Raw genomic sequence first — 115497 nt, forward strand, 5'->3', positions numbered from 1 at the left:
AGAAGAGAACTTATAGAGGGTTCCAGATAATTTACTTTGTCTGGAAAGAGTCTGATAAGGTACTTCCTTTTCTGGCAATATTGAACGTATTTCTAAAGAAAATTTCCCGATACACCTTTTCGACTGTAGCCGCCAATTACCGCGCGGGCATTTTTTTGGCCGTTTTATTCCACTAAAACCGTCACAGTCCTTTTTTCGCACCTATAGACAGTAGAAAAATGTGTCAAAAAAGAACTGGGACGGTTTTAGTGGAATAAAGCGGACAAAAAAATTCCCGCGCGGCAATTGGCGGCTACGGTCGAAAAGGTGTACCACGCAACTTCTCACCTTTAAAGTCCCTTTTATACCTCGAGCTCAATTGTTTTGATTTGTTCTTAATGCGTCGTCGATATATTTGTGTGTATAATTGGTGTTCTTTTATCATCTTTGAATCTTGACAATCTGGAATGTCCTTCTAGGAGGTCAATTTCATTTACCTTTTTTGAAGGATGTAGAAAGTTTTTGGACAGTGTTATTAGCTTATCATGGTAGAAAAAAGGTTGAAAGGGCCATGTAAACCAAAGTGTATTAAAGGCTTTGTTTTTACATAAAAGTGTTCCCGTTTCATATCAGACACATATTTCTTTCTGACCAATCTTGCTCCACATTCTTGTCAATCCAATGTGAAAAAGCTTGTAAATTAAAATTGACGAGTAAGCAAACGATATCTCTTTAACAGTCAAAGTAACATTTCAACTGTATAACTTTTCTTTACATTTTAGAGCTATAATAATCAAACAAAAGAAAAACAACAAAATCAAATCAGAACATTGTAAACCCCATGGTATCATGGAAGTATGGGTGATATAGTTGAATTTCCATACAGCCAAAACACAAGTACAACATCACACTATGACAATCACAATGTAGATCGAAATGGTAATGAAACTACGTACAACAAAGATCACGATTCTTATTACATAAACATGGACGATGGAAGGGCTGTAAGGGTAAGTTCACAGAACTCGAAAATTAAGACTGGAATGTATACATCATTCTTTTATTTTTTTATAAGAACAAACTGTTTAAGAACATTTTAAGGCGGACTTTGCGGACAATATAAAACACCCGATTTCTTAGGAAAATGGACAAAAATATTCACGAATGGTGAAAATTAGAATATGATAAGAACAGTTTTAGGCTTTAACCTCAAAAAGTTGAGAACATCCGAAGTCTTAAAAAAATATTCTTATGAAATAACGTGTACTTCACAACGGGATTGGGTTTGAGTTTACCAGGATCGGATGACGTCAAATGTTAGTATGTCAATCCAATGACTTGATCTACTTGACGTCATCCTACCCCTTTAAATTTGTAATCGATTCCCTTTAGTGGACGGTGTGATTTGTAATTGAGACTTTCAAAGTAATAACAAACAAATTTGTAGGAAGGGAGAGTTCTGGCAATTTTAAGATGATATTTGCAACTATTCATTCTCCACGCTTTAATTTAGAGCCCCGATGATTAAGTTAATTTATCATTGATAAATTAGTTTGTATATAATTTAATTATTTTGCATTATATGACAGCATGGGTTACAGTCTGAAAGGTGTTTTGGATATTCTAGTATTTGATATCTTATGAGTGGCAATGTAATATTCTGTTCCTCAAAAACATAAATTACGTGAAAGTTTTTCATACGAAATGGAATTTTATCTACATATACCAAAACCCTTTAATCATGCGCGATAAATCGACAATTCTCTACATAAAAATCATACCATATACTTAGTTTTTAAAGTGATTAGAGATGATTAGAAAGTAATTGATCAAATTGTTTGAGTTTCGAATGAATTATTTACAATACAGCAATTATGTCTGATAGCCATTCTTTCTTGCAAATGGTACTTTAATTAGGATTTCATAGATACTAGCCTAGTTTGCTACTTACAAACACTTAGAATATTCATGATGAAGGCTAAAGGTTTTCCCTGGAAAAAGTATACCAATAGAATATCTTTAACAATCGGGAGATTGTAGTAGCTTCAAAGAGTTAGTACAGTTGTCGCTCTCTAGATGGACGTTCAACTATTCCATACGCTCTATGACTCGATAATATTGAATGCAGCTGTCTTCGTACAACTATTCGATCACTCCCTTACATATTCTAATTTCCCTCGAAGATCGAATTAGAGAGTGTCAACTAATTATAAATATGTGATTTATCTCGGAAAACCCTTTACCTTTTGATAGCCGTTATACCTGGTCATTCATCTGAATTTTGTGGTTTCACTCGAAAATCCACATCTTTAGGAGTTAGAGAATTGATAAATTCGCATTATTCGACCCAGGTGATAAATCAAAAGTCTTTAGAATTCCAATAGGAAATGATGATTGTAAAATTACCCACAGGTTTCAATCCATTAAGTTTGTGTCACATCATCATTATTTGCAATAAAACGTCTAGATTTTTCGGTAATAAATAATTTTTATACCGGTAAGATCGTATACCTATCTATACCTAAGAAACGGTAGAAGATCGATGACAATTGTTGACAGTTTCAAATCCATGAAGTACCAGTGTAATGATCCTATGAATTTATGTAACTTTCATGGTGTTTTTCTTCCCAATAATTACGTCACTTGCAATCAAAGTGGTGTAATGCAAGAATACATTGCAGGGGTATGAATTAAGGCCATTGGTCGGTTGAAAAATGAAGCAATTCCATTAGGCAAATCTGACGTAGCGGTTTTAAAAAGTTGTTATAGGACATTGTTCATTTTCTGCCAATTTTTGCCAAAAATGATGAAGGGCAAGGCCAGAAAAGTTGACCTACTTAACTAGAGCTAATCTATCGGTCACTTTTCATTAATGTAGGTAAATGGCATCCACAAGCATAATGGTGGTCACAGTGGCGGTGGGGGCGTTGGTGGATACACGTTCAAAGATGGTTCAGACAACATCAAAGAGTTGAGTAATTCCAAAATGTCCATCAACTCGTACCGTTCAACATCTTCTATCAACTCGAATAACAGATTCCCAACAATGAATGGTTATGCAAATCCAATTACCAATGGAGTGGTGAGTGAATTTTTAACCATTGAGCTATTCATGATATGCACCATTGGAGTCTTCTGAGAAAATTTGAAAATTTTCCACCCAATACGTCACTTAAACAATAGACAAAGTGACGTATTGGTTGGAAAAAAACATGTTGCATAATTTCGTGAAGTCATTGCAGTGGTGCATATCATGAATAAAGGTGGCTGAAGCTATTTTCTCAATCCTATCCATCTAAAATCTCTGACCGGAGTTTTTTTTGAAAAAGAAACCGCTGCCGTTGCTTCCAAATTTGTCTGATGTCAAATGCCGCTATATCAAAAATTTCTGACCAAAAGTAAACCTAGCGCTTTCGACGCATTTTTATTTAACTCCGATCAAACATGACGGATATTTGACTTTTTCCAGAGATATGAACACACCTATTCATGAGATACACCACTGTGTACCTTGTGTTTTTAAAAAGTGACATAATACCAAAAGATTAGGTCGTTTAACAGTCTTCTCAATGTGTAATGGGAAATCAGGGCTCGCCCAAATTTAAAGGATTCTACGTTGACCGCCTGTAGAAATAAAGGTCCTCTCAACTCAGTCCAGGAATGTGCCTGAGGCAGGCTTGAAAAGTTTATCTTCGACTGAGTTAAAACTGATGGAAAATGTTCGGAATGTGGACTGTGTTTTGCATGTATATCTTATATCCTATGGTAGAGACATTTTTAATCACAAAAATTCCAATTATAGCTTGAAACATAAACATCATCATTAAAATCTTAAAATTCCTTAAAAGTTTTAGGACTTTTGAATGGTCGTTAAATTTAGTAGTAGTGGAATTCTGTTTGTTATCGTTTTGAGTTTTTGAAGGTTTGTTTAGTTTGCTGATCGATTTTAATTCATGTGGAATTTCGAAATAAACAGGGTCAATCAAACTGAATCGCTTTCTATATAGATGACTCTCCAGAACTCGAACCTCTGTGGCTCCTTAATTTGAACAAGTTTTCTTGTCCATTCTCTAAATAATGGCTTATAAATCAGTCTTTATAATTCAAAACATCCACAACTCGAACAAATTTGAATCCTTCGTGTGTGTTCGAGTCGTAGAGACTCCATCAATTACGACCAATACACAACAAAAATGAACACTTTTTTGCGGAGGGTTGAATTAGAATATGTGTTGTGCTTAGAGATCTTAGAAAGAATAAATCCTCGACTAATTAAGGAACCTCATAGAGCCTTCGCCCAATACATTTCTAAAACACGTCTCATAAGCTGTGCGTTTAAAAGCTCAAACTGCCAAACTGGCGAACATCCAATACAAAATTTTCTCCTAGAGCTCGTGGATGGCCTAATTCTTAGGCTCAATTCCCGACCAATACATTTCTAATTCGTCTCGTTTAAATACGTGCGTGTAAAAGGCCCAAACTGCCAAACTGGCAAACTTCCAATGTAAAATTGTTCTTATTTTTCTATAGCACGAAGAACGTCAAATTACAGTTGTCATGGAACCAGGGGACACACGGTTCGGCTTTTCAGTAATTGGTGGTGTTGATGAAGGCTTCTTACCACGAGTTGACAATGTGGCCAGAGGTAAATAAACTCTTTGCCAAAGCTGTCTGAAATTTGGCCTAATACAGTGACATTTTTCTTTGTTTTTGGGTATGATCAACCATGCTCCAGTTGTTTTTAGATTGTATTTTCAAGAAATCTTTGACAAAAATAATCTAAACGAACGAAATCTTGAATTATACCTTAAAGAGTTTTCACACTTATTTAGTTATGTGTCGTTTCATTTGTGTCTAAAGAAATTCCAATCTGTCAAAATCATAATAATTAATTTTAACCACTCAGCTGAAGGAACCAATATTTTAGTTCGAATTGCAGAAATATTCGAATTACAGAGAGTAATTCTAACCACTTTTCAGCTAAGGAAACCAATATTTTAGTTCGAATTACAGAAAGATTCGAATAATAGAGATTCGCAATTGAAAGAGTTGACAGTATATTATAATTTCGGGATGAGCTGGAGTTTTTACAAGATACTTCACTAATTGGTCATTTGAAATAATAGAGATGACGCGTTCTTTAGAAAAAGCAATAAAATCCTTTGTCTCAAGATTCAACCATCAACCGAATCATCGAAAACTTTGTAAAAACTCCAGCTTGACCCATAACTTTGAAAACAAATTTCTACCGTTTTTTTTGAAAAGGTTCACCATCGGAGAGATGCGGATTACAACTGAACGATGAGATTACTGAAGTCAACGGATTCAACGTAGAACGAGCTTCACATCACGAGATTATCGTACAAATACATAATTCCAAGAAAAAGATCGCGCTGACTGTCAAAAGAACTAAGAATGTTCTAAGTAACGGTGAGTGTATTTGTTAGGTATTTACTATCATTTTTTTCAAAGGGCTGGTGATTTACACAATTATTTCGCCGCAGCATAACCTTTCGCAAGATATTATTATTATTATCTAATTTGTTTTTTCCAAAAAAACAACAACTTAATAAGCTCTGCCCTGGGGAATATTTAACGATAGTGGAATACCCTAAAATACGAATTGAAATTTGGCTATTTCCTTAGAGCAAAGTAGAGGATATTTTCTGAAAATAGATATTTAAGGGTCCAAATAAAGTTTCGGGGGTGCCAACACACCAAATAATCAAAAAATCTTATCCAATCATTATGCTATCATGTTGAAAATAATCTCTCAACACGCCATCATACTTGAAAAATTTCCTTAATCATGCATCACGCTTTTTGAAATCATAGATCACACTATCACGCCAAAAGAATCACTCACGCAAGCCGCTTTGGGGGAGGGGCGCGCTAAACCCATTCCATTTATTCTGGCTTGAATTTGTTATTCTTACCAGGCTGAATATATTGTTTTTGACTTCCCAAACTTTTACTTGATTTTTTAAGTATTTCAACATTTCCACACAGGTTCGATACACGAAAACGGAATCGACATCCCACCTCCATACAACCAACCAACCACCAAAACATTCGGTGAGACGTCGTCCGGCAAATCCAGCGTCGACGGTACGGACGGTGCTACAACGGGTATGATGAAGTTCGCAACACGGCAACCTAAAGCGACGTTGAACGTTAATAACACGGCTGCGTCTTCAGTGAATAGAGATAGCAATGTACCGTCTAAGTTTGTGAATCCGGCGTATGAGAGGGACGAGGATGATGAATTTGGAAGCATGGATAACCTTGATGAACCCATGGAAGACAAACCGAAGTCTTTTAGTAAGTGAAGTCACTATTCAGACATCTATTCCGTGTTACCTTTTAATGAAATTCCTTCTTTCCGAGACTTTTTATGTCCGAGAATTTCCATCTCAGAATTCTGGCTGTATTTTTCACATCTGCAAAATTCAAAAATCATGGCTGATTAGTTGCGTAAATATGTCAAGAACCGCCAGACTTGAACTTTAATTAGGTTCGTTATTGAAGTCATCATTTACGATTATTTTACAGATTTTTCTCACTTTGTGACGGTCATGGACTCGGTGAAAGGGAAATTGCCACAACCCAAACAACAAGACGACTTCCAAACTGTCCAACAACTCTTAAACGACCCGCGATTCAAATCTGCAATCAAGGTATAACATTGACAGTATTAGTCAGCCACCTGGTGATTGTTACTCGGGCCATCACTTTGCTTGCTTTCTCGAAAGTGGATAAATAAACCTGATACCTTGATACTATATCCGAGCTATTTGAACGCCGGTAAGGCTGTGTAGTATCTTTGAAAACAAACAGCTAAAACACACAGAAAATTTATGAACGGCCACGAGAACTATTTCACTTTATAATATATCATAGAGTTACGTTCATTTTAGATGCATAATCGTATGACGAAGATGCAGGTGGAACGCAAAACTCTGAACACGAAACCTGTTGCTATCGATTCCCAGTTCACCGCTTCTGAGGTATGATTTGTCTGTTAATAATAAACCCGATATCTAGGGAAATCTTAAAATTCATTATTGTAGACGTACTACCCGTACTGGTGCACTACGTTACGCTATATGTGAGATACACTCTAGTACGGAGTGAGGTATGATAATCTACGCTGAATTTCAAATGATCTTGATAGAAATTCTTGTGGTTCGTAAGGTAAAATTCAGGAAATTAATCAACCAACGCTGTTTGAAGATGTTCCACTAGCTTTATTGAAATGTCAGGGCAAGAAAATAAGAACAGCCTAGCCTGGTCCGAAATTCACTGGTTCTTATAAAAATAAAATTGTGTATCCATCCCAAAGAATGGTCGGTCGTGTATATATTTTCACATAATTTCCTTTCCTTTAGGTTGGCGTGTTGTTGCAGAACGAAGAAAACGACCCTGAGGCGACGGCCCTTGGTGACATCCTTAATAAACCTGAGCTTAAGGTAGGTTCTTTCAGTTTTTAGGTTTTATTCTGTGGTCCTAATTCATGATATGCACCATTGAAATGTCTTTAGATATTATATCACGGATCCAACAGCTCATTGGTTGTAAGTAATGTAAAACCAGTCAATACGTTGCTTTCAACCAATCAGCTGTTAGGTCCGTGAAAGATATTGCAATGTTGCATATCATGAATAATACGATTACTTAACCGTGTTATTTGGACTTTATTTGATTTCTTTTATTCTATTTAAGTCTCTATTCCAAGTTTTCCATGCACGAGTTTCCTGTTTGTCCGAACTTTTATCGACAAAAATAGCCGGGTGTGAAAAAAAGTGTGTCACCACTCCACTCAAATTGCACGGGGAAACAATTTGCTCAATTTAGCTAAAAACTAGTTATTACCCTTGACTTTACTTTTCTTACTTTGCAGTTTCCTTTAATTTAATCCCACATTTTGATCTTGACAGGAAATGCTAAGAGCACACGACCACATCGCCAAACGAGAATGCTTGAATTCGTTCCCCGAAGACGCCGGTGGTTACGAGGATGACGGTTCAGATCCCGACGACGTCGACGACTTCATTGCAGGTAACGACGAACAACAAGTCAAGATTGTACGGATAGATAAAACCGACGAACCACTTGGCGCCACAGTGTGCAACGAAGGTGACGCCGTGGTCATCAGTCGGATCGTTAAAGGTGGTGCCGCTGAAAAGAGTGGTAAGTAACAAGTCGAGTAAAAAGAAATAATTTCGTGAAAGGTTTAGTGTATCTTAATGGTGCTTAGGATGGGATAAACATAACGATTACACAGGACACGCTTAGCTTTGACGGTAGACTGAGTTGGCTATGGAGTCGAACCAAAAACATTTTGGTCTTCAATCTATCAATTCACCTCTGTTTTCAATATTAGGTTTACTCCACGAAGGTGACGAGATCTTAGAGATCAACAACAACTCAGTACGTGGTAAAGATGTCAACGAAGTTGTCGAACTCCTCTCTGAACTGGAAGGAACACTCACCTTCGTTCTCGTGCCAGGAATGGTACCTCACAAGGAGACTCTTAGACATGAAGACATTCTCGTCATGAAAGCTCTGTTCGATTACGAGCATGGTTCAGACTCGTATATCCCTTGTGAGGAGCTTGGATTGAGTTTCATGAAAGGTGACCTACTGGAGATACTGAATCAAAACGATCCTGACTGGTGGCAGGTAATTTCTTTTGACTTTTGACGTCAGCTGTTCTATTTTATTTCAATTCATGATATGCGCCACTGGAGAGTCTTCTGAGAACTTTTAAAATTTTCCATCCAATACTTAAACAATAGAAAAAAGTGACGTATTGGGTGGAACAAAAACAGAAAAGTTGCATAATTTCGTTGCATAAGTCATTGCAGTGGTGCATATCATGAATTAGACTACTTGATGCTCTCTAATTTGACGTATTCGATTCGCTCCATTATTTGATAATATTGAAAGTCTCCATAAACAAGAAACTCTCATAAACGACGGTCTACTATTCAATACCCTCCTACATTCGATTAAAATCAAATTCCCCTTGAAAATCGAATTAGAGAGCGTCAAATATAGGTGTACATACATACAACTACAAGATTACATTGCTGTAATCACAAAACCAATATTTTAAAGACTGTATCCGGAAACGTCTTTTTTGCTTTTATGACGCTCAAATAATTGACAAATAAAATTTGTTTTTCCAGGCACGATTCTTGGAGGAAAAACACCATGGATTGGCTGGCCTGGTACCAAGCAAGCAGTTTCAAATGCAGTAAGTTTCCAGTTTCCGAGCGGGCCAAATTGAAAAGTCCCGTTCCTGTCACGGAAGGAAATCAGAGCCTTTTTTGGTCTTTTTTTGAAAAATGGTAAAATGAATGAAAATAGTATTAGTCCTGAATTAAAGCCTTCATAGTACTACTACTTCCAAAGCAAAATAAATTTCATAAAAGTTTTTCCTCGTTGAATAATTGAACTTTGAAGGTTCTGTCACGGAAGGAACGCAGCGAAGACATTAAAAAAGACAAAAGTATGCTGATTCAGATTCCTGTGAATTTAAAGAGAATTTTAAAACCAAAATACCACCAGAAGAAACTTATGTCTATCTGCTTGTCATTGAAAAAAGAACTGAGTAAAAAAAATTAATTTCAATGGCTACAGGCCTTTGCAACTGAGAAAGGTCAGTGTCACGGAAGGACACCGTCACGGAAGGAAAAAATTCCTATTTTTCAAAATCAGCAATAGCGTAAGAAATGTTGACTGAAACTAGTGAAGTGACACATCATATCATGAATCATAGCCATTTTTACTATTCAGCTCATTTCAAAACCTTGGAACTGTATTTTTATTGTTCAATTATAATGGTGATAATAATTAGGAAATTTTACAGGAAAGATTATATTTTTTAAGCAAAAAAACGTAAAAACGCGACCTTGCAAGCCAGTGAGCTACTTCCAAAGGCTCTAATTAGCATATTTTCATGGTGCTGAAGCAATTTAGAGGATTTAGAACCAGCTAGGAACAGTAGTTTTGCCAGAAAACCGGTTTTTAGGCCTCAAGAGCCGCCTGGGCTTTACGCTGTAAGCTTACAGCGCTGTACTGGAGCCTTAGTTTTAAGCTTATTCTGAGCTCCATACAGGGCTGAGCTGGTTCCCAATGGTCATAAACCTTGAAGGACACTCCCCTGCAATGGACTAGACCCATTGAAGTCCAGCGAAGGGGGCAGAACCGACGAATTTTCACTAAAATAGCTTAAAACGCTTAAAAAGCTCTATTTAAGCGTTTTTAAGGCTTTTTTAAGCAAAAAAACGTAAAAACGCAACCTTGAAAGCAAGTGAGCTACTTCCAAAGGCTCTAATTAGCATATTTCCATGGTGCTGAAGCGATTTTGAGCGTTTAGAACCCGCTGGGAACAGTAGTTTTGCCAGAAAACAGGTTTTTAGGCCTCCAGAGCCGCCTGGGCCTACACTGTAAGCTTACAGCGCTGTACTGGAGCCTTAGTTAAGCTTATTCTGAGCTCCATACAGGGTTGAGCTGGTTCCCAATGGTTCTAAACCTTGTAGGACACTCTCTTGCAATAAATTAGACCCATTGAAGTCCAAGATTTCTAAAAATAACAAGATATTTTTAATCCGTCACGGAAGGACAAGGTGAAAGTGTCACGGAAGGACAATAATTTCAGACCTTGTAAGCGAATATGAAGGAGGTTGCTTTGGAATGTAATTTCATTTTTTGTTAGGGGGTACCAATATTTAGAACTTGCAATAATATCAAGAATAGTGGACTTGCACAAAACTGGTGAAAAAACTTTTTGTCTTGAAATTGTCACGGAAGGAATTCGATATTTGAAAAAAAGTTTCTGCTTGCAGTACTTTTTTGTTGTTCGACTTATTTCAAAATGAATAAACCTATTAAACTAACTAGGGTATGTACTTGTTTTAAAACAACATTTCATTTTTGATTAATCATTTTATTATTCAAAAGAAGGTCCATTATATTTTAACACTTGTCCTTCCGTGACAAACCTCACTAGTTGTGTCTCGATAAAATCACCTGCTTACAGAGTCTAAAAGTGTGACTCGGTTGATTTAAAAGTTGAAATTGGAAAATTTAAGGGTTATTTAAATAAAAAATCACAGTTACTTATTTTGTTTGTAAGATTTTTGATTTTGTGTTTTGGTTGACGACTTTTCAATTTGGCCCGAGCGTTCTTGTTGCAGACGCTATATGAAATAAGATATAAAGCATTCTATGCGAAATTAGAAGGGAAAAGATGTGTTTGTAGAATTTATCAAGTTTCCAAGTATAAGAAGCTTTGCTTTATACATAACCATCAAGAAAAAAAAAACAACCATTTCATTTTTGTAGTACTCTAAGTTTCATGGCTTTAGACACTATTATCAGCTACAAAATATCAGAAAAGTTTTTCATGATTTTTAAACTATTGTTGGGCGAAAAAGAGGTTGAAATCATAACTCATCAAAGCCTCGATATATCGTATAAGTTGGTCTAATATCGACATCCCTCTTCTATCTAATTCCGACACCTTTCTTTAGAGTTAGGAATAATATGAAGGTCAGATTCGCTGATGGAGACTTTTTCTCTTTGCTTAGTGATCAAAGAAAAAAATCAGTGATTCCGACCTTCCTATTATTCCCATCTCTGATATAAGGGTGTCGACATTAGACCAACTTACGGTAGTAGATATTTATTGATTAACAAAAGCTTTTATATATTTCTCATGATTTCTTTGCTAGACGTGAATTGATGAAAATCTCAGTACAAGGAGAGGATACGGAACCCATAACCAAAGAAAGTAAGGATGCTTATCGGCGATTATCAAACGAATTCTCATTTACTTCTTTTAATCGCAATTTTTGAGTAGCTGATATACTTTGGCGCCTCCTCTAAAGATACTCGGAGATTTTCCATTATTATATGGAGGATTTATCTGAATTTATCCAGCTTAGGGTAGAAGTTTTGTTCGTAAATTTAATCTTTTTTATTATATTTTAGAAAAGAAATGTTTTTGTGGACGTGCTCGAAGGAAAGGAAAGAAAGTTCCGATGAATTCAAAGAGTGCACCTCTCAGAGGTTTGTCCTCTCCCCTACCCATGTATACTTAAAGATTAGCTTCGACATAATTCATAAGACCAAAATTTAAACTATAGTTTCTTTCATACTACTGACACTTCCAGGACAGTAAAAACTGGTCACAGGTCTGAACGCTGTTTATTAAAATGTTGAACTACTCTAATAGCCAGGGATGGCCTCTAATTAATTTTTCGAAAATTTCTACCCATTTTTATTCCACCCCCCCCCCCTTCGCTTATTAAGTTTTGAGATTTTTTCCAAACCCCCCGGCTATTAGGTACCCGAGATTACCTGCCCAACAAACTTCTCCTCAAACTTCTTGCAGTAGGTTAAAATTTACATCACGTCGAAAAAAATCATTATTTATTTAAAAATTAGCATAACAGGCTGCGTTTTTTTATCCTGATTCACATTCCTTATAACAAAAACTATTTTAAGGATGTGCGCAGTTTAAGCAATCCCCTGATCACAATATCCAATGCCATTCCCATTCTCTGTGCCTTAGTTGATCTTACAATAGGTGATAAAAACTGGACATTTTATTATTTCATTCTTCCCATCTTTAGAGAACGAGATTTTAACATACGAAGATATGATTCGCATTCACCCCGACCCTCATAAGAAAAGACCCATTGTATTAATCGGTAAGTTGCCATTTGATAAAGACTTATTTAAAGTTGCGCGTTTAACAAAATTCATTTCGGGGGTTGGTTACCAAAAATATCAGTTTTTGTGAAATCTGGGCCGATTTTTTTTTAAGGTATCCATCCTCTATTATTCTCAAATGTTTTTCTTTTACACTAAACTACATTTTCTTCTTTTTGCTATTCATAATATGAATGATGTAATGTTTTCTACGGGGACAACAACCCGGATTTGCCAGTAGTGCGCAAACTTACTGTCAACTGCTCTAACTTTGGACGATTGGTCGAAACATGGCACTCTGGTTGATATCTGGTCTGTATTTCATTTACTGTTAAATCTCTTTGACAACAAATTTGTTTTTGTGTATTTTTTAATACGCCGTTCATTATTAAGTCAAATCAAATGACTTTGGAGGTTCGGTAAAATGGTGGCCGAATTGCCGTCCCATGTTTTGTCAGATAGTCCCAAGTTAGAGCAGTTGACGGTAAGTTAGAGAACATTGGATAATGAATATCATGAAATGTGTTAATAAAATCAAGAAATAATGACTTACTCAACAGGACCACCGCAAGTCGGCCGAATGGAAATCCGACAAAAAATGATCAGCCAATTTCCCTCACGATTTGCTGCTGCCGTACCTCGTATGTCATATCTAATCAATTTCCAGATAATTTAAACTCTTGTCTTTTCAGTGTTTGAAAGTCAGGTAGATTTTTCTCATCGAGTGATTAATGTAGTGGGTACCTTTGCGCAGCAGGAAAGAAATATTTTGTTAATGTCGTTTAGGGGGTTTGTATTTTGATTGTAGAACTTTATAAACTATAGGTTGTCCGAAAAAGTCGAAATATAATGCATAAAGGAAACAATACTATACAAGTTTTATTATCGCCATGCCAATGTTTAGAGCCTAAAAGCTCTGCCTCTCTTTCTAATAATGTACTGCTTGGAATCCTTTCTATACGTTTTTAAATTTTGTTAACTTTTTTTCTCTTCACCAGACACCACGCGAACGGCAACCTCGGACGAAGAAAATGGCGTTGATTACAATTTTGTTTCCCGTAACGCCTTCGAGAAATCAATTGCGGCCGCAGAATTCATTGAGCATGGCCATTTTAACGGCCACTATTACGGGACGAGTTTCAGCGCTGTGCGGAAGGTCGTTGAAAGCGGGAAAACATGTGTTCTCAACATGCATTGTCAGGTTTGTTCATTATTATCTTTTTAAGCTGAAAATGTTTTATACTTTATCTGAACTTTCCACAGTGTAACATCTTCAGACTTGATTTAGCACTCCCATGGCCCCCCAGCGGAGCTTTTTTGGAGGGGCGCCGAAGAACAATGAGCGCCAAAAGAGATTTTTTAAACGCCTCAATCTTAAAAATCATACTTTATGCGCCTTAAACTGCGCCCCAGGACCAATTTTACTGAGATAATTTTAAAATGCTTGCATTTTCTTCTTTCCAGTCTAGCTAATTTACAAGTTTTTTTTTTGCGTACAATATAGCATTATGAAAATCTAACTGCGCCCCAAGACCAATTTGCTGACAACAATATTGAAATCAAGTGTCAAATTTGTCTATTTTTATTTAGTGATTTAGGGTATCTTAGCAGTTGACTGTTATCCACTAAATATTCCCTTCCTAATTATGCCTAGGCAAATGAATTAGTAAAAGTTTTGAAACTGGTGGGTGGGCCACTTTGGAAAATTTTTTTTTGGGGGGTGCCATTTTAAAAAAATTGACTTTAGCCCCTCCAGAAAAATTTTCCCACAACGCCACTGATTACGTTTGTTCATCGTACGTACAAAGTGCATGCAATTTGATAATAATTGTATCTGCAAATCTTTTTACAGGCTTTGCCAGTACTGAAGACGTCCAACCTTTTACCGCACGTTATTTTCATCACTGTACCACGAATTGACCAATTAAATCGTCTTCGGGAATATGATGAAAATGGTGAACCATTTAATCCCAACGTCCGCTTAAAGGTAAGCAAAACAGAGGGATGTTCTGGAGATTTTATAAGATACTTCACTAATTGGTCATTAAAAGTGATAGTGATGACGCGTTCTTTAGAAAAAGTAACAAAATTGTTTTATTACAGGTTAACGACCAACCAAATCAAAAAAGCGCTTGTAAAAATTCCAGCTTGTCTCAAAACAGATGCTCTTTTAAAAAAAGCAAAAGTAAAGGTAGCTCATAGAACTACAACTCCCTTCAAACCACTCCACCTATCTGCTTTTTTATGAAATAATAAAGTCTCAATTAACCATAATACTCATAAGCCTTTTTAACGAAAATGAAAAAAAAACTTATCGATATAAACTTACTTATTGTTGACCAAAGTAGACTATTTATATTTTTAGGTTGTAGAAATTATTTCTAACAGGGATATTCTTTCATTCATTCATTCATTCATTCTATCTTTCTTAGAAAAATGAATTGGACGAGCTGATCGAGAAAGCACGTGACATGAGCCGTAACTACGGACATTTTTTCGACAAGGTGCTCATCAATAATGACCTCGATGGTGTTTTTGATGAAATACTGGACATCTGCAACCAACTGGAATCAGAACCACAATGGGTACCCTCGTCATGGGTCAGGTTGTCCTAATATTGTTATCGATGGTGTTTTTCTGTGGATTAGTCGAGAATGTACGTGTGGAAGCTAGCTTGGGTGCAGCAGAAAGTGTTTGGAGTAAGATATGTTGTTAACTGGGCGAGTGAAAACCTCTTATATGCTATCTCGAGTTCTTAGAGGGTGGTCTTAACAAACACTACTTGCGATAAATACCTACCTAAGACTGGGGTTTTTTGTCAAAAAAAAGAATGCATCACATACAGTATAGCAGAGTATACCTGGTAAAGGCATTGAGCTGATTTGTTGATGGGAACTACCTATCTGCTACCAATTTACAACAATGAATAGACAAGGCATTACGAAATCCACACCCCTGCATTGTGACGCCCTATGTACAAAGTCTACATATATTACAAATTGAAGATCTTCAAGAGGAAACAATCTTCGAACCAAAAATGAAGTTTTGCGATCAATTCAAAGCTGGTCTTTATTGTTGCAACGTTTTGGTTTTATACAGATGGTATACGAACTTTATTGATTATGTCATCACCTTTTATTGAACGTGGATATACCATCGTTTTGTATAAGATTTTCATTTCCACACTAAGATTCCTTTGTCACTTTTCTAACGGAAAAAGACCAGGACTTCGGGTAGTTGAAAATTGAGCTTCGGAAAGTTAAACAGTTTTCCTGAGTAAACACAAAATTTTCCGTTCCGTTAGAATCAAACCCTTTCCAATCTCATGTCGGTTACCCTGGGAAAAATAGCGGAAAGATTCCGGAAAAGTGACAAAGGAATCTTAGTGCGGAAATGGGAATCTTATACTAAAGGACGGTATAAGTTCAAGTCTTCTTACTTGGTCACACCATTAATTTCATGGTCACACCATTAATTTCATGGTCACACAACGTTTGGTATTCTTAAAACATATCCAAGATAAATAGAAAGAGAGATTGTGGAAATGTCTATTGAAATGTCCATGGAAATTGAATTATCAAACCCTAACAGAAAAGTTTTAAAAAGGGGATGGAATTTTTGGTTAAATTGATGGTTTTTGTATAAAAAAAGACAGATATTATTAAACTGTGAAAATATTAATCGCAAAAGGAAAGTATTTTGAAATTAAATGAAGATAAAAAATTAATATTATTACGGTGCTGTGCTGCTTCGCCGAATTAATTTTCGGTCGAATGATTTTACTTTGGCATTAAATAATGGCAATCTAAGATAAATGAATTTCACACTGCTATTAGTGTTTTTTACTTTATGCTTTTGGGCCTCGTGCAGGCGAAATTTTGGTTCCCTCTTTTTAATAAAAGGCAAGACCAATTTGATTAGTTGTTTTACCCTATTTTTTGGGTAGCTTGGCCCGTAAAACAACAAATTAAGTTAATCTCGCCTAACAGTGATTATAAATAAGAGCATAATGAACAGCGTCGGAAAGAAGAATATGGACACTATATTATTTACTAGAAATTACTTTGAGTGTGACGATTGCCTCGTTTTGAAACGTTACTAAGGTGATTAAATCCCTTGAGTCTTCAAGTGCCACTTTTAGAAATAGAGTAAACTTCTAATGAACTCCTCTAGGAATTAATTACTATAGCAGGATTTTGAAAACGAGGTAAGCGTTGCTCGTGACGTAATTTTTGAAAAAGGTTTATCTAGGAGTTCGACCTAAGTTCTATCGTTATCGTTTAATTTGACTCGCGTTTTACAAGTTATAGATGGGGCTTGTATGTTGTTTCTAGAATTGTATAGTCGTAGTATTTTATATACATCATTGTTTCCATATTGTGTCCATATTGATAGAAAAAATGCTGAGTCAAGCATAAATTTTGTCTTTACTAATCTATTATATATTTGACATGTGTTTTTTTTTTTTTGCGCTTTCGTTAATTTTTGTTTATTTTTTAGTCTATATTATTATTGTATGAATAATTTGTCTTTTTTTTTGGGATTATTTACCACTTTGTAACTTTTTAGGTGATTTGGAAATTTTTTGTTTTCACTTTTTGATATTTTCTTTTCTTGATCTTTCGGTATACCATAACCTACCATAAACTCCAGGCCAATTAGTTGTTTTACGAGCTAAGTCATCTTCGATTCGGTAAAGATATTTGAATTACAGTACTGGTAATACAATACACCTTTTCGACCGTAGTCTCGCGGGCATTTTTTTGTCCGCTTTATCCCACTAAAACTGTCCCAATCCTTTTTTGACGCATTTTTCTATTGTCTATTGATGCGAAAAAAGGACTGGGACGGTTTTAGTGGGATAAAAGCGGACAAAAAAATGCCCGCGAGACAACGGTCGAAAAGGTGTATATATCCTTAACTCGAACAAATTTGCTTTCCAACTTAGAAATTTTGAAATAAACTCTTTAAAAAGACCGCTATAACTCATCGAACCTCCCTAACTCGCTTATTGTATGGATTTTCTAGTCCCTTTACAAAATAACAGCTAGTTTTCTCTTTACAGGGTGTTCGGAAACAAGTATGGTATCAAAACAGAATTTTTGTTTTGTTAATATGTACCAATACAAAGCACGCATAATATCTCTACTCAACAGTAGCGTGGTGGCAGTGGGCAGTGCCCAATTTTGTTCGGCCCACCACGCTACTACTACTCACTCACTCACTCAAGGACTCGATGCTTTGATAGTATACTTATTTCCCGCGGACACCCTGTCCAACTTGGTAAACTTAAGCCGTTTTTTAGTGACAGCTGATCAGTTGATTTTGATCCAGTTGTGAGTCATAATTTCGGCATTTTACTTGAATTGATATTTGACCAATAAGCTTGATTCGAAAGTTACCAATGTCTTTGAAAGAGAGCCGTAAGCTATAATAATTTCACTTTTTTCGGACATAACAGGCAGGTCTATAATAACGAAATTTAAAAACAATTTTCACGCTGTTATTCAAAACTTTTCAGTCCTGAGGTATCGAAGGATTTTCGCTGTATTAGTTTTTATGGCTACATAGACTATGGACCTTTTTCACAATCTTGTAAAGATTATAGTAGGAATTTTGCATATTATTACCTTTTTTATGTAAAAAATATAAATTGTAAAGAAGTCGAGAAAATTAACGAGTTTTAATTTTTTTCAAATTTCTCCTCGTCCTATAATTATAAATATTGACACGTATTTGGGGTAAAATTTTGCACATTTAAATTTCTGCAAATAAACCAGAATGATTTGTAAAACATTTTAGATTCCATCAAAGAAGTGCTAAGAATTCACTTAATTTCAGCCTTTCAACCTGTTAAAGTAGAGCCAAATTTAACCAGACTCCATTGGTTGCTTTTTGGACCTACCGGGAGGTCCTTTAATTTGACCGTTGTCCGTTCGTCTGTTACAAGCTTTTCTCGGGATTGGCTCATTAGTTTTTTTTAATTTTTTGCACAATGATACAAAATAGCAATGCCTGAAAAGTGACGGAGCCCGATTTTTGAAAAAAAATTTTGGGGGGCAAATTTGGGCCAAAAACTACCTAAAAATAATTTTTTTGGACTTTGTGCAAAATTGCTTCATTAGTTTTACCTGATTTTTGGCAGAAAGATAGGGTGCAAGGTACCCTAAAATGTGGCTGAAGTAATTTTTCTCGGAAAATTTTTTTTCGTCGTCAAATACGGATTTTCGCAAATTTGGGCCAAAAACTACCTAAAAATAAGGTTTTTTGGACTTGGTGCAAAACTACTTCATTAGTTTTTCCTGATTTTTGGCAGAAAGATAGAGTGCAAGGTACCCTAAAATGTGGATGAAGTGATTTTTCTTGGAAAATTTTTTTTCGTCGTAAAATACGGATTTTCGTTTTTTGGGGAAATTCCCTTATGTCATTTTTAGGGAAAAAGAGCGTTTCTGGCGATTGGATCGATATTTTTTTCTGATTTTTTGTACTTTGATGTAATATGGTAATAAATATTTAAAATCTGATGAAGTCCGATTTTCAAAAAATAATTTTTTGGGGCAAATTTGGGCCAAAATGTGCCTAAAAATGGGGTTTTCTGGACTTTGTGTGAAATTGCTTTGTTAGTTTTTTCAATTTTTTTGGACAAAGATAAAAGGCAAGGTTCTCTAAAACGTAACTCAAGCTGTTTTTTCCGGAAATAATTTTTTGGCTGTAAAAATCGGATTTTCTTATTTGGGGAAATTCCCTTATGTCATTTTTAGGGAAAAAGAAGATTTCTCGCGATTGGCTTGGTGTTTTTTTCTTATTTTTTGCATAGTGCTATAAAATGGTAATATTTAATTTCTGATGGAGCACTTTCTTACTCTCTTGCTATTTGTCCTATTTTTATCTGATTTTGATCACCAGGTAGGTCCGTTCAGCATGTTGCTTGTTTGTCATGCATTTCGTCCCGACATCTCGCTAGCAAGAATCTTTAAGTAGGGAAGCTACAGCCTTATCCCCTTGTATCCCAGGCAGATCAATTGTGGACCAGTGGGTTTCACTACTCTCAGGTACCTAATAGCCGGGGGGTTTGGAAAAAATCTCAAAACTTAATAAGCGAGGGGGTTGGAATAGAAATGTCCTGGGTGGAAAACTTTTTAAAAGGAGGCTAATGCAGCAGAATTAGGACAAAAGAGGGAACTTTCAAAAACATTTTCCCAAAAATTAATAAGTGGGGGGTTGGAATAAGAATGTCCTGGGTAGAAAATTTTCGAAAAATTGATTAGCGGGGGGTGGACGGCTATTAGGTACCCGAAATAGTCCAGTTTTAATCAATCTCTGTAATTAATTGTTTAGGGACTTCTAATTTTGAAGACCGAAATATTGCTGGTCCAGTATAACTTGTACATGATTCGCCAAAAGCCCTCACTGGTCTAACGTTTGCCCTAATCCACCATCTACACTACCGTGAGTATCACAGGTTAAGTTTTCAAAGAAAATATCAACCTCTGAGGACCAAGTAAAGAAATTTTATCGCGCATGTGTCAATCTAATCACTGTAGATAGAATCAAAGATGAAGAGAAAATATTACCATATTAATGTCTAGCAGACTGTATCAGTATGCAGTTTACTATTTACGAATTCCCCAGAAACCTCCAAGTGTAATAAGTTTCTTACAAAAGAAATCTTCTACATGATTCCCCAAATGTATAACAGTAATTACTATAAAACTATTAATTATGGTAATGTTACTTTAATGGAATCGAAATGATAGGCAGATCGTTATATCATGATTCTCTATCACTGACTCTTTTTGAAAAGCATTGATGACAGTTGTGAGTTGTGTTTTCAACGATGGGAAGAAAAAAGTCAACTTTGAACTTAATCCAGGATCTTGGATTGTCGTCATGGTTACTTTTCTCTGAGTTGATTGCGCGCTGAATAAAATCTGGATTGATCGGCACAGGTCGATATTATGATTTCGGCCTGTGCCTTTTAGTTTTTAAAGTAATCACAGCTCGAATAATATATTTTCTCTTTGAAAACTTTGCCTCTGATACTCAGGGTAAATCTTCACTGGGTACACGATTCGCTCAAAACCCCCACTATGGTCCAGTGTTTCTTCAAATTGCCCCTTTCCCTTGGATCTCTTAGTCTTAAAGATTTCAATGATGAAAACATGATTTCTTGATTTAAGATGATCTTTAGTACCGATAGTTGACCGAAAATACCGAATTACCGACATAAAAAAGGGTCTTTTACCGATACCGACATGCTTGAAATACCGATCTAAAAATAGGCAAATACCGATGTACCATTGATATACCGTACGCCCCCTCCTGGTCCGCAATCTGACCATGCCGATCATGGGCAACCGTAAACTGCACATGATCCTACGCAGGGAACGAGGCTGGGAAGCTCTCATTCCATTTAATAAATGAGCATGATCTGGGTGTCTGTTTTATCAAAATAAAAGGTCAAACCAAAGAAATATAAGAAATATAATACTCTTATATTTCTTTGCTCAAACTATATTTCCGTTTTATGAACGTTTTGTGGGATAAGATTGAAAAGAAGAAACTAGATGTGCGCAATTGCAGTTAGGGAATTTCCTAATGTATATATGAATATCACCACAAGAAACGATTATTACACGTTCAGCGTCTGGCTGTTCAAGCCGGGTCAAAAAATATTGGTCTGCCGCCCTTCTTTCAGCGCATGTTAACCCGCTGAGGCCTATGTTTGGAGTTCATAGATAATGGGAACTGCAGACGTGCAGGCGCTAATTGACGTCCCCCATGTTGAATGGAAAAATGGTGACACCGCCCAAACAGGGCGGGTGCAAAATTTACGCCCAAAACGTTTGTTCCGAAAATTTTTTTTTGAAAAGAGATTTTTGAACCCCCTCAGAAAAATCCCAGATCCCCCTCTATTTATCTTAATTCTTTTGTACAGTGCATCATCCTTGTGGATGAAGCCGTACCAATAACAAACCACAAGAAAGGCAACGTTTAAAAGATCCAATGAAATTGAAAGAGTAAAGCTTTTACTCAGTAAAGCCCGAACTAGACAGGAACCCGTCTGCGTATTTTTTTTAAATCTGATGAATACTTGACGGGTCAGAGCTGTGAGTCCGATTTTGGACTCAAAAAAATTACAGTGGGAAATTCGAATTTAGCGCTGTCCTCACTTACTAAAATAAAAACCAAATTTCGGAAGTTGCGCTTTCTTTAAGAAAGTGTGACCAGTGAAACAATAACAGGATTTGATTGGCTGTGTTTTCAACCGTTATTAGGATTTGGGAAATTCAAACTGTCAGCCCATACCATGCTATATATTTCGCCATCAGTATATAGAATAAGAAATCATAGCATGGATCTCCAGGCTAAGCCCGAACAGGCTATTAGAATTCCGGTCTGCTTTTTACAACCGAATTTCGAATCAAAGTCAAATGACCGGCGTCGGGTAAAATTAGTCGGTGTCGGTAGCTAAAAATAAACAAAACCGCATAATTAGCATAATTACCATGAATAGAGGGTCATTATTACTCATAAAAAACTCTGCAGCAACTCGTTTGTTCACGAGGAAAAGAAAAATGTTTTGGTAAGGGTATTATTATCTTTCTCATTTTATGACAAAAGTTAAGACTATTTTCGTGTTACTTGATCAATCAGCACTTTTTATCTGATTTTGAGAATGAAGGTTCAGAGTTTTAGTTTAGTGCAAAGTGCTTTAGAGAATTATTTGGTGTTTGCTGTCGTTTTTTATGTGTTTGAACTTGACTCTATTTTTAAACCATAACAAATTATCTTTGGCACCTGATAATATCGAATTTCGAATTTCCAGTAATTCAGTAATACATAGATAGATGTATTGTATATTTTCATTCAAAGGTTGACCATTTTTGCAGCTTTGCTAGACGTGATATCACATGTTAGCTATAGGCTAGATAAAAAGGTTTAATATGTTTAAAAAGGCAAGGTCGTTACTTCTTCCATGAAGTCAAAAGACACATCTGGACTTATTTCGTACTTTCAAGTCTCTTGTTTGTAGTTTTTTTTACTTTCTGGGACTTTGTGAGTTTGTCTTATGTTTTATCGTGATTGAATGACTTTACTGAACCGAAAGATTGCCACCGATCCGATGGGATTGATATTCGAACCCACTAAACTAAAAGCTCTGCTGATTACCGTAACTTTGTCTAATGTCCCTCGTCTAAATTTGACACCCTTTTCTAGAGCTGAAAATAATAGAAAGGTTGAAACTATTTTTCTTTGCTTTGTGGTAAGAGAGGATAAATCCTAATTTTCAATCAACAATACACCGTTTAGGAGTCTCGCCTCCTCCACCGTGTTCCACCGTGAAAACGGTAGGTAAAAATGCGCACTTTAGTACTGTGGAAGGTTAGAGGAATGTTAACATATTGTCAATTTTTTTCTTTCCTTTAAAAATAATGATTTATATATTTGAACATGATACATGGCTTGGCAGCAGGTTTTAGGTGCCCCCTAAGAATTCAGGTGACCCCTAGGATTTAGGTAACCCCTGGTTGCCAAATATTTTAGGTGACCTCTAAGCCAATGACACGTCAAATTTTTTCGAAAATCCTTTTCAAACAATCAAACAAATACAACAGTTAGTTTAGCTTATTGCTAAATAGAATAAAATGCCCAGACGGTGTCAATCGAACGAATCGAACACCGAATCAATCGAACGCAATTGAACGCAATCGAATAATTACAATTTGATTGTCGAACGCAATCGAATCGCAATCGAACATTACCCAGGATTTGCTGTTCGATTGCTTCGATTACGTTCGATTGTATTCGATTACGTTCGATTGTATTCGATTACGTTCGATTGTATTCGATTACGTTCGATTGATTCAATTGTATTAGATTTTATTCGCTTTGGTATGGTACTTAAGCGCTCGGCCGCCCACGCTAAAAAGCTCTAACAGAGTGATCCAATTTCAATTTAATTTAATCGCAATCAAACTCATCGAACATAATCGTAATCGAACGAAATCGAAGATTAATCCAATGTAATTGACAATCAATCGAACCAATCGAACATAGTCGACTATCAATCGAACCAATCTAACCTTACTCGAACACAATCGAATATTACCCAAGAATCGGCCGTTCGATTGAGATTCGATTACGTTCGACAATCGAATCGCAATTATTCGATCGCGTTCGATTACGTTCGATTGCGATTTTTGTTCGAAGTTGTTCGATTGACACCGTCTGGAAATGCCCTAAGATATAAGAGATAAGCTAAGTACTGAAGGTTCAAGTCAGGGTGCAGATCCCTTGCCAGACAGATTTTTTATCTAAGTAAATGCATCAGGATTAAAGAATTTTTACAGATCAGTGCAGTAGGAAGCATTTTCATATTAAGGGCGATGAAGTTTAGTGACACCGCGAGGACCAACCATGGTTTGGCCTGAGGGGGGAAATTTTGAAAATTTGAGCTCTAGATTGCTTGAAAATGCACTCAAAACATGCATTTATAAGACAATTATGACAAATTAAAAAAGAAAAACTTTGCATTTTGCAAAATAACCATTTTTGAAAAATTATTGGTGCCCCCCCCCCCCAGTTGCTACGACACTGCAGATAATATATTAGATACCAAATTGTCAGTTTTTGAGCATTATTGCTTAGATTAAAATATAACATGAGAAAGTGCCAACCTATGGTCTGGTAGGCTACTTATGTTATAATTCAATCACCAAACATAGAATCTAGCCCCCAGGTCCATCTGAAAAAATTTAGGTGACCCCTAACATGGTTAGTCCCCCCTAGCCACAGGCTAAAATCAGGTACCAATTGCTGCTCGACCTTTTAGCCCCCCCTCAGGCCAGGGGGGGGGGTTCCAGCCATGTGATATGATAATTTTATGGATGTCTCCTGAAAATTTCACAAAAATTCATCTAGAGGAAACGAAGTTATGATTAAAAGGAGTTCTTTACCTACCATTTTTCTGGTGGGTTTCCTTATGAAAACCAAATTTTTACCTACCGTTTTTTAAGCTCTCCCCCGTAGTTTCCCGTGATCACTAAATCAAAACAATGGAAAATTGTTTGGATGCGTGCGCAGTGGACACTACTAAACGATGTATCCCAACTTTCATATTATTCCTATCTCTTTTAAAGAAGGGTGTCAAAATTAGAAGACAGATGTCGAGATTAGACCAACTTACAGTAGGAATTCAACGCCCTAACTGGCCCTAACCACTGTGCCACGGATTCATGCCAGAAGATTTTTTCTAACTACTATTTATATTATTGTACCGTCAACTGCTGTAACTTGGGACGATTGGTCGAAACATGGGACTGCGTTGATTATCTGGCCTGTATTTTCACTTACTGTTAAATCTCTTTGACAACAAATTTGTTTTGTTAACTCCACCAAGTTTATCAATCATACTTTCTGTCGTAACAATTTGTTTTCATTCAAAATGACCGGACACTGATTGGAGAATTAGAGAACGCCAACAAATAACAAATAACAAGTAATAAACTTGTCGTGCGAGTGATGTCAAATGCTCCATTGTTTTGACACTAATTTGGTCTTCTTCGTTCCAGACACTCGCGTGTGCTCATGGCTCCTACTGGGGTTCTAGGTCCCCCGCCAAATTTAGGCCCCGCCTGAGAACAAGGTCCCCCCAGCCTGATAAAATTTTAACTTAACACCAAAACGGGTTAACGGACTTCCAGATCGGGAAGAAGCGAGAAACTAAGGAAAACTCAATCGGGTTGGAACTTCCCGTTTGGGAAGTTTACGCAGTAAAGTCTACTTTTCTTTCGGTGAAAAACCTTAAAATTTGATGCTTCTTCACCTCCAAAAAGTTTCAACTTTCGCCGGTCATCGTACAGCTTCGCCGAGATTCAGTGAATTTTCAACTTCCCAAAGAGGACGAATCTTCCAAAACGGGCAGAAAAAAATAGAGTAAGTTCTTCCCATTTCAGAAGAATCTTCCCGATCGAGTTAGTGGCACAGACTGCCAGTATAGGGGAAAGATTTTATGGCATTCACAAGCTCTACTAACTATTTACATGTGTCGTGTGTGTTCTTTTAGAGAGTGCAATAATGTCTTCATTTTTGCATTTTAAGGATCAGATGACACTTTGCATGAAAACATAAAGGTTTAGAGAAATTAAAAACCAACAGTAAAGAACAATATTTAGGAAGTGTTATTTAGCCTCCAGAGTTACATAAACTCATAGTGGCCCCCCCCCTTTAAAAAGGGAGGGGGGTTTGAGAATTTTACTGAATTTAAAAGAAGGGGGGGCTTGTGAAAATTTCAAATAAAAGGGGTGGCTCGGACAAAAAGAGGGGGGTTAATTTTTTAAGGGGGGGGGGGCTTGGAAGATTTGGCAATTTGCAAAAGAGTGTTTTTCATAATAATATCTTATTGTATCTGTTAAAAAGTAATTTCTGCCATTTCGGCAGTTATTGTATTCTTCATTTTAATAACCTTGGAATATAGTTAGAGATTGTGAGAGTTTGTGCGTAAAAGGTTGAAAAAAAGAGGGGGGTTGAACTTAAACCTGGGAAAAAGAGGGGGGTTGAGGAATTTTCATTTTTAGAGGGGGGTTGAGCTAAAAGAGGGGGGTTCCATTTTTAAGGGGGGCTTGATACCCCTCTGCCCACTATGAAACTAATGTAAGTCTTCCCCCAAGATAGAGCTCCCCCCGCCTGTCGGGGAAAACAAGCAGCTCCCACCTCTTATATGGCAAATTTTAGGTGTAGCTTCCCCAGCTCAGGCGGGGGAGGGGTGCAAGCCATGGTGCTCCACTACAGATTTTTCTCATATTTCAATTTAAAAGCCTGTGTGGTGCAAAAGAGAAATCGTGTATTTTTTAATACGCTGTTCATTAACTCAAATCAAATGATTGGAATTTTGGTGAAATGGTGATCAAATTGCTGTGCCATGTTTTGTCAGATAGTCCCAAGTTAGAGCAGTTGACGCTGGTTGTCTGTGCAAACTACAGACCATAATGCAAAAGAGTGCTTGTTTTGAGCTCCAACCCTAACCCAGTCAGGCTTCCTTGGTCTTTTTTAACATTAGCTTGGATAGAAAAAAAACTTACCTGATCAACACAACCAAACCTTCTGTCTTACGTTTACTCTTTCCTGTTTATGTAGGTTTTAAAATCCACAAGTAATGAACCTCTTATAGCTTTATCTGAATAAATCTGCTTGAAAACCTTCCATACGTTTTTTATCCACATGGTGCAAACCGGTTTCCCCGATTTCCCGATGATTAAAAATTGGAACTTTCCCGCTGGCGCAATTGGGTGTACCGCCATTGCCAAAAAACTTTGGTGAAAATTGATCGTATTTTAACCAGTTTTAACGCTAATATAATCTAAATAGGAAACAAATATTAAATTTGACTTTCTTTTGCTCATATTTCTAAATCTCACGTGATAAAAGGAACTATTCACAAATTATTTTCTTTAGATCCCAATCAAAAATAGTGTGACATTTTGAAAAATGCCCAAAAACAACTTTTTGTCATAGCTGATGAAGTCCTAATCGATCAGAATCGATAAGTCTTGAAATTTTACAATGTTGCGGGAAATACTAAGACATTATGAATAAGATTTTTCGTTAATTGGGCTAAAAATGTGGCTTCAACTCAAAATTTGTATCTTTTTTAGAAATGTAAGCCACACAAATTAGATAAGAGGTCTTAGAATGGGACTTTCTTAACTTGACAGAGGAAAGGTTGATTTTTTTGAAAAATGTTAAATGTACATACTTTCTAGCTTTTAAAATGTACTTCTTTAAGGCTTACTTTTCGATAATTTTTAATGTGACTTTGTAAGCCACAAAATTATACTTACAACAAAATCTTTGTAATTTTTTACACCTACTGGTGTTATACTTTAATGATTGAGTGCGAAAAACTTAAAAAATGTGAAACATGAAATTTCACCTATTTCACCTATTCAGCTATATTCACATATTCACCTCTATTTCCTTTGTGTAAGCCATATTTTTGCCAACTAAACAAACTGTAAGCCAAAAATCAGTGCAGCTAATGAAAAGTTTAGCCCTTTGCTGGCAATGCTGAAAATAAAGTATATTTCTGACTGTTTCCATCCATTATTGAGAAGAGCTAAACCTTCAAAATTTCTTGGTAAGCCACATGACCAGTAAGCCACATTTTTTGCCCACACTTAATTTGCTTATAACTCCCATTTAAGTAAGCCACAAAAATATTGCCCTTTATGCAATGGATAGCTAATTTCCTCAGCTTAACCATCAAAGCAATCCTAAGTGTAAGCCACATAATTTTCCCAAGTTATGGTCAATTTAGTGGCTGACAGTAAAAATGTCACAAAACAGGGGTTTATTTTTTATTGGGATCTTTAACGGGTGTTAAATCGATATTGACATTTTTAATGATATCATAATCAATGCAGTGCATATTTTGTCAACCCGTGCTTATTTTGTCAGTGTTGTGCATATTTTGTACCTTTTCATTGGATAAATACCACTAAAATATACAAGATAAGTAAACATAAATTTATTGCCTTCAAGCACGGCTTAGCTAAGCGCACCTCTCTTATTCATTATCTAAGAATTGAAGCGGGCATAGATTACCGTGCACTCGGACAAAGGTTATTTGGAGATATTTTCAGTTATACTCCAAAGTAGAGCAAACCAAGCAAAACATAGAAAGGGAATATTTTTTAGTGCTCTGTACAATGATCGGTATTTTTTATCAATTCTATGTTTAAATTTTTCTACCCATCCCCGTTGCTATGTACGTGCATCCTGTTGCTAAGACCTTTGCTTGAAATCAAAAGTGAAACCAAAATAATTTAGTGCACACTGTTGTTTGCATAATATCGATGAAGTGAACGGAAGTCCTGACTCACTGTCCTAACCCTACTGATAATAACCCAAATCCTATCCTGACGTTCTTAGTAAGTTCCAGAACGTTCTCGAACGTTCCTGAACGCTCGCTAACGTTCAGGAATGTTTCAGAATATTTTGGAACTTTCCAGAACTTTAATTTGCGAATGATCCTGAGAACATTTGTGAACATTCTAAAATGTTCCCGAACCTTCTAAACTAAGACATTAAACTTGTAAATAAAAGGGAACAATTAGGAACGTTTCCAAACGTTCAAGAACGTTCCATATCGTTCGTTTTACTGGAAAGTTCCATCTTATTTGTATTCGATATTTTCAGAAATTTCAATTTGTGTTACTGACTTTCAGAAAAAGCTACAGACAGAAAAATACAACTTTGAGGTTTTACTTGTAACAAAACAATGTTTCTACTACAGACCAAGTTTCTCAAAATGTTTGATTGTCTTTCAGATCCTTTAAAAAGGTATGTACAGTGGTAGCATAAAGTCGAGGTATAAGCTAGTAAGAACTAGGAGAACGCAACTGTCACTGTCTACTGAATAAGTTGCTTGGGAAAACGCGATGACCTAGATTTGGTTCCCCATGTTACTGTAATGGTCTTATGTGTCGACATCCCTCTTCTAATTTGTGACATTCTTCTTTAGAGATAGCAATGATAGGAAGGTTAGAATCGCTGTTCAATAAAGTTTTTTATACTTAAAGACCAAAAAACTTGAGTTTTAAAACAAAACAAGCATTCATTTCACCATCTGCCTCAAATTTGAAACCTTTCCAATCGAAAAGCATTGTGGGATATAATTTTAATTCCTATCTATGAAACACACTTTTTATGGAATGCCATTTTAGCTATAACTTTTAATTTTAAAGTTTTCAGCACACAACAAAAAGTTGACTTAAAATTTTCCATAGCGCAGGGGCATTTTCCTCAGATGTTAGTTTTGGCAATCTTTGGAGCTCCAGCATGCCGCGTTAAGAAAACTCCACAGCTGTTATCAGGTTACATTAGACCAATTTCATGGCTCAGTGTAAATCTAAAATTGGCTTAAAAGTGGGTGGGACCTGTCTCATTTTTTAAACTCAGGGGGGGGGGCTAAAAAGTGGGGGGGACCTGAAGGGCTGCACTAAAGTTCTGAGGGCTAATTACAATAATTAAGAAATTGTACTGAATTGTAACTGATTCCACAACTAGACAATAACCTTCTATTACGGAATAGTTAGGCCTCTTGGCACATTTCAGAGGGCAATTAAGAACTAAAGAGTGCATATGTTTTCTCAATCAGAACCTTCTTATATGTTTTTAAAAATATATATCTTTTTTTTTAGATTTCTTTTAAGAAATATTTAAGAATATATAACATATTGAAATCGAAATAATTTGGTGCCGAATTATTTTTCTTTGCTGGGACCTGAACCTTTAGATTTCAACTGGGACCTGAACCTTACTGAAAAGTGGGGGGACCTAAATTTGTTGGGGTGGGACCTAGAACCCCATTTGGAGCCATGAATTTTTAGCATTATTTATAACAAAGAATGAAAACATTTCTGAATCTTTCTTTGCATTATTTGTGTTTAGGCGAGACCAATTTAATTTGTTGTTCTAACAAGGCAGATCGTTAGCAAAATGAGTGAGTCGGTTGCTTGAATAAAAATAAGATTAATTATAGAAGGTAAATAGGCTTTTAATAAGTAATATTTTCAAATAATCTTGGGTTGAAAATTCATCATCCATCTTTGATTTAATTGTAAATTTTTTAAATGACTAGTATTAGAATTTTCTGGCATAGGAAATTCAATATTATTATTTTTAGTCCTGTCATGAATAATCCTTAACCCTATTCATACTAGGCTTTTAGGAACTTGGGGGGGGGGGCCTTTTCCTGTACCACCCCTTAACTTTTGATTTAGTTGGTCTTTTTTTGATGAAATTTGGTACAAAAGATCCTTGTCATGTAAGGTAACTTTTGACAATTTCTTTTGAATCTTGTCCAAAATGAGCAAAATATGGTTAGAGGGATCTCTTTGACATAAAAAATTAATTTGTACTGGAAATTTTTATGACATATCCTTCTGTCAGAAATATCATCATGCTCAAGATGTGAAAATCTTTACGTGTCAAAAACTATTTTATTTTCAAGCTAAGGCAAGTACTTTTTTATTTTCTGTTTTACAAACATTTGGAGATGATTTTTGGACCAGAGTCGATGGAAAGAAATAAGAATAAAATTGCTCTTTTCAAACTTTTAAGGTTGGAGAAAATGCAAAAATACGTTTTGAGAAAACTTACATACATACCAGAAAATCAGAGAAAGCTTTTAGTAGGGAAATTGTATTTTAGTGCCATTAAAAGAAAGCACGGATAGACTTTTCTCCTTAAAATGTTATTGTTCTAAAAGTTTTCTTTTTATGGGTGATCATTGCAGGGTCGGAAGAGCAAAAATAAATAAAATATTTGTAAATTTCAATTTTATTTTTATTTTTTATCTTGGCAAAAAAAGCATTGGCGATTCTGAAACCAGAAAATAAAAAATTAATTCCCTAAATAAAAGTTTGGGATTTATAAAATTTCATATCTGAAGCTTTATTATTTCAGGAGTTATTAACGTAAGTTTCAACACCGCACCGGAAAAGCCCCCATCTAGCTTGAATAGGGTTAAGGGGTTACAATGAAAAGTAAGAACTATTACCCATTGTATTACACCTATCTTTACAGTCTAAAAAATGGTTACTAGAGGCCAAAAGGTTGCTACAACTATACGTCTAGTTAATTTAGCGGCCACTTCGAAGCATCCATTCCCAGACCAGCCTCAATCCAGAGATCAACCATCCTTTAAAACAAGCAGTCAGTACTGTCCAAAATCAGATAAAATTTGACTACTTGACCGCTACTTGACTGCTACTTGACCGCTCATATAATACTGTACCAAGACCGGCCTAATTTTCAGGTACTTCAGAATGCTTGGAATGTTACATATTATTATGTAATAATCTCTTGGAGATCTACATTTCAGCTTTACCCCAAATTTCTGCTCACGGTATCCAATTTGGATAATGGTCTGTATTTTATCTCAGGCTCTTAACTTTTATAGAGAAAAAAAAACAGAAAAAATTACACACAAAATGCCAAGGATGTAGTCACATGGAGATGTGATTGACCAAACCTTTGGCATGATTTTCACAACATTCAGTGGATGTATCAAGATTAATAATTCTGTTGCTGGTTCAACATGATGGTAAGATTTTATTTATTTGTTCAAAACATTCTTATTCTCAAGGAAAGTCATCACCACCTTTTATGACAGAAAGGATCGAGATTCTAGGTAGGTTAAACAGTAACCAAGTAGTTAAAGCCATTGACCTTTTACATAGTTATAATGTATGTTGATTCAGCAGATTGAAATAAATAGAGTCTTTTGTAATGAATAAAGAAAAATGTGGCGCAAGATTTTTTTCTTCCTTTTATTTACAAATTTGAAAGGACTCTTTTATTAAAATTTTGCTGACATCAGTTTCAGACGAGTCGGGTATACATAACACCGTATAATTCCTTTAAGCCACAGGATTTTGATATTTCTTCAGGCCTGTGTACACAACAAGACAACTATTTTTTCCTTTAATAAAAGGAGTGAAAACCCGGAAATATGCCAAGAAATCGACTACCTAAAGTTAAGATGTCAAATATTTAAAGGATGATTTGTCAAATTGTAAATAAGATACTTTCTTTTTCCATCCATTATACCTTGATCAACACCTAGCAGCATAGATTGTAAGGGGACTGTCGAAGAGTAAAGTGATTTTATTAAGAGTGCAATGCGTTCAAAATGATTTACAGTAAAATTTTTAAATTACCATTACTTGATGGTAAAGATGGTAAAAAATGCAAGAATTATCATCTCTATTATACTGTACCTTTCTACCAGTTATCAAGCCGTTTCTACCAGGTATCAAGCCTTGGATTTTATTGCTAGTGTACCTAGGAAGAAGGAATATGTCTTTTGGACCTATCGGGAGGTCCTTTAATTTGACCGTTGTCCGTTCGTCTGTTACAAGCTTTTCTCGGGATTGGCTCATTAGTTTTTTTTTATTTTTTGCACAAAGATACAAAATAGCAATGCCTGAAAAGTGACGGAGCCTGATTTTTGAAAAAAAAATTTGGGGGGCAAATTTGGGCCAAAAACTACCTAAAAATAAGGTTTCTTGGACTTTGTGCAAAATTGCTTGATTAGTTTTTCCTGATTTATGGCAGAAAGATTGAGTGCAAGGTACCCTAAAATGTGGCTGAAGTAATTTTTCTCGGAAAATTTTTTTTCGTCGTAAAATACGGATTTTCGTTTTTGGGGGAAATTCCCTTTTACCATTTTCCTGTTAGCAGCTTTTCTCGGGATTGGATCATTAGTTTTTTTTAATTTTTGGCACAATGATACAAAATAGCAATGCCTAAAAAGTGACGGAGCCCGATTTTTGAAAAAGAATTCTGGGGGGGCAAATTTGGGCCAAAAACTACCTAAAAATAAGTTTTTTTGGACTTTGTGCGAAATTGCTTCATTAGTTTTTCCTCATTTTTGGCAGAAAGATAGGGTGCAAGGTACCCTAAAATGTGGCTGAAGTAATTTTTCTCGGAAAATTTTTTTTCGTCGTAAAATACGGATTTTCGCAAGTTTGGCCCTAAAACTACCTAAAAATAAATTTTTTTTGGACTTGGTGCACAATTGCAACATTAGTTTTTCCTGATTTTTGGCAGAAAGATGGAGAGCAAGGTTTTCTAAAAAGTGACTGAAGCAGTTTTTTTCGGAAAATTTTTTTTGGCCGTAAAAATCGTTTTTTTTTATTTGGGGAAATTCCCTTATGTCATTTTTAGGGAAAAAGAGCGTTTCTGGCGATTGGATCGATATTTTTTTCTGAATTTTTGTACTTTGATGTAATATGGTAATATTTAAAATCTGAAGTCCGATTTTCAAAAAATAATTTTTTGGGGCAAATTTGGGCCACAATGTGCCGAAAAATGGGGTTTTCTGGACTTTGTGTGAAATTGCTTCATTAGTTTTTTAAATTTTTTTGGACAAAGATAAAAGGCAAGGTTCTCTAAAACATGACTGAAGCCTTTTTTTCCGGAAAATTTTCTTTGACCGTAAAACTCGGATTTTCTTATTTGGGGAAATTCCCTTATATCATTTTTAGGGAAAAATAACATTTCTCGCGATTGGATCGATATTCTTTTCTGATTTTTTGCACTTTGATGTAAAATGGTAATCTTTAAAATCTGATGAAGCCCGATTTTCAAAACATGATCTTTTGGGGCAAATTTTGGCCAAAATGTGCCTAAAAATGGGGTTTTCAGGACTTTGTGTGAAATTGCTTCATTAGTTTTTCAAATTTTTTGGACAAAGATAAAAGGCAAGTATCTCTAAAACGTAACTGAAGCTGTTTTGGCCGTAAAAATCGGATTTTCTTATTTGGGGAAACTCCCTTTTGTCATATTTAGGGAAAGTGAGCATTTCTCGAGATTGGCTTGGTGTTTTTTTCTTATTTTTTGCATAGTGCTATAAAATGGTAATATTTAATTTCTGATGGAGCCTGATTTTCGAAAAAATAATTTTTTGAGCAAATTTGGGCAGAAAAGTGCCTATATTCAAGCTGCTCATTACACTTTCTTACTCTCTTGCTATTTGTCCTATTTTTATCTGATTTTGATCACCAGGTAGGTCCGTTCAGCATGTTGCTTGTTTTGTTTGCTTTTGATTGATTATTTAGCTGCGCTAAATCAAATTCCTTTCACAGATGAGCTTTCACTGTCAGAACTTTGATGGGTGTATTCAATCAATCAGCTCTGTAATGAATGAGAAAGGGTCAATATCAAGATAAAAAAGCTTGAGAAAAGAATGGGCCATTTTACACAGTCAATTTAGAGCTTGGCTTGTCGACCTTTTGAACAAACTTTAAAACAACCTAAAAATAGTAGATAAATTATATTTTATATGAGAAAAATTTATAAAAAACGGTCAAAACTATATATTTTTCAAATGTTATTCTTTGTATTCATTCTATTTTGAATTTTGTAAACTGTTACTGATTCTTACAACGATAATGTTTCTTGGTTTGGAAAGGTTATTGACTTGCAAAGTATTGAAATGGATTCTGAGTCTTGAAAGAGATCAAAGGAACAATACTTTGGTGTTGTGATTAATAGCGAGTTTTGTTGCAAAAAAAATACACGAATACTTGCTTTAAGCTTGTTTGTTTTCGATGTTTCTCATAAACAAATTAGAATCAATACGTAAAATATCCAAAACTCTTTCTAAAATGAAAAAGCACTTTAAAACAGAGAAATTGTACAAGCAAGAGGAAGTTTGAAATGATCGAATCTGATTCATGCACAATTTCGATCAACGCAGACAGTCTCAACTCTTTCTCAACCCACATGTAGGACACTGAGCTTTAAATATACTTATCTGAGCAAAGATAAATTGCCTATGATAAGTTCTTTGCCAAAAATAAAAGTGTTTTATCTTAAATATAGTGGGTGTCTTTATAAGCCTGTACTGGGTAGGCAAGTCACATCACGAGTCCTCTATACTCTTTAAAAGGTTAATATAGTTGTTGTGAGTAACAACAAGGCAGGGATAATTGTTTAGTAATTAAGTATTGATTAAAAATTGTATAGTTTCAGCTAATTTTTATAATACAATCCCATTAATAAAACGTAAATTTCTTTATCCCGTGCTACCCTCTATAACCCCTTCATTTTTTTGTTGACGGTTCATCAATTCAATAATTCTAATAGTGGGCTAGCATAATCCATAGCCATATTTTTTTTGTTTTCGACTATAAGAACGTTTTGGAAGCCCTGGCGGGTTCATAATGCTCATACTTTTCAGAAACTATTTTTATACTATATTGCACATTCTTTATAACCACCCCAAAAGCAGCAAAGCCTTTTTTTCAACAAGCTCTTACATTGTTCTTAACCTTGTTTTTGCTCCTGGTTCTGCCTGGTTATAAATCATTTTCTTGTATGTTATTGTTCTTATAATACACAAGAGCAAACTTGATTATTGTTGGCTCACATAACTATAGTACTCTCAACTATGTTATTTTAACAAAAGACTATCTCAGATTTACTCTTTCACTTGCTTGTCATCCCTTCACTAAATAGTATTACGTCATCTCTCTATACTGTCTTTTGCTTTGACTCTATTTTAATGTCTGTGTGTATATTATGCTTTCCCAGAAGAGAAAATCATTGACAGTTATTTTTAGACTTTATTGAACGATGATCTTTACCATTAAATAAGATTGAATATTTGACATCATTATAAAATTGTTAAGAAGACTGTCTTTTGTTTCTCTGCTGAGTAAAATACACCATCCACCACACTTTACTTCGGGGTCTACTGCACTTGTGTATTCATGAAACCCAGAATAATATTGTTTTCTGTTATTGGATTCACCGAGAATCGTCATCATGAAACATTTTTAGGTTCAAACTTTGTTCCTTGGTCAACTCTTTAACGAAAAAAATGCCTTTTATCTATATCCAATATCCTTGAGTCTCTTTTATTCCTTGGCTAACGTATTCGATCATTCTAGTTGAGGGAGAACCTTCATCATCCAAAAGTGGAAGTTCGTCGTGACCATCATTGACCAAAAAATGCTGTACTCAGCCCTTAACATGCAAAAACTTGCAAAGGGTTGCACTTTAAATACTAGTCACCTTAAAGTTCTCTTCTTTAATAATACGAATTTTAAAAGCCAAATAATAATAAACTCCCTTACACCCTCATATTGAAACGTTGGTTTTAACATTGATTGATTGATCGGGTGGGTGGAAGTGGACGATGATCGAAAATTCCTGTGCTTTTAATTACCTCTAATTAATGAATCACTATGCATGTATGAGACACGAATCTATTATTATTATATTTGTTGCTTGTTTTGAAGAGATGTCTCTTGATCATTTTGTTGTTTTTTTTTTTTTCATTTCTACCTGTGTTGGTTGTTGAATGAATGTTGCTATAAAATGCGAAATTAAAATGATGTCTTTCTTCACAACAACGCTTTCTGCTCACTGCTGCTCTTTGACAAAACGACTTTCTATTCTTCAACATTCGTTGGTGGAGGGAGCATTCTACAATATACCATCTATCGTAAACAAGACTTGCTAAATGTTGTTGTTGACGATTTGTAGTAATTTTTCTCAAAGTGAAACAAACTTCTTTGTTTAAACTGGCTAGACTGATTAGATTTAGACTCTAATTGTAAATTCTCCGGGAGCCGAAGCATTTTTTGAGCATTTTCGAATCTTCGTTCTAGAGGTTTTAAAAGTCGAAATTTGAGTTAATCTTTTTGGATTCGTGGTACATAAATCGAAAAATACTTAGCTACACACGAAATTCCAGAGCCTCTTAAGTGTTAGATTGGAACAAGTTAAACTAATTTGCTCAACTAGTTTTACTGGTTCACAAGTGAAGTAGAGATAAGGCCTTCACTCGAGCTTATTTTGTAATTTTATTGAGAATTTTTGAGTGTAAATATTGAGATTCACAAAATTAAAGCTCGAGCAAGTTTTGATGTTACTTCTGTCATTCAGCGAATTTATTCATAAACTTCAAGTTGAGTAAAATTTTTTGTTTATGAAAACACTAAACACTTGGTTGCATTCCCTTTTGAACGAGTTTGAACTTTGAGGCATATGCATACCTAAAATCTCTATCTGTTCTCCATAGTGTTTTGACCTTATGTTCTTATAAAAAATCCTCTTATAAGATAGATAAGCATGGAAGAGAATTTTAAGAAGTTGTTTTGTTAACATGAGAATCACGAAGATAGGTAAGAGCAGCCGAGCATCATTCAACATTCACGGGTTATTAGTGCTCTTGGTATAGTATTACTATAACAACGGCTTTTGCATAGGACTTTTCTAAAAAAAAAATTGAATTTGGGGGGTAGAGGATATAAGATTTTTTGGAAATTTATACCCGGGTGTTGTGACTTTTGACCCCCGACCAACAGGTCTTATCCCCCCTGCCAGCAGGACTTACTCCCCGGACAGGAGGTCTTAATCCCCGGACAGCAGGTCTTTTCCCCAAACAAGCATTAATTGACCCCCTGGATATTCAAAATTACCCTCAAACAGAGCAAAATTACCCCCAAAAAGAGCAAGTTTACCCCTCGGACAAGGCAAATTTTGTAAATTTTCACTACCCCCGGACACTATCCTCCACCCCCCCCATGTACAAACACTTTCTGGAAGAGCCCTTTCTGTTAACTCAATTCATGCTTTACTGAAAACACTCTCGTTGGAATGACCGAATTTTAAGCTAATTTTAAAGGATCAAAGTATTGAAAATAGAGCTGAAGCCTAGAGTATTTTTAGTATCAAATCTGAGTGGGATTCCAAATTTACGGTGACAACTGTTAATTACCATTTTAAGATAATGGGTGGTAGCAGGTCTCTCCGTAGAAGATTTTGAAGCACTCTCTCCCCTACGTAAAAAATGATGAAATAATTGACGAAAAAAATATTCATATTTTAATGACTACCGTTTTTACAAAAACAAATTGGCCTTGTTTAATTTGTGGTGTTGTATGAATGCCTTCGTCGTTTTTTTTGGTATCTGAATTCTTTTTGTTTTCTTTTCCTAGTTGGTGATTAGAAAAAATTTGGGGCCCACACTTTTCTATTGTGTTCTTTGTTCTCATTCTTATTATTATTTTCTCAACTCGGGTTAAGTAAGTAAGAGTGTGTAGTAAAGGGTTCAAACGACGTACTTTGTGTGGGTGGCTGTGTTAAGAGTGTTGATAGATTCCTCTTTTTATTGCTCTCTTTCTCTCGTATAAGATGTTGGATCATTTTGAACGTTTAGTGTTGTTTTTTTTTCTCTTCTGAGGAGTATTTTTTATCTATGTGTTTGTGTGTTTTATACATTTTAAGAAGGGAAAGTTAAAATGGTATACTCTATGACTGTATGTATACGATAAAGTATTCTTTAATTTAGAACTTCTTGTTTATGTCAAATACATATTGGTGCTAAAATGTTTTCAATGTGGTAGCATTATTTTGCGTTGTTTTAAAATTATATATAACATCCTGTTTTCAGGGCTTGTAGAATTTGACGAAAGTCCCAATATTCGTTCATCCTGCATAGGAAAGTTTCTTAAAGTAAGGCTAGAATGAGTCAAATTTGTCTTTCTTTATTATTCAAAATGCTTATCTATCGTTTTAACGCCAGTTAGACATAATATGGCTTATAATACAAAATCTACAACGAGAGTAGAATTATTGAGCTGCGTGACCGTTTTTCGTTTAATGTTTCGTTTGTATTTTACATAATTTCTTATCTCGTTATATCATTTTTATAATACGTTTTTTTATCTCTCCTTGATTGTAATATGATATTATATTTATAAATGTCAACTTCATGTGTGTTATTAGTGTTTTGTGTACATTATTTTAGTTTTAGTGTATATTGTACGGTTATGGTAGGAAGTTGTTTGTGTATGGCATCGTGTAATTGAGAGTGTGGGATTTGAATTTTTTTGTAGATGTTATATCTCCTTGTTGTTGTTATGGTATTAATGATTATCCTTTCTAGTTTCATACTACTTGGTCTAAATTCCTCCAAACGCCTTCTCATTTGAACAATTCGTGAATCTAACTCCTAATTCGAGCCTTATCGAAAATATAAAGCTGAAGTACTGTGTATTATCTCTATCTATAGTCTTCTTTAGACTTTTGGAGATTTCCCAAAAACTGTTTTTAGTTTGTTAGGTCGATCTGACAGAATTACGATTTATTACTTGCTACAGCTCAGCTGTTTTTGTTTTTTGGCACTTTCAGTATCAAATTATTTTTACCCTGTTCCGCATTGTTATGGAAAGATGAGGTATCATAGGATGAGGTGTCATAGGTTTATAAACAATTTTACTTTGACTCTCAAAAGGCTAGAAATTCAGCAAATCCAGGCTAGTGCTGTTCGAGTAATCGGTTCTAGGCTACTTTGAGAAATTTTGACTTTAATTTCGATCAAAAGGAAACTATCTTCGTCTTCCAGTGCTTAAAAAGTCTTGAAAGAGTCTTGAAAACGTTGTAACTTTTCAGGCTTGTTGAGGATTATTATTGATTTTTTATTAAAATATTTCTAATAACTAATCATCATATAAATTTTCTGACAAACTTCTCATTATAAAAGAGAAAGTCAAGAAACCATCAAGAAACCATTTTCTTTTTCTTTTATCTTTTCTTTAAATTTCATGTCTTGCGTTTTTCTGAAATTTTCTTCCTAATATATATATTTTTTTTTAATATTTCATATAACTCCTTGATATCATCTATATTACGTTGAAATAAACACACCGATAATGAAAATAAGAGGGAAAGGTTTTTTAGGTCTCATTTGCCCAATACAGTAAAGTTTGTTTATGTAGTCTTTCTCAATGCTTTAAGTTTTATTAGTACATACATTTATTAAGTCTGCCTGAGATATCGAGGCAAACTTGAACTTGTTTTTGTTGTTTGATTAAACGTGAATGGTTTTAGTTAGTACATATTAATATTCACACTTGTAACCCCCTTTATTTTCTCTTATTTCTTCCTGCAAAACTGACCCAGCTTTTCATGTTTTGGAAAACGTTTATAATCTAGTTTATGTATGGAGTAAGTTTTGCAAGAGGTTAAATTGTCATTTAAATGAAGCAAAAACTCTGTTTCTACAACTCTTGATGGAGTATGTTGATTTTTCAACCTTTGCAAGACAGCTGCTTTTGGTTCTTCATTTTAATAACTTGTAAAAGGTCGAAAAAGAGGGGGGTGAACATAATCCTGGGAAAAAGAGGGGGGTTAAATAAAAAGAGGGGGTCGAGGAATTTTCATTTTTAAGAGGGAGTTAAAAAAAGCTAAAAGAGGGGGTGCCATTTTTAAGGAGGGGCTCACTATAGATGCTGATAATTCAGTAATGCACTCTTAAATCTTTTATCTTGTTGTTCTGCTTGTTATGTTTTTTTTTCGTTTTTTTTTTCGTGTCACACAATGAATATCTTAAGGTCATAAGGTTAAATCTTTTATGGGTTAAAAGTCAAGTCATTGTTAAATCTCAAATTTTAAAGAAAAATTTCAAAGTCAATTGACATTGACTGCCTTTTCACTAGGATTAGACAATTCTTTGAGTTTTTATTATTGTAGAAACTATTGAGAAAAAAATTCCCAATAAATAATGTACGGTTTAAAAACCACATAGAATTGAAGAACAACGAACTTGTTTTAATTGCTAAGTACCCTCTATTTTGTAAATTGAAATTGATAGGTATCTTTTTTTATAGCAGGGGCTTTTTACAGTCCTATTTTCAGATTAGTTTGCTATAAGAGTAGAGTTTTTATACAGCATTAGTCCCCCCGCCCCGTATTACAGTATGTTTGTGAAAAACTAAGGTTTAAAGGAATTGCTAAGGCGTTAAAGAAGTTTACTGAGAGAAAAATTCCCGAAATGAAGAAATTTCATAAGAACCCGCTGAAGTAGAGGTCAGTTCTAAAGTCTTTATTTTAAGCCTAGCAATGGTATCATAAGTGTTCTTGGATTATTTTCTCCATAAGCCTGAAGTAGACTCTTACAACTTTAGTTCTTATGTAAAAAAACATCATTAGTGTAGGTGGTTCAAAATTAAATAACCATATCGAAACCACCCTGTCCACGCTTTCACGATAAAATTTCATTAAATGGCAATCTTTTTTTGATGGAAAAACGAATAGAATGGCATGATGGTTTTTTGATGATTGCTTATTGCTTCCGTGACACAGTCCATATTCTGTAAAGATTATGATGGGTTTCAGTTGGCAATATGAAATTGTGAAGTAGTAAATATAATATGAGAAATATATCTATCTGCCGAGAGTGCTCGATGATATCAGAGCTTGTTCAAAATTAAAAGAAAGAGACTTTGATTTATTATTTAGAACTTTCAGTTTCATGTCGCCCGTATGGACGACAATCATCATATTATCATATCATAATATGAAGAATGAAAGTTGGTAATCGTGCGATGGAAGAAAAGGTGTTTTAAAGGTCGAATCGAATTCTGAGAAGTATCATGGTTGAATTGTTTTTGTTTTTATCTCTCTGATTTTTGATTTGGTTTTCAGATAACCAAATCTACAACGTAGAATCTTTGACTATGTCTTCTTCTTTATTGAAATCTCTTAAAATTATATGGAACTGCGATACAGTAATAATGCTCGGTTTTTTTTGTTAGACTGGATGACATGATTAAAGTGGCCAATTTTTTAAATAAAAATATCGAACTTGACATATCTCCTAGTCTCTGATAAACTGTACTCAACCTCATCAAAGATCAAGGTTCTGTTGCTTCCTCTACGTACTGTACAATCGGGTATGTACAAACCAATGAAGTAAAAGTCTGAAGAGCTAGAAGCGAATTTTCCTCGGGCAAGAAAAAAATGAATCCTTAAGGTCCTTAAGATAATGCGCCTTTATTTTAGAAGACTGATTGAATTTAGCGGTTTCTTTGTTTTCAAGTGGTTTATTTTACTTTCCATCTGGTATCTGCATAAAAACCAGGCGGGCCGCTCAAGGCCGCGCAACTTAGGTAGGATTTAGCGGCTTCCAGTCCTACGTAGGAGATTCGATTCTCGAGACTTTGGGCTTTTACTTCATTGGAAAAAACTTATTACCTGTGAGTATACTTCTTCATCATACCAAATTCGAATTTATTTATTTACCAGTTTTAAAGAATCAAGAGGTTTAAAAGTTCGTCCAAAACCAAAAAACATAATGAAGAACTGTCGAGTTCAGATTTCGATGATTGCTAAGAAATTTACGTTCTAAATATATATAATATTGTCATGCTTATGATAATGCTTATGTTACGTGATAATTGAGTATTTTTTGCAATTTCCTTAAATATTTGGTGTTCTAAAGTCTTCATGTTCTTAACTTGTTCCTAACATTTTGGTAATTGAAGCCTTTTGATTTTCGTCAAATTTGCTCTTATAACAAAACGTGTTAAGGCAAAATTATACTGGTTCTTATAAAAAACGTGTGGCTTCAATTTTCTGTTAAATCGTTAAAGGTAGAAGTTGTGTAATTCACTCTAGTCTTTTTATTATAATATTATTGTTTACAAATTGTCTCTTTTCTTTCTTTTGTTGCTGTTGGCTACTTCTGCCAGGTGATTAAAGGCTTGATTAACTACCTACCCATTAAAACCAATTGTAATTATTTTTTTCTGTTGTCATTTTATATTCAAAGCATTCTTAATAGCCCTCTATTTTTTGTCGTCGTTGATGGACGGCGATACACAGAGAGTTGTTGTGATGCTCGAAAATTGCAAAAGGAAAAAGAAGAAACTGGGTTGTTGATTTTTTTAGTGATGTTTGTTTATCATCGTGTTTGGGTTTTTCAGTTTACTAATGGATTGTTTCTTTTCTGTTTTTCCCAATACTTATTAATTATTTTCATCAGTATTTCATTTTGATCATCTTGCTTACATAAAAATGCATACTTTTCTGATTTTTTTCACTCTTCCCACTATGTATTAAATATTTTTTATTTTGTTGTTATTTTTCATGTTCACTCACAACAAAAAAACTTTGAGTGGGTTTTATAGTACTTTTTCATTTTCATTTTCATGTAGTGTTTTTTTTTTTCACCTCGGTTTATTCAACATCGAAGAAGGACGAGATATGTGTGTAGACTTAGCCACCCCCGCGTCCTTTTCTCTTCATACGTCCCAGTGTATTTATTATCATGTAAAGCAAAAAAAGAAGAAAGAATGGAAGATGAGGAGAAAGAGAAAAAAGAGACTTTAACTCAGCTTCTTTTAAACTACTACTTCATTTTGTTCATATTTATTTTTTCATTCGTATTTAAGACAAGCAAATTTTGACCTAAACAGTGTTGTCTTTTATCACGATAATAGTTTAGTTTTTGTTGCTGTCATAGCTGTCGTACGGTTTTTTTAGTTCTACCTTGACTTTTGGTATCTTTCTAGAGAAATCTATGCAACTTTATCTAAACTATACTTTTATCTTTTTTCACCAAGGCTTTATAGAAAATACAGATAACCAAACAAAAAAATATAAAATATAGTTTAACCAATCTTTTTTTAACAGAAAAAAAAACAAAACAAAAATCATGAAATTTTTATAAAGAAAACTTTTTTCGTTGTCATTTTTTTTACCAAAACCGAAAATCTCACACTGCACAGTAACACTGCATATACACTGACACTTGATTAAAACATGGTTAGCAAAAATCATCACCATCGGAGGATTCACTTTGCAGTAAGGATTTTGGTTACGAATTATGGCCCTATCTACACCATCTGACTTATTTCATTGCGTTATTCTAGTTTAATCTAAGGAGTATGATCCATACATTTTTTTAACTGACTGAATGTACAAAGTAATTTTTTCCTTTTGAATTATTCAAAAAATTCGAGAGTTTTATTTTGATATTGGAAACGTTACACCAACGTCTTTTCGTGAACGTTTTTTTATTTTGGAGTTGAAGTAAGGTCATGCAAATAAAGTTACAGAAAAATAATTATCAGTATAAACTAAAACGGAAAAGAAATATTGAGAAATTCAATGAGGTCTAAAAACTATTATTTGGCACGGTCGGGCACGGTACATTATCAGCGACTTTAAAAAAACATCAGCAATATTCATTGTTCCGGATTTTTTCCGTATCTTTCCCTCCTCTATTGTACAGAGGCATCTCGGAATTGAAATGAAATATTTCCATATTGTACGAGTAACTATGTAATAATGTAGTTTACTGTAGTCCCGTTGCTGTAACTTTTATAAAACGTTCCAAAGGAATAAGTCAACTACACTTAGGTACCCCCAAATTCTTTAAAACAATATTGTAATAAAAATTGTCGGAAATTGAGATTCTACTTTAAGTTTCTTTTTTGTTCATATTATTAACATGTGTCTTTTGTCCTCTTTCAACTAGCCTGATCACCACACTCACTCACGCAGCCTCTTGACTCGCAATGAGGTCATGAAACCGGCCCACATCTTTCGGGACCAAGTCAATACTGTGGCGCAATGGTTCGACCAATGGAACGATATTGAACAAACGATCGCTTGTTATTCACTTCTCAAAAGACTGGGCCCCACTCAAGCACGTTTCTTATCGTTGGTACTGGATCACACATTCAGAGATTCCGCAAGTGAAGTACAGATTCTTGAGGAAGAAGCCAATGGAAAAGGTCGGTTCAATTTTTCACAATACTCGTAGAGGTCCCAGCCGGCACACAACGTTGTTTCAACGTTTATCTAACGTTCACAACGTCCATATAACGTTAGATGAACGTCGAAACAACGTTGTGTGGCAGCTGGGTTGACTCATGTTTGTCCGAACTCGAAAGGGAGATTCAAATTTTCCGAATATTTTTTCGATATTCCGATAGTTATTCAAAATGTATTTTAAGTTAAGTTTTTTCCTAGACAGGACTGAAAGTTAGCTTTGATCATCCAGTATTTTCAATGAAAATTTTAATAATAGAAGTTCGTATTAGCGAGAGCTCATATTAGCGAGTAATATCACATCGATCGGATCCATAACGATAACTGACGAGACATAATAGCAATCTCTCGAATTAGCAAGCATATGCTGGGCATGTCTTTTTCTCCACCTTTTCTACTCCCTCTTGCGTCAGGTTGTCTTTTATGTGATGATCTAGTTTTTCGGTTAACCATATGCTTACGTAATGTGGGCCAAATAATTATGATGGGTCTCTCGCCGACTGTGCTATGATAAATTTAAGAATAACTTGTATTATGTCTTAAAAAGTTTTGAAAGCCAAGTTTAGACCATTTTCACACTTTACATTTCAATTTACGATTTTTTTGATATTTGATAGATAAGGTAAATAGGCTATGTATGCGGCACCGTTTAGATCTAGAAACGAAATTTTACGCTTTTTGCTTAATTATTTTAAAGTTTGGTCAACCGTGGCTATAGCTTTGAAAATAGGGAGATGCAATATAAATTGGGGGGGGGGTCATCACCCCCGGCACACTATGTTAATCTCATTTCGGAGCAATATGGTTAATAGTAACGTTTGTACGTAGTCTAAATTTGTATCACAAGCAATCATGTAGAATGTAGGCAATGTTTACTGTCTTCCAAAGTATGAATTAGAAATACTTGCGAAATATGAGATCACTTTATCACTGCTTGGATTCACTTCAAAGAAATTTGATACTTCAGCCCGTGAGAAAATCTAATCTTTTTATCATGTAAAGCGAGCGTTTTATTTACGAAATGTCCTTTGATGTATTTTTTTCTGCCAATCCACAATCATCCTACGCTTTTCAGCATAATGTTTTCAAATCTCTGTTGACCCTTTAAACATGATAACTAACAGTACTTCAAAACACAACAACAACCTACACCTTTCTAAATATATAATATTTGCGACACTCGTTAAAGGTTAAGGTTATTACAAATTGATGATGAGAAAATTCACAATTTTTTTTTCTCGAACAGAATAATACATTTAAAACAGGAATCGTGTGGGCGGCTGTTTGAATAAGAAACTTATTGGATTTAATTTGTCTGACTGGATTTCAATTTCGACTAGGAAAAATAGGAGTAATAAAAAATACTCGAACCTAGTTTCGAGGGTTTGTATCATATCATTATTAAGACTGGCTCAATAATTTTCTCGTTGAAGCTTTTAGCAACTTCCATAGGATGGGCCTTAATTCCTAAAAAAATTGGTACCTCGACATTTGTGAATATTTTTTTTTTGAGGTAATGAAGCCACTAGATATACTTTCTGATGACGACCTTTAGGGAATAGCGCACCCGTAATAATTAAACCCCTAGATATGTACTCCTAGATATAATTGCTCAGAGATATTTACCCTCTCTCTTGAAGATGTTCAACCTCTATGAGTATCCACTATCCACTGAAACATTGTTTCAATTCCCACTGTAGTAAGTTTCAACGTTAAATTATGTTTATTTTTCATCTTACAGAATTCTTGGACAGTTTATGCCACGAGAGTAAAGAAATCGCCGTTCAGCAGCTCCTGTTACATTTACCTCTGCTGCATCCTGGAAACGACGAAGTACGTCACGAATACTTGAACATTTTACCCAAAATCCTTTCGCATTCACTCGAATATTCAATTCACGAGGAAGAATGCAGGCAATTATTATCACTAGCCTTAGTCCATCCTGCCTTTGTGCCGGAGGAGCGAAACTCGTTAACCTGGTGGTTAGGTCTTCTAGAAGACCGCGGTGAAAAAATGCGTGAAAAACGCCAACGCCCACCGCCCGGCTTTAACCAACATTCACCGTTGAGTGGTACCAAATCGGCATGTGAGCTATGGGGAAACACGACGCAGTACTCTCATGCTCCCGTTACCAACACCTTATCTTATAAAACGACGCTTGCACCAAACGGATTCAAAGGACAGCCACCGCTCGCTCATACAGACTCTGGTATCAGCACATCTTTTGACAATGGACCAGTTGGTCTTACGTACCCAGTCACGAAAGGTATGTCTCGATTACTGATTTTATCATTTTAAAATTTCTCTATGCATACGATCATCTGATCACGCCCCCAAAACCTTAAACTTAGTCTTTAACCAGGCGTTATATTACAAAGGCTGTTATTAATAACTTTTATTTAGTATTGGTGGAAACTAAATTCATGTTCTGCATTTGATTGCCTTCCTTTAAAATTCATCAACAGATTTCGTGCCTGATATACCGTTAAGATCCTATTTGTGTATTATCTGTTTCACATTGCCCTCTTAATAAACACCGTTTGCGCTACATCATGGACGGTTAAAGTTTAATAACCTTGCTCTTTACTCTTAAAGGAAGTAATTTATTGCCTTGGTGTCATTAATTAGTTTATTGGTGGGTTGGCAAGGGTTATGGCTTCCCTTTCGAATGTATAGGGGTTGTGTAGAGCGTCGTGCTTTTTCTATGAACAGGAGTTTAGGCCAAAACCAAAGGATAACTTTGGAACGATCCTGGCCATTTCAGAAAATGGTTAAGAAAATGCATTATCAGACCCAGTTTCAAGCCAGTATGTATAAAATAAGCCTATCAAGAACAATTTAAGAACATTTTCTCCAGCATATGGAAGTCATTAAAATTTAGATCGGCCGAAATTCAGCCATGTTTTATTGTTTTTTTATATGAACGCGTGCAGTATGGGATAGTCTCAAGCATTACATAATGGTTTTGTGGGATGAATAAAACATGTACTGAGAGGAATGAGAAAATTCTTCACAACAGCACATGGTTCCTTCTGTTAAGTTTCGGAGGTGCTACCTACCTTGTGCTTTACCTCTCATGGAGTGAGTCAAAAGGATAAATTTACTTTTCATGAGTAACGAATGTTATTACTTACAGTATTCCTAATGAGTACAATTAATACTATCAGAACGATTTTAGTACAATAAAAACTGAAAAATGGTCGAATTTTACGCAATATTTATATATATAATATAATTGAGAACAACTATCATCACAGGCACTCCGAATCATCCAAGATACCTCGTGGTCAAATTCAACCACACACACACATGTCACGTACCTAAATGATTCATCGCCTAAAGCGGAATAGGGTCCAATATCTAATAATTGGTATTAATTTTCAAGAAAAGTGCGTTAGACAATTATATGTTAAACAATTTTATGAAAACAATGAGGGTCAAAAACGTAAAGAATCAGATCAAGCTAAGAACAAATCTGAGAATTGATTGCGCAGAAAACAGTATAAACTTTTTGAACGTAAATATTGTCATAACATTCAAATAAAGTAAACGATATTGCCTTTCGGGGTTACGCACTGATATTTACTTTGCCCGTAGATTATTTTTTTAAATAATCTTCAAATTAAAAACATCCGTTCCTGAAACGTTTTTTGTTTCTGATAATTTTGATTCGGTATTCGAATTGATTGATTGATTGAGAGAGAAGAAATTTTCCATAATTTGTTTTTCATACGTTTTCATCTTACATCCGTATTACATAACTTAGCTGTATGTCATGTTTTGCCGGTTCAATTATACCTCATTGGATGGGAACGTCATTTTTGAGCTTTTTTCTACATCCAAAAGGAAACTCCATTCAAAGTTTATTTTTCTATCAAGGAAAAAGTCAATTTGAAAAAATTGCGAATCACGAATCACGTTTTCATTAACTACGCAAAATAATTAGGCGGAATTACTCATTTGTCAGGTTCGCAAAATTATTTTATTTTTTTTCTATTTACATTTTTTACGTCAAAGGATTCTACAAAGGGAAACTACTCCAAGAAATTAATTTTTTTTCTTCATTGCGATGAAATTGCTCATCATTTCCCCCCTTATAACCTATATTCCAATAGTGGACACCACTGAAAGGATGGGGAAAATCACTAGAAGCGTCCTTTTGCATTCGTAAGGGTTTTCGTGGAAGCAAGAAAATCTCCAACTGTAGCACACACGTTTTATTTGACTTATCCATTGATAATTGTAAGCTTCGTGTATCTTAGTAGGATGGTCCTATATTACTATATCTTACTCTCGAGCCTTGCTTAGTTATAAGTTCATCAGCTTAAATTTCATTCTCGTCTTAATTCTAGCAAAGTAATAAGATGAACGCCCGATGAAAAATTTGTAGTCTTGATCCGTTGTTGAATGTTCTTCTTCTTCTAATATAAACTCAGACAGTTTCCAGGTGCAATGTGGTTCATCTTGCCCACATACTAGTTTTTGATATATATATTTTTTTAAATGTTTAACCTATTCAAGTTCTATTCCAAGGAGTTTGAGGTTTCTCCCCACTCGGGAAAGAAAAATTTAATGAAAAAGGAAAGTTAATTTCAATCTGTTTATCTAGTTGTGAAACTCACTCCTTTTTTCTTCCAAACTTTCTTCTTAATACTGTTTCTTCCCACGTACCTCATTCTTGCCTTACTTTAATTCCACTTATCGTTAGATCTGCTTTTGATTGAAAATGTTTGCTTGTTTCCGAGAAACCCTCTTTTCTTCCGGTCACGTTCTTCCTTTTCATTCTTAGAAACTGGAAACGACAAGTGTTTTTTTTTTACAATGACATGATTTTTATGAAGTCGTTGCTACAATTATATGGTTTAAGTGGTTGAGCCAGTAATTTATTTGACTACGCTATGAACATCAGCTTTTAGGTACAAAACTTACAACAGGAACACCTTTCTCCTTTAAATAGACCTCTTTGCACAGTGAACGAGAATGTTTTCGTGAAAGCTCTTCTCTGTTACTTAACTGATCTTTTTTTGAAGACGCCTTTAAACTAACTTTTAGCCTACTCAATCAAATTTTTATCGTCACGACAAATAGATTTTTAATTACTTGCCTGTCAATAAGAATAGTTTTATAAGAACATTAGGCTTAATATTATAACAAAAACCTAAGAAAAATGAAGAACATATTTTCGTCTCTCTCTTTGCTGCCTCTCGAATATTTTTTCTTTTATTATTGCTACAACAGATCAGTTTGAGTTCATCTCTACATTAGATTTCCCCTAATTGAAACGATTTTTTTATAGAAACACTTCAGTTTTTGTTTAACATGCCATTAAAATCTTTTTGACAAAACCACACCGCTGAGTGAAGATTGGTTCCCTTTTTTGAAAGATACTCATATAAGCTGCAAAAAATGGTAATGATATACACTATACGCCCGCTTGGGGGAGGAGGCATTTTGTGTGAATGTTTGAATGGGGTTTTTCCAATGTTTTAATGCTTCAAAATTGATTGGGAAGATTAGCTCAAACTTAAGTAAAGGCGTGAATTTTGGTTCACTGGGGGAGGGGCTAGGTTTTTTCGCTGATTATTCGCTGATAATCCATATTTAACAATGACTCTTTCTTCTGCCAACCTTTCGGAAACATTGGAATTTCTGTTTGATAACTGATGATGAAGATCCTACGCAATGTTCAGGTCGTCAAAATTTATTATCGTTCTTCAAAAGACTAAATCTGCTTAGCTAGCCAACGCTTTCTCGACGGTATCTTACAATAAGATTTTTTTGTCCAAGATAAAGAGTCGACCCCGCTTTTTTAACTTATTGTGAGAAAAAAGAACCTACGCCGTTGTTTTTAAAAAAACCTATTTTATAAGAACACACAAAACATAAAAGCTAAGAACAATTTAAGAATAAATATATCTAAAATGCACAAAATATTAAAATGATGATCGTGCTAATCATTTTGCTTTATCATTTGAAAACTCTGGGTGTGTGGTCAATCACACTCCTAAAACCTTAAATTTTGTTATTTAGACTAAGGACAGTACACCTTTTCGACCGTAGCCGCGTGGTTAGGCATGTGCCACTTAATCATTTAATTATCCCCCTAAACTCGATCCAATCCTTTTTTGACACATTTTTCTATTGTCTATAGGTGCTAAAAAAGGACTGGGACGGTTTTAGTGGGATAAAGCGGACAAAAAAATGCCCGCGCGGCAATTAGCGGCTACAGTCGAAAAGGTGTGTTGATAATAGGCCTTTTCATAAATTACGTCACAAACATCACTAGCCTCGTAATTAAACAATTACCATGGTTATTGTGTCTCTTTTTTTATGGATAGAAACCACTTTCTATTAAATAAAATCTTCTGGGTGTTAGTTGTCATGGCAATAATTTCAAAACGAGGCCAGTGATTTTCGTGAGGTAATTTATGAAAACGTCTATTGGTAAATATTTATAGTTTCTAATAAAAAAAGAATGTAATAAGAACTAGTTATGCCGCATGAAATTTTAGCCGAAAACTTTAACGATCACACAATACTTGTTTACTTCAGGTTACCGTGGTGATAACGATAATGAAGAATCACGAACGCGTTCAAAGTCGTTCCCAGTCGACCCGGCCAACATGCACATGCCACTCTCTCCCCAGTCTTCTGTGGATAGTGACGATGAAAACTCGTTACGAAAGATGAACAGTTACGTCGGCGAAAACTTCCACCCAGGAATGAAAGGTATGATTTCTAAAATCGAAGAAAAATCGGTTTTCACTTCAATAAGTGTATCGTCAATAAGGTTGACAGAACTTACTTTTTCTTTACATGATTTCAATAACCACGAAATTGCCCTTTGAGAATGAGATAGAAGTATAAATATGCCTTATTACATGAATATTACTAGTCATTTTAATAACACGAATTGAAAAATTTCGTGTTAATAAAAACCCCCTTAATTAAACCCAGCCGCTGTGTCCTTGAAAAAGCAAATAAAATTCGTGTTGATTTTTTGCGTGTTAATTTCAAGGCCGTTAAATACTTACCTAGTGATGTTTGTGTAATAAGGTAGTCGCTCCAATGCTATCTTTAGATCAGCGAATCCGGTAAGAATCAAACTCACAAACATTCAATCCGCGAGTAATTTATCCTAATGTAAATAATAAGCATATATTTATTCTCTTTCAAAACACAGACGTTCAAATGTGGTTGAAGAGCTTGCGACTTCATAAATATTCTCACATTTTCACTGACATCACCTATGATCAGATGTTGAATCTGACCGAAGATTTTCTGGAAAGCAAAGACGTCACCAAGGGAGCTCGAAACAAGATCATATTATGCATTCAAAAGATCAAAGAACGCAAAAAGCTTCTGTTACAACTAGAAAAGGTACAGTCTTCGTGTATTTAGGTAACCTTGGGTTATACCATATCAATCTTGGTCGTAATTTTAGATGCTACGACTTGAGTTCACTGATAAATTAACAAGACCATAGAGTAAGGTTAAAACAGACAGTAATGTCTTCTTCTTCTCTAGTTTAGGAAAGATTTTGCTTTATCATCAATATTAGCAAAATCAGATTGTACCTTTTTAAACCTTAATTTAACAGTGCAAATACTATCTACAAAGAAAATAGGATAACGATTTTTCCAAACAATTCAATGTTTCTTCTCTTTTACATTGTAGGAGGTTTTGCAGATTGGTAAACTACCTTACGTCCTCAACGAGTTGAAAAGCATCTTAATGAGCCCTATCAAAACTCCTGAACATAGAAAAACCGGACTCGAAGGAGAAATCACCGGAAAACCCTCTTTCTCCGAAGAAGACGAGGACAAAATTGCAAACACGGAAGACGACGGCGAAAATAAAGAAAACGAAGCGGAAACGGCCCTTACCGCAGTTTCTAGTAACACGGAAACTAACACGGAAAACTCTGTCCATAAAACGACCGACGAGAACACACCATCGGAAGCGGAAGAAGACCTTCCATCCGAAATCGTGCGTGTGATGGGTAAAGCGTGTACGCAAATTCTTGTCACGCAACCAGATGAGGAGTGTTGTTTAACGTATCTTGGTCTGTTGGAGCGTGTCCTCACTCACGAAGCTTTCTCGCAGAATGACAAACGTCGCATGCAATCGTGGAAAGTTCAATGTCAAAAACTAGCACGCCAGCTAGCTATGAATCGTAAATTAGGTAGCATAGAAAAAGGACCGAAAAAGTGAGTTTTTCTTCGATTTCTCATGTGTTAGATTGGAGTCTATTTATGAACATCAATGCATGGTCTAGACACTTGTATCAGAATTTTAATAGTGTTTTAATTAACAAAATCCCCTAGCATGGGCTTCCTACTGACCCAGGCAAAGATCTCTTTTCTTATGAAAAGAAATGTTTAACTTAATAAATAAGTATTTTTTATATTTTCTCCGATAGTTGGTATGATCCACTTGGTAGTGGTAGTTTGGCGCGACCCCGCCGACCCACCAACCGTACAAACTCGTTGAAGAGCGGCACTATACCACAGTGTGGACGGGCTGGACCTTTGGTTGCCGCACAAAATATTCACAAGAAACTTGGACACACCAACAGTTATCACAGTAGTGTTGTAAGTTTTGAACTAATTCATATTTTTTCATTTGCTTTTTCTCTCTATTACCCGTTTTTTCTTTTATTAGAACCCAGTTTATAAGAACATTGAGGCTGAAATTCGTCGAAAAATTAAGAACATCGTAAGAACATGCCCAGCCTCAGTTTGGAAAAAAATGACAAGAAACTACAATTTTTTCCTCTTTTCAAGCAGTTTTAAACAAACTTAGGAATGGATTTTCTAAATCGAGAGTCAAATATTGTCCAAACTTTACCAATTTTAAGTGCTCTTTATTTTGCATGATATTCTCGATTTAGAGTAGTCTGAAAATTTAAGAACGCATCAAGGAACATTTCAGGCTGAAAATTGCTAAAAAAATAAGCACATCCAGGCTCAGCCAAATTTTAGGTTTTCTAATAAAAAAAAACGTGTACTGTCAAACGGGTAGATCACCAATTTCAAATAAACTTTTCTGGATATGGGTTTACCTGTCATTTCCTAATATTTTCTAATCTTGACATCATCTTATTTCCGTAGGCCAAGGGCTCCCACCAATCCCTGAGTCGCACTAAATCTGCACCAATCAGATCTAATCACGTGATGCTTCAACAGCCTCATTTGGGTAAGAAGAATATTTTTATTGCTCAAACTTCCCCAACATGTGTTAAACTTTTTTTTCACTTCTTAGAATTTATTTCTATAAGAAAATAATGTTAGATTTTGATCAACTCCTAAGAAATAAAATTAAAAACAATCCCAGCCTGCTGATTTTATGCCTTTTTAGCCTGAAAACACGAATAAAATAAGGACATTCGAGCCTCAGCTAGAATTTAATGGTTCTTATAAAAAAGTAAAGGTTGTTAATTTTTATCACAGTATTTCTAACAGTAACAATTTAACAATTTTTTTGATATTTCAATACATTAATATTTTTAATGCTTCGAAAATCAAAAAGCCGCCAGTGGCTCATTAACATAATTTGATCATTGCATTATATCCAAAAATTTGAATCTCCTAGCAACAAAAATCTTTTACAGTACATCTTAGTGCATTTAAATGGTCGTAAGAACTTTTTACCAGATATTGTGCTCTCTTTAGTTCCTTCATAAGTGCCTATAATTGGGGTTAACTATCAATTATATAGTTTTACTATATATTTTGTCTGAATCCATTAAGCCACGCCTCAACTGTTTTATAAACTATTTACCCAGCTGTATATTTGACCTACAGATATTACAAAATTTAGGTTAGCGTTGAACTTCCCACCAACCTTATTTTATACAAGGAAGTTGCCGAAAACTATAATCTATATAATGACACTGTAATAGCCACAATGCGTTGATTAGTAGGAATTAATTCGGCATTATATATCTTTTTTTCGGGGGGGGGGGTAAAACCTCTGTTGAGATCTAAATAATCGTGTATGACTTGGAAATCAATTTTCAAAAATCAGCATTTTTTTTACTTGTGCCTATTGTGAACTATGAGATTAATTTTTTGAATTATTTCCTACTACTTGATTTTCATTGTTGTTTTTTTTATTGTAGGAGGTGTGTTCATGGGTCACCAAGATACAGAAGGAATCAACAAAAGCCTGGAATCGCTTTGTGTCAGTATGACGAACCACGCGCTAGAAGGTTTGTTTTCTATTTTCTCCCCAAACCCATCAAAAGTTCGAGACGAGGATTATTCAAACTTACTCGAACTAGCTTGAGTTATTTTTTTAATGAGTAAGTAAAGTCTGTCCCAATATAATCTGCAGCGGAAACAAAGAGCTTTTGAGAGAATTTTAATCAATTACTGTAGCGGTGGTTTTGTTTGTTGAAAAGATGATAAGAATAAGGAATGGAAAAATTTATACTGAGACGGACTTTAGTTCAAGTAAGTTTGTGTAAGATATTTTGAAATTCTCAGTTCAACGGTCTTACGTAGAATTGTAATTAAAACACTTCTTATAAGTGCCTTATGGTGTCTCTTGGTGGGATAAGAGGATCTATTTAATGTTTTATTTTGCAATTCAGTATCGTTTCTCGTACGTCAGATGTCACGCCTACTTTGCCATCGGTTTATCAATCTTGCCGTTCTTTTTCGATTTTTATAGAAAGAAATTTCGTAATATTTTTTCTTCTCTTTACGAAAGACATTTTTTCAAGGTTCACATATAGCTCCTTAAATGCCCGTTATCAGCGACCCGAAGGTCTCGCTATCAAATAACTGACTTCCTGAAGGTAGGCGAGGCGCCGATCTTTCCGTAGTATCCTCCGGACCCTATTGCTGAGCATAAAGGATTACAGCCATTTAAATCCAGCCATTGATTGAAATCAATACCACGTGCACTGTACTCAAATTGCAATTTACCCTACGGGATTTTAAGTGATCTTTAGAGCAGTTAAATGATCAAAAAAATTTATTTTTCTATTTCTACAGATGCCCGTGAGGACACATTCTAAAGCTCCAAGCAATCTCTTTCGATGTCGCAAAGAAATTTCCCTCGAAGTTAAAAACACAACATCAAAATAGTCTTGAGATGAATTTTCTTTAGTGAAATTTGCTTGAACTTAAGAAGTCTGGGATGGAGTTGACCCCCAATCTCTTTCGATCGCACTCCAATTTATTTCATAATGCAGAAATGGATTCAGAGAAACGTAAAACAATAGCTGCAAATTTCATTCTTTGTTATGATGGTAACTACAAAAAAAACAGACACGAAAAACTGTATAATAAAGATTTTCTGGTCTTGCAGTGCAGAAGAAATCTTATAAAAGTGTACACTTTAGTTTTAAAAGTAACCCAAACATTTTGACTTTATATTATATATATTAAAAGAATTGGCGTGTGCCCGGAGCATAGAGCGCTACCTGGTTTATTTCCACAGCACAAAACGAAAATCATTGTATGATGACGTCACCTATTTTTTTTTTCAAAGATGCTGGTTCACATTGGTTGACGGGTTGAACTACTTAATTTTTTTGAATATTTTTAAAAAAATACGGAATTGCCAATTGAGATATTACATATTTACTGCTGTTTTATTGCAAACTTCACAATTTTATGTCGACATTTGTAGAGCTTAACCCAGCATTCTAGTCTACTAGAAATGCAATCAGTTCATATAACTACTTTGGCTGAGTTGATCTTTGTCAGAGTTGGTAATGTTCTTAAAGGATGCCACAAGCTTGCAAATCTTTGAGTATCATTTGAGTATTTTTCCCTTCGAGAAATATATTTTTTATTGGTTTCTCGTTTCTCTTATTTCATTTGTTTGTCGTTTGTTAATTAGTTTACTTTTTGTGTTTTTTTCTTTCCAGTCATCATCAGGAAGGGTACGAAAAAACCATTTCGAATGACTTGGTCAAATCATCCGGATTTGTCCAATACCCGACTGTTATTTCGATACCTAGCCTACTGTTTCTTTTAATCTTTTCATTTTCCATCTTGAATTTTGTTCTGCTGTATGCTTTTTATAAGAACACGAGTGAATTTGGGCAAAGATCTTAAATCAAATTAAGAACAATGTGAACATGAGAAAAATATGAATAAAATGTTGATTTTAACTCTATTTTAAGTGCTTATAAGCAAACCAACGTGTTTTTTGTCATGTAAGCCAAAAGTTAAGGCTGAACAGAAGTTTCACCGACTCTTATAAAAAATAGCTTGCACTACAGTATGTCCGGAAAAAAACGTAACAGATTCTTAGATAAAAAAATCCCTTGGTGTATAGAAAAATTAAACTCGTAATGAATTTCTATGTCCCCAAATGAGTTTTTGAATAAGATTGTCCTAAGAATTTCATATATTATGGGAATTTTTCTTCAAATAAAGTTTTTTCCACTTTTTTTCGGACACTCTGTATATTACATTTGTTCATCATTGTCCAACTATTGTTTGTTTGTTTTTATTTTAATATTTCAAAAAAATATTTAATTAGTTCATTGTAACCTTAGTATCGTTTAGTCGTACCTCAAATGATTTAACTGTCCGATCAATTCAACGTCTGCGACGCAAGAGTTTATTTTCGGACAGTGAGTTTCAGTTTATTTGAGTGTAAGCTAAGGAAAGAGTGCACCGGGTGTACTTCAAAAGTCATTTTTGAGTTGTTTTTTTACAGAGTCGATCTTTGTAAAAAGAATCAAATATTTTTTTCTGTTTTTATAGAATAATATTAGAAAGAAGAGTGAAAAGTGTTATTTTTTTTGCCTCGATGGTGAATTTATGTGCCGGTTCACGAAAATTTTGGCTCATATAATCAGCATAGTTGTTGTTTCAAAAGATTGTGAAACAATAACATTTGAATTTTTATCATCTTTATTACTTTACTTTATTATTACATTGTATTATAGATTTGTCGTTAGAGATTTTTTTTGCGCATGCGCTAAAATGAATTCAAAAATTTAAAACCTTGAAATGTAATTTTCTCTCTTACATTTTGTCCTTATATGGTATTGATTATCATATTTATATTTTTTTCTCAAATTGTGGAGAGTTAACTTTCTATTCGGTTTTCTTTTTCAATATCTCTTTCATGTACCAAAATAATTTGAAAACTATTAAGAATTGTGTCTTTATCTTTGTTTTGTTTCCTGGACTGAAAATGATTCCGAAATCCGAAATTTTCAAAAAAGTCAAGTGATTTCTTTGGTAGGAAATTCTACCAAAATTTGCTTCAGATTCACTTTTGATAAAGGCCGTGGGTCTAGCCCTTCGGGCTTTACGGATCTGTGGATATTAATTAGGGCTGGAGGAGTTTCCTAAACCTGACCCCTACAGGGAAAAACTTTTGTGAATTTTCAAGGTTCTTGTACATATAGCTATAAAAAGGCCCAAAAAGGAATCTCGACCGAGAAACGCCAGTTCGACTTTTTGTAAGTAATTGAAACCTTTAAAGAGACTTGACCGGGTAAAAGAACCGACCACTGGGTGGCCGTTAGGAATAATTCTCAAAATATAGTCTCCGATGAAAAAAATATTCTATTCTCAGAAAGAAGAAAAACAATAAATTTGGGAATGATTTTTTCCATAATTTCCTGAGAAGATAGAATTTTAGATGGTAGATTCCAGTTGTTAGTGTTTAGATTCCAGTTGTTACAGTATGTGGCCCCCAAAACGGCGATCAAATTTGAAATTTCTCTCAAATCTAGAGGAAAAGAGATTTTACAAAAATTTTTGCTGCATGAAAACCTTTAACATCTCTACTTTATTTCCTGGAAGTTCTTTTTTTAAATTTTCAATTTCAACAATATTTTTCAATCGCTTAAAGATAGGTAGCTTTTTTCTAATGGCCCCCAAAACGGAGGTTTGAAATTTTAGCGATTTCTCGAGATATCTTTAAGATATGAATACAAAATTTTGACCATAGTTTTGAAATATGATTTAGAGGGTTTTGGGCATAAATTTATTTGATAACATTTTTACAGTATACCCCTGGTTGTCAAAATGCAGGTTTGGGGCCCCAAAAACGGAGGTGTAGCTGAAATCAAATTATTAAGCCCAGTGGTAATAGAAGGAAAAACTATGAACATATTTGTGTTTTCCCTTAAATTTACGACCCGATGGATGTAAAATTTATGATTTTTATGAAATATTTCAAGATTTTCGATATTGCATAGTCCAAACTGAAAATTTAGAAATTTTCAAAATGACGATTTTGATTTAACAACGTCTTAATCAAGTTTTTGAAAACAAATCTCTTTTGAAAATAGTTCCATTCATGTGTGAAATAATCTGTGAAAATTTTAGAAAAAAAGCTTGACTGAAACTGAAAATATTAAGCTTTAAAGATATTTTTCTCCCATATTTTGCAAAAAAATGACAGAATTTGCCGTTTTTGCTGATGCAGCGAAAAACTTTATGGATAATGTTAATTTTTTGTTATAAACTATTAACTCAAGGTGATAGGAAGAGAATTCCAAGATTTTTTGCTTTTTCTCATATTTAGAATTTTTGGTTTTGTCAATGCTGATTCTAGGGCTCCAAAATACTGGTTGACCTTCAAGATGCTATATCTTTTACCCAGCCTCTAAAGTCACAGATGTATTTGCATTTTCTGAACGGCATTAGGTGTAGAAAGTCTCCTATACCCCGTTTTCATAACTTATTTTCACTATCCAAGGAGCTAGAGTGAGTTATATGCAATTTTTATCTAATTTTGGTGTTAAAATATTTCCTTTAGACGCAAATATGTTATTTTGAATCCGTCTCAAACCAGCAAAAACATGCTCATTTTTAAGCATAACCATCATTCTTTCAAAATAAACAAAAATCGTTTAATTGTGATAAATCTACAAGTCAGAATCTTCATTTTAATGAAAACCTCCGTTTTGGGGGCCGTCTCCGTTTTGGGGGCCATATACTGTGGCGTTTTAGTTCCACTCGCTAAGAAAGCGTTCATACCACTGAGAGAGGGGGTATTTTTTTTATTAGTAACATTTCGGTCTTTATTGTGGTTATATGTAATATGTATGTACAATATGCATAAAAAAGGTGTTTTACAATCAGATTAGAATTTGACAATACGTATAGTATATGGCAAAATGTTGAAAAATATTATCAGGGATTTACAGTCTCCAGAAATCTAGATAGATTGAGTCGGTTTGTGGTGCTTGTTGAGAGGTTGTTGAGTTTGAAGCTCAAAAGTTCTGTGCATCAACCCATTAATCAAAAATTATCTAGCACTCATTTCAAAAAAGCCGTTGCATCACATTACATCTGATTTGTTCATCAACATATCTAAAAGAGTAGAAAAGTAAAAGAAATAGATAATGTTTCAAATACATGAATACAGTAGCCATACATTGGAAGATAGGTGGGAGGCGTTTAATGTATGAAAAATATGATTTACAGTGCAGTGGAGTTTCCATAACTCGAGTACGGACGAAGAAAACAGATTTGTTTGAGTTATGGAGTAAGGTATTGTAAACTGAAGGTGCCATAAAACGAGTTAAAGAGGTTCGAGTTGCTCGGGTGAGTTAGGGCGTGTCTAGATTTTTAAAAATCACAAATCCCGAATCCGCGACCAATAGCACCCATTCTTTGTATTTGTATTTTTTGTATTATAGCGATTATACGACTCATGACGTCACCAAATTCGATCAAATTATGACGCCATGATTACAATTTCTTTATAATAATTAATTTTTAGGTTAATAATTAATTACGTAACAACTGGGCCCTGAAACCTTAAGGTATAGGGGCACTTTAGAGCCCTAGGTGGATCTCTGAATCGAGCTGCTATTGGTAGCGAAAACTTAGAGCAAACCTTTAGGTTTTTGAGACTTGCCCTAAGTCACTCGAGTGAAAAGACTCCAGTCAAATGTATAACATTTCCTTGTTTGAAGCGGTTAAAAGTGAGTATCTACCTTGTCATTGGAGAGTAAGACAGTGAATGCCTTCCACGACACTGACTTGGCAGCAAACGCCCTTTCATTTGTTGTTGATGAGGCGTAGGCGTAGGTGATGATGTCGTCTTTTTCTCGGTGCCGGCAATTACTTCACTTTCACTTTCGTTTTGATCTGAATCCTCATTAGCACTGTTAATGCCATCTACGGGTAGCATTTCTCTTAAAGTTGACCATTGGTTGCTTCTATAGGCTGGACAAAAACTACGATAAACTTCTCTATTATGGTGGCGTGAGAAATACTGAGGAGGCGGACTTGTCGGGCGTTCCCACCCTGCGAGTTCACTGCTGCTCGTTTTCCAGTATGAAGGATAGCGCACGGAAGGTATTGGTTTATCGGACCTGGGATCTCTCGTGTCCAGGCCGTTCAAGACCCACGTGATTGGGTTCCAGGAGAGAGATTTTGAGCTTGTTGTTGTTGTTGTTGTTCTCATTTTGGGAATAATTTCTTGCAACTGAAAACTTTTTTGAATACAGTACACTAGAAGAAGAATTAGATGATAGAGGGAGGATAGCAAAGGGAAATACTTTTCCAGGTGTTACATTATTATTCACTCACTCTTAACATATCAAAGTACCAAAAACTCCAAACATATTAAAGTACAAAAACAAAATCATTCTCAGGGATTATCGCAGCCTAGAACATACAAGAGCAGAAAATCACATTTCAAAAAGTTGTGTAAAATTACTTAATCCAAAATTATATTCGTAGTTATGTACTAGAATCGGAAAATAAAAGTTACTTATAATTATAAACATAACCATTCAAAAAACTATATTTAAAAACTCTAAAATATCATAGAACTGAATTTTTAGTCCATTACACTTTATCTGACATTTACACTAGATCCAATCTTTATGTAATATATATTCCAAATTTGATATATTTTATAAAAAATGACAACTTATTATGACAAACAGAGATATATAGAGAGCGAGGGAGAGAGATATCGATTCACTTCAAAGTTAACACAAACAAAAGAAGTAATCTTACCTAATTGCCCTTCTCCTTTGTTTTGAATTTTCTAAAGACTCTGATTTCTCATTTCGCATATTTTGTTAATAGTCAAACGTTTGATAAAGGATAACTCTGGAACTTTTTTTTTACGTTTGAGCAGTTGCTCAAATTTACAACAGCGAGAACTATTAAAGGCTTCTGCTCATCCTCTGGTGAAAAAAGTTTCTTATATAGGAAGTACATCTATAGAGGTCTGCGATTCAGACTAGAACTATTATTGTGTTCACTTCGACCCTCCACGATCCACGTACCTTTGTGAAAAAAGCTCAAGGGGCTTAACAGGAGAAACGGTGAAAACTGAAATAGAAAAATTCCTTTTTTGCTAAGATACTTCATTAGTTTACAACCAATACTTTTTAATGGGTGGATGTGAATTTCTGGGTCAAAAGAATTCTTTTTTACACTTGTCTGCAGTTCTAATTATCAGATCTGTTTCGAAATTATTTATTTTAATAAATGAGAAACGGTCTTAATATCTTAGGCTGTAAACAATAAGACAAACATTTCGTAATTCAAACTTATAATATGATAGACCTCTGGAAAAGTATTGCGAAAATTTGAATACACTCTTCTCGAGATGCATAAATTTATTGTTGTCGTCGTTTTTAAACAGATTTCATTGCTATGAAATTATACATTTAAACCAATTTAAATTCCAGAAAGGCAAACATTAACTCTGAAACAAAAGTATTCGAAATTCAAAATGTCTCATGAGGTGTAAACAACACAATTATCATTGTGAATATGTAATTTTATAGCAATGAAATCTGTTTGAAAACGAGGACAACAATATATTTATGCATCTCGAGAAGGGTGTATTGTACTTTTTCGGGAAAGTGTAACTACAGGGTAATGGAACGGAAAATAATTATAGTTAAGAATTTCAAGTCTATTATCAGTGAGTTTATATATTCTAATTTCAAAATTCGAGTGAAAAAAAAATTCAAAAAGTTTCTATATCAAAAACGTACTAAGTTAAACTTAACAAAACTTTCTTGAATAATGGTAAAATCCCTAAAAAATATTCCCTAAAAATGTGAAAAACCTAACAGTAACAATAACAATATCATGCACTGTGTGGTGTCAAATTGAGATTTGATTGTGTGAATGGTAAGTAATACTGAGAACTGCTGAGGAGACTTAACTGCTTACAATTCAGATTTGCGTTCGATCTTCATCAATTCAACTTCGAAAACGAGAGTTGCTCCACCTGAAAACATAAATTTATTAAAGTACACGCTTTTTAATAAGAATGATGTAAGTCCATTTCATCATGGATTTGGGAAAATCATCCTAAAATATTCTTACAGCATTCTTAGGTTAGGATCCTAACTCGGACTAGATTTAACATCTAGTAGATAAGTCTCAAGCATAAAATGGCACTTTTGTGAAAGGAGTGAGCCTTACTTGGGGATAATTGACAATTCATAATTGCAAATGCTCTTAAAATGGCATTCTTAGCTTCAGTAGCAAAATTCCATGATGGTGATATTCTTAGCATATTATTAATTTTTTGGCCATTTTCATCATGTACATTCTTATAAAGTTTATTCTTATAAAAAAACGTGTAGTATGCTTCAAATTGTTCAAAAGTCGGGTTCAGTAAAATCATCATTTTGGTCGACAATCTTACTTTAAATTTTATGTTCATGATTATTGGAAACAATTTTTCAAATACTTATTTCGGATCATGGGGAGACTAATTAAGTTTGTTAAGATTGTTGAGAAAAATAGCTAGATAATTCATTTCACCTGGTATCTTTGGTGGTGCTCCACGATCGCCATATCCAAGGTCTGATGGGATGGATAATTTTCTTTTCTCCCCCTCACACATACTGGAAAATGAAGAAAAAGCTAAATTTTGAAGCAGCTATTACAAATACATTGAAAATAAAAAAAGATTTTTTGCAAATCCTCAAAATTCAATCCTTTTTTTTGCTTTACGCACAAGAAAATTAAAAATAAAGATGGAAAATAAAAACATAGACAAAAGTTAGCTTTAAACAATAACAACAAGTAATGAAAAAAAAAATACTAAAGTAAAGTTTCTTACTTCAAAAGTCCTTGGTCCCAGCCTATGGTAAATTATAAAAGACGAATCATGTTAAAGGTTTTCTTTTTAAAACAAGAGTGATATCATTCGTCTACTCATCAATTTTAATTTACGAGCTTTGTCACATTTAATTGACATGAATGTGGAGCAAGATTGGTCAGACAGAGGAAAAGAAAAACTATTTTTGTTTATTCAGCAAAAAAATAGAACACAATTACAACATTAGGAGACCCAGCTGGACCCAGCCTGATATAAGATATGTGTCTAATATGAAACAGGAACATTTAATGTAAAAGTAAAACCTGTAAAGCTCGAAAGGTCATTTTTAAAGTCTTAAAATCTGACTGTGAGAGAAACAGTTTCATTTAAAGACCAAACTCTTTTGTGTTTACCTTTGATGACTTGTCCAGCGCCTAAGGTGAAAGTGAAAGGTTCGCCTCTTGGAATACTACTATCAAATTCTGTACCATCTTCCAATTTGCCCTATTGACAGTTCAAAAATGGATAAGGTTGTATGGTATATTTTACACAAAGGATCTTTACCATATAAGAAAGTGGATAATGAGGGTTGTTTACTACACAGTAGACAGTTTGTTTATTCGTCTCTAAGCCACCCTGCAAGACCCTGGCAGACCAAGCTATGACCACTCATGAAAATCTTTGGAATACATTCAACCCCTGTTCCTTTGCTATTTTTACTAAAAAGTGGAAAAAACTGTGGTGACATCGTCTGAAAATGACTGGTTGCAAAAATGACATGAAGAATGGCCTGGTATTCAATCAAATAAAGATACTATCATACAGTATAATGCATGTGTAAGGTGTCTCCTTTCTTTGATCTTCGTTGACAGTTTTCAACCTTCTTTTTGACACCAATTTGTAGTTTCTTTTTGTTTGCGCCGATCTCGTCAACAAGAATGATGGAAATGAGAAATGAAACAAGGACAACGTCGCACAGCTTCATGTTTTTCTAAAATAAAAAAGTGTAAATTATTTATCACCCACGAAAACAAAAAGCCTGATTTTAGCCTTGATATTTACCTTATTTTGGGGTTTTCAGAAGTACAATTTCCAACCCCCCCGGCAATTAGGTCCCACCGTTTATTAAAATTTCGAAAATTTTCAAACCCCCCCGTTTATTCGAACCCCCCCCCGTTTATTTGGCACCTAAGAGTACAAGTGAAGTCCAGAGCATATGCGTTTTTTAAGTACAAAATCAAAATTGCTTTGGATTTCATGAACAAGAAAGACAAAGTTCATGCTTGGTCAAAAGCGGAAAGCTGGATCAGGTAAAAATAATGACTAGTGAAATTTTGCTGCATCAAATATTTTTTCAATGTGACAGTAAACCTGTTTATCAATTCACCATGCCTGTGTCTTTCTCTCTATACTGTCAACTGCTCTAACTTGGGACTTTCTGACAAAACATGGGACGGCAATTCGGCCACCATTTCACCGAACCTCCAAAGTCATTTGATTTGAGTTAAGGAACGGCGTATTAAAAAGTGCACGATTTCTCTTTTGATTTTACAGTACAGTAAGTGAAAATACAGACCAGATAATGCAACAGTCCCATGTTTCAACCAATCGTCCCAAGTTAGAACAGTTGACGGTATCTCGCTTTTACATACACAAAGAAGGAATCACCTTTTTATATGGAGCCAGTTTGCAGAGTATGGCAAGGCTGCACTCGAGGAAAAATTCAGAAATACAATGAAGTTCGCACCTGATAAATTTTAAGACCCTCCCGGTGCCGCTCCGGAAATCTCTGGTGTTTTCCAGTGCAGCTAAAAAAACGCCATTTTTCACACCGGAAAATTCTGGTGCTCTTCCGTTGCAAGAGATTTTTGCACGCTGTAAAAAGCTGTTTAGACAGGGTCACAAAAAAAAATGCGATTAGCCAGGACCAACCAAACTTTTTATTTGATCACTGCGCAATAAAAGGGATGATCGTTGAATACAGGGCTATCCAGCGATAGAGATAGTTGGGAATAATACGATATGGCGGACTTTGCTCAATTATAAAAAATTATCACGTGCATCACACATGGGAACATCGTCGATAAGTAAAGAACAAAGAAGTACGCATCTGATCTTTATATGATCTTAATTTAAATTAGTATATAATTTTGCTGCATCAAATATTTTTTCAATGTGACAGTAAACCTGTTTATTAATTCACCATGCCTGTGTCTTTCTCTCTATACTGTCAACTGCTCTAACTTGGGACTATCTGACAAAACATGGGACGGCAATTCGGCCACCATTTCACCGAACCTCCAAAGTCATTTGATTTGAGTTAAGGAACGGCGTATTAAAAAATGCACGATTTCTCTTTTGATTTTACAGTACAGTAAGTGAAAATACAGACCAGATAATGCAACAGTCCCATGTTTCAACCAATTGTCCCAAGTTAGAACAGTTGACGGTATCTCGCTTTTACACACACAAAGAAGGAATCACCTTTTTATATGGAGCCAGTTTGCAGAGTATGGCAAGGCTGCACTCGAGGAAAAATTCAGAAATACAATGAAGTTCGCACCTGATAAATTTTAAGACCCTCCCGGTGCCGCTCCGGAAATCTCTGGTGTTTTCCAGTGCAGCTAAAAAAACGCCATTTTTCACACCGGAAAATTCTGGTGCTCTTCCGTTGCAAGAGATTTTTGCACGCTGTAAAAAGCTGTTTAGACAGGGTCACAAAAAAAAATGCGATTAGCCAGGACCAACCAAACTTTTTATTTGATCACTGCGCAATAAAAGGGATGATCGTTGAATACAGGGCTATCCAGCGATAGAGATAGTTGGGAATAATACGATATGGCGGACTTTGCTCAATTATAAAAAATTATCACGTGCATCACACATGGGAACATCGTCGATAAGTAAAGAACAAAGAAGTACGCATCTGATCTTTATATGATCTTAATTTAAATTAGTATACCTTTAAAGTAAATAATAAGTTCAAGTTCAAATAATGCTTTTACTTTCTTTTTATTCAGGAAAAATAGATCAACCGAAGCAGAGACGATTCGTCAATATCACAATAATTGTAATAATTACAGACTGCTTTCACTAAACTCAAGAAGTGCCAGAGAGCCTGAGACAGCGTAAGTTAAATTGTTGTATGTATGAAAAAATTATCTCATCTAGATCTATGTTGAAATCTAGATCAATTTTTGTGCGTCCCATCGATTAGTGTGCGTTACTTGTTACCGTAACTTCGGCAGTTTATCCACAGACTTTTGAGCAACGGTCACTTTGTCTAGTTTCAAGCTTAACAAAATCTACCGTACCACGGATCTTCGACAGTCATAACTTTAATTTTCATTCTTTCTTTAGAGTGCCGCCACCAATGTTACCAATTTTTACTACTATGAGCTGTTCAGGGAGAGCGTGTTGCTCGAGAGTCGTGAAGAAGAAAATAAATTTTATTTTAAAATTAACAAATTATAAAATAATATATGTTACGAAATACAAAAAACATTAAAAAAAGCCCGCGCGTGTACGCTCTGTGAATTTTGTCTGCTGTATAATGGGTACTGTATACAAGAAAAAGCTCCTCTCTTCAGTCTTTTGAGAATTTAAGGAGATTGGAGAGTGTCCTAACCCCACAGAAGGAAATTCTAATTTTAAAGTCACTAGCAGGGTTTACAACCTGTTTGCTGCAGTCCCACTAAAGACTAAAGAGTCTGAAAATCCCCTGAAAATCTCGATGAGTGATCGGCTCCCGCATGTTGGAGAAATGATCTAACATCATTTGTTTAAGAAGTTAATACCTTGACAGGGCAAATAAAATTATACAGGTCATGGCCAATAAAGAAATATTATATTTAATCAAAGTTTGGTAAACCAAAATCTTAAGTGGCCGAGTGGATAAGGCGTTGAGCTTCCAGATAAATAAATATTATTTTTGAGAGTTCGAATCCTATTACGGTGCGTTGAAGTTTGTGTTATTTTGTCAGCATTGACCAACCTTTTTCTGGTTTTATGAGCTCTTATTGATATTTTTGGAAATTCCCGTTATATTTTTAAGAAACAAAAATTTTATAAGTAGTGTTACCTCAGTGCAGTTTGACTCAAGTACAGTATTTCAAAATGGATCAGGTTGGTTAGCGGGTGGAGAGTCAAGAGTCAAGAGTTATGACTTTCCCTTCTCTTGAAAATCCAGTATTCCAAAACTTTGAACTAAAAAAAATGCATAAAAATCGACTTTCGTCTTTTTTTATTTTCTTACAACCACTTTTTTCGAAACCACAATTGAAAAGAAAAGCAGATAAAAATGATTGACATGTCTAAAAGATGATTGACTGGTGCGGGTTTGCTCGCGCGGGTTAGAAATTCCCGTGAGCAATCTCGTTATTTATCAGAATGTCTTTTTACTTTCTAATTGCACGCTTAACTTCCGCGGGCGTAAACTTGTAAATGCGCGCTTATCATAGTCCGCCCTAGTCCACCCATGTGCAATTGCACGCTTAATTTTTCGCCCTGCTTGAAGAAGCTTGAGCAATATACAGCTTTCTTTTTTAAAAATTGGATGGAACCATGGTCAAATGGACAAAAACTGATTTTTGAATTGGAATCTTTGTAAATTTTGCGTAAAATTGACCAAGCATTCCAGATTTTTTTCCGAGAAAACTCAAGGAAAATCGTCTATTTTGTGCGAGACAAACGAAAAGTGTTTTCATTTCTTTTCTAATAACTTGTAAATGATGTATCTCAATGTAAGCAATGATTATAATACTGATTTAGATTATTTGGAACATGAAATTGATAGGTAAAAACACTTTTAAAAACCTTACAATTTGATAGCCAGCCGTGCAATTATGCCCAGACGATCTCAATCGAACGGAATCGACGATCGAACCAGTCGAACCAAATCAAATGCAATCGACCGATTGAAATTTGATTGTCGAACGCAATCGAATCTCAATCAAACGTCAAAATTCTGGGTAATATTCGATTGGTTTGATTGTTGTTCGACTGGTTCGATCGTCGATTGAGATCGTCTGGCTTTATTTTTGCAGCTTCCCAACATCCAAGCTCTCAAACATCACAAGCCCATTGAATTTACTTTCGATTTCCTGTAGAAATTATGCAATGAACAATGCGGGGGTCAATGAATCGACGATCGAATGCAATCAAACACAATCGAACATCAATCGTACGCAATCGAATATCAATCGAATCTGAAAATTGCGGTAATATTCCATTGAGATTCGATTGCGTTTGACAATCGAATTTCAATCGGTAGATTGCGTTTGATTTGGTTCGACTGGTTTGATCGTCGATTCCGTTCGATTAAGATCGTCTGGTTATCCAGGCGTAGTTAATCGATATAATCGATAATCTTGAGTAATCGATAAATAATCGATAAGTAATCGATGGATTAGATATCGATTAACCGATAGAATCGATAGGTAATCAGACCTTCAAAAAATCTTGAGTATCGATCAGCGATCGATTATTTCCAAGCTATCGATTACTTATCGATCACATATTGACTACATACAACCTATCGATTACTTATCAATCATGTATTGATTGTTAACAATCATCGATTATTTATCGTTCATGCATTGATTACTTATCAATTATTTACTTATCTTCGATCAGTATCGTTATCGATTATATATCGATCGTGACCGACTATTGACTACATTACCAGCCCTTTTTACGCCGGCTCTTATTCCACCAACGAGCCCAAAAATAACGCTCAGAAGGTCCGGCGTAAAATGGGCCAAGATAAGGTATTTAATGAAGTAAAGAAAATTTCTGGAATTCGCCAAATCTCATACCGAACGTATTACTTTGAATAAACGCCCGCTTTCGAATTAATAATGCTCCTCCAAAAAGGCAAACCATTCAATAACGCCCCTTCTCTAAATAAAACGGTAACTTTTTTTTTTTTTTTTTTACTTTTTTTTGTTCAGCCTTTCAGAGGGTTTGAGAATGCTTCAGCCGAAATTTACCGTATGCTTATAAAAAGAGTGTAGTAACTTTTCTAGGCCCTATGCTACCAGGGGATTGGATTCAATTCAAAAGTACATCCCAATCGAGATCAGCAAAAAATGTTGCTTTTAATAGACGATATCGGATTTAGATAAATGCAATGCATTCTGGTTTCTAGGGACTCTCAAAAGAATTATAATCTATTATAATTGATCTATTATAATTCCTTTGAGAGTCCCTAGAAACCAGAATGCATTGCATTTATCTAAATCCGATATCGTCTATTTCGCGAAAATGGCGAAAATTGAGAAATTGAGAAATTTAATCTCGCGAAGGCGAAAGTTAATCCAATTAAAGTACCACTCCCTAAAATCTGATAAATAATCGATCACGAATCGATAGTTGGTCGATTAACTATTTGATTGATGATTAATCAATTTTTGATCGATATGTAATCGATCAAAAGCTGTGATCGATAGTCGATTTTTAATCGATACTTAATTTAATCGAAGTATAATCGATCTATAATCGATAAACAATCGATGACAAAATTGATCGATAAATAATCAAGCTTTGAAAAAATCTTGAGTATCGATTACCTATCAATTCTATCGGTTAATCGATATCTAATCCATCGATTACTTATCGATTATTTATCGATTACTCAAGATTAACGATTATATCGATTAACTGCGCCTGGGGTTATGCGTTTAAATCTCGGAATTTTAAGCGTGCAATTAGAAGGATTTCTCAGACTGACCGGAAGCCCCGGAACGTTCCAGTGCAGCTTGATTCAGAAAAATCTTGCACTGGAAGCACCGGAAGTGCACCAGAACGTTCCGGTGTTCCAGTGCACGAAAAAAAACGGCACTTTTTTAAATTTTACAATGCATAGCTCTGAAATTCGCCCAAAAAGGCAAAAAATTGCTTAAATTGGCTGCACTTGTTTAAAAAATAGCTCAACTCTGCACCTGAGGTTAAAAACTGTCTGCTCAAATTTTGCACCTCCACAACTATTTACAAGTTGTTGTGCACTCGATCGAAGATCTTGAGCAAACGTGCCACACTTTTTGCAAACTGACTGGATATGGAGAACATTAAAAATATAAAACATTACAAAAGTGAAAACTAAAGGCTTACCTTCTTGCTAATCGAAAATCAGGACAGAATGGGTGTGGTGTCAAGTGTCAAGTTTGGCTGCACTTTCGAGGCTGAGTGACAAAATGACGCTACACGCTACACGCTTCAGGATAAGAAACTAGGCTAGAAAAATCGAGTCTTATGCGAAGAAAAATATAAACAGAGAAAAATGAGTTCGGCTTTGAAGCTATATTCGAATTGCTGTGTCAGCAAGAAAATCAAATCAAAAGAGTAGCTAAAGTTGTGCAAAGCAGAAAATCGCTCAAGTTTTTAAAAACAGCAGTTGGCAGCTGGTGGCTTTTTTCTTTTTTACGAAAGACGACCAAATAATGCCTTCAAAGAAACGTAAATACGAAGCAAGATTTCCCCCAGTAAGTATAATTCATATTTTCTTTCCTGTCACCAAGAAAGTAGAAATTAATTTTTGAATTTTTTATTATCTTACTCTACTAGAGCTTGCTTTTCACTTTCTCTAGTCCAATAAGACACGCGATTTGACTCACGTGACTCAAATCGCCGTGTCTTATTGGACTAGAGAAAGCGAAAGTGACGTTATCCTCTGAACCACCCCCCACCCCCCACAGATAACGTCAAACGATGTACTGATGTATACCAAAAGTTGTAGCCATTTTTCATCAAAGTTTTCTCGTTCTGTCGCAAAGTCCGTACTTGGTTGTACCCGTACGTGTATGTGTTCTTTTAACTAATGACCTTTATTTAAAAAGAAATTAAAAGCTCCACTTGGCGCTAGGTCCGTGTCGTGCTCACGTGACTCAAATCGCCGTGTCTTATTGGACTAGAGAAAGCGAAAGTGACATAAATTCAAGATGGCGGCGAGAAAAGTGGTATCTCTAATTGAAAAACCACGAGGGAGAATTAAAATGAATAATACAGGGGGTCACACTACTGGCTACAGGAGCTGCAAGCAAAGGATTACGGCTAATGTTTTTGGCTTTTCTGAAGGACAAAAGGTATAGGAAGGTTCACTAAAAGTGGGAGAAAGCTGCCGACTATATTATACTTATAAAAATCCGACGTTTTTCCGACTTTCCGACTCAAAAAAGTCGGAAAATTAGGAAAAATCATCAGGCGGTCGGACGACGCGAACACAAGTTATTTGTGATGCCCGCCTAACTTCTTTTACAATTAGGGGAGCCGTCCATCCGTCCATATTCATTTGACAACGCAAAACGTCAAATTGACGTTATGAGGGGGTGAGGGGGTTTTCAAAAGTTAGGTTTGACGTTATAAGAAATCAAAGGTATACCTTTTTGTGAAAATCGCAGATATTTGTAACCACCAACCACACTATACTTTATAAGCTGTCGAAAATATATTTGTGTATGAAGTACATTAAAATTTGCTGCTCGCATAATCCCATTGGTTCGCGCTATGATATCATTACATCATATTTTCATTGTTTGCGCGATCGAACGAACCACATCGCACAAGTGGGCAAAGAAGGTGGTACGCCTAAAGCACGGCACGGACCTAGCGCCAAGTGGAGCTTTTAATTTCTTTTTAAATAAAGGTCATTAGTTAAAAGAACACATACACGGACGGGTACAACCAAGTACGGACTTTGCGACAGAACGAGAAAACTTTGATGAAAAATGGCTACAACTTTTGGTATACATCAGTACATCGTTTGACGTTATCTGTGGGGGGTGGGGGGTGGTTCAGAGGATAACGTCAATTTGGCGTTATGCGTTGTCAAATGAACATGGACTGGTCCCCTTAATTGAAACGTCTGGAGCAAAAAAATGTCCCGTTTTTTGTGCTTCGGAACACTGGAAGATTCTGGTTCTGGAGCACTTCCGGTTTTCTGGAGCAAGATATCTTCAATATAATTACGATAGCGCTGGCTCTGCTAATCATCATGTGAAAACTAACTGCACACGACGCGCCGGGAGGTCCTGAAATGAAAATGGCATAAAACGAAGATGAATGGCATTTTCATTTTCTCTTTAGAAGATTCTTTAGCCTTTTTAGAAAATTTTGTCTACAGGTTAAAATTTTGATCTGTGCATTATTTTATAATCAAGTTTTTCCACTCTGTGTAAATGCAACAGGTTGCAGTGATCGAGTGTATTTGCACGGGGTTTTTTCGGCCCTTTCGTTTTCGAGCCGTTGCATTTGCCGTATGTCGAACCCTGTGCAAATGCAAGGATTTCCGTAACTGTAAGTTGTGGGGCTTTCAAAGTTTGTAAATATTAATGAGCTAAATCTTAGTACCATTTTCAACTTCTTTCAAATCAAACTTGCTTTCCTCAAAAATAAAGAAGAAGTCTGCATGGCAGATTACACGCTGGTGGTAATTAGTTCATTACTAGTGACTTCAGAAGTCATGCAACTTATGTTGAGGTCAAACAAAATTATTCATTTTTCTGTTAACTTCCTCCTAACTTTTTTTCTATGTATGCTAAAGCATTCTGGTTTCTACTACCTTAAAGGAACTAATTTTCCGTAACTAATTAGCGATCTTAGCTTTCAAGCGATATATATAGTATGAAAAAATAAAATGTTTTCTCCTGTCAGAACTACAAACAACAAAGAGTGGCCGAATTCTTTTTCCTCTTAGAGAGACGATGTTACAATGAAAGGGTAATTAGTCCTCTCTGGGTCCCTCTGTCTTTATCCTGGCTTGGGACAGGCTGACTGTCATTTAAGACAGTCAGGCGACATTACCCCAGCGGCCTGTACAAGATGACAACAAACTCCAGGTAGACTGACAGGAGAAGAAAACAAAACATGAATCAACAAAGGTGTAAACACCTTAGACTCCTTTGGAACCGACTGCACTAGACACCAGGCAGGGGACATCTTCGCACATCCTGATGTACTAGGCAAATATATATATAACACTGTGGACACGGGCTAGACTGCAAAATAGTTATTTCCAAACCTTTTTGCAACATTTCAAAATCTGACTGCCGCGGGACAGAAAATTGTTGCAACCAGCAGTACACAACTGTCTTTGGAAATGAAGGAAAACATAGTTAGCTGATAGGCTGAAAATTTTTATATTCATCAGAAAAAAGGCAAGGAATTCAAAAATCACATTCACTGATTCTAGTTCTTTCATTTTCATGTAGTTTTTTCTTCACTTTTTTGCTTCTCTAGCATGAAAGTGTCCTTAAAAAAGTTTTTGTTTCTGTTTATCTTGGTTTCCTTTTGATTTGGGCTTTCTCTTTCAGAAAAACTTATTCTTTACTCTTTCTTAACATTTTGCTCCTACATTTCCACAGACCCTTGAAAAAAGCCCTACTACCTTTTTGACTCATTTCAACTAATTTTCTTTAAAAGTAAATATAAAACAATTCAATGTCTTCTTTTTTAAGTATGTCTTTTGTATATAAGTTTACATAATACTTTTATACAATATAATAATATTCTAGCATCATCAAAGAATCCCTCCCTCCTTTTTTTCTTTTTTGACACATTTTTCGAATCTTTCCAAACTATCTGACATTGCAATTACACTCTGATTGTTATACCCTGTGTAGTTCCACTCTTAATTTTTGGCCCTGCTGGGAGAAACTAAGGTAAAATAGCTAGGTTTAGTTTTTCTTTAAATGGAAAAAGTCCTGGGCAAACAGGAAATAACATATTTTTGCATCATATTCTACATTTTTGCGTAAAACAATCCTGGATTTGTTTCCGGAAAAATATCATAGGAAAGCATGCAAATACATAAAAGTATAGCTAATTTTAAGGATGCAATTTTTTACAATCACCGCCCATTCAAATCCATTTTGATAAGTGTTAACGCAACCCCGCGAGCCCACTGGACTAACTAAAGCACCGGATGCAAAATGTCTGGTGTTGAATGAGAAAACTTTTTCCGACCAACATTTATAACAGGTAGGATGACAATAGGATGTCTAATGCAAAACATACTAAATTGACCTTTAAAAATCAAAAACTGCGAAATGGGAATCAATCAATCTTTTGTAAAAATCTTCAAATTTGTAAGAAAAAAATGACCAATGGAAAGTTTTTTGTCCATCTAATTTATTGAATAAAACTTTTAAAGCAGTTTTTAAGTATGAAGAAAAGAAATGTACAAGCGGACAGCCTTCAAATTTTAACTGGAAAAAGTGAAAAAATAACCTGACTCTATCATGTGTTTTGATTGTGTTTTTTTAGGCGAGGATCAAGAAAATTATGCAAACAGATGAGGAGATTGGAAAAGTTGCAGCTGCTGTCCCTGTCATTATTTGTATCCTTTTCACTTTTCACTCAACTTGTGTGTATTTAGGAATTGTAATTTCTGTTATCATTATTCTTTTATTTGTCTGCAATGTTTGCTAAAAGGGTTCTGATACATTTTTAAATTTACGTAACGCCTATGAAATTATTTGCTGTCTCGCCAATATTTAGTTCCTAACTTCCAAACTTAAAATAATGGCTTGCTCACCAATTACCAAAAAAGCTAGTATTTTCTTTCTTGTAGTATTCAAAATTAACCCCTTATTTTTAAAGGGAAAAAGAAACTGATTTATTTGCCATTCGCCAAAATGATTTCTCGGAAAAAAAATTGAAAAAAAAACTTACTCCCCAAAATTTTTTTCCAAATAAAGGGTTCTTACAATTTATTGTTCTTGCTAGAGTTACTTCCCTTATATTAAGGCAAATAAATTTCGATTTGTTTATGATTTAGATGGATACTTTTATAAATTTACATCGCATTGTATTCAATTTAATCTGAGCTAGACAACCCTTAACATTAATTTGCCAATCTCTTGTTTGATTATTCTTCTTAACTAAGTTTTATTGTACTCTGACAGCTCGATCATTAGAGATTTTTCTACAGTCTTTGGTAGAAAGTACAGCTAAATATACAAATGAAAGAAAGGCTAAAACAATGACCACAGCGCATTTGTAAGTCTATTTCTTGCTGAATTTTTAAAGACTGTTTTTCACTCCTTACAGAGAGCTAAAACCAATACTAATACTTATCATACCTTTTTATTATTGAGAATATACTAGTGTATTTTGGCAGAGGGTTTTGTTTTCCTATTGATCTAAACAATATTCTGATTGCTTTGAATATCATCGGCATCCTTTCCCTAAAACTCTTATAGAAGGTATGCTTATAAAAAGAGTGAACGCTTGCCACAATATTATTGTGCGATTTCAATACTTTTTTATGAATTCGATTTTATTTTCTCAGGAAGCACTGTATTGAAAGCGAAGGAAAATTTGACTTTCTGAAAGATTTAGTGGCCAACATTGCGGACGTTGCTACCCAAGAGGAAGAAGATGGTAGCCAAGCTGGCGAGAACGGAGACAAACCAAAACGAACGTAAGAATTCCGAATCGGATATAGCATTCATTTTATATTCCATCATACATTTAGGCGTGATTCATTTTTTTGTACAAGCAAATTGTCATTATTATATTGGTGGGTCAGTCACTCGGTAGAATAAAAGTCGAAGTTTACCAAGTCGAAATATGTAATCTTTTAAAGATCTTCAAATAAATTTAAGATTTTTTTCAAAATACAAGAGAATTATTTTTAAAGAGTCATTTACTTCGGAATGAGCATGCTAAAATACACGGGTGTTGAGAGATTGTTAGTTGGTACCGCCCCCGTAGGAAGTTATGTGTGTCCGTCTTCTATGAAAGGGATCTTTTACATCTGCTAACTACCGCCCAATCAATCCTCTATTTTTTGATTAGCTTGTCCCTTGCAAATCAACAAAATTTCATGTTTTCTTCCTCCTGGTAACATTTTATAATCGAGTTCTTCTCATACAGGAGAAAACCACGACAACCGGCGGCAGAACGGAAAAAGAAGAAACGTCAACAGACGTCATCCGATGAAGAAACCGACACGACGTCAGAAACCGTATGGAAACTTCTGATTTTTTTTTAAATTTATTCAAAACAAACCTGTCAGCAATAGTGACATGTTGGGTAACTAACAATAAGTATAAAGTTTTGACGGCGAAACTTTTTTTCCGTATTTATGTAAATTTCACCAAATTTTTTTAATTGTAAAGTCTCGAGTTTTTGAGGCTGTTTGATATCCAAAATTTATACTTCCAAAAAAATGAAGAATATCAAAATGGGGAAATTTTTATTTAAACTTTGTATTATTTTAGTCATATTAATCAAATCCTTTTTGTGGGACACCCAGGACCATGCTGAGAACAAAGTCTCACAACCTATCTTGAGGTTTCTTACCTAATAGGGATTTCCTGCTTTAAATCATACTTTGCACTGAGATTTTTCATTACCAAAGTTTTCGTCCTTTTAAAATTTATCATTCCTTTTAATTAGGAAGAGAGACCTGAAAAGCCAACGTCATCAACGGCAACGAAAGCTTCGACTTCTGGAGGACCAACACTTCCATCAATACATCTTCCGTCACACCCTCCTTCCTCCTCGGAAACAACCCCTCAGAAGCCCTCAGCTTCAAACTCAACACACCATCCGATTGATCACCAGCTTCAGCAGCCTACCATCGACAATCAACAACTCACTACGGCTCAGCAACAACCTCCTCAGCCACAATCCCCTATAGGCCAGCAACAACCCCCTATAGGCCATCAACAACCCACTACAGGCCATCAACAACCCCCTACAGACCAGCAACAGCCTCCTATAGCTCAGCCACAACAAGCTGTACAACATCGGCAAAATCAACCATCAGCATCCCAACCCACTAACAACCGACAAGGTGGTGTGCCTCCTCCCATTCAGGTACCAGGAGGTACCTCCTCTTCCATCCCTTCTCCAATGATGACTTCTCCTACTAACTTTCAGCAACATCATAACCTACCCCCTCCACCATCAAACAGAACAACAACAAGTCATTCGATCGAATCTATCATGAGTGGGAGCCATTCACCCAAACCTCAGATGACGCCTCCACCGCAAGCACATCAGTTCATACATCACCCCATGTCACCGCCACCCTACCACCAACAAACTATGGGCGGTATATCACAATGGTCACATCCCATGATGCAGCAGGGTACGGGAATGGGCCTAGGGTGAGCGAATTTCTTCTAGTCAACGATAAAAACATTTTTTCTTTGCTGTGGTTCTATGTTAGATCAACTGTCCCCGCTGTCCTAGGTCCCTTTTCCTTTCAAAAAGAGTATTATACATTCTTCTTACATCGGGCGTTCTATCAGGTGTTCTATCAGGCGTTCTATCAGGCGTTTTCACTACTCGGATTGACCTAAACGAAAGCATATTGTTTCTTGAATGAGGTTCGTTTTAGTCTATAGTCTACTTAGAGAATTTACTTTACAAAATTTCGTCGTTTGACTTCAAAGAATCTGAACTGATTTATGTTTTTTGCTTCTATAGCATGGACCAACCACCTCAAAACCAACAACAGCACCATCAGATGTTCTCCAACCAACAGCAGCGTCAACACCATCCACCTCAAATGCAGGCCTTACCACCTGGGTACCCTCCTCAAATGGGAGGAAACCATCAAACCGGAGGAAACTTTCCTCCTCAGATGGGGCGTCCTCCTTCAGGATTAGCATCCAGTACCCCTCAAATGGGAGGCAACTTTCCTCCTCAGATGGGGCATCCCCCCTCAGGATTACCATCTGGAACCACTCAAATGGGAGGTAGCTTTCCTTCACATAGGGGGCATCCTTCTTCAGTAGGCAGTAATATGATGATGAACCTTCCAGCTGCTTTTCAAAACAATACTGCGTCTGCTTTTCATCCCGCACCAAATAATACTGCTGACGATGATGATGATGATTATGATGCTTAATGCGACCATGCAGTTGTCAATTTCCTTGGTTACATTGGCAAAATTATGGTGATGGGACAAATGGGGATACTGTCGAATAAGGTATTGTTATTCATTGCTCTCTGGTATTTTCTTGAGATGTATACAGACGTTATTTACAACCTGGCTCAACAGTTAAACTATGGGTTTAAAATATGGATATGTTATAAAGAGGATGCCAATGGGTTAAAAAATACATTATGAGCATAAACACTATCTACTATCGAGTTGAGAATTAAAAGAAATTTGAAAGACATGTTTGAGAATCTAATTTGATAGTAATGGATACAAAGGAACACTCATATTAAAAGTTTGTTCAAATTATTCGAAACGGAGGAAGTATAGTTCTAAATTAGATGCTACGTTGGATATGACATACGTTGAAGACTGGATTTGAAAATGATCTAAATTAAGAAACTATGCCATTTGTACAAAGGTCTAGTTATTACGTCACGAGCCACGTTAATTGATACCTTGTTTTCCAAATATTGCTATCCTAATTGATTCCCAGAGGAGTTTATTTAGAAGATTACTCTATTTTTAAAGTAACACCTGAAGATTCAATAATCACCTTGGGAGCGGTTTCAAAATTTCTAAGCTTGGTGTACTAGCAGCCCTTTGGTATAATTTAGTAGACTTTGTTTTCCCCTTTTTCCCTTTCTATCTAGTTAATGAGTTGTAAATATGTTAAGGTTTTAAAAGAAAAAGTTTTTACGTTTTATTTGCTGTGAATTTTTTTTAAGAAATACATCTCTGAAAAAAGGACATTCAAATTAAATTCCATGAACCCATTTCAACCTGGCATTTAACGTTCTTCGGACGTTCTTCTAACGTCATTTGGATGTCATGTACATCATATGGTCGTTTTATGGACGTCGTTCTGAATTTTTTGTGCCAGCTGGGGTTTTAGCAGTCTTATTTAATTATATTCATTAGAACTAGACAAACTTTTCGGTAACGTTTTCTCAGTTAATAAGTAAAAATTCCAGTCTGGTAGTAAACAAATCTCGTCGGAATTGTCGTTGAAATGTCTTTGAAACAAGTGAACTACACCTAATAATCAATTAAATGTCCAAGTAACTTTTTTTTCTTGGATTGTACTTAATCCATGATTTTCTTGATTTCTTGAGTCTTTTTTACACGTTTTAATTCAACGCCCTTACTCCAACAAGTGTAGGTATAAGGTATTTTTGCAGCTTATTATTCTAGCTCTCAATGTATTTAAAAAGCTTCTCCGACTCCTCTTAAACCATCCTTCTAAACTACCATCATCAGATATCACTGTATTGCACAGTTTTTGTCTTCTCTCTGGCAAATTTCTTCAGAATGTTGTGCAAGTTCATGCTCATTCGAAACTTTGTTATTATTATCAGTTTCATCATAACTATGACTTCCTTTTAATTTATATTTATTACGAATATCACTTCGCATTTTTTCGCGTTCTTCTTCACGTTTACGATGAACACCATCACGTTCCGCTCGTTGACGCTCACGTCGTTCTTCCCATTCTTTTAACGATTTTTCTTTACGTTTGTCGTCTGCTTTCGTTTTTGCTTCCTCGTCGTCGTCACCACCGAGAAAACCACCAAAGTTGTTAACGTCGCCTTTCAAAGCGGCTGCTTTATTTGCCAGCATAGCTTGAGTAACTTTATCCATTATTTTTAAATTGCTATAAGGTAAAATCAAAATACAGTTGAATCTCTATAGTATAACGGGGCAATGGGGTGAAAGAAATTGTTGGAGTTAGGGAGACATTATAGACATGATAGTTATAAACTATACTCATATACTGAAGATATTCATGCAGGGTTCAGACAGACCTTCGAAAATAAAATTCCCTGAGTTTCCCTGAATTTTAATCAATTTTCAAAGGTTTTTTCCCTGAGAAATTCCTCATTTTAGCTATTTTTTCCCTATTTTTTCCCTGAGTATCAAGCAAACCATAAAAACTAAGCAGAGTCAAAAGAGATGTATCTTTAAAACAAAAGGCACACAAATCAAATGGTAAACCTAAGGTAAAAATTAAAGCTACAAATACTGCATATGAATAAACACTTTAAAACTAAAAAAAACTTATAAATCTGTTTTTTCCATTCATTCTTCAAAAAACAAAATTCCCTGAGTTTCCCTGAGCAGACTGGGAAAAAAAAAAATTTTCCCTGGGTTTCCCTGAGTTTCCCTGATTTTTCTGAAAATTTATCATATTTCCAGGTTTTCCAGGTTTTCCAGGGTCTGTCTGAACCCTGTCATGATGTAATCATTAATGTGGAAACAACCGAAAAAACTGGGTTTTGCCACCATGGTAAATTTGTTCTTACAAAAAAGTGTATACCCTCGGATATCTAGTAAGCAGTAGATATTCCAGTCAACTTCGTCTATGTATAATTCACTTTAAATGTTGCGGAAACTCCACATCCTCGTAGCTTAAAATTCAATAGAATATCTGAAGAAAACAACACAATATATACAAGCGCAAAATGAAGTCTTTTTAAAGTCCGTTTCAAATTTCAATGATTTATTTGCTGATTGTACTTACAAAGAAATGCCGCCCCTTGAATTTCGATATTTAATCCACTCAATATAATTTTCCTCGTTATTCAGATTTATTCATCACAAAGGTCAAAAAAATAATTACACACCCTTCTCACAGACACACTGGGAACCCTTCCCACAGGAAAAATTGGCCAAAACATCGCCGCCGGTGGAAAATTATCCTCCAATTTTTGGTCCAACTGAGAAGAATTAAATAAACCAATCCTCACTGCAAAATATTTACTATTTTTCCCATCCCCACTGAATTTACTAACTTGAAAACAAAAAAATTGATATCCCTATTCATAAAAAATATCAACCCAAATCGAGTTTCGGTCCGTCATTATCCTCACTGGCTATAAAAATCCTACTGGGTCTGTAAGAAGGGGGTATATATTATTAAACCTTAGTAAAGTTGTCATAAGAAACCCCTTCACTCTCCACTAATGTGCTTGGAATATAAATCTGTCAATTTACTTTTTAAAAGACACCCGGTGGAAATTCTTCCTACAGTGAGAAAGAAAATTTATATCCAAATCCCTTACTCCCAAGGGGATAGAAATTCTATATTGTTCTCACCTCGTGAAATCCAATAGGATAAGTTTAGAGGGCAGCGTTTCTCCATTAAATTTTAGAGGAGGGATGCAATAAAACTCAATTTTCCAGAGGGACTAAAGGTGTATAGTATATTTTCCACCTGCGAAGAAATTTCTGTCATATTTTAAAATTTGGCTACCATCACGACTGTGACATAGGGGTGTTTAAAGTTAAACCTTTGCATGAAAAAACTATTTCAGATTGGGTTTGTATTAATTAGGGTCAAATCAAATGTCGGCAAAGTAATTGCACTGATGTCTTTAAATTTTTTTTATAAGAATAAACTATATAAGAACATAAGGCTTCGATGACTAGAATGTTAGAGCAAGTTAAGAACACTTTGAGGATTTGGGGACTCTAAAACACCCGATTTCTTAGAAAAACGTACAGAAATTTAGAAAATAAGAACATGATAAGAACATTTTCAGGCTTAAATCTGAAAAAGTTAAGAACGAAGGCTTCATAAATTTTAGATGTTCTTATAAAAAAACGTGTATGCGAGTATGATAAACTCCAAACCAATCTCTTCTACAAAGTATACGTTTACGTTGTACTCTATAAGAATCAAAACAAGCAATCCTAATAATGGGACATGCTGGAGTTTTTACAAGCTCTTATTTGATTTGGTTGGTCGTTAAGATGTCATAAAAGAATCTTATTTCTTTTTCTAAAGAACGCGTCATCTCTATCACTTTAAATGACCAATTAGTGAAGTATCTTGTAAAAACTCCAAGGCATCTCCTAATAATGCGACACTATCAATGAAAAATAAATTAACTTAATTTCAAAATCTCCAAAAACCATTCTACTCTAAATTTCTTAAAATTTGAAATGAAAGGTTGCTGTGAGAAAAAAATAGAACAAAAATATATTCACAAATAATGTTCAAAACATCATCAATATGTTATGATAGATAAAGTTGTGGCTTCCCTTGTTGAGTAGTAGAAAATCTCAATATGCTTCTTCTTGTTCCAAAATAATAACCTTATGAATATATTCATGAGAAATATAATTTCAAAGAATTGAAGTAGTAGAGACACACATATGCGTAAGATATCGCACGTCAGAGCATTCGCCGATTTACTGTTTCTCTAAAAAAAAACAAATATTGAAGGTTTGCTTCCTTTGATAACGTCAGTACAAAGTCTACAAAACTTAAAAGCTAAATCTCTTACCAACAATTTTTTTTTCGAATACTCTTCATAGAAATAAATACGCGAAAAAAACTTAATAATCAGAAGAACTTACTAAATATGAAGAAAAAAAAGGAAAAAAAGAAGAATTATTATCTCAATGTTAAAAAATATTGAATATAAATATCAAATATTTGCATGTTGCATTGTTAGTTAAGACTAGGTAAGATCCACCTGTATATTGGTCGTACACCCTTTACATTCAATCAGTGGACCCAAAGTTCACGCCATCATGCCATATTTTTCAGAAATCCCCGCCATGAAAAATCCTCCATCAAATTGATGAGTAAAGATAACTCTTATTTAAAAACAAAACCTTAACTGGGCAACTTACCAAGAAATTGAGGTGTGTGGAAATACGGCACACCCTTGTACATTATTTTATAAATACAAGCCATTGAGACAAGGCTGTACACTTGAATTGTTAATCCTAACTCATTCAAAATTCGGGAACCCTAGAGTCAACCTCGTCCCCATGACGATTTGCTTTTTATATAAGATGTAGCGATTCGAAACGACCATCAAAATTATAAAAAAGTGAGAATCAGGCCCTGGGAACGAGGTTGCCCTAGAGTACCTTAGAGAAATTAAAATAATTTTTGTATAAATTGACAAATAATTTACTTAATTATCAGATGTTTAATAATTATTAATCTTAATCACCAGTCAATTTTTATGCAATCACCGAAACAATTTATCAAACCTCAATTCAGAATTTTGATTTGAATTCTTTTTAATGCGACTATAAAGATCATTTATCAGCAAATGGAAGAGTATTTCGAGTCTTAAAAGGGGGGGGGGTTTGTAGGGGTTCGAAATACCGTTTTCCCGTCAAAATCTTTGCTGAATCCCGGAATCCCGAAAATTGAAAAAATATTAGCACCGTCACACCGGCTTGTACAGGGCAAAAATGTACCTAAATACCGTCACCGTCTGTTTTTAAAATACCGTTTTCCCGTCTCTTTTTTCGTCAAATCCCGTAATACCGTACTAAAAAAGGGCCAATCCCGTCACACCGTAAAAGTACAACCCCCCCCCCCTTAAAATATAGGTCTCCAATTACTTAACCGCGTTAACTATGATACAAAAGATTATATAACCCCAACCTCGATGGAGTCTTTTTCAACAACGGGAATAAAAACTCACATCAAAATCTCAATTGAAATTCCTAATATGAATTCTATTGTTCCAAGCTAAAAAGATGTAGTGGGATGGTTTTGGAGTGCTATTTTTAACATTGAATTTCAAATGGGTATGAAATGAAAGTCGGGGTTAAAATAGTAGGGGATATTTTGACCAAATTTCCAGTGAGATAGGTTTTCCGTCAATGAGACACGGGTGTAGTTAAGCCCAAACTTGTATATATATTGGAGATGAAATCCATACATTTAGTCGTATTTGATGTACAGACAAAAAACTTGACAAAGATGTTTTTATTAAAAACAACAAATCAAGACTTATTTACGGTAGCCTGGAGCATTGAGTTTAAAGCCCGAAGGGCTAGAGAAGAATCTCTAACCTTTCTCAGGCAAGAAAATGTGAAGCCTTAAAAAATGCGCCGTATTTTTGACGACAGATTGAATCTAGCAATTCCTTTGTTTACGATTGATATTTTTTTCGAAATTTAGCGGTACAAAAATAAGGCGCATTTTTTAAAGCTTCACTTTTTCTTTCAATCTGGCGAGCCGCTCAAGGCCGCGCAGCTTTCGTAGGATTTGTTGGCTTCAAATCCTACCAAGGAGATTCGATTCTAGCCCTTCGGGCTTATACTTCATTGGCCTTGAGTCGCTTATACTTCATGTAATACAGTTTTGGGCATTACATGATAATCCCATAATTGGATAATATTAATTCATATAGTATAAACTACAATTAGCTGGTCTATTAATTTCTGCTACATCTGAACAATCTGAATTAGTCGCCCTGTATGCTAGACTAGCATTACGGCATATACGGTATTCTTCGTTCTAAAGCTGTTTAGTGTGCTTTGCAGATCGGAAAACAAAACTAGCAATACATTTTCCGTTATGACATTGTCATGGTAGTGTCTTGGAATCCCTTTTCGTGAAAGTAATGTCTGCAAAAAAACTTTGTTAAGACCTAAAATGAATTCTTGTTATTTTCGACTTCTTATTTATTTTTCCACTCGTGTCATTTCATTTCAATTATTTCGGGATAGCCAAAGGCTTGTTAGAGTTTCTTACTTACACCATCGTTTTGTATAAGCTTTCCATTTCCACACTAAGATTCCTTTGCCACTTTTCTAGCGGAAAAAGACCAGAACTTCAGGTAGTTGAAAAATGAGCTAAGGAAAGTTAGGCATTTTCGTGAGTAAACACAAGATTTTCCGTACCTTTAGAAGTAAACCCTTTCCAATCTCATACCGGTTATTCCGGTAAAATAGCAGAAAGATTCTGGAAAAGTGAGAAGAACAAAATAACGGTACAATTCCCATCGATGCATGTATTTGTGTGTCTAAAAATGATTTTCAAGAGAATAAGATAAAAGACCCGGTCGTTCTTTTTGAAAGATAATTCAGATCGCTATAGTTTTTAGAAAAAGTAACACCCCAGCCACATTAGAAGATTTAGCAAATTTTGTCCCACTGAGAAATTGACTTTGATTTCATCACCATTTGAAATTCATTGTTTAGAAATTGTGCTCCAAAACCATCCCCACTGGATTTTTAACCTTGAAAAACAACTTAAATTTTTATCCCCATTGAGATTTCAATCAAAAAGGAAAAGGTTTTACCGGGGCTGTGAGACATAAGTATAAAGTAATAAAATTTTGAAAATGAAGATGAAAAGTGAAGAAGACAAAAATGAACTTCATATCCTTTGTTGTAAAGGCTTAATTTTGGGTATATACATACTTTCAGGTCTTAGTCTCAGATACATATTTTTTCGATTTTATCGAACGAATTCTTTCACAACTTCCGTCAAGTCGAAGAATAAGAATTCACTTCCAGCTCTACTGAGTGGTAATTGCATTTTCACACGGACTATTTTTTATAATGAATTCAAAAGTAATAAAGTAGGGTCTTTTTGACTCGAACCTCTTTAACTCGGATGTCTCCTTAACTCGAACAAGTCTTCTGGTCCCTTCATTCAATTATGCCTTATAAACCTTACTCCATAACTCGAAATTTCCTTTACTACATTTGTGTTCCTCGTGCGTTTTTGAATTATGGAAACTCCATTGTATAGCTATTCAATAAAAAAGAATATATATCCTTTTGAATTTAATTTTACCTTTGAAACTTTCAACAGGACACACTGTAGTACAAAATAATAGTTTTTTTCCCGAAAATATACAATTTAATAAATACAACCAAATCGGAAAGATAAATATTATTGCATTGAGGGATACAAAATTGTATCGAACTCAAAGAATTGGACTTTGATGAGCACCATGTTAAAACGAGGCTGTCTCGATTCCAAACACTCCATATATGAACGAGGAGCAATAGGTCGTGTAGTCGAGCGAGAAACTGGCGTTGCGATCAATTCCACGATACCGTTATCACTGGGTTAGATTTCTCTCTTTTAGATGTAAGAGCCTAAATCCAATATCATGCACTGGAATTTCGTTGGAAAGGCATTAAAGATTCATCATTGTATAGAACAGCTTTTTTCCTCCTGTTGGCAAATTTCTTCAGTTTGTTGAGATAATTGATGTTCGTTTGAACCTTTGTTATTACCATAACTTCCATCGTAACTTTGACTTCCTTTCAATTTATACTTATTACGAATATCACTTCGTACTTTTTCGCGATCTTCCTCTCGTTTACGATGCACTTCCTGGCGTTCTGCTCGTTGACGCTCGCGTCGCTCTTCCATATCTTTTAGTGAGTTATGGCGCCTCTTTGTTTCAGCTTTTTCACGTTGCTCATCTTCCGGATTTTCGTCTCCTATCAAACCACCTCCAAAACTCTTCATATCAGATTTTAAAGCACTGGCTTTGTGAGCCACCATAGCTTGAGTAACTTTATCCATCTTCTTCTTTCTATAATATGTCCTTATGTTTTACCTGTTAAGTAGCAGAAAGATATCAATGAAGAAAAAGCTTTGTTGACCCCTTAAACCCCTAAAGCATTTCTATCACAAACTAGGAACCACTAATAGATCTGTAAACATTAGACTTTTTTGATATTCCAGCAATTAAGATAGGAAATTTTATCGACCCCCTTTTCGATTTGGATCCAATTTTTTATATCTTCCGTCCTAAAATTTCTGATCTCGTCATTACGAGATCTCCAGATCTTAAGGGAGAGATTGTGCACAAATTCATTAAGTTTTTCTACAACTGTCAGACTGCAAGGCCCGATTTTGAGACCCAAACTTTGTATCCTCGCACACGGTCGTGTTCAAATCAAATTTCCCGGGAGACAAGTTCATAATCAAAATATTTTACCTTAACGAACGAAATTATATTATATCTTGAAAATGGAGCTTATTTTAGTAGCAAGTTTATATATTTGCAGGACTGCGAAGAGACTGAAAAGAGTTGGGATAACCGGCAGTTTAGGCCCATTGAAATACTGATTTACCGCCGTCCTCAATCAGTCAGGATCTAGACAAATCAAACTCTAACTATCTCCGTCACAGAAAAACACCACAGATACATAAGCTAGTTAGTTTCCATTGACAGATTGATACACGATAGATACACGGGCTGCAAAATTATAGGAGCGGAGTCAAAACATGCGATTACTCGAATCGAAAAAAAAAATCACGTGATTTTATTTTCATTTCCAAAACTTACAGTTATCAATCAATGTAGCAAACGCATAACATTTCGAGTAAAAGCGTGATTTATGACTTCAGACTTTAATTTTGCAAGTCGTGTATTAACTTTCCATAAAGAAGTGCAGGCTATATCATGGCCCCCGGCGTGCGCATCGAATTGAGGGGGCCAAAAAAATATGTCGCCCACCATGGCTGGGCGACGAAGAAAATTTTCGACTTTTTGCCCTTATTTCACCCCTCTAAACGGTATATATAAGATTTTTCAAAGTAAAAAAAAATACTTTGCAAAATATTGGGGGGGCCATGGCCCCCCTGGCCCCCCCGGTGACGGGGGCCATGTATATTAACATATCCAAAGCAAATATTTCGCCCCTCAATTTTCACTGCAAGACTTATAATCGTCAGTTTTTTAGTCTATTAATAGTTGTACAATATGAACTCTAAACCAAAAATTCTAAGATTAGTATCTTATCGTTAGAAAAATCACTACCTACACTTCCATCTATTTAGCAAGTTTCATATTTAATCAATAAAGTGATGCATCTCATTTAATTTTTGCAAAAAAAACTTTTTTCTCTTTTGAGGAAGCTCTAACTCTGCTTTTTACCACAATATCGAGTTGCCATAGCAATCAGGTAGCTTTATCTCTCCGTCTTAGATGACAAATTTGAGATAGTAGAGTTATTACGAGTATAATAAATCCTTTATTTCAACAACATTGGAGGAGAGAGCTGTGTTTTTACAATGTCCTTTAATGACAACTAATAGCTAATAGCTAGTAACAATTTTCATTAATATTTAATAATGTCTTACGGGGTACTTATTCCGACGCACAGCACGTCTTTATGGTCCCCACGCTTAAGGGATTTTAAAGAAGACAAAAACGTTAGTAAACTCATTTTTAATTCAAACTAATCATATAGGCATAGAGGTATAAAGAAAACAGGAGTTGAATGTGTCGGTAATTGGTCGTTAAAGTCTTTTGATTTCTTTTATAAAATGTATCAAAAGAAATTCTAAGCTCGCCCGATGAAATAAGACTTTTTAGTAGAACTCAAGTTTGCTCTGAACATTCTAATAATCAGTATTGAAGATTCTAGCCTTTTAATATACGAAAATTAGATAAAACTTCGTCCACGAAACAAATTTATGTTCCATTTCGCTATCCGTTCAATTTTGTTTTGAAAAGATATTTTCTCAAGCCAGAAAATGAAAAGTTCTTTATAAGCACACACGATTTCAGACTCAATTTGTAGACATAAAGTCGCTGGAGAATTTTAGAGGAAAGTATCAAGCAATAGAGTTCACCTGAAAGAAAACATTGATCGAAAAATCTTATCATTTGATGAAGGATTGCCAAGTTTACAGGCCTTTTTTTAGTCCAAATATTTTCTTACACTGATGTCAGAAACAATGAATCTCGTCTCATCTAATTTCTAAAGCTTAAATGAGCCAATAAGATTTAACCTATGGATAAAAGAGCTCATTAAAAATGCACGATATATGAGATTATGAGCATGCATACATCGTAACTTTTTTAATCGTAGGGCGAGCTTGGTTACAATAGCATACTTCTCCTGTCTTTCTTTATACCTCCATGATATAGGTAATATTGAGATCCTCGTTCCTAGCACATCCTTCGGCTTTTCGATAAGAAAACTAGTTGGCAGCCACGTTCCCTACGCGTGTTATCAGCTTTTCGATATGCTTACGTCAGGGTATTGTCTTCGGCGGCGCGTCAATAGTGAGGTTAAGTATCGATAGATAAATCACGACGACGGACGAATTTTCTCTAGCCTTCATTCGCGCCACGGCACTTTTCTACAGGCTGATCGGAAAGCAAGCTAGACTTACCCCGCAATGAAATCAACTTTGCTTCCAGAACGAATTTCCGCTTGATTTTCCGTTCTAGAAGCAAAGCGGATATAATACACGGGATAAGTCTAGCTTGCTTTTCGATCAGCCTGTAGAAAAGTGGCTTGGCGCGAATGAAGGCTAGAGAAAATTCGTCCGTCGTCGTGAAGTATCTATCGATACTTAACCTCACTAATCAGTAATGTGAATAAAACCTGGAATACACGAGGAGGAAGTTGACTGATTAGGTATAAGTGAGTAAGTTTGCGACCACAGCTCGAACACGAAACCCGAGGACAGATTCCCTCTTTCCCAGCTGTCTACAATCATGGTCAACATCTATTTAGAATTTAGCTTATTTCCTCGTTTTTCGAAATTTGGAGTTCGGGCGAGAAAGTCGATTTTGGGCCATCTCTTAAATTTAATCGGATGTTTCAATTTGGGACGGGTTTATAGACTTCCAGGCTATATTTTGTGCCTTTTTTGCACCATTTTTGAATTTTTGGGTCCTCAGATTCTGAGGTCTTAAGTGTTAAGTCTAGCGTTAAAACTCAAAGTTAAAACTTTAACCCTTCCAACCTAACTTAAAACTCTAACCCTTCCAACCTAATTTATACTTCCAAATCGTTTGTGGTTTTGAAAATTCGTGGGAATTTTCCTTTTTCCTAAAACATTACGGACCATGATTGTATCTCCTTGCCACACTCCATTCTTTGGATTTATCCACTTTTGACCCTGACCCTTCTCTTTAGTAGTTACCGAATAATTCAAAATGATTTGTTGTACCAAAGTTTGAAACGAATAACCTTACGCACCGTAGCTGGATGCTCTCTGACTTTTGTTGGTGTTACTGTCAGGTTTAACACGTTTGCTGATGATTCCACAAGGATCACAAGGCATACAATCACCTTCCGTAAATTTTACATGGTCATAACTCATAACTGATAAAGGAATCTTTGTTGCAGATTTTCGGAATTGGTAAAAAATATTCGAATTTCACGGAATCTTTGACAAAAATCTTGAATTTCAAATGAATTTTAGGGAGGGGGAATTTTGGTCTTTTTAAGAAGGTTTAACGGGAATTACGGAATCGGCTATACCGCCCTGAACCTAGACTAGTAAACTAGTCGGTTATTACTTATAACCTTATAATAAAACTGTCAATCAAATAATGTAAACACTAATTAAATATTCAGCGCGCGTGAGAGAAAAGGAAAATAACCGACTAGAAGCAGTGGCGTTGTGGGAAAATTTTTCTGGAGGGGCCAAAGTCAATTTTTGTTAAATGGCGCCCCCTTTAATTTTCCAAAGTGGTGCCCCCACCCACCAGTTTCTAAACTTTTAATAATTCATTTGCCTAGGCATAATGAGGAAGGAAATATTTAGTGGAGAAGAGTAGATATATCTTTGATGAATGGAACAGCAGGCCCCACCATGGTTGGGGCCGACTAGAAAATTTTTAAAAATCGACTGCCAAGACACCCTAAATCACTAAATAAAAATAGACAAATTTGACACTTGCTAGAGTGAAAAGAAACTTAAAGAAACAATGTGAAATGCGAGCGAAGCGAGCGAAAAAATTGATGTTCTATGATTTCAATATTGTTGTCAGCAAATTGGTCTTGGGGCGCAGTTAGATTTTTCATTTAATAATGCTATACACAAAAAAACTTATAAATTAGCTAGATTGCAAAGAAGTTACGAATTAAACTGTATTGCGAGCGAAGCGAGCGAAAAAAAGTATTTTAAAATTATCTCAGTAAAGTTGGTCCTGGGCGCAATTTAAGGCGCATAACGTATGATTTTTAAGATTGGGGCGTTTAAAAAAAATCTCTTTTGGCGCCCCTTGCTCTTCGGCACCCCTTCAAAAAAGCTCCGCTGGGGGGGCCATGGCCCCCCGGCCCCCCTGCCACAACGCCACTGACTAGAAGCTACTTCCAACGCCTCTTTTTCTTCACCTAAAATCGTAAGAGGAGACATACAGATTTCTGTATGTCTGACCCGTGCGGGACTCTTTCTGTTTATTGCATTTTTAGAAATGCTCATTTATTTATATGTTTCCATGATATGAAATATCATTTAGTCAAAAAAGTTGGATGGATTCGCAAAAACCTAAAAAAAGTTCTAAAATTAAACAACGTTTTTTGAGGGAAGTAGCTTCTAGTCGTTGAAATTCAGAAAAGAGATGCAACTTCACCCCTTCGATTCTTTTTATTTGGAGCTTGATTTTTTGTTTACTAGTCTACCCTGACCCCTCCCCTCAATTCTGTGTCGCATAGTATCGGGATAGCATACACTTAAGTATTTGACCCTGTTGACCCCGTGGGCTCTCAAAAATGCCGTTTTAAAGATTTTGGGTTGCGCAATTTTGGGTCATCTCAGACTCGCCAATTGAAATTGGATCATTGTTTTTCAAAAATAAAGTTATGAATATCACTGAATAGTATACTTGCCGTGCGATATTTTATGGTTATATAGACAAATGAGTTTCAATTGGTAAAGTATACTTACCATTTGGGGTCGAAGGTCAATTCTATTTTGGTATTTATAGATACTCAACCCTGACTGATAATTCTGCCACTTTTAAATGATGGTAAGTAATACCCTGAGTATCAGAGGTTAATTCTCTTTTAAAAGTTTGATTAAGTTTGATTTCTTTAATCAAACTTAAATTCCAACTCCAAGCAATAATTCTATTGACATTCTCGAACTGGTTTGTGATATGTTTGCTGTATGTCATGTTCAGATCCAGAGTGACTCCTAAATCCTTCACATCCATCTTTGTTTCGATTGGGGAGCCAGTGTCTGAGAGGTAATTTGAGTATTCTTTTATAGTTCGTTATTTTTTTGTGTGTATTAAGATGTTCAAACTATGATTGGGAGATATTATACATTTTGCAATCCATAAACTTAAATGTAAATCAGATTTGCTTTAATTTGATTTAAATTTGTATTTTAATGACCGGTGTGTATCAAGATGTTCAAACTTCAAGCCATTGAGCTGCATGTTGTTTAATGATGTCCATTGATACACCACATCAAGGTTGTTTTGTAGAAATTGAACATCATTATTATTAGAGATCTCCTTCATTAAACGTGTATCATCGGAAGCCTGTCTCTCTTGAATGTTCGTTCGCTCGTATTGGACCTCGCTTCGCTCGTTCCAATACGTCGCGAACTCGGTCAATATTTTGCCAGAGAGACCGGCTTTTCGGTAGTCTAGCAAGCTAGACGACTAATTCATACATAGTAGAAATAAAGCAAAAAGTAATGAATGGAACAATTTTAGTCGTCTAGAAACCTTTGTGCACTAACTCCAAACAAAAGAAAAGTGTCAATATTGCAATTATAATTTTTTCCTGCTCAAAATAATTCTTGAGAAAAAAAATATGTGTGGATTTGTGTATTGAAAGTTTTTCATTTGAGTTGATTTCGTTTTGAGAGTTTGTTGTTGCTTGATAAATTGTTTTCTCGCTACGCAAGTTTCTGCGTAGCTAGCCCCTGTATCTATAAGGCTGGAAGACCGGATTCTTCCAGTCGTTTATACAAACTAAATCCCGTATTATTATTATTATTAGTATTGGTATTATTAGTATTACACGCATTATAAACGACTCCAGTCTAGCTTTTCGGTTAATAATCCATAAGCAGTTTACTATTTACGAATTCCCCAGACACCTCCAAGTGTAATTGAAATGAGTTTATTTTGAAAGAAATCTTTTACATGATCCCCAAATGTATAACAGTAATTACTAAACTTTTAATTATGGAAATGTCACTTTAATTGAATCGAAATAATAGACAGACTTTATGTTATAATTCTCTATTACTGACTCTTTTTACAAAGCATTGATGACTTTTTGTAAGTTGTGTTTTCAACGACGGGAATAAAAATATCAACTTTGAGCCTCATCCAAGATCTTGGATGGTCGTCATGGTTACTTTTGTTTTCGTTGATTGCGCGCTGAATAGAATCTCGATTCGTCGGCACAGTTTCAATATTTGATTTTGACCTGTGCTATTCACGGTAATTCACGGTAGGTAAGTAAGCTTAACCAATGGTAGCTACAGGGTTTAAAGCAAAAAACTCCCTGGAAAGTCTGATATTTGATAAAACTCCACTTGGCCTATTTTCGACCTCGGAAAAAGGGCTTGGTAGCATGATCATCTTAAAATTAAACTTTGCTACCGCGTCATTTAATTGCTTCTCAACTAATCAGTAATTTATTTTGATAACGTACATAGTATATTACACATTTCCTAGTGCGTGATATTTACCTTATCGGGGAAAACTTCGTCGGGGAAAAGTGATGAAATTTTGGACAAGTGACGAATATTTTCCTCGACGAAAATTTTCCCCGGCCTTAATGTGTTTACCAACAACCAGCAAGTGACGAATTTTTCCCCGACTGAGTTTTCCCCGATAACTTATTCTCCATGCTCGATTCTTTGAAAAAATACTGTATTGTATGTAATGACATCACAGACAGGCGCAATAATATTCTTTTAGTTTTTCTTCACAAGTGAGGGGAAGTGAAACTTCAGCAGAGAACAAAATCTTTGACATATTGGCTTAGAAGGACTGAAATTCGGAAATTAGATTTTCTAATTTTTCCAGCCGTGCGTTAGTGGGGGACTTTGGAAGTCTAAAAGACAAAAAAGAGGTACCCTTAAGTGTAGCTCATACCTGTTCATAGTCGTCGGTTGCGTGCGCAACCCGAATTCCGCTCTATAGTTCCGTATTCTGAACTGACCAGGCAGAAACAAATCTTCCGGAATTGCTGGAAAAGAAAAACAAACATGCGGAAACAAAGATGGCGACCAAAAATGAAAAAGACATGCATCAAAATCTTTCACTTATTACCTATATATTTTTGTTTCAATTTGATTATGAACGATGGAAGTTTTCCTTATTTGGATCATCGTTCACCTCAGTTGGTTTTGTATACATGAGAGTAAGTAAGTTGTTGTCAATTGCACTGCAAGGGAGGTCATCATCCTTTATAACAAGGTTAATCAGATTTTCCTCTCCTGCGGGGCGGGTTCCCTTATTCTTTGATTTACATTTCTCTTGTCAGAGAATTCCTGCTGCCATCTGTGGATTTATCAGGCTTTCTTGCGATCTACCTCGATTCCTAGTCAATTTATGTTTCTCTTGTCAGTTATATATCATACCGTCAGTTACATCAATATGCCAAAAACATTTTGTTTGTTCAACCACCTTCACTTCAAGATATACCACCATAGAATGAACTTCCTTTTATTGGATGAACCATATTTGTGTGGCTTTCAGCCTTGCACTCCATCACAGAGCCTATTTCAGTGTAGCTGGAACCTCGATATTCCAGGATTAGAAAAAGCTATACCTGTCATCTTTTTTCTTTAAAGAATCAACAAGCCATCAACATCGATAAATTACACACATTCCCTCAGAAACTTTTAAAATTATCTGCCATTATGACTTTCTTGAAGCCGTTCCGAAATTAACCAATCGGATTAGGTATCGGAATTCCTATGGGAGTTCTTTTCCGAGATTTGTAAAATAGCTAAGTCGGCAAAAAAACTTTTCCCGGGGGTTTGAGGAATAAACAGAACTGTTATTATTCGTTTTTTATTCAACCGTATATTTAAATTTGTGCTCAAAAATACTTTAATAAATAAGTTAATAATATTCAAATATACTATTTGTATCTCTCAGAAAATAAATACTTACAAAACGACATAGTTTATCATTTGGACTACCCCGTGTTTGGACCATTCTATCGTGGGCGCAAAATAGGGCGGAAACTAAGTAGCACCCTCAGTGCAAGATTGCCGCCTCATCTTTATTCGCCCGCACGAAAACGAGCTAATCATTTTTTTCTTGCGCGCTCAAGGGGAAAAGGAAAGTGATCGATATTCTTTGAAGAAAAAACGTCAGAAACAAACCCAAAGACCAAAAGATGTATTTTGTTGTTGAGAATCGACCCTGTGAAGATGAAAAAATTTCTGCTATGCGTTTTTTTCGGAACGCTGAAAAACTCTAATTTCGATCTTCCTTAAGGTATTGCGAGATTTGGGCTAGCGAGGCAAAAATCGCTAAAAAACTGGTAAAATCGTAATCCTCAAAATTGAAGTTCCAGCCTCACTGTATTTGAGATATTTTACTAACTAGCCAAGAGAAAAATTTTAAAACCTTTATTATTTAATTTGAATGCATGCCTTTTTAATACTCAAATATAAAAAAATTAAAAAATTTTAACTTGGTCATTTATAGTCAAAAAAGTCATTAAAATTGATTAGCCTGAGCAATAGACCTTTTTTTTTAAGAGAACGTCCTGTTGAATAATTATGTAGTCCAGCCATAAAAACAATGATAGAGCCATGCATAATTACTGTATCATGCATATAGACCTTTTCGCCTTTCCATCCGCCATCTTGAATTGTATGCAAAAATAGAGGAACGAAAAAGCCGTGGTTGGATTTAGTTGCAAAATATGCAAAACATATGCAAGTTTACACAAAGATTAAAAAGACAAAAAAGCATCATCATCAAGAGATACGAAGTACTTACGCTTTCTAAGTTTTGAAAACGAAAGTACTTCATAGCTCGAGATAGCAAAATTTTCAGACCATGGTTCTGACCTTTTTCTTAATCAGCATAAAATTTCTGATCGATTGGTATATACTGTAGTATGCAGGGTTTTAAGCTCAAAAAAATATTTTTCCGCCATTATGAATTTCGAAATTCATGTAGAAAAATAAATTTTCCTGAATTTTATTATTTGAACGGTAGACAAGACCCTCCGAAAATTTCAAGTAAATCACGTAAGCCAATCAAATGTTACAGCCACGCAAATTTGGAACCAAAAGAAGTCATTTCAAAAAATCAAAATCGAAAGTGCTTCATATCTCCAGATAACGAAATTTTCAGACCATGGTTCTGACATTTTTCTTAATCAGCATTAAATTTGTGAACGATTGGTATATAATATGTCTATGTTTAAAGTTGAAAAAAATATTTTTTCAAGCAAGAGGGCTAAAAAGGGTTGAAAATCTAAAATCCGCCATTATGGATTTTTGTGCCTGATCCAAATAACGCCACACACGTTTTCTGACTCTTCAAGGACTATATACTTTCATGATCAAAAGAAAAAATGACTATACGCCGATGTGCATACGAGACCTAACTCAGCCCCTAGAGTATTATAAAGAAATATTATAATCATTAGAACAATAAAAGATGGAATTTCTTACAGGTGGTTGCACCCCAAAATCACGCACCCTAAAACCCACAATTTCATAAAATGCAGTGTCAGTTATACTCCTTATGGGAAACTAAGTGTTAATATGCATTCCCAGATACATTAGTAAAAGGGCTAAACAGAAAACAATAATTTTTCATATTGCAAGCTCCTTACAGAAAATTACAGACCTGTAACGTCAAAAAGAACAACATGAAAAAAACACGTTTTTTGAGAAAAAGCCAATAAAATAATGAAACTTGAGACTAAGTTTGCAATTATGGTGAATTCTGGTAGCCCATATAAGCTATCTTCGAAAATAGACCTAATGGAATTGAGTCTTTAGCCTATCTTGAGATATTCAGACCCAAAACTCAAAATTTCGACTGTGGGTTTTGGGGTGCATTTTTTCTAAAAATGACATTAGTCAATATATAAAAAAAATCAACAAACAACTGGTCAATTTCAAGAAGTCCTTCTCTGAAAAACAATTTCTTTCACTAGCAACAATATTTTTCAACTAAAAATGAAAAAAATAAGTGAAAATAGCCTAAAAAATGCTGTTTCTGTCCATACTCTTTACATTGTTAAAATGTTAGACAGCTTTTTCATAATCTGGAACATTGAATTTATCAGATTTTAAAGGAACCACTTTCAGAGGACCATAAATCACATCAGCTATAAGTCAAACAGTGACACATCTGTATCTTCAAGAATGGTACCAGAGCCTACTTTGGGCTTCAAGCACCTAACTTTCAATTTCTCAACAAGCCCGTTTTCATCAGCAAAGAAACGTTTCAAGATTTTACCAACATACAGCTTGCTAATGCGCTTTGTACAATACACTACACCATACCACTTTCCCAAGAGAGAATCCTCAGTCACTGGAGGGCTGAGTGTTTTCCAAGTTGCTCTTATGTCTTAAGATATCGGGTTATTTTAAAAAGCATGGTACCCCAATTGGTGCACCAATTGGGGTACTCATTGGGGTACTCATTTAATTTACTGACCAGAATTAAATCGTGTGAAAAAGAATAACATACGCTTATAAAAATAAATGTAGAGTGATATAATTAATACATGTAATAATAACATGTAATACAAATAATATAATATGTGTTTATGCTCGTTTGCTTTAAAACACATGTTTTAGAGAATCAAAGACTACTTTCTACTGTCAATTCATATCCAATTATATTTCCTGCATCATATTGAGTGTATATGTAATTCTTAACCAATGCAACCTCAGAACTAATGTTTTTTATGATGTCATCAAAATTTTTGGTAGAAAGTGTCAATTTAGTGATAAAAATGACAAAAGAAAATGTCACTGTTTTCTTGCTCTAAAAGTATCTCTACAGATTTTCCAAGGCTAAAATGACTGTCAATTTGTATCCTTTTTTACAATGAGCATCACTTTCAGTATAATAAATCTTTTTGGAGGAATTTGACTTACGATTATTATATTTCAATATTTTTGCAAGAAAGTGTCATTTTTTGTCAGCATTCTGACATGTAAAAAGAAAAGATATTAACAAGATGTTACTAGCCAATACCTTACAATTCTCCTGATTTTAAGCTATAATATGATGTTGGTTACTGGATTGGTTGGTTTGGTTACTGAATTTATTCTGGTCTTACTTATTCTGGTCTGTAAATTTTTGAAGTAGGAAAGGAGAAAAGCAAGATGGCGGCTGATTTAATTAAAAAACAGGAGATTTTCACTTTGTGTCGGAAAACGGCAATTGTGACAAAAGTTTTGTGACAATCTTAAATCTAACTTTATTAAGTCATCAATGAAAGATTGTAGCACCATATTATAATGAAATTAAGTGTCATTTAACAATATTAAGGACAGAAAGTGGTACCCCAATAAGTACCCCAATTGGTGCACCAATTGGGGTACCATGCTTTTTAAAATAACCCCTGACGAGTTAGGCTAACTGTTATGATCGCCATTACTTCGAAGAAGCCACCACCCGTGTGCACTGCCAGGTGGGTGCACCGCCGGCTGGGTGAGGGGTTAGGGATGTGCGGCCACCCTGGTCCACTGATGCAAGTTACCCAATCTCACGGTACTTCATCTTCCTGGAATATTTTGATGGCACAAAAACAGAATATACTATATTATGTCTAAAAGGCTTTTGTTGTTTTGTAAATATTTATTTTTGGATTAAGAAATTCCATCTTTTATTATTCTAATTAATATAACATTTCTTTATAAAATGCTTTGTTGCCTAATCTTTCTGTAAACTTGCATATGTTTTGCATATTTTCCAACTAAATCCAACTACGGCTTTTTCGTTCCTGTATTTTTGCATACAATTCAAGATGGCCGATGGAGAGGCAAAAAGGTCTATTTTCCAGACGTAATTACCATCATATTTAAAATTTGTCAAACTTAATCAAGACCCTATCGAGGCACCAGACAGTCCCGTGTGTTTGTGTGCCTGCAGCAGGGTCGTACTTTTTTTAATCAAACAACAAAATTTCGATTAAATAAATTTTATAATCAAATTTTTCAAAAATTGCTAAAATTGTGAGTATTGGATAAGAAGTTAGAATGCAACGGTCTTTTGAATAACTAATTACTCCACAGCAAGAGACAAAATAATTTATCATCCAGTATCATCATGTTTTTTTTGGCTGTAATTAGTGGAGTAATTAGTTATTCAAAAGACTGTCGCGTTTGCAAAAATATATCTATTGAATCAATCATTGCTCGCATTGTTACATTAGTCTGGTCCACTCTGTTGACTGCGATTAAGGGGGATAAGACCGCTCTGAAGATAGTGGCCTTTATTTTTATTTTTCAGGCAGAGAAATTTTGGTGCCAATTATGTAGTCCCTTTTCAAGTATCAATTAAGACTTAGATCACCAATCTTTTTTGCGCCCGCTCGTAGAGGCCTAGAGAAGGGTTTAACTCAAATTACTGTTCAATTGAATACAACAAAGTTCGCTTAAGTAGTTTGACTATTGTAATCAAAGTAATCAAACTATTAATAAGGTGTCTTTTATTTTAAAAGTTTGATTAAGTTTGATTTCTTTAATCAAACTTAAATTCCAACTCCAAGCAATAATTCTTTTGACATTCTCGAACTGGTTTGTGATATGTTTGCTGTATGTCATGTTCAGATCCAGAGTGACTCCTAAATCCTTCACATCCATCTTTGTTTCGATTGGGGAGCCAGTGTCTGAGAGGTAATTTGAGTATTCTTTTAGTTCGTTATTTTTTTGTGTGTATTAAGATGTTCAAACTATGATTGGGAGATATTATACATTTTGCAATCCATAAACTTAAATGTAAATCAGATTTGCTTTAATTTGATTTAAATTTGTATTTTAATAACCGGCCAGGTCATTCATTTGAGGGCTATGCATGTTAACCTCCACTTTGATGCAAGTTACCCCAATCTAATGGTGCAAGTTACCCTGATCTAATGGTGCAAGTTACCCTGATCTAATGGTGCAAGTTACCCCAATATAACGGTATAATTTACTTGCAGGAAAAATTTGAAACTGACAGGTGGCAGAATTTAAAACCCCCAGGCGGTGCGATTTAAGGTTTCGATAACTAAAGATTTATAAATTACCTGCATGGCAAAAAATCTGAAACCCCCAGGACACTAAATTTGAGCTTTCAATATCTGAAGATTTATAAATTTTGCCCACAAGCAAAATTTGAAACCTGCAGGTGGTGGAGGAATTTGAGAAAATACTGGACTATCTTAAGTAGTGTTCAACTACTTTGTTTATATTCTGATGGATTTGATTATCATATCCATCCCCATATCTATCACAGCTTCGTAATTGGGTGGCAGCCAATGCTAAAGCTTCACTAAGGATGAGGTTTAGGAGCCCTCCTGCTGCTGTAAAATCTAAAACATAGCCAGGAAAAATTCCAAACTGTTCAGTTGTTAAAAACTTTCCAGACCTTACAAGCTTAATAGCGTGTCAGAAGAAACAGATCAGAATTATTTTGAATTTATGAAATAAGTGCCTCTTTGCCTGCTTCCACAAAAACATTATGGGGACTTAATTTTAGAGCTGTGCATTGAACTTTTGTCCCCCTATTTTGATTCAATTAAAAATAATAAGCGTGGTGACTTTCAGTTACCATTGTCTGTGTCATGTCTGCTGTTTGCCATTCTTCCGGAGATGTCAGTCCTCTGTCGCTCTTTGAGGTTCACTGTCCAACGTTCATTGGGAGTCCACTCTCATCCGCTACACATCCTGTCCAATATTGAGACTCTTGAAGAGTGTCGTTTTGACCATTGACTTCCCAATATGACATCATGATTAGGAGAAGTTCTAAACTCTACTTTTTAAAATAACCAAAGCTTTATCAAAATAACAGAAAAATTAATAATAAAATGTGCAACACATTTATAATAATTTTATTGCATGATTAATCCTGAATCTTGTTGGACAAAATGAGTAATGAAAAACTGTCTATTTTGGTTATGTGTCAATATGGCTTTCCTCATTCCACAAATTGTTGGATATCTTGGCTATTGTTCTTCCAAAGATGACATAATAGTTTTGAATGGTATTAGCTCAGGTGATGTAACTTTCATGATCAATAACAATGGACTGACCAAAGTTAAATCTTGTCATATTTATGGGAAGAAATATTTTATGTGTAGTATTGAAAAACGTTTTATGAACAGTGCTTTTCTGTTGTTGAATAACAGCAGCACGTCTGGAACTAATTATTCTTTAAAGGCACTCAATGTCAACGAACAATGCAGTTGTTTTGATAGGATTACTGTTAAGTCTCCAGAACAGATAACGTCCAGTGGTGATGTAGAGTTTATATTACATTCAAATGTGTTTGAATTATATGGTAGCAGATTCAAAGTTGATGTTCATTCTAAAAGCATACAAGCAGACCATTATGTCTATCAATTGTCAACATATATTAGGAATAGATTTGTTCACGATTCCATTTTTAAAAATAAACACAGATTGGAGTCCTACTTTCAACTACCAATAAGCAATATTTGTTTTGTTCAAACAATTGATTTATTATTTGTATTCAATAAAAACAAAAATTGCAGTCAAGTTATAACTTTTGATAATTACAAACTCATTCCAAAACTAGAATTTGTACATAAACACCACTGCTCATTTCATTCAAACCAGATTCTACACTTTTCACAACCCAAAACATTTACAAAACATTTGAAACAAGTGAAAATTTTAGTCAATGGTGTCTTAGTCAAACTCTTCAATTTTACGGAAGAATATAATATTGGCAATGGATCAGTTCTTCTTGATGTAGGAGATTATGCTATTCAACCACAGATTTCCATCATGTTTACATATTGTTATAAACACCAATACACAATTGAAGTCTACTGTATAATCTACAATCAAAATGATCACCCCATAGAATCTAAAACTCATCCGAAGGATTCAGGATCGAGTACTGGTATGATATGGATCATCCTTGGTGTTTTACTTGCTGGAGGCGCTCTTACTGGTTTTATATTTTGCTTTCTGCGTTTCAGATCAAGAACCAATTTAAATGGAGTCGAATATGTGGATGAAATGATGTTACACAAAGAAATGTCTTTTCCTTTGACTGATCTTTCTGAGTAGGAATTTTATTACTTTATGTGTTGCAACTTTCCCTTTTGTAAACAACAGTTTCTGTCGACTATTCATAAGTCTTGCAAAAGATCTTTTCTATAAATTTAGACTTTTAATAATCTATTTATATTCAGGTGGTTGCAACACTGTCTTGCTTATTATGCGTGCTTCAAAACAAAACATCATTTTCATCAATATTTCATACTTTTGCAGAAATTTTTCTTTATTCAAAATAAATTCAAGTTTAAATTTTTCTTTAATTTCATATTCTTCTTCTTCGATGATCTCTTTATTTCAATTGACACCATTGTATTATTGGAAAAATTAATAAGGTCACATTTTATATATAATATCTCAAATCCTTTCTTGAGTACAACTGAGTGATACTTTTTCCAATTCTTGTTTAATAAATTGAATGGTTTCGTTTTTAAAGCTAGTACAGAAGCAGATTTTTTAGTTGTTTTATAATTTTTTTTTATTCTGATTGTAAATAATTATTTGATAAAAGTTAGTGATTTAGAATTTTAGGTATTTCATTTTTCAAGCAAGTTTTTTTATTAATATTAACCAGTGAATTTTTTTGTTAGGTTTATTTATTGAAAAAAGATATGCTTTAGAAAAGAAGAAAGGAGGCTTTCTTATTCTTAATCTATATACAATCAAAGAATTATAACAAAATTTTTTGAAAATTTTTTAAATTCATCAATTTTTCGTTGTATTTTTTTTCTTTTACAGTGACATAACATAATTAAAAAAATTACTAGGATGTGATGAAAAATGTGGCATTGATATTGGTTTTGATTCATGTTTATGAATCTTCAATCATCCAGGGTAAAGGGAAATGTATCCTACCCTCCAATGGGGCAGCATTTATAAAGTACACATTGAATAATGACACTGATGTTGGTAGAGATTTCAAGCTTAAATTTAATGGAGGACAACTACCCTGTGTTGTATCATATAAAACATTAGACATCCAATGCGATGTATATCGTATATATACAAAATACTTGAAGCTTTATATGGACAGTAAAGAAGTTATCAATGGAAGTTTTTTCTGGAAGTCTTCTTCTTCAAATTGTGAATGTAAAGGTTTCCTTTCACGTGAGAACCTTATTTTGAAAGTTGATCAAGGTGGTTTATCGCCATCACCAACATATACTATTTCTTATGATGTCAGTACATTTGCGCGGGATAAGAGTTTCACTGGGTCTGAGGGTCACAGACACTTTTACAAAAAATACCTTCATGGGACTAAAAAAAGTTTATCATTTAACAAAAATGAAAAGTATTCTATCGATGATTTTGAACCTTGTCCACCTGTTTCTTACTGTATTCAAACAAGTTATGCACGTTGCACCAATGAGCCTTTACCACATTGTCTTGATTTCAAAGATTTTATAAAGGATAGATTTAACATCAAAGGTCTGACAGCTTCGGTCAACAAGAATAAGAATACTGCTACAGTGTCTTGGTATATGGACCAGTATGACTTCAAAGATATTGATCAATTTCAATATTCATTGTATCATAATAAAGTGAGAATTTTAAGTGGCAATACCACAAACACTGAAATGCAAATTGAATTACAACCATCAAATGAAACTTATAAAGTAAAGGTCAAAGCCTGTTTGCCGTGTTTTTGTTCACAAGCCTTTGATATAAAACTTGAATTGCCCTTGCCAACCATTAGTCCATCGAAAAGTCAACTGGGAGAGAAAAAGAACTTAACTACTGAAATTGTATCTGGTATTATTGGGGCTCTAGTTTTTTTAGCTATTGCGATAATTGCTGCTTTAAAGTTCCTACGTCAACGTAAATATGGTGAAAAATGCCAAGCTGAAGAAGAAATAGGGCCAAGAAAAGAAAAGGATTCGAAAAATGAAAACAAATTTAATCCAAAGCAACCAGTTTCTCAAGGCGAATCGATGGGTCGTATCTATGAGGAAATTGATGGTGATGCTGATTATGCTAGTATTGATTATCAAGTGTCAATGGTTCCAAAGAAAAACCTGGATGAAGTTGTTGATCTTGTTACTGGTATTGGTGAACCTGGAGACGTCAATGATAATAATGATGATGATGATTATATTTACGGTGGAAGCTCTTCAGATGATGATTAATTCTAAAAAGAAGTTGATTTTTTAAAGAGCAGGTCTCTTTTATCACACTCTTCACTAAATTTTACATTTTTATATGCAATATTCTTTTTAAAGTTCGTGTCAGTCAGATTTTCTGGAAATCAGAAACTCTTTTTATATATTTATGATAAAGCTTTTTAAAGAGATGTCAAAAAATGTAAAAAGTGAAATTGAAAACTTGGCTCAAGTCTACAAGGGCATAATAATTTTTCTTCTTTCTTCTACACAATAAACTGTATAATTTCACAAATATTTTATGTTTTTTATATTTTATTAAAGATAATTTTTACTTTTTTTCAAATAAATTTCATTAATTTTCATGCTGCCAAATAACAACATTTTTCCCAAAAATATTTTTAAATGATTTAGAAAAATTGGAATATAATAAAAATATAATTGAAACTTTTAAAATACAAGATTATTGATTTTTAATATATCTTTAAATCCAAATAATTTATAGTTTTTTTGATAAAGAACTGAAGATTCGTTTATAAATTCTTGATTTTTCGCGATTAAAATGGCTTCTTACGATCTTCTTGTTAAAATCATAAAACATTTAAATTGAGGCTAAAAAACGACCATTAAAAAGGTTATTTCTGAAATTTGAGCCTGGAATTGTTCTTAATTTGTTCTTAGTTTTTCAGGCGAGTGTTCTTGTAAAAAAAAAGGGAAGCATCTTTTGTTGGTCATACATTATTTTCACTTCAAAATATTGCATCTCGTGGATAAACTTTAACGAGGAAGTCTTATGGTTCATAAGGTGAAAACCCATATTTCAAGAAAGGGAAATAACAGTTTTCAATAGAGCTTTTGCATATAGAGACTTTTTAAAATACTCTTTAAAATAACAGCGTCTTAAAATGAGATTCAAAAATTTACATTAATCTTAGGGCTTTTTCTTCATTTTCATAGTATCACTTGTCTGTTGAGTTGTCTTATTAACTAGGGTGTGATTTTTTGTGATAATTTTTTTTCGGTTTTGTATTTTTTTTTAAGTTTACAGCATACAGAGAACTCAGTCGTCAAGGAATAATTCTATTAAATATAATAATTATTTTCTTTTATTTGTCAATAGATCTTAATATATAGATTATACAGATAATATATTTTTACAGATGATTTTATAATGATAAGAGTGTAGTCATAATATTCATAAATTTTCATAGATTTTATAATTTATAAACCAAAAAGACCAGCCAAAAAAAGATAAACCAAAAGATAAAATTATCCAATACAAATTTACCACGGTTAATAAGACCAATACTTTGGTCTTTGGTAAAAAAAACCAATACTTTGGAAAAAAATTTGAGAGATTGGAAAATATTTCATCAAGGGCAGGGAACTTTTACAGTTACATTAAGTAAGAGAAATTTCTGAGCGTTTCATGATTAATTTTGAGGTTCGAAAAACTTTTTATTGAAATATAAAATGACGAATAGAGACTAGTTTATTGTTTTCTTTGCAATTATTTACTTTGAAAATTTGATTAAATCTGATTAAAATCGTCATGAGGTAGATTACTGGCTTTAATTCTAAACTGATGTTTATATTCATTTTTCATTCCTAGATATGAAGTGTAAAAAGATCAAAAGTAAGAAAAATACCAAATGTGAACAACTTCTAATGTCCACAATTAACAAACTGTCATGTATTTGGCAGACGCTCAGCAACAATGTAGACTTGTTTTCATCTATCTGGTGACGCTGTGGTTATTCGTTCTCAAATGTAATGCAAATACTTTTGCTGTTTTGAAAAATCAACAAAAAGCAAAATGTCATTTGAATGTATGGATGAACAACTTGACCTACACAGTCACTAATCCCGCTTATGGAAATCCATCATGGGACCAATTCGAGTTTGATTATTGTCTTTATGGTCATGATTGTTCTCCAAATTCTAACAGTTGGTATCTATGGGATGAATGTCATCGTCAAAAGCAGCTAAATACTACTATTTGGTGTGATTTTACACGGGTTATTGGAAAAGACAATGGATTTTACTTTCGAGCTATTGGAATGAACTCTATTGATCACAACTTAGAAGAGATCTTCACACCTATATTACACAAAAATTCAGGGACATCTTGTTCTTGTTCAAATCTTAAACCTTTACTTCCAACCGATGACTTAAAGTATAAGTTATTCACAGATGGTACTGTTATTACGGAGATAAACAATACTTTGGACACTATTGATAAATCATTACTACGTTTCTCAGTATCTTTATATTCTGGAGATAAGTTGCTACAAAGTGATTTGGAACTTGTAGAGAAACCTAAGACATTCACATCAAGTTTGAAACTGGAAGGTCTAAAACGTTGTCAAATCTACAAGATAAGGTTTGCATTTGAATATGGACGCTGTAAAGTTGATGCCAACCAAAGAGTATTCACTGATAAAGAATTCATATTCGATTTAGACCATGACCCTAAAGCTCTAGATAACAAGCTTTGTGAAACGCAAGTTGATGGATCGGAAGACGAACACACTGGAGGACTTGTGGTGGAACATCAAATCTATATTATAGTTTCGGTCAGTTTAATTCTTTTTGGATTATTTGGGTATCTGGCATATTACGTTTGGCAGACAAAACGACGAAAGGACTTGGACAGTATATCTGTTGTTGGGAGAAGAATACCAGATGATTACCATGTACCACATCAACCAGTAAACCATGAATATGCGTATGTCCAGAATCTCCAGCGAGAAACAAGCTTCGATGAACCAGTTTATCAAAACAGCCTCGATGGACCAGTTTATCTAACAAACCTCGATGTACCAGTTTCTCAAACAAGCCTCGATGAACCAGTTTATCAAACGATATCTGAAATCAATTCTCCCATAGATGTTCCATTGGATAGGAATGTTGGTGCTTAATATAAAGGTTTGTTAAGAACTGAGAGGAATCTGCTTAATTTTGTAGATTTTCTTTATCTGTTTTGCTCCTAATCTTATCATATGATTCTTGTTACAACGAAAGTCTGTTCTGTTCTGTTCTGTTTTTTGTTTCTAAAGTCTTCCTATTTGAGAATTTAATAATAAAATACCCTCCCTTTACCCTTTTTTTATGGCAGCTTTCATTTTAACATTACTGCTTTGGGACCATTGAGTTCAAAGTCCGAAAATCTATCGGGTATCGAAAAATGTACCACGATACCAAGATAAAGAAAGTGCTGGTTTCAATCCGGCGTAACAAAATCAGCGGAAATCTTAAAGCTTCACTTTTTCCTTCTTGAGAAAGGTTGAAAATTTTCGCTTTCGGCTTTAAACTCGATGGTTGGGATCTAACCTTCTAACCTTTTTCGACTTTTTTATCGCACTGAACGTTTTTGTGACGTACTTTTTTACTGTTTTTTTAGTTGTTTTTAACGTATTTTATTGTAGATTGATTTATTTTATTTTATATTTTGTTTTTGTTTTCAATAACAGAACCTTACATGTTTTTTTGATAAGCAAGTGTATGCCCCTTGGTGTCAGGCTCGAGTATGCTTAAGCTTTCAAAGCATCCAGACATACCACATGCTTGTTATATTCTTTTGATCCACCCAACCAAATTTGTTAATAAAATCTTAGAAATTTTGTTAACATTCGATTCAAAAAGCGTTTAAATTTTCGAACAGTGGAATGTCTTGTCGATCGTGGAATGTCTTTCTTTTACTTGACCACTTTCAAACCTTTTTGAACAGAAAAAGAATGATCACATGAAAAATATTTCAGGCTGGCGTATATGCTTATTATGTTATGCTTAGGAAATCTGCAAATCTAAGCCTTAATATGCTTATAAGCGTTATGCTTATAAAAAATACATGTATCTTGAAATCACACGAATTTTCATGCCATTTTTTTAATCATAATATTTCACGTCAAAAGAATGGTTTATGGCAAAGTAAATCATTTCGACTCTGTCAAATTAATTCAATGCAAGAAGAAAACTTTTTGGCTTTTTGGCTATGTATTTCTTTAATTATGGGGATGGAGAAAAATGAAGTAGTCGCCCCCTCTAAAAAGAAAAGCTTTATAGATGATCTACGTTTATTGATATGCCATGCTTTCTTGAGAATAATTTAACGCAAATCGAGTTTAAATTGGATAGTATTCCTTTACTTAAGCCTTCGAAGTTAGTAAAAAATTCGAAAAAGATGATGAATTTCCAAACGATGGAAATTTCACTTTTGTGGGAATTACAAAACCCCGGAGAGAAATTACAAGTTCGCGGGAAATTACAAATTAACGTAAGCAAAAACGTCAATCGAATTTCAATCAAGCATAAGATTATCTGATTAAGTTTCATTTCATTAAACTTATCCGTAATATTTATGGTATTTCTAAACGAATTTTGAAATTGATAGTATGACATGTGTAATATTATTTTGACAAACTATTTTCCGACCATTGTTTTGAATACTGTCTTTCCTGAATTTTGCACCGTATCAAAAAAGTGATTGAAATTGAGAGCAGGATTGAGGAAGTACATTTACGTTTTTGACGCAATCTTAAAAATATATTGATGAAATTTTTAGATTGTTAGATTATCATATATCAAAGAATATAATACTATCATCATATTTTTAACCCATAGAGAAAATATTAATACATTTTTAAAGCTTAGTATATATTTTATCTTTCCATGTACATGTACAGTATATGAAAAAAAAAATGAATAGCTCATTTTGAAGCAAAGAAGCTGATCTAGTCGATTTTTATAAGAACAAACTATAAAAGAACATATGACTTTCGTGACCAAAACTCGACCAAAACGTCAAGAACAAGTTAAGAACAATTTTTAAGAGTTTGAGAACTATAAAACTCCCAATTTATTAGGAAATTGCACAAAAATACTCACAAATAGTGAAAATAAGAACATGTTAAGAATATTTTTTAGGCTTTCAACTTAAAAAGTTAAGAACATCCAAAGACTTGAGAATCCAAAGAATGTTCTTATCAGAAAACGCGTAATTTCCTTAGTCAATATACATTGGCTGATATTAATTTCCAAAGTTGAGCTGCGGCCTTTATAAGTTTACATTGGTGTTGTGTATAAATCTAGCTGTATCATCCTCCCTTTTCATGAATAATGAGGTGTAATTTGCAGACCAGATTGAATTTCACGTCCTTAAAATCGAAAGAAGCGCTATGCTCATTTGCCCAAATATGGTGAACAATTTTAAATTTAATTAAGGTTATACGTAGGGAAAAAATCAACCGTACTAATTAGTTGGTTACGAATAATTCTAAATATACTTCAATGATAAATTTCTCCATCTATTTTCAAAGGGGTACTGATATTAAATATTGTATTATATCTCCTTGCCCAAAATAAGGTTTAACTAGTAGCCCGCCCGGCATACTTTATTTTCAAAATATTTTCAACAATTCCAGTACACTGTGTTTTTTATGATTATTCTGTATTGATTATTGTTTCCTCTGTTTCAACCTTTTTTAATAGATATTTTAACATGCAAACGATGAAAAAAAATAAAAATAAAAATAAAAGAAGAATTGGCGAAAGATTGTGAAATCTGAAAAATTGGCTGAGTCATCAAGATGGTAAGTGAGAGAGTGTGAGACTTAAACAAAAAATCTTTGTTTTCATTTTTCACTCTTGGTTTCATTTCAATTTCATTCTGTTTATTCTTTATATTTCTTTTCAAACCTTGTCAAAACTAAGCAATTATTTAGATATTGCATTAAATTAGCTTTTTATAAATCTATTATCCCAAAGCTTTCCTTTCAATCAATCCTTCTTCTTTTATGTTTTTCAATCCTTATAATCTTTGTTATTCCTTATAATCTTTGTTGTTCCTTTATATTACACCTGTTATTTATATCTATTTTTTTTTCAAAAGTTACTCATGTGCTTTTTCTTTCTGTTTCTTTATTTGAAGGTTTCTGATAGATGAGACAAGTTGGCTTGTTGGAGCACATGTTCTTCATTGAATCACAAGTTTGATCCAAACAAGTTTCGTGTTTTGTTGTGGCTTTTATGGGCTTGTAAAAGCCTCATTTTTATTTTCTTAAAGTGTAATAAAAGGTAGGTGGTTTGCTGGAATTGTCCTTTCTAATTATTTTAAAAGGGTTTTATTGGTTTTTTATGATTAAAAGTTATGATTAAAAGTTAGTGGTTTTGTTTTTTGGTTGGCCTGGTGTGGTATGCTCTATCCTGTGTGTCGTTTCAACTAAAGTGTTAAACTATTTCTCGATTGATTTTGCTCTTTCTGTCTGTCTGTCTGCCCTCTGTCTGTCTGTCTGTTTAGTGAAATTAAATAGTTACACTGCAATAATCAAAGACATTAGAGCTAGATTAAAAGTCTAGATTAAAAGCCATGTGGGATTTGTATAATATAATAGTAACCCTGTGTTTCCTTTCCCACGCCATTATTTTAACTTTTCAAATTTTACAAACAATATTTTTTTGTTTGAGAAATATCACCTCAATGTGATTTACCCACCAGTGAAAATTTAAGATATGAAAAGGTTTTATATGTTATTTTTAAGGTCCTCCTGCTCCAATGGAAAACTTTATGAATACACGTTTTTTATAAGAACATTTGAAATTTTTGAAGCCTTGAGTTTAAAGCCTAAAAATGTTCTTAACATGTTCTTATTTTCACCATTTTGTGAGTATTTTTGTCCATTTTCTTAAGAAATTTGGTGTTTTAGAGTTTGCAAAACCTTAAAATGTTCTTAACTTGTTCTTAACAGTTTGGCCATCGAAGACTTATGTTCTTAATATATAGTTTGTTCTTATAAAAAACGTGGTGCATCTTTAATTTCCTATATGGGTTCTTCCATTCAGAAAGAAATTGGAACAGGGGCGTACGGTACCCCGGAAAACATCAGTCGACCCACCTACCAAAATTGAAAATCACCCCCTCTACATTATGCACATTTACCCCCTTGTAGTAATTAAGTTTGCGACCGCAGTCGAGGGCGGCCCGAAGGCTCCCTTTTCTCTAGCTGTCTACCCGAAGGTAGGGGAGGGCGCCACTCCTTTCCCTTGATTTCTCCACTTACCCTTGATCCGTCTCTTTAATTGCTGAGCATCAAGCAGAGAGGCATCAAGTACCATTTTGGGAATCTTTGGTATGACCAGGCTGGGGATCGAACCCACAACCTTGGGCACCGTAGCTGGATGCTCTACCTTCATTTACCCCCTGAACCTTTTCATAATGTGTTCAAAAGTTGATTATATACTAAGCCTAGCTAACAATTTTCCTATGATATTGAAATTTTAATTTCAGATAGCAAACAAAGAAAATATATATTACAACAACAAAAATCGAAATGATTATGGACAGCTACCATTTTTACCTTTTGCTGCTAAGCAACGCAATTGTTCATTGCTATCAAGTTATTGATTTAGAACAAAATCCAACTTGCTATCAAAAGGATGATTCAGTTTATCCGATATACCGTATATTGAAACCGAAAGAATTTATTACGGTTAACAGTGATGACCAGTTTAAAGTGGAAATTAAAATGTGTTCTACACCCGAAAACGGTACTTATTGCTCCGATTTAGACAAATCGGGATGGTTGAAATACGGTGATTGTATTACCAGTTACGATGTAGATCAAATATCTTGTGACTTAAATACAGGAAGTAATGTGGACTGGTTGAAACAGACGAGTAAAGCGTATTTTCGTTTCTTCATGTTTAATAAAGAATCTCTTGTAGCCATTACCGACCAGTTCCTGTACCCGTCAAATGAAGGATGTTTTTGTGAAAGTCCTGGAGATTATTTACCAACGGATCACTCAGCCATTCGTGTCTTAGCTCTTAGTGATGATACAGTTGATTTGAAATTACCAAAATCTAAACATATGAGACGTGGTACTAACGCCAGGAAATACGATTTCTATTTTCATCGTGATACGTCAGTCACTAAAGTGTTGCCGTCAAAGAATATCGACCCGTTGATATTTCTTTTCAAGAATCTCACTCGATGTGACAAATACGCTTTCCATGTTGTGTTGCAACCGAAATATTTGAATTGCAGATTCTCAAATAATCAAAAGTATTATTTCATCAAAACTTTCATTTTTGATCCTGATAAGAACTGTGTTGAGGAGAAGCAAGGCAAAGCATTGAAAGTTCATTTGATTTACGCTGTTTCGATACCGGTTATTTTGATAGGACTTGTTGTTATTTTTCTATGTGTTAAACGACATTGCCAAACAACGGCTGTTCGACGAGCTAGTTTCGACACTGAGGCTCCAATCTATCCATCTCCCAGCTCAGAACATTCTCAATTGAGTAAAAATGATCGGAATCACATCTATGATCATATTGAAACGAAAGAGAAGCAACCAGTCGATGAACCAATAGCGACTGTACATGTAGCAGTTGTCAAAACCGGAGTCCAAGGAGATCCGGTATGATTGACTACCCGGTTTATACATTGAGCAAAGAATGGTGCGGAATTCAATTTGGAATAAATGATTATTGCATAAAGCTACTCATTTTCAAACTTCCGTCCATATCGGTTATGAGATTCGCGACATCAAAGACTTTTAACAGAGTACCAAGATATAGCTAGTTGATTTAACAAAGAATACATTTACTAGTTGGCAAACTCTTAGATGACCATATATCACATGGTTTGTTTTATTTCATAGGTTTTATCGATTTATGGACATATCTATTTTAAAAGATTTTTAACATTGTAATATATTGTAAATTATCTCAAAATATATTTTCAAGTTCTACAATTTATTTTTTTTGGACCCTTTAATCATATATCACCAAGAAGCTTGACATCACTAACCACATCGTACACTTTTTTTGCACCTACCTCCGGGTACCCCGGTGGAGGTCCTATGAATTAACCGTTGTTTGTTCGTTCGTCCGTTCGTCTGTTACCAGCTTTTCTCGAGATTTTATCATTAGTTTTTTCAGATTTTTTTGCTCAAAGATGTGTATTAACAATGCCCAAAATATGGTGGAGTCCGATTTTTGAGAAAATTTTTTTTCCGGTGGAAAATGCCGGAAACATGCCGGGAATCGCCGTTTGTCTGGATTTTCATTGGACTTTTTCCTTATAATTGGTTGTTTTTTCATTCAAAAACATTATTATTAGCAATGCCCACCATCAAGGATGTTTCAATTTTCAATAAAATTGATTTTTGAAGCCGGAACTATTTAAAAATCGCCGGGACAACCTATTTTCGCCGGAAATATGCCGGAGATATGCCGGAAAAACCGGTTTATCTTCTTGAATTTTCATCTTTAGTTTTTTCTGATTTTTATAGAGAGATGCGTATTCGCACTGCTCAAAACATGGCCGAGTTTGATTTTTGAGAAAAAAAAATTTCCGGTGGAAAATGCTGGAAATCGCCGTTTTTGCAGATTTTCATTGGATTTTTTCCTTATATTTCTATGTTTTTCACTCAAAAATATTATTGATAACAATGCTCACCATCAAGCATGATTCAATTGTCAATAAAACTGATTTTTGCGACCAGAACTTTCTATTTATTTTTATCTTCAAGTACAACCCTTCCCTCTCCCCCCATCAACAATCAATGATGAATTTATTTAATATTTTGACTGACTGATTTTTTTATTTTTGGACCTACCCCGATGGGGTGGAGGTCCTATAGATTAACCTGTGCTCGTTCGTCCGTCCGTTCGTTCGTCCGTTCGTCTGTTACCAACTTTTCTCAGGATTGAATCATAGGAATCTTTTGATTTTTGGTACAAAGGTGCAAAATGGTGGTGGCCAAAATGTGACGGAGCCCGATTTTTGAAAAAAAAAAGGTTTTTACTTTTTAAGAATATGTGTGTTTAGACATGAAATTTTGGTTGCTTGGCGTGTTTTTATAGACAAACTGGCCAAAATTGATATTTTTTTATAAGCACAATATCAATTACTTAGGTATTAGCTTTTCTCGAGATTGGCTCTTTCATTCTTTATGATTTTTTACACAAAGATGCATAACTATAAACCCTCGAATGTGACGGAGCTCGATTTTTGGAATTTGTGAAATATTGGATCATTGTTTTTTTCTGACTTTTTGCATGAAAGTAGGTAAAAGATGGCTCAAGCAGATTTTTGGAAAAAAAAACTTTTTCAGCTCAAAACACGCTTCTTTATCTATAAGAATCACTATTAATAAGCATACATCAATGTTCTTAAAATTACTGAATTTTTTGATGAGATATATTTTTTTGCTCACGAAGTCTTGAGTATGAAAGAATGGTTCAAGAGCATGAAATTTTGGTTTCTAAACGTTTTTTTTATAAGAAACAAACGACTAATTTTAATAGATCGTCGCTATTTGTGTTCTGAATGATTGTTTAATGGTCACGCTCACGTAGATATCAATTATATATGTGTTAAATGCATAACCAGATAGGTCCATAAAAGTATCACTTGTTCTCCTCGCATTGCTATCTAACTTTCATCATCAGGTAGGTCCATTCAGCATCTAGCTTGTTTTCATTAAGAATTATGAGACAAGCCCAAAAATATATTTTAGCCTGAGATTGCAGAAATTCATCCAATTTAATGTTCTAAGTATTAACAATTGGGTGAAATACTTTACAGATAAAAACAGGGAGAAAAGGGCATAAGAACAGTGTGAGAATTAAATGCCAAAAAAATGGAAACAGCCGAGACTCACGAAACTGGGCTCTAACAAAAAAGAGTGCATGAAGTAAAATAATTGCAGTTTTTGAAGAAACTTCAACATAAAGTTTTTCTCTTTTTTGTTCGTTTTTCTAACCAATCAGATTGCATTAATTTGTTATGATCCTTTGGGCAGATACATCTTTTTTATATAAGAACAAACTATATAAAAACATAAAGCTTCGTCCAAAATGTTAAGAACAAGTTAAGAACATTTTAACCCTATTTTTATCAGGGG

The 115497-nt window shown here is 34.7% G+C and overlaps 5 protein-coding genes across 6 annotated transcripts; 3 read left to right on the plus strand and 2 right to left on the minus strand.

Moving 5' to 3' along the window:
- Positions 1-761: 761 nt before the first annotated feature.
- Positions 762-16409, plus strand: LOC136823270 (protein PALS1-like). Its single transcript, XM_067079450.1, has 18 exons — positions 762-989; positions 2858-3061; positions 4510-4624; positions 5245-5409; positions 5989-6300; positions 6532-6656; positions 6897-6986; positions 7368-7448; positions 7917-8169; positions 8363-8661; positions 9171-9238; positions 11721-11779; positions 11980-12057; positions 12624-12701; positions 13263-13343; positions 13701-13903; positions 14555-14689; positions 15135-16409. The coding sequence occupies exons 1-18, from the start codon at positions 837-839 to the stop codon at positions 15315-15317; spliced, it is 2682 nt and encodes an 893-aa protein (XP_066935551.1). The 5' UTR covers positions 762-836; the 3' UTR covers positions 15318-16409.
- Positions 16410-31663: 15254 nt separating this feature from the next.
- LOC136823272 (protein Smaug homolog 1-like) lies at positions 31664-57830 on the plus strand. Of its 2 annotated transcripts, none has more exons than XM_067079452.1 (10): positions 31664-31813; positions 44549-44807; positions 46586-47110; positions 51397-51573; positions 52028-52224; positions 52522-53054; positions 53267-53438; positions 53958-54042; positions 54968-55057; positions 55848-57830. In XM_067079452.1, the coding sequence occupies exons 1-10, from the start codon at positions 31808-31810 to the stop codon at positions 55868-55870; spliced, it is 2067 nt and encodes a 688-aa protein (XP_066935553.1). In that variant the 5' UTR covers positions 31664-31807; the 3' UTR covers positions 55871-57830. The 2 variants fall into 2 exon arrangements, with proteins under 2 accessions (XP_066935553.1, XP_066935552.1); XM_067079451.1 differs by lacking the exon at positions 31664-31813 and adding an exon at positions 43700-43872.
- Positions 57831-62713: 4883 nt separating this feature from the next.
- Positions 62714-71096, minus strand: LOC136823301 (peptidyl-prolyl cis-trans isomerase FKBP2-like). The gene is made up of 6 exons (XM_067079482.1): positions 70975-71096; positions 64688-64855; positions 64278-64368; positions 63886-63907; positions 63585-63667; positions 62714-63042 (listed from the first exon to the last, which is right to left on the minus strand). Exons 2-6 carry the CDS (start codon positions 64847-64849, stop codon positions 62981-62983), a joined length of 420 nt encoding a protein of 139 aa, XP_066935583.1. The 5' UTR covers positions 64850-64855; positions 70975-71096; the 3' UTR covers positions 62714-62980.
- A 108-nt stretch (positions 71097-71204) lies between these two features.
- On the plus strand, positions 71205-79507 carry LOC136823299 (arginine-glutamic acid dipeptide repeats protein-like). Its single transcript, XM_067079480.1, has 7 exons — positions 71205-71345; positions 75124-75196; positions 75765-75858; positions 76151-76282; positions 76738-76828; positions 77263-77978; positions 78301-79507. Exons 1-7 carry the CDS (start codon positions 71304-71306, stop codon positions 78722-78724), a joined length of 1572 nt encoding a protein of 523 aa, XP_066935581.1. The 5' UTR covers positions 71205-71303; the 3' UTR covers positions 78725-79507.
- A 7171-nt stretch (positions 79508-86678) lies between these two features.
- LOC136823248 (complexin-like) lies at positions 86679-87062 on the minus strand. Its single transcript, XM_067079428.1, has one exon. The coding sequence runs from the start codon at positions 87060-87062 to the stop codon at positions 86679-86681; it is 384 nt and encodes a 127-aa protein (XP_066935529.1).
- Positions 87063-115497: the final 28435 nt, after the last annotated feature.

The sequence above is a fragment of the Clytia hemisphaerica genome, unplaced genomic scaffold (genome assembly GCF_902728285.1).
Source record: "Clytia hemisphaerica strain Z4C2 unplaced genomic scaffold, Clytia hemisphaerica genome assembly, whole genome shotgun sequence".
Classification (NCBI taxonomy): Eukaryota; Metazoa; Cnidaria; class Hydrozoa; order Leptothecata; family Clytiidae; genus Clytia; species Clytia hemisphaerica.

Coding starts and splice junctions, on each gene's coding strand:
- LOC136823270 (XM_067079450.1), top strand. CDS start 837: ATGGGTGATATAGTTGAATTTCCATACAGCCAAAACACAAGTACAACA. Junction 5,410..5,988: donor TAAGAATGTTCTAAGTAACG/GTGAGTGTATTT, acceptor ATTTCCACACAG/GTTCGATACACGAAAACGGA. Junction 11,780..11,979: donor GGAACCCATAACCAAAGAAA/GTAAGGATGCTT, acceptor ATTATATTTTAG/AAAAGAAATGTTTTTGTGGA.
- LOC136823272 (XM_067079451.1), top strand. CDS start 43,831: ATGGTTAGCAAAAATCATCACCATCGGAGGATTCACTTTGCA. Junction 47,111..51,396: donor TACGTACCCAGTCACGAAAG/GTATGTCTCGAT, acceptor TGTTTACTTCAG/GTTACCGTGGTGATAACGAT. Junction 55,058..55,847: donor GACGAACCACGCGCTAGAAG/GTTTGTTTTCTA, acceptor CTATTTCTACAG/ATGCCCGTGAGGACACATTC.
- LOC136823301 (XM_067079482.1), bottom strand. CDS start 64,849: ATGAAGCTGTGCGACGTTGTCCTTGTTTCATTTCTCATTTCCATCATT. Junction 63,908..64,277: donor CGCTGGACAAGTCATCAAAG/GTAAACACAAAA, acceptor AATTTACCATAG/GCTGGGACCAAGGACTTTTG. Junction 63,668..63,885: donor TGGGACCAAGGACTTTTGAA/GTAAGAAACTTT, acceptor TTCATTTTCCAG/TATGTGTGAGGGGGAGAAAA.
- LOC136823299 (XM_067079480.1), top strand. CDS start 71,304: ATGCCTTCAAAGAAACGTAAATACGAAGCAAGATTTCCCCCA. Junction 71,346..75,123: donor ACGAAGCAAGATTTCCCCCA/GTAAGTATAATT, acceptor GTGTTTTTTTAG/GCGAGGATCAAGAAAATTAT. Junction 77,979..78,300: donor GGTACGGGAATGGGCCTAGG/GTGAGCGAATTT, acceptor TTGCTTCTATAG/CATGGACCAACCACCTCAAA.
- LOC136823248 (XM_067079428.1), bottom strand. CDS start 87,062: ATGGATAAAGTTACTCAAGCTATGGTGGCTCACAAAGCCAGTGCTTTA.